At 44.7% G+C, this 144,179-nt stretch overlaps 2 protein-coding genes and 3 long non-coding RNA genes across 9 annotated transcripts; 3 read left to right on the top strand and 2 right to left on the bottom strand.

Annotated features, from left to right (window-relative positions):
- The first annotated feature begins 7,804 nt into the window (after window positions 1-7,804).
- LOC309375667 lies at window positions 7,805-22,539 on the top strand. Its single transcript, XR_014170988.1, has 3 exons — window positions 7,805-8,020; window positions 18,281-19,739; window positions 20,948-22,539. It is a non-coding gene; the product is annotated as an uncharacterized lncRNA (long non-coding RNA).
- Window positions 22,540-53,954: 31,415 nt separating this feature from the next.
- On the top strand, window positions 53,955-110,882 carry LOC309375665. The gene is made up of 3 exons (XR_014170985.1): window positions 53,955-54,459; window positions 64,107-64,304; window positions 110,726-110,882. It is a non-coding gene; the product is annotated as an uncharacterized lncRNA (long non-coding RNA).
- Window positions 68,191-124,258, bottom strand: KIAA0319L (KIAA0319 like). 2 transcript variants are annotated; one of them, XM_081921425.1, is made up of 21 exons: window positions 123,818-124,258; window positions 117,894-118,062; window positions 106,571-107,265; window positions 100,083-100,356; window positions 97,065-97,166; window positions 95,431-95,528; window positions 94,824-94,911; window positions 91,823-91,915; window positions 90,677-90,809; window positions 87,545-87,773; window positions 85,739-85,862; window positions 83,268-83,400; window positions 82,158-82,306; window positions 80,309-80,460; window positions 79,270-79,408; window positions 77,602-77,761; window positions 75,661-75,806; window positions 73,430-73,552; window positions 71,715-71,805; window positions 71,466-71,557; window positions 68,191-70,182 (listed from the first exon to the last, which is right to left on the bottom strand). In XM_081921425.1, exons 2-21 carry the CDS (start codon window positions 118,033-118,035, stop codon window positions 69,995-69,997), a joined length of 3,351 nt encoding a protein of 1,116 aa, XP_081777551.1. In that variant the 5' UTR covers window positions 118,036-118,062; window positions 123,818-124,258; the 3' UTR covers window positions 68,191-69,994. The 2 variants fall into 2 exon arrangements, with proteins under 2 accessions (XP_081777551.1, XP_081777552.1); XM_081921426.1 differs by lacking the exon at window positions 123,818-124,258 and adding an exon at window positions 123,471-123,490.
- Window positions 124,259-124,407: 149 nt separating this feature from the next.
- On the top strand, window positions 124,408-140,423 carry NCDN (neurochondrin). Of its 4 annotated transcripts, none has more exons than XM_081921449.1 (8): window positions 124,408-124,610; window positions 130,354-130,448; window positions 131,019-131,154; window positions 131,554-132,531; window positions 133,122-133,363; window positions 136,189-136,413; window positions 136,883-137,025; window positions 138,729-140,423. In XM_081921449.1, exons 3-8 carry the CDS (start codon window positions 131,029-131,031, stop codon window positions 139,163-139,165), a joined length of 2,151 nt encoding a protein of 716 aa, XP_081777575.1. In that variant the 5' UTR covers window positions 124,408-124,610; window positions 130,354-130,448; window positions 131,019-131,028; the 3' UTR covers window positions 139,166-140,423. The 4 variants fall into 4 exon arrangements, with proteins under 4 accessions (XP_081777575.1, XP_081777572.1, XP_081777573.1 ...); XM_081921446.1 differs by having other exon boundaries at window positions 124,408-124,679; XM_081921447.1 differs by lacking the exon at window positions 124,408-124,610 and adding an exon at window positions 124,803-124,982.
- LOC309375672 lies at window positions 127,331-130,346 on the bottom strand. Its single transcript, XR_014170994.1, has 2 exons — window positions 127,803-130,346; window positions 127,331-127,692 (listed from the first exon to the last, which is right to left on the bottom strand). It is a non-coding gene; the product is annotated as an uncharacterized lncRNA (long non-coding RNA).
- Window positions 140,424-144,179: the final 3,756 nt, after the last annotated feature.

Below are 144,179 nucleotides of genomic sequence, written 5' to 3'. Positions count from 1 at the left end.
TACTCCAAAGAATCCTGGGAACTGTAGTTTGTTAAGGGTGAAGGGTGAAGGAGACCACTGCTTCACTCACAGAGCTATAGTATAGTACAGAGTAGTTTAACAGTTGATCCCTTTTCCCGGGGAACTCTTGGAACCACAGCTCACCCTTAAAAAACTGTAGTTTCCAGGATTCGTTGGAAGAAGCCACAACTGTTTAAAGTGTGATGAAACGGCTTTAAACGTGTCATGCACCTTAATAAAAGGTGGTGGTGGGCTCAAATGCAAGGTAATGGAACATTCATGCTAAATAGGTACAAAGTATTGGTATCAGTTGGGTTCAAGACATCCTGAATTCCAGATCAGTCTAGTGTTAGAATGTAATTAAGACTTATGTGTTAAAACTGTGTGTCAGACTCTCACGTGTTAGAATCAAATCAAGCTGTGTATTAAGCTGTATGTCCAGTGCCTCTTTAATCCTACAAAATCAACAAGAATTAAAAAAACTACTAATTAAGTCAGGCTAAATTCCTTTCATGTGATAGCCTGAGGATGAGCCAATAAAGCAACACAAAATATTAAGGGCAGACCTCATCTGGAAATGGGTGGTCTCCCTCACTTAACTGAGAATTAGTTTAAAAGACAATGCTAGAGTTTTAGATTAGGTTTTAGGACTGGAGTTAGGAGCTATGCAACCAAATGCATAGCAGCGGCTGGAGAGTCAGAGAGCAACATTGGAGAGCAATGGCTGGGGTCGGCTTAAGTACAAGGCTGTCTTAGCTATGGGAGAAGCCCATAACCTCTTGGGGTGTTAATGCTGTGAATCCCTCCATTGCAGGTTCAGGTTGTATATATGTCTAAATAAACCATATACAGTGGTACCTCAGGTTAAGAACTTAATTTGTTCTGGAGGTCCGATCTTAATCTGAAACTGTTCTTAACCTGAGGTACCACTTTAGCTAATGGGGCCTCCTGCTGCTGCCGTGCCGCTGCCGCATGATTTCTGTTCTCATCCTGAAGTAAAGTTCCTAACCCAAGGTACTATTTCTGGATTAGCAGAGTCTGTAACCTGAAACGTCTGTAACCCGAGGTACCACTGTATCACAAAGACACCACAGTCTCTGCTGTGCCTCATTTCCAAAAGGAAACACGGTCCCTGGCTAAGCACACCTGGAACCCCTGAAATCTCGCACTGATGAGAAAACTGGAGGTGGCATGTAATGGTATGTTTCAGGCAGCTCAGGTTTTGCCAAGGTTAATTGCAAAGAAGCTGGCAATTTTGCAAAGAAGCTGAGGTTTTGCAAGGCCCTAAGGGAGGGAGAGAATTTTGTATAATTAATAAAATAATAAGCTTACATGTTGCACAGAAAGAGTTGGTAAACATCAGAACTGTGATGCTTCAGACTGCAGGCAACAATCAGTTTGTAATTTCCTCAAGTAGAAAAATTATCAGCTTGAAAAAGGCTAGTTCAACAGAAATAAATATCTAATGTAGCCATCTCCCTGGTGAGACTGACATGTAGACCAACACAGTAGCATAGCGTGTGTTGCCAGTGCTCCGGGCAAGGTTTCGCTCCCTAGCCCTCTTGCATGTGTTGCACAGGAGGCAACAAGAGGACTTTGTTGTGCCCCTGAAGCATTATTAGGATAATAGAAAACTTCAGCAAGGTGGCAGGTTTTAAATTGAACACATCAGAGACGAAATTATTGACCAAAAATGTGCCAATCCAAGAAAGGGAAGATTTAGAGGAAACATTTGGGTTGAAAATCTGCAATAAAGCAAAATACCTGGGCACCCTCCTTCATGGATCACTGCCTTGCCGTGGTGAAGGGGCTTGAATAACTCGGAGAAGCTATGAGCAGGGCCACCCAAGATGGACAGGTCACAGTGGACAGTTTTGACCAAATGTGAGCCACCTGGAGCAGGAACCGGCAAGCCACTCCAGTATCCCTGCCAAGAAAACTCCATGGACAAAGACAACAGGCATATAAAAGTTATGATGCTGGAAGATGTGTCCCTTAAGTCGGAAGGCGTCCAACATGCTACTGAGGAAGAGTAGAGGACAAGTACAAGTAGATCCAGAGCTGATGAAGCAGCTGGGCCAAAGCCGAAATATCGCTCAGTTGCAGATATGCCTGGAAGCGAAAGGAAAGTCCAATGCTGTAAAGAAAAATATTGCATAGGAACCTGGAATGTAAGAACCATGAACCTGGGTAAGTTGGATGTGGTCAAAAATGAGATGGCAAGAATAAATATTGACATCCTGGGCATCAGTGAACTAAAATGGAAATGGCCGAATTCAGTTCGGATGACCATCATATCTACTACTGTGGGCAAGAATCCTGTAAAAGAAATGGAGTGGCCCTCATAGTCAACAAAAGAGTGGCGAAAGCTGTACTGGGATGCAATCTCAAAAATGATAGAATGATTTCAATACGAATCCAAGGAAAACCTTTTAACATCACAGTAATCCAAGTTTATGGACCAACTACTGGTGCTGAAGAAACTGAAATTGACCAGTTCTATGAAGACTTACAACACCTTCTAGAAATGACACCAAAGAAGGATGTTCTTCTCATTATAGGGGATTGGAATGCTAAAGTAGGGAATCAAGAGATAAAAGGAACAACTGGCAAGTTTGGCCTTGGAGTTCAAAACAAAGGAGGGCAAAGGCTAATAGACTTCTGCCAAGAGAACACGCTGGTCATCACAAACACTCTTTTCCAACAACACAAGAGACAACTCTACACATGGACATCACCAGATGGGCAGCATCGAAATCAGATTGATTACTGGTATATTCTCTGCAGCCAAAGATGGAGAAGCTCTATACAGTCAGCAAAAACAAGACCTGGAGCTGACTGTGGCTCAGATCATCAGCTTCTTATAGCAAAATTCCAGCTTAAACTGAAGAAAGTAGGAAAAACCACTGGGCTGGTAAGATACAATCTAAATCAAATCCCTTATGAATACACAGTGGAAGTGAGGAACAGGTTTAAGGATTTAGATTTGGTGGACAGAGTGCCTGAAGAACTATGGATGGAGGCTCGCAACATTATACAGGAGGCAGCAATGAAAACCATCCCAATGAAAAGGAAATGCAAGAAAGCAAAGTGGCTGTCCATTGAGGCCTTACAAATAGCGGGGGAGAGAAGGGAGATAGTGAAAGATACAGGAAACTGAATGCAGATTTCCAAAAAATAGCAAGGAGAGACAAGAAGGCCTTCTTGAACGAGCAATGCAAAGAAACAGAGGAAAACAATAGAAAGGGAAAAACCAGAGATCTGTTCAAGAAAATTGGAGACATGAAAGGAACATTTTGTACAAAGATTACCATAATAAAGGACAAAAGTGGAAAGGACCTAACAGAAGCAGAAGACATCAAGAAGAGGTGGCAAGAATACACAGAGGAATTATACCAGAAAGAAATGGATGTCTCGCACACTCCAGGTAGTGTGGTTGCTGACCTTGAGCCAGACATCCTGGAGAGTGAAGTCAAATGGGCCTTAGAAAGCACTACTAATAACAAGGCCAGTGGAAGTGATGGTATTCCAGCTGAACTATTTAAAATTTTAAAAGATGATGCTGTTAAGGTGCTACACTCAATATGCCAGCAAGTTTGGAAAACTCAGCAGTGGAGAAGATCAGTCTACATCCCAGTCCCAAAGAAGGGCAGTGCCAAAGAATGCTCCAACTACCGCACAATTGCACTCATTTCACACGCCAGCAAGGTTATGCTTAAAATTCTACTAGGCAGGCTTAAGCAGTATGTGGACCAAGAACTCCCAGAAGTGCAAGCTGGATTTCGAAGAGGCAGAGGAACCAGAGACCAAATTGCAAACATGCGCTGGATTATGGAGAAAGCTAGAGAGTTCCAGAAAGATGTCTACTTCTGCTTCATTGACTATGCAAAAGCCTTTGACTATATTGACCACAGCAAACTATGGCAAGTTCTTAAAGAAATGGGAGTGCCTGATCACCTCATCTGTCTCCTGAGAAATCTCTATGTGGGACAAGAAGCTACAGTTAGAACTGGATATGGAACAACTGATTGGTTCAAAATTGGGAAAGGAGTACGACAAGGCTGTATATTGTCTCCCTGCTTATTTAACTCATATGCAGAATTCATCATGCGAAAGGCTGGGCTGGATGAATCCCAAGCCGGAATTAAGATTGCTGGAAGAAATATCAACTACCTCAGATATGCAGATGACACAACCTTGATGGCAGAAAGTGAGGAGGAATTAAAGAACCTTTTAATGAGGGTGAAAGAGGAGAGTGCAAAATATGGTCTGAAGCTCAACATCAAAAAAATGAAGATCATGGCCACTGGGCCTATCACCTCCTGGCAAATAGAAGGGGAAGAGATGGAGGCAGTGAGAGATTTTAGTTTCTTGGGCTCCATGATCACTGCAGATGGTGACAGCAGTCACGAAATTAAAAGACGCCTGCTTCTTGGGAGAAAAGCAGTGACAAACCTAGACAGCATCTTAAAAAGGAGAGACATCACCTTGCCAACAAAGTTCCGTATAGTTAAAGCTATGGTTTTCCCAGTAGTGATGTACGAAAGTGAGAGCTGGACCATAAAGAAGGCTGATCGCTGAAGAATTGATGCTTTTGAATTATGGTGCTGGAGAAGACTCTTGAGAGTCCCATGGACTGCAAGAAGATCAAACCTATCCATTCTTAAGGAAATCAGCCCTGAGTGCTCACTGGAAGGACAGATCCTGAAGCTGAGGCTCCAATACTTTGGCCACCTCATGAGAAGAGAAGACTTCCTGGAAGAGACCCTGATGTTGAGAAAGACTGAGGGCACAAGGAGAAGGGGACAACAAAGGATGAGATGGTTGGACAGTGTTCTTGAAGCTACCAGCATGAGTTTGACCCAACTGCGGGAGACAGTGGAAGACAGGAGTGCCTGGTGTGCTCTGGTCCATGGGGTCACAAAGAGTCGGACACGAGGGGGGCCACCAGGGGGCGCCTTGGAAGATGGCCGACAATAACATCTCTCCGACCCACACGAAGTAATTAAGAGGCTGATATGGGAGTATGCAGCCTCCCCCCCGCAAGGAGATGGGGGGGCTGCCTTGCCAGCGGTGCCCATAACTCACCCCCAGATACAGGGGGTGCGGGCACTTGGCACGAAGCCCTCGAGTGAGGCCGGCTCTCCCGGACGCCGTCTCTAATTTGCGCACTGGTTCGCATTAGCTTGGAATATATAATTGGAAATATATAATTGGAAAGAAGCTAATGCAAATACATCAAGCAAAGATCGGGAGTAAAGTCTGCTGATTAATGGATTTCTGGGAGCGGAGTGACGGGCTGAACAATAAATCAAGTGAAGAATCATCATTAAAAGATTGAGAGCCAGTGTGGTGTAGTGGTTAAGAGCGGTAGTCTCGTAATCTGGGGAACCGGGTTCACGTCTCCGCTCCTCCATATGCAGGTGCTGGGTGACCTTGGGCCAATCACACTTCTTTGAAGTCTCTCAGCCCCACTCACCTCACAGAGTGTTTGTTGTGGGGGAGGAAGGGAAAGGAGAATGTTAGCCGCTTTGAGACTTCTTAAAGGGAGTGAAAGGCGGGATATCAAATCCAAACTCTTCTTCTTCTCTTCTTCTACTGGTACGTTGGAGTGAAACGGAAAGGGGGGGGAGGAAAAAATATTATCTTATGTGAGTACCAATAACCCTCCCCTCCAGAAAGAAGAATCGTTGCAAATAATTAATCACAAGCAGGAGATCAAGAACTGTGTGGAAATGATCAAAGAGAGGATTGGTAGAAACATCGGGGAATGGAAAGTTTTATGACGCAGTTACAAATGGCGTTTCGCTAAGACAGGCTTGCCTATAGAAGGACAAGGGGGAGGAGGACCAGGATCATTGGAATGTGAATGTATGGTTATCGGAATGTGATCTTGACCTGGCAGGGGCCCTTGATATATGTTTGGCAAGCCTGGGGAAATCTGGACAGACGGAGAGAATGTTCTTCATGGGGGTGCGGAAATGGCGTCTGTTCTTTATGTGATATGATTTTTGGAGAGTGTAAAACCCACACAGAGGATGTTTGTTTTCAACCCGCTTGTGAAGATTATCAGAGATCGCAAAGGAATACATGATAACAACAAGAAGATGAGGAAAGTAACAAAGAGACTATCTGGACAGAACTGGATGTTGTTGTTGTTTAGTCGTTTAGCCTCCCGCAATTTGGTCAAACTCATGCTGGTAACCTCGAAAACACTGGATAGAACTGTTTAATTAAAGCAGTAACATGAGTGATGTTTGGTCCTCTTTCAGAGCTTGATGTATGGGTACCCCCCAACAAAAATATAAAAATCTGGCTGTATAATTCGGAATTAATGTGATGTGGAATTGATGTGATTTGATTGTTAATAAAAATTATATTTTAAAAAACCACCAAAGAGTTGGACACAACTAAACGACTAAACAACAACAAAGGATGATATGTCTTTGATGTATTGATGTAATTATGCATAATAAAAACAAAAACAAAAATCCTTCCAGTAGCACCTTAAAGACCAACTAAGTCAGTTCTTGGTATGAGCTTTCGTGTGCATGCACACTTCTTCAGATACACTGAAACAGAAGTTTCCAGACCCTTCTATATAGTGAGAAGGTGGGGAAGGGTATGGAAGGAAATTTTTTTGTTTTGACTATGGCAGACCAACATGGCTACCTATCTGTAACTATGCATAATAAAGTAATTAGTACATGGGAGGGGAAAAGACTGGTAATGCACATCCCCCGCTGGTAGTTTGAAGTGGTACATTCCACTCTCCCACCGCATTCTGTTGCACAAGTTGACCCAGCCTAATAAAGCCATTCTTGTGAATGTCCTTTCCTTTGATCTAGCTCCTTCAGCAATTTAAAGTTTTCCCTTAGAGATAATCTTGCTTGGGAAAGCACAGTGAGGAAATAAATGTTAATTAACTAATCCAGAATGCGGCAGGTAGACTGGTGAATGGGAGTGTCCGCTGAGACCACATAGCATTGGTCCTGAAAGACCTACATTGGCTCCCAGTATGTTTCCGAGCACAATTCAAAGTGTTGGTGCTGACCTTTAAAGCCCTAAACAGCCTTTGCCCAGCATCTCCACCCCCATCGTTCTGCCCAGACACTGAGGTCCAGCTCCAAGGGCCTTCTGGCAGCTCCCTCACTGCGAAAAGTGAGGTTACAGGGAACCAGGCAGAGGGCCTTCTCGGTAATGGTGCCCTCCCTGTGAAACACCCTCCCGTCAGATGTCAGGGTAATAAAAAACTACCTGACTTTTAGAAGACATCTGTTGGCAACCCTGTATTGTGAAATCTTTAATGTCTAATGTTTTACCCCTTTTATGTGCTGTAAGCTGCCCAAAGTGGCCAGATGGGTGGGGTATAAATAATGAAATTATTTTTATTACTGTACTAGCATGTTTGGTAATTCCAGTTAGTACCAAGATATTCCCTGCAGTGCTGTCTTTGATCTTAAAGCAGGAAAAATGGAGATAAGTCGCTGAACCAAAGTCTTCCCAGTACAGTCATACCTCGGGTTACAGCTGCTTCAGGTTGCGTTTTTTTGGGTTGCGGACCGCCGAAACCCGTAAGTACCGGAACAGGTTACTTCCAGGTTTTGGCAGTCGCGCATGCGCAGAAGCGCTAAATCACTCTTTGTGCATGCGCAGAAGTGTCGAATCGCAACCCGTGTGCGCGCAGATGTGCAGACGTGGGTTGTGAATGCTGCGGGTTGCGAACATCACGCACAGATCACATTCGCAACCCGGGCGCCCACTGTAATGGCTGGGGAAGAATGGGATGACATACAGTATCGGCTTATCTGCTAGGAGGAGGCCTGGATTATTCTCTTGCCAACACTTTGTTGTGATATTGAGAAAGTGGCACATATAGATCAGGCTTTGCATCCTCATCAGAGTCCATTCAGAGGTTGAAGCACAGAACCTCCCCACCTGAATGATTGCATAATGCAGCACAGCGTCAAAACAGCTCAGCTTCCACATTTGACTGAAGACGAGGGAGCATGGAACAAAGGTATTATTCCCCCACATTAAAACAACAAGGCAAGTAGAAAGCTAGAACATCAAGGAAGACAATCTTCTAGCCCAGCCCACTTCCTCTTGTGCTAGTTTTCTACCTGCAGTGAGGTTTTTTGTTTTGTTTTTTACTTGGGGTATTCAAACTGAGCTCTGTGTTCAGAAGCAAGGGTTATATCACACCATCTGATTTCACCATCTGCGCTGTCATTTTGGCTCCTAGTGGTGTCACTCAGCAGAATGTGCTGTGGAAGGTTTCAGAACTCTATGTATCCAGAAATAAAGGGAACAAGAATACCATAGTCATATCCAACTTAGCTGGAACTGTGCAGGTCTAAGATACTTTATGGGCAGAGCCTCAAAATAGAATATACTTGAACCTGGGTACAATCTTCTCTCTCCCTTTCTCTCATTCTCCTTGTTCTGTCTCTCAATCACTCTCTTGTTCTCTTGTTCCCCCTCTTTTCTTCCCCTTCTCATTTTCTCTCTCTCATTTGCTCATTCTCCCTCTGCTTTTCCCTCTTGTTCCCTTTGCCACACCATGCATTTAAAGCACAATCAGTGTACATTGAAGCACATGACCAAAGAATTCAGGAAACTAATTTGTTAAGGATGCCGGGAATTGTAGCTTGGTAGGGGGAACTACAGTTCCCAGGATTCTTTGGGGGAAGGTATGTGCTTTAAATTCCCTTTAAATGCATGGCACAGATGTGACACAACCCCTCTTTCTCTCTCTCCAGTCACATGATCTTTTGTTGTGTTGCCATCCCTTATCTCTGAGACGCGTCAGAACCTGGCATTCCAAAGGTTATGCTCCGGCTTGTTCAGTTGCTCCTGTCAGTGCTTAACCCTGCTTCCCGTCAGCCAAGGGAACGGGGCTCCTTGGACAACCTGTGAACATTTGTTTGCTCTCTGAACCCTGTTCAGAGCCAGAGGGAGAGAAGCACATGCCACACAGCCTGACCCAAAAAATACAGCTTCTGGGATTGTGGGGTGGCAATTTTACACATGCTCAACCCCTGCAGTGGTGTTTGGAGGTGGTTGCTGTTTAGATAGCAGTACAGGGTGACCCTGTGTTCTGCATTACAGAGGACAGCCCTCAATTTGAAGGAGTACACTACTTGAAAGCCTTCCTGGTCCAAGTTTGGTTCAAAGACGAAGAGTCTAAGAAGGGAGAGCAGGAGGGCCCTTGAAGATGACATCCATAACTTGTTGGCACCTGGGCAGCAGAAGGAGAAGATGCACACACACAGTTCACCTGTAGGCCACAGTCTTCCCCACTATGGTGTGATGTGCTGCATTTTGATTTAAACAACCTTGATGTTTTCCAGCCTTGCATCCATATCTATATACTGTATACAAGTTAGCAACATATTCAAACATTATGGACCCCGTATCCTATCCTCCCCTCTTTTTCTGCCACCGCATCCAGTTGTCACGTGCTTTACTTCACCATGGAGCAAGCCAGGCCTGCTGCCTTGGTTTGGTGGGTGTGGAGATCCTTGCTCATTCTGCTCAGAGAGGTCCTGGACGTTTGCCCCAAAGCCCTGCCCAGGTGGCACCGCTCCTTCCCCATTCCCAAATGCCATGTGGAAGGGTCAGCGGCAAAATTGGGGTGACCACAAACACAGTGTCTCTTATCAAGAGAACAGGAAGTTTCAAACTGGATGGGGGACCACGTGTTGAGATTCGTGCATTGCAGGGATTTGGACTAGATGATGCTTGTGGTCCCTTCCAACTCTACAATTCTACAATCTCTTAATACTTTTTTGGCAAGATGCCTTACACTGAGTATTGTCTACACTGGCTGGCAGCAGCTCGCCAGGGTTTCAGGCAAGAGTCTTTTCTCAGCCGTACCTGGATACACCAGGGGTCGATTCTGGAACCTCCTGCATGCAAAGCTACGGCCCTTTCATCAAGATTGTTTGGGAACACTCACTTGCTGAGGACACTTGGGCAACTGGTGGCGCTTAGGAGGTCCTTTGCCACGAATGGCTTCTCAAGGGCCCTTTCCCAGCTGCTACAATGACTCTCAGGCATAAGAGGATTGTAAATACCCATCAGGCAATAAGGCTGCCCAGGACAGAGTGCACTGCCAGGATGAAAACAGATTACCCGTGTTGGATCACTTTCCACTAAGTAGCTTCACAAAGATCATAATTATAGGTATCACCACAAGGCAGTCTAAAAGGACAGCTTAGTAGACTCTTGCCAGTAGAATCCAGCCACGTGTGCGATGAACATGGCAGCAGATTTTCCCACACCTGCGCAAGATAGGGCACTGCATGCATGCTTTTCCCATACCACATCTGTGGCTCTGCAGGCACATATGGTTAGAGAGAACAAACAAGCAGGTTAAACCTCCTTCTCTTTCTCTCACACGTGCACACCTCAGTCCTCCTTCGCAACCAACTGGTTGGACCATGGGGAATTTTGAAAGGGAGCTGCTGTTTGAGGCACGCTCCACAGGTCCACTCTCCCCACTTACTTTTTGCTGGCTGGGACTGATGGGAATTGTAGTCCACAACATCAGGAGTGCACTAGGCTGGCAAAGAGTCCTGGGAGCCAAAAAGGGATGCCTGAAAGAGGCAAGTTTGACCTCCGGACCCGAGGTTCACTGCCTCTGGTGTAGATAATACAGAGATAGATATGCAGGTCTAAGGCAGCTTCCATTGTTCCCATGAATGCTCAACAAATACATTCTCTGTAAGCAATTCCTGTCTTAACAGTCTAGAGGCAAAGCCTGAACAAAGCTCTGGGCTAGTGCCCATATATTTCAATGCACACTGTAACAACCGACTCTTGGGGCAGAATCATAAGGAAGTAAGCAAGCAGGTATTTGGGGCACTTCCAGAAAACAAGTTTGTTGATCATTCATCCTGATCATCTTTTTTATATATATAAATAATTTTATTAGTTTTCAATTGCAGGCCAGTAACAGCCTCATTATAACAACATCAATTTATAATACAAATATTAATACCAATTGTCCAACTACCAAGTTATATAATTTAGATAAAGTCTCCCCCATGTGCTAGATCTGATGATTTGATTATTTTCTTTATTTCTGCGTTCCAAAACTTACTGATTTCGATTACATTCCGATCATCGTAATAATTCCTTCTACAACAACTGCAATATTAATAACTTCTACTCGTGTTGACACATGAAATGTTTTCTAAAACTACAGGTGAGGAACTCAAACTATATCCTTGTTCTTCCTGTGTGTGGCAATTATTTTAAGGCACATTTCCCCCTACTATATGCATTTACGATTATAAACACTAGTGTTTCAGAAAGTGTGAATTTGATGAATTTGGCTTAAAATGCAAACTTAACTGAATTTCTCCCCCACCCCTATCTAATACTCCCTGTTAACAGTGGCATCGCAATGGGTGGGTGGGGGCGTTACGCCCCGGGTTCCCTGCCTGCGGGGGAGACAAGCCGCTTGCGGCGGTGCAAGCCACTGCCTTTGAAGGATCCTCCGTTTGCGGCTGCAAACCGCTAAGTACAGCGCATGTGCGGTGTCGCATGCATGCGCTATACGTAGAGATGCTACACATGTGCTGTATAGCAATTTGCCGCCGGTGCTGCTCCAGCATCATATGGACAGTACCGGGATCCCTCCGTCGGCGCTACAGCTGTGCTCGTGGCTGCAGCGGTGATGGAAGGATCCCAACACCGTCCATACAGCGCTGGAGTGGCGCTGGTGGCAAACCACTATACAGCACATGTGTGGCGTCACTTTGCACGGTGCATGTGTTGTACATAGCGACGCCGCACATGTACCCTATGTCGTGACACCCACCCCGGGTGTCTTGATGCCTTCCTCCGCCCCTGCCTGTTAAAGAATCTGCTTCTTTCTCCAAAGTCTTCACCCAGCCTGTTCATATCTCTCTCTCTCTCTCTCTCTCACTGTTGAAAAGGTCCTTGTTAGGCAACACATAGTCTGATGTGCCCTCTGCTGGCCATAATGAAGCTCTGCATCCTGAACCCCATCCTATGAGTGCTTCCAGATGTGATAAGGAAAGTGATGAAGAAATGCACTGGAAAGTGTGGGGTGACAATTCCTTGGCAAGACGTTTCCCTGCAGGTGAATCAGAATGAATGCTGAATAAGCAGCAGACACCGCCTAACCTCTCTACAAACTCTGTGCCAACATATCAGGATGAGCGTTCAATAAATAGGTTGCAACTCAGCAGGTGATCAGATGCAAAGACAGATAGGGCTTGTTGTCCCTTTCACACAGGGATGGGGAACCTTTGGCCACTCAGATGGCATTGGACTCCAACTCCCATCAACCTCTGCCTGCAGGGCCAGAGGGCAGGGATGGTGGGAGTTGGAGTCCAGCAAGAATTCCCACATAGCACACCTGGTCCATTTCTTAAAGTAGTCCTGACTGCTCTAAAAGCCAAAAATCCATGATTCTCTGCGTCCTGCACTTGGCAGCAATGGGCCAGTGGGCTTTTTCCATGACTGTGCCCAAGTTTTTTACTCCCTCCCTGCAGAGGCACACCCTGGGAAGTGAAGACTTTGTTTAAACAGGCCTACCTGCTAGGTTGACCGCTGTTGTCTTTTTACGGAGGTGTATTTACTGCTCTAAAGGGACGTGGGTGGCGCTGTGGATTAAACCACAGAGCCTAGGACTTGCCGATCGGAAGGTGGGCAGTTCGAATCCCCGCGACGGGGTGAGCTTCCGTTGCTTGGTTCTTGCTCCTGCCAACCTAGCAGCTCAAAAGCATGCCAGTGCAAGTAGATAAATATGTACCACTCCGGTGGGAAGGTAAATGGCGTTTCCGTGAGCTGCTCTGGTTCACCAGAAGCAGCTTAGTCATGCTGGCCACATGACCCGGAAGCTGTACGCCGGCTCCCTCGGCCAATAAAGCGAGATGAGCGCCGCAACCCCAGAGTTGGTCACGACTGGACCTAATGGTCAGGGGTCCCTTTACCTTTTTATTTACTGCTATATTTGAGTTGATGTTTGAATTGTGCTTTCACTGGCTTCTGACAGTTGTCTTCTATTGTATTGAGATGTCCTGGTGTTAGCCACCTTGAGTGCCTGGTGAAGAAAGCGGGGTGGAAATCTGATTGAACAAACAGGTATCAAGAGGTATTGCATTTAATCATATTGATTTCACTCAATATGAGCTTGAAAAGAACTGTATATTTAAAAGTGGTGTATGAATAAGAATGATGATAATATGCATTCTTGTAAATATAGCTTGCTTGGAGAGCTTCCTTGCAAAATTTGGACAAGTGCAAATTTTGCAAGATGGCTGTGTTTTGGTGCTTGTATTGTTTCAAAAAGTGCAAATTTAATAAACAGGAACTGAATTTAAATCCTCATCTCTTTTTATAGCTCAGGGTTTATCTGAGAGAGCTAAACCACACCCCGTAGATTAAGATCAGTGCTGCGCAACAGAAACGTAGGGGCTGCACATTCAGCCACACATTCACGCTAGGGCATGAACTAGCTTAGCATGTCATCCAAATCAGCCAGCTGGGCTGCTACCCTTCAGTCCCCCACATGGAGTTCTGCTCATTTCCTCCTCCTTCTTCCCAGCAGCACTGGTAGGGGGAAAAAATCCTCAGTCTAAAAGGGCACTTTTCCTGTGGTGACATCATGCTCCCTGTTGTCCTGGCAACATTCCCACTCCCATTTTACATAATCCAGCACTGAAATCCTAAACCTGGCCTTTGTCTCTGCTTACCATCCCCGCATGGGAGGGGCTCACACTTCTCTGCTGGCACAAGGTACACTGTTTGTGTCAGTGGCCTGTTGATTTCTCTCTTACTGCATGATGGTTCTTCTCCCCAGGTGGTTCCTGGCCAGGAATTCCTTCACTGGAGGTTTCTAAAAAGAGGTTGGATAGCCATATGTCAAGGAATATTTGTCTGTGATTCCTGCATTGCAGGGGGTTGGACTAGATGATCCCTGGGGTGCATTCCAACTCTACAATTATATGATTTGCTATCTGTCGTTGTCAGTTTTCGGCGAGCCACTTTGCACACAATGTGTTTGTAGGGAAAGGCATATATAAATATAAAGTGGCTATGACCAAGAAACTGAAACAGATTCAGCCTGCATTTACACTCTGCTAAACTGTCTTGCAACTGGGTGAAGACTTCAAGCATTCAGTGATCTCCTACATTTACTAACTTTAGAAATTATTGGGTGGGTGGGAATCTGGGATCCAGGATTTTTAGGTGATCTTTGCCCCCTGCAAACCCATAACAGTATCCTTTAAAATGTGGTGACTTCCTCTGCTTCAGTATTCCCATTTCTTGGGTGTCAGATGAGACTCTACTTTTGGAGTCATCCCTCCCACCAAAAAAGAAAAGAAAAAGATGTCACAACAATGCCAGTTCAATAGCGCTGAGGAAGGAAGCTAGAAGCCGCAGCTCTTCTATATTTGGACATGTCTGTTTGAGGTTGCGGCAGCTGCATTGCTTGGGTGAACATCAGCTCTTTAAGGCCAAGATGTGAGGCTAAGTTTGAATGTGAAACATCTTTTCATTGTCAAGGCTCAGCCCTGGAATGTGTAATAAGGAAAAATATACTTTTATTTATTCTATTCCACTTTTGAGCACATGCAAAGCACCCTTTGGGTTCTAAATGATCTTTGGCCATGCTGGCTAGCAATGTCTCAAGGGACACAGGTTTCCCATCTTTGCCTTATTATTTACTTATTAATTAATTTATTAAATTTATATCCTCCCCTTTTTCCCCCAAGGGGATCCCAGAGCAGAAAGCTTTATTTATTTATTTTAAAAAATACAGTTTAAGATAAAGTTTAAACATTTAACTTTATTTAAAAACAATAAAACACAGCAAAACATCTAAAATAAGTTTAAGAACAGATGTAACAATCTCATGTGTCTGGATAGGCCAACTGAAACAGAAAGGTTTACAGCTGGTATCTAGAAGAATACAGTGATGGTGCCTGGCTAATGTCAATAGGCAAGGAGTTTCTAAGCACAGGTGCTGCCACACTGCTGTTTTTTGTTGCATCAATTAAGTGTTTTAAATTTGTTGTTAGCCACCCTGAGCCCGGTTTTCTGAACCGGGAAGGGTGGGGTATAAATAAAAAATTATTTATATTTATATAAAGAAATGATTCCTTACAGATGTGGAATAGACATGGCGTGGCACTTGTCAAAGTTCAAACTCCACAGATTGAAGTGATTGAATTGGCACATACGGAGTAATGCAATCCCTTGAGTAAACTCGGAACAGCTTTTTAAAAGAAAGGATGGCCCATTTAATGGCTGAAACAAAGGCTTCCTCTTGCTCAGGTTGTATGAAGAACAAACAAGCAAAGCCCTTGGCCTGAACCACAGTCACTTGACATAAGCAGCCTTTTAATGCTTGAAAAGGCCTGTTCAGCCTCAGCTGACCAGCAAATTTTTAAGGGAGTGGGAGGCTGTACAGTACTTTGTAAGGTTGGCAAGGGAAGCAGCAACAGCAGTGACATGGGCACCACCACAGGCAACTCTGCCCCACCAAGCTCAGTCTGCCCTCAGTCAGCCAACCGCAACCTATCTGCCTTCCGACTTCCATCCTATCCAGGGGGTGGCCCTGCCTGTCAGCTTCCTGCTCCGCCTCAGCCTCAGTGCCCCCTTTGTAAAACTCAGCAGCGAGGAGGACAGGGACAAAAAAACGAGACTCAGCCTACTCTGCCTGCCTTTGGCTCTGGCTCCACCTAGGGATGAGCAAGTATGTCAACTTCGGTTTCTCATTTTTTCCAGCCTTAACTTCAGTTCTTCACATATCCGCACCATTGTGCAATCATAAAAGTCCTGATGAAAATTCACCAGCACTCGAGTGCAAAGTTGTTTCAATAGCACATTTTTGTTTGCAATTTTGCCTGATGCACACATTTCTGCAAAACAATCTCCTCAAATGTAACACTTTTATTGGTGTTATCTTCCAGAGGAGGCTGGTCCATCAGGGGTGCCCAGGACCCTGCCATAGAAGGTTTTCTGTGTCCGCTCTCCTTCATTCCGCCTTCCCATTTCCATTTCCAGGGACTGGAAATTGCACTCTGCCCAGATCTGTTTCTCTTCACCATCTGAAACCAGCCAATCTGCCCTTTGGAACTCCCAGCCCAGAGTCTCCAGGGCAGAAACGAGACACAGGCAGGCAGGGCCATTGAGCCTTTGGCTGGGGCAGCTCGTCCCTCTGAGGTGCCCCTTTTGCCTCCCCTGCCCCCCTCCCAGCACCTCCATTCCTGTCAGTCGAGCAGGAGAATTTACCTAGCATGTGAGAGGAACGAAGAATGTGGGGCCGGGACTATGGTCGCCTATAGCCAATCACAACGCAGGCTGTGAGCATGTGCAGTGCCGCTTCTTACCTGAGCAGCAAGTTCTCAGGAGGAGGCAGGCAGCCTTCCTGCTGCCCTCAGAGGAGCCTGCAGGGCTGCCAGTAGCATCACCCTGGCTTGTTTCTGAAAATAGTTGCCCATCATCATAGGGAATGTGTGGACTGTGGGTGAGCCCCAGTTGACAGGGTGACTTTAAAGCAATCCCTTGGATTTTAAGCATAATTTTTCCCCCCTTGGAGAAGGGGGAGGTGGGGAAATGTGTCTGGCACACGTGTCTGGCTTTCCCTTCTTTGTTCAGCTGCTCCTGCCCCGGTCGGGGCCCTGAAATTTTATTTTAGTGTTAAATCCCTGCCCCCATTTTTAGGTCGTGGGAATGGAGAGATGGATGGCACGTCCCCTGGCCTCTTCCTCATGGAGGTGATCTGGCCTGCTGTTACTGAAAGGGAGAAAGAATCTAGGGTGGGGGGGACAAGGGTGCCATTCCTAGTTGTGGTAAACAAAGGGTGACGGTGCTTTACAGTGAAAGTCTAACCAATGTCCATTCAGAAGTACCTAAGTCCTATTGAGTTCAGTGGGGCTTACTTAGTCCCAGGAAAGCGAGGCTAGGATTGTAGGCTTAATGATGAATAGCTGCTGGGTGGGAATCAGGACTGGATTTTAAAGAGTGGGAACCCATGTTTTAGACTAAAATTATTTCATCCCTTCCTCTCCTCCCTTGCTTTCCTCCTTGTCTGCCTCTTCCTGGAAGAATATAAATATAATTCTTAAAAATAATTATGCAAGGGCTGACTAGAGTTATTCAGCAGTATTATGAGAAATACTGCATCTTGCATATTCTCCATGGCTCTCTTAATGCATTAAAGTGCTGGCGTCAAAGGCATAGGGGCAGGGCTAGAAATAGGATAGCAACCCTACTTGCTGTTGCTCAGCCCATCCCCTTCCTTACCCTGTATAGGTTTGCCCCTGGGCCTCTAAAACACAGGTGGGGAACCTTTGTGTTTCCTAGAGTCCTTGCCTAGTCACTCCTGCTTCCTTTGACCTCTTTGGCACCCGGTAAATATGCATTGTGTGTAATTGGGCCTTCGGCAGCTAAGCCTGATGCAATAGTTAAAACAGAGTCAACCAATTCCCATCAGTCTCTCAAATCTGGCCCAGCTATCTTTATAAACTGCAGTACATTCCCTGGCCATTATAAGGGTGGTGCTGTGACACAAGGAATGCCAGGCTGGTGACTCCCTCTGCAAGCTGTCTCTGCAGTGTTCTGTGTAAGTCACCTGGACTGTCTACCTGAATCCTTGGTATGAGAGAAATTGGGATGAAGATTCTTATCCTCCCCTTTTTTTAGGTAAGCCTTTTTTCATGACTCCAAACTTGTCTCCCCTCCCCCAATTCAAAACTGCGAGCAAGCAGGCTAGAGAGAGATGTTTATTTTGTTTATTCCTTATTTATCAGTATTAAGTTTATATCCAACCTTCAAGGCTCTGAAGGTGGCACTCATTGGTCTCCTTTTCCCCATGCTATCCTCAACTTTGAGGTAGGTTAGGCTGCGTGAGTGGCCCAAGGTCACACAGTGAGCTTCCTGGCTGATTTTAACCCAGGTCTCCCAGGTCCTAGTCTGTTTAATATTCCTCTACCTTATTCCACAATCTGGGTAAAAAGATGTAGAAATGAATAAGATGAGAGAGGAGAACCATCTCCTACAGGTCTGGTAACTTCTGTTGTCCTATGTTAACAGTCCTGTGTAGCACCTTTAAGAATTATCCATTCAGGTTGCAATCCTGTACCTACTTATCAAGGAGCAATCCCCATGGGATTGAGTGGAGATTACTTATAGTTTATTTGGCATGAACTCACACTAGAAATTGTGACAGTAGGGCCCCCTTCTGAAACATGTTAAGAAGATATTTAAGTGCTAAATTTTAATAAAACCACAGTGTTTAAGGCCCAACTCCCTCCCCCCACCACCAAGGAAGAGGACAGGAAGAAAACCAGAACTGGTGGGATCTACACAAATTTTCTCCCAGCAGAGAAGCAACTGCAACAACAGGCATCCTTTCTGAATCAAAGTAAGATGCTTTTCAGTTTACTTAAGTAAAACTGTGATGCTCCAGTGTCCACTGTAGGGAGGAGGATGGGGAGAAAACTAGAACAACATGACCACCACCCCACTGAGACTTCCTGGCAGACACACTAGATCTACTGGGCACCAGCTGCCACTGGGGTAGACCACTGCGCTCAATTTTCTGGCAGTTTAGAGAATGCTACTGTTTGAGTCTAGCTTCCTCTGTTGCTGCTGGTCATCCCATACTGTGTAGCAGTCAGTTGCATGCATTAATTTTCATCTCATTGCCCTGGAGCCACAGGAAGACGTTAATAGAGCAGCACAGGACCCAGGAAGGGTAACAACAAGGGACGTGATGTAGAAAAAGTTGTAATAATTTCAAGAGCAAACGAAAGGATGATGAGGGCCAGGATTTAATCTATTGCATCGTTCAGCTCAACTTTGGAATATCATGTGGGAGCACCTGAGCTTCACAGATATGCTCAGGCTCCACGTGTGGCAGGAAGATTAGGCATGCCTAAATGCTTCGCTGGCTACCCATGAGCCTTACAGAATTGTAGATTTGGAAGGGACTCCGAGGGTCATCTAGTGCAACCCCCTGTGATGCATTTTGGGCATGGCATTGTCCCTTGGTAGAGAGGCAGTGGTTGATTTTGGTGCCCTTTTCATTTTGCTGCTTTGAAATAGGACTAAAACGTGACCTTGAAGAGTGCAGGATAGTGGTGGCTGAAGGGTGGGGGTGAGGAGGAGGCTACACCAAACAAACACTTCCATTATTTGATTCAAAGGGTGAGAACTTTGATATAAATATTTAACAGGATTGAATGGAAGAGTACAAGAGTGAAAAACTAGAGTAGCATTAGTAAAAAAAAATAACAACCTGTGTCTTAGAACACTTTCAGGTGCCCTTTAGTGCCAAAGCCTCCTCATTGCCTGCCGCAACCTCTGGCCATGCTGTAGCCTTTTGGTTGGACCGATGGCAACATCAACAACTGATGGTGTAGGAGGGAAAGGTCATGAGCTCATGGGACACTTATGTGAGACTCTCTGGTCTGGAAGATACTGGCTTTGACTCTTCTGCAGGGAAACAGCTGCAATCATCCAGATGCTGCTAGAGTGAGTGGCACAAGTGGCCCTCCTTCTGCAGGGATGTGCTGGGAAGTCCTTTTTCTGCCAAGGGCATTCAATGTATTTGAGCTCCTCTTTTGAAGGCAGCCAAGAACAGCTTGCAGCATCTCACAGAGGCCCTCTAATGGCATCCTGGAGGCACTCTCCTGTCGGGGGACCCTTGCAAGCTGCAGGAGCTGTGCCACAAGTTTGCCAAGCGCCTGGTAAGAACCCTTTCTCCTCTGGGCATTCCTTCTCCAACAGAGAGACAAAAAGGTGGAGCACAGTTGGCACACCAAGAGCAGACTACCGGTACATGGCATTTGACTTTGTTATCTTTGATTAGGCACCACAGCTCAGTGAGGGGGTTGGACGCCTTTGCTTATGACGTCCTTTCCCACTTCCACAGCAGGCAGGCTTCAGTGAGGAGCGCTACTGCCATGCTCATCGCTAATTGAAACAGTGGATAGCCAACAGGCAAGATCTCCCTCCATAGTTTCATGGTTTGTCCTGAAGATGTATAATTGCAGGCAGAGGCGTACCTATGGGTTGATCAGGTTGTCCCCTGCCCAGGGTGCAGGCGGGCGGAGCAAAAATCGCACCTCTCAGTGCCACACTAGAGGAATCCAGGCACTGGTGCTGGCCATCACAGCAGCCCTGCGAAGCTCCCTTCCCAGACGCTGCTGCTTGGCCCTGTGTCCTCCTAGCATGGCCACTTCTCCTTGCCCTCCTGCAGGCAATGCTCTTAATTTACCACAGCCGAGTCACTTTTCCTTGGTTTCTTTCCCACCTTGACCAATTTCCAGCACATGCTGCTGCATATTTACCCCAGAGGTTTACTCCATATTTACCCCAGTGGGCAAAGGCCATTGACTTAAGCAAGGCTTACTTTTCCAAGTAAAGCACAACTTTTCTGCCAGCACCTTGTTGGAAGTAATGAAAAGGCAAATGAGGTATTGTCAGAGGTTCCTGCCTCTGGTGTGGCAGATTTAGGCTGCAGTCCTGTGTACCCACTTTCCTGGGAGCAAGCCCCATTGGACTCAGTGGGATTTACTTTTCAGTAGACATAAGATTATGCTGTTAAACACTCAGTTTAAGTGTCATTTGTAATTGCTGAATTACATCATGGTGGTTTTTTCCTGGAGATTGGGGTGGGGGCACCAGGACATCTCTTTGGCAAGGGCGCAAGGGATGGGGAGATAGGGAAATGGTTTCACCTGGAGAGGGCTAAAGTAAAATTCCTTAGGGATCCCGTAAATGGGAGGGAAATATCACTCTTGCCGTTAGACCAAACAGACCACTTGCAGGTGGCTTTTGAAATCTGGCAGGCATCTGGACCCTGCAGTGAACTCAGCTGGGAGTGAAGTTTGGAACTGCGGTGGAAAGTGGGAGCAACAGCGACTACACGGAAACTGTTCACTGATTCATTTAGGTGCACTGGGATCCTAGCTGACACTGGAGTAATGGAGACGGAATGTTTAAAGAAAAAGAAGAGGAAGAACAGCTTGTCACGAGAATCACACCCATGTCCCCTTTTCTTGGTATATGCTTTGTACCACAAAATGACATTATTACAATTACAGTGGTACCTCGGGTTAAGTACTTAATTCATTCCAGAGGTCTGTTCTTAACCTGAAACTGTTCTTAACCTGAAGCACCACTTTAGCTAATGGGGTCTCCTGCTGCTGCCGCGCCTCCAGAGCACAATTTCTGTTCTCATCCTGAAGCAAAGTTCTTAACCCAAGGTACTATTTCTGGGTTAGCGGAGTCTGTAACCTGAAGCGTATGTAACCCGAGGTACCACTGTAGTTATTTCTAAGAAATCCATCAGCTTTCCAACACAGTTTTAAAATTTAAAATTGGACAATTTGTTCGCACATTGTAGCTTAATTTAGGTTTAAAAAAAAAGCTTTAGCAGTCTTGGTGACATAAAAAGCTTTAAAAAAACAGTCTGAATGGGTTGTCATCTGAGAATGCAATCCAGAAACACCTTTAGAAAACAATGAAGTTTTGTCACCTTACACAATGCAGATTTCTGGTCTGGCCCAAGGACTATATAGATGCAGGGGTGCCAACTTGGCTCCCCAACTGTGGGTGCCGAGCACGCTTGCCGCAACATCATGCTGAGACGCCATTTTGTTGTGGCGCGTGTGTGCCATAAAGGAAATTGGGCCTGCACAGGCCTAGTTTCTTTCATGGCACCTTTTCCCTAGGGGCCCCACTGCCTTACCATGAAACTGCATCTGCCAAGGGACCTCAGAGGCCCCACGATGGAAGCCCTACCCCCAGGGATGCACAGGTGGGGGGTGCGTGGCACGTGGCAGGGGAGTGGCAGTGGCACACAGTGTGGGTGGGATGTGGAGGCTTGTGTACCCACAACAAAAAAATTGTGGGTGCCCCCAAACATGGCGCCACTGTCTAGATTGCTGGTTGATGGGGCTGGAAAGGAATCTTACCATGTTCGCACTTGGCTTAAGCAATGTGGATTGTTTGCCTTCCCTACAGCAATGGATTGCTCTATGGCACCCATGTAAACCCTTTAAGCAATAAAGCTTGTAAAAACTAAACTTCTCTCTTAGTGAAAACCCCCCCCCCCATTTGTTTCTAAGGATTTTCATGGATGTTGTTTCACTTGCCTCCTGATCTAGCAGGCAGGGCTTCCATGTCCTCTTGCAGCGTTCTTTGCCTCTTTGCATGCTTAGCAAAAGCAATGGGCTGGTGGGCTGGTGGGCTGGTGGGCTGGGGCCAAAATCCATCACGTTATTTAATGTTCACACAAGGGATGCTTTGCATAGCCAGAAGATATGATTTAATGTCCACTAAGAAGCTCATCACATCTTTGAGGATTAAATTTCTGAAGGGTTGAAATGGCCAGCTCAGGTTAACTATGATCTATTAATTAAAAAACAAATTAAAAATCCAACTGCCATCAACTCACAGAAACAGGGTGTGAAGGAGCAGAGATGGGGAACCACATATATACTGAGTGATCTGTGGTTCACAACTAAGTATGGGTGTGTGCGCTTTTGGTAGACCTTCCGCTTGATCCTTTGGCACCTGAGTCCACAATGTGAACCCTGCAGCTCCTCAGACCATAATGCTAAAGTCAGCATGTGACCAGCAAGCCCTGGTTGAATTCGGTGTTATCTCCCTAAATGCAGAATGCGACAGTGGGGAGCCTGAGGTACCCAGGCTCAGGGGCAATTAAGACCTTGATTCCCCCAGGTTGCCAGAAGCAGAAGACACCTGCGAACATCTGTGTGCCTTATTCTGAGTCACACTGCTGGCTCATTCAGGGCAGCACTCTCAACTTCTGGTGAGCAACAGCTCCCCAAGGCCCACAAGGAAGATCTTTCCAAGCTCTGCTGCCCAACATCCCTTTATATCTTGGGACTGACGTGGGGCCTTCTAGAGACCAACCATGTAGGGTAGAGCTATACAGTGATTGTCTTATATAAAAAAGATTTTGGCAAGTGCTATTTGTCATTCCTGCAGGGTGAGAAAAGATACCCCTTCAACATTCCCTCTTCTATACAGTACAAATGTGAATAGTACAGGAATCCCCACTCCCTATTGCCACTGGACACTTCATATCATGTGTTAGTAAATTCCACAAGTTAATTACTGTATTTTTTGCTCTATAGGACGCACTTTTTCCCCTCCAAAAATTGAGGGGAAATGTGTGTGCGTCCTATGGAGCGAATGCAGGCTCCTTGGCTTCAGCGATAGCAACGCTAAGCCTCCGAAACGCAGAGGGAGCACTCCCTCCATGCTCCAAAGGCTTCGCATTGCTTTCGCTGAAGCCTGGAGAGTGAGAGGCGTCGGTGTGCACCGACCCCTCTCGCTCTCTAGGCTTCAGGGATAGCCGTGTGCAGCCCCTTCGGCAGGGAGAGGTTGCGTGGGGCTAAAGAGGAAGCCAAAACAGTGAGCGGGATCCATCCTGCTGGCTGCCTTGGCGTGTGCCATAGCCACACACAACCCCTCCGGCAGGGAGAGGTTGCGAGCATTCTGTACGCTGCTCTTTGGGGCTGGGGGGAAATAAGATTTTTTTCTTGATCCCCCCCCCCCTAAAAACTGGGTGCGCCCTATGGTCCGGTGCGCCCTATGGAGAGAAAAATACGGTATGCTGCTGAAATGGAAATCGTGGCCAGGGATGGGTTGTTGTTGTGTGTGTTTTTTGTGTGTGTGTGTGTGTGTGTTTGCTGTTTCTGTGCTCTATTGGCCACCACTGGAAATGCTGAACTAGATGGACCTTTGGCCTTGTCCAGCAGGACTCGTGTTGAACCATTTATTTAGAATTTTTACTGTTTTTCACAATTCGTTCTGCTTCTGCCACTCCCAGGAGGGGCAAAGAGTTCTACAGGTTACTGAAACCCCTGCCTCTTGACTAGATTTCCTCCCTCCCCATTTCTTTTCCTTTTTTGCCATATCTTTTACACTGTCAGGGCTCATCCATGTTGGTTTCTGCTTTCTTCTCTGTGCAGCGAAGTGCTTGTCACGAGACAGGGGTTTACATTCCACAGAGTCTGTACTGTTGGAGGTTTTCCCACGGGAACGGGAGACTGGATATGACGTACACTGGTTTCCTGTTTTTCACTGCTCTTTGCAGTTTCAGTTTGTGATTCTCTCCGTGCTTTAGAGGAGAGATGACGCTTTCTCTGCTCCGGCAGAGGGAAAATGTTTTTCTGTAACATACCAGCTTTGAACTGTAAATAAAGTAGTATAGAGTATGTTGGCACATACTTCTCATCATTCCGCTGTGCACTGGACACTGCTTATCCCCAACATTTGGTTATGGGCCCAGAAAAACGCAGTGTTTTGAGGATGGACTTCAGAAGTCGGGCTCCTGGCAAAGGAACAAAGGAGCAAGAAACGGAGAGCCGGCAAAGGATCGGAACAGCGGCAGAGGCACGGATCGCACGGTATCTGCTCTGCGCGTCAAAATGATTGATGAAGGTATGTGCTACTGCTCCGGGCAGCCTGCCAGCTTCTAATTAATGGCTTTATGGCTGGACTTTGAACTTTTAATAGCCAGTTTTTGCCATGGCACAGGCAAAAGGCTAAAAGGGAACAATTTCCTATGCTGGGGGAAATCGAAAGTAACTTTTACAAATGCTGCAGTTTCAAAGCAGCTGCAGATGTGACGCAGCAAGAATTAAAGGGCAACATAGAGAAAGCACTTGGGGACTTTCGCTTATGAACTTGCTTTTGGAATGCAGTTTGAAGCAGCTGCAGATAAGCAAAGAGGCTCAGGCTCACAAGCAGAGGCTGTTTTGATTTTGCTTTTGGATTGAAGCAGCTGTACACAAACACAGCATGTATAAAGCAGTCTGATTTAAAGCAGCAGAGATGATGCAGGAGGCAAATGCCAGAGTCATGATGGCTAGCTGCAGAAGGCTGGATGAAGCAAGTGGGGAATTTGATACCACTGGTCAGCCAAATGCTCAACTCACAGTAGCTTGTGATACTGCCATGATTCAGAATGAAGCAGATCGGCGGGGTGCTAGCTGCATCAACAAGGGGGAGACTTCACAGTCGTCATCCCATAGTGCAGTGGAACCACCAGATGGCGCCAAAGCTTTGAAGGCAGTGAAATGCTACTCGTGTGGACGTCTAGGCCATATGAAGAGGGAATGCAAAAATCCCAGGGCCAAGACAGAGCAGCGCAGCGAAAGCTCATCGCGTGGAAAAGGCCAGAGCAAAGGCAAAGGTCCGGTGTCCAGGACAACGCAGCACAAGGCAATGGTCTCACGCTACGCTCCAAAGGTTACAAAGGTTGCAGAGGTTGCAGAGGTCCAGAAGACGTCTAGATCTTTCTTCGTTGTTGATTCAGCGGCGACGCACCACATGTGCAACGATAAGCGACTGTTCGTGTCTTTTACACCGCAGGAAGGTGCGATTCACCAGGCGGATGGCCACACTATCCCCAGTAAAGGCTACGGAACTGTTGTTCTTCACAGTTTGGACTTATCGATACAGGATGTTCTTTGTGTGCCGGATGCGAAACATAATTTGCTCAGCGTTGGACAGCTGATTGAGAAGAAGATTGACGTTTCCTTTAAAAACAATAGATGCATCATCACCAAGAAAAATGATTATCAATTATATGCTGAATTTGTTGGTCGTTTGTTTGTTTTGTATTATGATGATGTTGTGCAGGATGACACTTGTTGCATTGCAGGTTCTAACAAAAGTTTGCATGCAGAATGTATTCACGATTTTCACAGGAAATTTGGTCATTTGCATTTTGCGGCAGTATCTAAAATGCCTGCCTTGGTTGAAGGTATGACTATTAAACCCTGCAGGTACCACATGAAGTGCAAGGCATGCGCAGCAAACAAGGTGAAAATGGCTGCGAAAGGTAAGGTGTCTAGTAGGCAAGCTACAGAACCATACCAAATTTTTCATGCTGATTTGGTTGGACCACTAGCGCCCTCTTTGGGTGGAAATAGGTACTTCATGGTTCTCCTTGATGCATTTTCAGGTATATTTTTGTGTACAATCTCAAGCAGAAATCAGAGGCTTTTCCTAGGTTCAAGGAATTCTGTGCTTGGTTGGGAAATGTGCATGGTAAGAAGATAAAGATTCTTTTCACTGACCGGGGGGGAGAATTCACTTCTCAGCAGTTTGAAGCTTTTCTGGCTGAGAAAGGAATTCAACACGATTTGTCTAGTCCTCGCTCGCCATGGCAGAATGGACTTGCGGAACGAGCAAATCAAACATTGCTTCAAGGGTTAAAAACCTTGCTGCATGATGCAAATCTTCCAGAGAGTTATTGGGCCGAAGCTCTCTCATGTTTCACTTACAGTTATAATCGCAGGTTATCTTCAGCGATTGGTTGTACCCCCTATGAGAAGATGTTTGGCAAGAAGCCATACATCAAACACATGAAAATTTTTGGTTCGGACATGTGGGTTCACTCACCACAAAACTCCAAGTTAGACAAGCGTGGTTTGCATGGTATCTTTCTAGGTTATCAGAAAGGGTCTTACAGAATAATGATGACTGACTCTAAGGAAATTAAGCTCACAAGAAGTGTTGAGTACAATGCCAAGTGGGGGGAGAATGTGGGAATTTTCCAATGTTATCCTGATGACAGTGATGAGACTGAGGATAGTCAAAAGCAACCGCAACAACCCACACCCACTGATGAAGGTTCTGATTCTGAGTCTGAAACTGAATCGGGTGATTCAGAGGATTTCAAGAGTGCGAAAGCCTCTATGCGACCCTCTGAAAGCTCTGATCAAGAATTGGAGGAACCGTTGTTCACAATAGGTCACTTTTCTCCTAAGAAGGAAGAGGAGAGTGTTGAAGACTTGAGGCTAATTCGCAGATCACAGAGAGCCACAAAAGGCAGACCTCCAAAGAGATTTGCTGATGAATTTGCTAAGATAGCAGTGACAGCTGTTAAAAGCTCCAAGAAGGTTTTTGAACCTTCAAGTTTCCAAGAAATCCAGGATTTGGATTCAAAGGAAGCTGAGCCATGGTTAAATGCCATGAAGGCTGAGCTTGATTCCTTGGAAAGGAACAAAACATGGGAACTTGTTCCAGTAGTTCCAGGAATGAAGTTGCTTGGAAGCAAATGGGTCTTCAAAGCGAAGACTGATCAAAATGGCAAGATAGTCAGACACAAAGCCAGATTGGTAGCCAGAGGTTTTGCACAGGTAACAGGTGAAGACTATCATGAGACCTACTCACCTACTGTGAGGTATGAGAGCATTAGGCTTATGCTCAAGCTAGCTGCAGAAGAAAATCTACACATTAGTCACCATGATGTAAATACAGCTTTTCTGTACGGATCTCTAAATGAATCACTTTATATGCTTCCACCTGATGGCGTACAGATAAAACAGGGATTTGTTTGTGCTCTGAAAAAGTCCCTTTATGGTCTCAAACTAAGTGCACGGTGTTGGCACACAAAACTCACTGAAGTATTGTTTTCTCTAGGTTTTAAGCAAGGGAAAGCTGATCCATGTGTATTTGTCAAAGAGGAGGGGCAAAAGAAACTGTATTGTTTGTTTTATGTTGATGATCTTTTATTCTTTTGGAAAGATGTCACAATGTACAATAACGCCCTAGCTCAACTGAAAGAGCACTTTGACATGAAAGATCTTGGTGAGGTAAACAACTACCTATCTCTGGAAATAGAAAGAGATCAAGATGGTAACATTCTAGTACACCAGTCACGGAAAATTGCTGATGTGTTAAGCAAACTAAACCTGATGGATGCTAACCCTGTAGACACACCGATGATAACAGGTTATCAGGTAGATGACAGTGAAGAAGCATTTTCTGACACTACACTGTACAGAAGTGTGCTAGGCAAGCTAAACTTCATTGCCAGATGTTCAAGACCAGACATTGCTGTTAGCTGTAATTTGCTAAGCAGACAAGTCAACAATCCTACTGTTAAGGATTGGAAAGCTCTGAAACGCATAGCGCGGTATTTGAAAGGCACTATGCATTACAGACTGAGATTTAACAATCAGAAGTCTGGTGGTCTTGAGATATTTGCAGATGCAAGTTTTGGAAGTGACACTACAGACAGGAAAAGTACGTCTGGAGTTTGCTATATGTACAATCAGGGTCTATTTGATTGGTCATGCAAGAAGCAAACAACAGTTAGCTTAAGTACTTGTGAAGCTGAACTGAATGCACTGTCTTATTCACTTAAGGATTGTGAATGGTTGTTACAATTGTGCAAAGACATGAAAATTCCTGTCAAATGTCCAATCCAGGTTTACCAGGACAACAAAGCATGTTTGGCTTTGCTGAATTCTGAAGGTTGTAAGCAAAGCACGAAGCACTTGCAATTGAAGTTGCAACATGCTAGGGAACGTATTCAGAAGGGACTCGTAACGGTGTCCTATATGCCAGGTAATGAAATTCCTGCTGATGTATTGTCCAAGATTGTATCAAGGGATCAACACTGTACCTATGTGCAGAAGTTGGGTTTGTACTGATATTGTACGAACACGCTGCCCAGAGATGTTCACAGAAAGGGGGAGGATGTTGGTTTCTGCTTTCTTCTCTGTGCAGCGAAGGGCTTGTCACAAGACAATGTTTACATTCCACAGGATGTACTGTTGGGTTTTCTCACGGGAAAGCAGACTGGATGTGACGTACACTGGTTTCCTGTTTTTCACTGCTCTTTGCAGTTTCAGTTTGTGATTCTCTCCGTGCTTTAGAGGAGAGATGACGCTTTCTCTGCTCCGGCAGAGGGAAAATGTTTTTCTGTAACATACCAGCTTTGAACTGTAAATAAAGTAGTATAGAGTATGTTGGCACATACTTCTCATCATTCCGCTGTGCACTGGACACTGCTTATCCCCAACAATCCACACTTCCACTTATCCCATCACTTTCTCTCGGCATAACCTTCTGTATTGGTGCAAACCTCAGTTGGGTTTTCTCCAGACTGATGTTTGTATCAAATTAAGCACTAAAGAACAGGTTTCCAAGGGAAAGGAGGAGGACAAAAGCAAAACTGCTCAGACCTGTGCTTTCTAGGCACAGGGGACGCAGAAGTGTGGACAGCCCTTCAGTCTATGGGAAAGAACCATCTTGTTTGTATTGATACTTGGGATTCATTAATTTACTTGACTCATTTTGTGGATAAAAATTCTTTAAATACACATACCGTATTTTTCGCCCTATAAGACGCACCAGACCATAAGACGCACCTAGTGTTTGGAGGAGGAAAACAAGGAAAAAAATATTCTGAATCCCAGAAGCCAGAACAGCAAGAGGGACGCTGTGCAGCGATCCCTCTTGCTGTTCTGGTTTAGCCGTGCGAAGCCTCTTCAGGGCAATGGGATGAAGGCTCCCTGGGCCCTAAAGAAGCTTCGCGTGGCTAAGCCAGAAACTAGAACAGCGAGAGGGAGTGCTGCGCAGCAATCCCTCTTGCTGTTCTGGCTTCTGGGATACCTGCGCAGCCTGCATTCACTCCATAAGACGCACACACATTTCCCCTTACTTTTTAGGAGGAAAAAAGTGTGTCTTCTAGAGCAAAAAATACGGTAAATATCTGAACGCCTTCCACAACTGTTTCCTGGCTTTTGAGATTTCAGCAAATATTGCCAAACTATTTCCAAGCTATCTTTACAACACGTTGCTGGAAATTAAAGGAGTGAAGGGAGAGAGGGAGAGAGAGAGAGAACATAATGGAAACTTTGATTCTGCAGCCCAAACTCTGCCATTTTTCTGCCCTTCATGGGAAGGTGGCATACAAAGGTATGTTCTTAGGGTCACGGTTAAACCAGACAGGCGTTCCAGAGGTTGCATGCACCACTACAGCTGGTTGAAGGGGACCAAATCCATTTGCCAGTCGATCTGGTTCCTTTTTACCAGCGCCAGGGGCACAAAAGCATACAGGCAAGCACTCACTCCTTTCCTTTCTCTAGCAGCTGCTCTGTGTGGCGTATTCAGAGTTGTTTGCTGCTCCTGAAAATTGCAGGCCGAGAGCCGATGAGGAGAGGTCATTCCAGGCAGGGATCCCATCCCAATGATACATACTTCTTAACATTCCATAATGCCAGCCGACTCCATATGGGCATATGAAGAAGTATGTAGGCTCAGGAGGGAGCGAAAGAGGGAGCAGGCAGCTTCATCTCCTGTCTTGTGCCTCGCAGAGGAACCCAGCAAGATCCCTGAAAAATAAGAAAAACCTGTTAGTGGAGGCCAGAGAAACTTATGGGCTTGGCCAGCCCTTTCATTGGGCAAGGTGAGGCAGCTGCCTTAAGCATCCACCGCTATGGAGGTAGAAAGTTGTGGCAAGCTGTGGGAGGACAATGCAAGCCTGGCCCCCTAAGCTAGCCTATGGTTCTCAGGTGCTGTGGAAGATGCTGTGCTGTTGCCAGTGCTAGAGGGCCAATCCGGTTGGTTTCTGTGTGTGGAATGTAGGGGCCCCATCATGTATTTTGCCTCCAGATGACCTGTTTGTTGAGCATTTATCCTGATTTGCTCACACAAAGGTTATGCAGAGAGTTCACGGTGTTTGTCTTTATCATTATTATTTTAAAAAGCAAAATGCCGAGACCAGGGAGAAGAGGCTGTGGAGGAGGACTGTAAGAAATTTAAGGACTATTTACAAAAATATTGTAAATTGTATGAATGTTAAGAGAGATGTAAGATTATTAACAATAGGGCACCAACAAGCTAGTTAAAAGGAAGATGAAGATAAATGTAAATATGAGAAAAGATAAATTTTGGATAAATATTATGTTAAAATTAAGTTTTTAAGGTTTGGGTTAAATTACCCAAAATTAGGGATACAATAATGGAAAATTATAAGATAAGAATTGAAATAAGGTGATAAATTGCTGGGTAAAGTTTGAAAATTTGGAACGCAGGAACGAGAGATGTGAGGAAGTCCAAAGAAGTGAAGAAAGTATGATTATTGTTAAAGTATATGTTATTTTGTTTGTTTTTTTCTTTATTGTATTAAGAAAATCTTGAATAAATATTTATTAAAAAAACAAAAAACAAAATGTAAGCTCAGAGTGACTCACAATATAATACAAAATAAATAAATAAAACCAATACAAAATTAAACCTACACACACCCACATGCACACCCACACACCTAAAAGGTGGCCTAACACATCCCACCTACTAAAGGAGCCCATTCATTCTTATTTGCTTGTGAAGTTGTACAACCACAAGCATTTATCCTGATTTCATCCTGATTTGCTTCTGCGCCATTTATACATCTTCCTGTTAATCAATCATCTATCCCACACTTTTAAAAATGCACTTCCCCGTGACTTTCCTGACCACGAAAGGCCTGCTGTTTATTTTTAAGTGGATTTGTTGCACCAGAGTGCTTTCATCCACTTTTAATTGCATGAAGCTACATCTCCAGGAATCAGAACTGAATCCCTCCTGCAAAATACTGACACAGTCTGGATGCAACTTCAGGCACCAAAATGTCTTACTCCAGCCCAGCAAATAGAGTGGTGGCTGGTTTGTGTTGGGACTGGTAGGGCGTAAGGTGGGGAGACCAACAGCAGGGGGAGCCAGAGCCAGTGACAGGCAGAGCTGAGTTCTACAAGGGCAACACCGAGATTAAAGAGGGGGAGGAAGCTGGCAGCCAAGGCCACCCTCTGGACTGCTTGTAAGAAGGCAGGCAAGTGGAGGCTGGCTTAGGGTAGACTAGGGTGGTGAGACAGTGTCCCATCCACCCAAAGGGACCAACCTCCGTGGGATGTTCTACCAACATCCATCGGCAAACTTGGCTTTAAAAAACCTCCTGGTCAAAGGCAGTATGCCTCTCTATTTGCCAAATGCTGCATGCAAACAAGAGGAGATGGTCTTCACATTAGTACCTCCCTCTTGAGCTTCTTGGGGCATCCATTTTTATCATCACAACAACCCTGTGAGGTAGGTGAGGCTGAGAGACAGGCCTGATCTACACACAGCCACATGAAGTGGTAGGATGCAGAAGTGGTGGAGAGGGATGCTTGTATTGCTGTCCCATGTACCAGAAAAAGAGCTAGCACATCATGGCTGATCTCAAGCATGTGGATGAGTGCAATTTTCTCTTTTCATTTGCAGTTTTGCCTTTTATACACAGTTTTGCAAAACAATTCCCCCATATGTATGCTATTTGCACTTTTGCATGAATTTTAATACAGTGGTACCTCGGGTTACATACACTTCAGATTACATACGCTTCAGGTTACAGACTCCGCTAACCCAGAAATATTGCCTCGGGTTAAGAACTTTGCTTCAGGATGAGAACAGAAATTGTCCAGTGGTGGTGCAGCGGCAGCAGGAGGCGCCATTAGCTAAAGTGGTGCTTCAGGTTAAGAACAGTTTCAGGTTAAGAACAGACCTCCAGAACGAATTAAGTTCTTAACCAGAGGTACCACTGTACACACTTCCCTCTAGTACATGCATTTTATGACACGTTGCTTCGCTGGAGAACTGCACTGGAAAATTCAAGGAAGTGTTAATTTCAAAGGGTGGATGTGTTTTGGTTTGCATATTGTTTCGGAAAGTGCCGGTTAGGTTTGTCCAAACCTAGCAAACACAAAGGAGCTCTGGAGTCTAGCTTTGCAGCGGCTCCAAAAAGCTGCCCTCATCTTCCCACTTCCCTGCAGAGAAGGTGCTCTTGCCAGCATCACAGGGGTTTGAGCTGAGAGTTTGTCACTTTTCACGTTGTGATTTTGGAGGGTTGGGATCCAGACTGCCTATTTAAGGTAAAGGACCCCTGGACGGTTAAGTTAAGTCCAGTCGAATTTGACTATGGAGTGCGGCGCTCACGTCTACCTTCAGGCCGAAGGAGCTGGCATTTGTCTGCAGACAGCTTTCTGGGTTATGTGGCCGGCATGACTAAACTGCTTCTGGCGCACGCAGCACTGCTAGGTAGAAATATATTATTATTATTATTATTATTAATAATAATAATAATAATAATAATAATTTGTACCCCGCCCATCTGGCTGGGTTTCCCCAGCCACTCTGGGCGGCTTCCAACAAAGATGAAAAATACACTAAAATGTCACATATTAAAAACTTCCCTGAACAGGGCTGTCTTCAGATAGTTGTTTATTGCTTTGACATCTGATGGGAGGGCGTTCCACAGGGCGGGTGCTACTACCGAGAAGGCCCTCTGCCTGGTTCCCTATAACTTGGCCTCTCGCAGTGAGGGAACTGCCAGAAGGCCCTCGGACCTGGACCTCAGTGTCCGGGCAGAACAATGGGGGAGGAGACGCTCCTTCAGATATACTGGACCGAGGCCGTTTAGGGCTTTAAAGGTCAGCACCAACACTTTGAATTGTGCTCGGAAACGTACTGGGAGCCAATGTAGGTCTTTCAAGACCGGTGTTATATGGTCTCGGCGGCCGCTCCCAGTCACCAGTCTAGCTGCCGCATTCTGGATGAGTTGTAGTTTCCGGGTCACCTTCAAAGGTAGCCCCACGTAGAGCGCATTGCAGTAGTCCAAGCGGGAGATAACCAGAGCATGCACCACTATGGAGAGACAGTCTGCAGGCAGATAGGGTCTCATATAAACTTATTACTCCGAAGTCCCAGAGAATCCAGAATGGAAGCTGGTTTGGGTTTAGACAAATCTGCAGAAGGCAGATCTCTCAGAGGCTTTTCATCGTGGCAGCTAAGCAGGACCTCCATGGACAAAAGAGGTCTATTCCTGAGTATCAGGTGCTGGGGACAACCTTCTGTACCCTGCTTTGGCGGTTTCCAAAGGTGCCTGACTCTTTGTTGTCAGATAAGAGGGCTGTGGGTTTTTCCCAGCGAGATTATTTTTATGAGATGTTGTTGGCTGCATTCCTGAGATGCTAGCCCACTCTACTGCCTCTGCCTCTGGGATCATATGAACCCTTCCACAAACATAGCAGGAACTGGGTCAAAATCCCCTCCCTGCACTGTGATTTGTTCCTTGGGTGCAGAACCTAGGGGCAGGCCAATCTGTCAGTTTTGGTTCTTTTCAGTTCCTCATTTTTCCCATTTCCACATCAGTTTGCATTTATTTTTTTTATCACACAAAAATTCCTATGCACTTTCCTGTTCATTTTCCCCAATATATGAATTATTCTATGCAACTTTGCACACATTTCTGCAATCAATTTCCCGATAGAATGCATTCCTGCACATTGTTTTCACTAACTTACATGCATTTTGCTATACTTTTGGGGGGGGGTTGAAGAACTGCATTGCAGAATTTGTAGCTGCGTGAGTTAACAAAGGATAGCTGCTTTTCACTTTGTGTATTGGCTTGGAAATGATTAAGGTTGATTGGAAATTATTGCAAATGATTAAGACAAGTATGCATAAGCCCTACAACAGCCCATATGAGTGCCCTCTAGCTCTTGAATCCAAACCGGAAAACAGGTTGCGGGATCTCGGACAGAAGGGCCAAATACGGCCCTCCACTCCCGTCTATCTGGCCCTTGGGATGCTTTCCAGGCAACACTCCCCTACTCAGCCACAACACTTCTCACCCATGCTGGATTAGGCCCATGGCAGGTCAAGAGCCACTATGTACAGGGTTTCAGCCTGACCTACGGTGGGAGGCAGCGGCAGCATAACTGCATTGCACTCTATGTGGGGCCTCCTTTGCTCTCAGTGCAGAAATTGCAGTTAGTGCACAATTCTGCAGCATGAAAGCCGACAGGAGTAAGATCCTATCAGCATATTGCACCCCTGCTTGGAGATCTGCACTGGCTGTTGATTTGTTACCAGGCTAGATTGAATGAGTTCCTATCAATATATAAAGCCCTTAATAGCTTGGGAACAATCACTTCACCCCATATCTACTCACTTGAACTGCTGCGGTTTCAGGAACTGGCACTTCTATAAGTGCCACATAATGCTTGTTCAGCACATTTAATCAAACCAATACTCTGGAACTCGCTGCCTATTGAAATTAGACAGATCCCTTCGCTTTTGGTGCCTGCTGAAACCCTTTTGTGTTTAGGCAAGCCTACTTGGACATGTAACACTATTGTGTATATTTGCATTTAAAATCTGTTGGTTTTTCATTATTTTGACAATTTTATTATATCTATCAAACCTGTTTTTACTGCTATTTTAATGAATATTTTAAAACTTTTTACGCAAACTTCTTAAGAGAGGTTATTTTGATTAAGCAATATATAATCTTCACACACACACACACAGAAAGAGAGAGAGAGAGAGTGTATATTATGAAGTGAGTCCCCCAAATACAAGCTTGGCTCAATATGGGCCCTGGGTGTGGAAACACTGAGGACTATGTCCAGTGGCACCTCAGGTTACATACGCTTCAGGTTACATCCGCTTCAGGTTACAGACTCCGCTAACCTAGAAATAGTGCTTCAGGTTAAGAACTTTGCTTCAGGATGAGAACAGAAATCGGGCTCCAGTGGCGCAACAGCAGCAGGAGGCCCCATTAGCTAAAGTGGTGCTTCAGGATAAGAACAGTTTCAGGTTAAGAACGGACCTCCGGAACGAATTAAGTACTTAACCCAAGGTACCACTGTATTAACACCCTGATCCTTACAGCAGCCAACCAGTTGCCTCTGGAAAGCTCAGAAGGAGGACATGAAGGCAATTGTCCTCCCCAGCAATTACTCTCTAGCAGCTTTCAATAGCATATGACTACTGATCATGGAGGTTCTCAATAACTAGGGATGGACAGATCAACCTGTTTCTGATGCACATCAGTTTCACACACTTTCATTCATAAGTCTCTTATGACCCATATCTGAATCATTCTGTGATGCATAACTATTCTGATCCAGGAACTGCAAATCGTCCTGGTTTTCTTAAAAGTATGGAAATGAAATTCTCAATCATCTCAACATATAACCATCATGACCAGTAGGCATTGATAGACTTCTCATCTAATCCCCCTTTAAAGTAACCTAATTGGGTGGCCACCACTGGCTCGTGTGTCAGTAATTTCTGCAAGCCAACTGTGTATTGTGTAAAGAAGGCCTCCTCTTTCTCTGAGTCTCCTCTTATCTGGTTTCATTGAATTGTCCCAGTGAGGAAGAACCTATTTTTGTGCATTTTCTCCACACCAAGGACAGTTTAATACACCTCTATCTTGCCCTCCCTCTTTGTAGACTGCTTACACACCAGACATTTAAAGCACATACAACCAACCCCAGAATCCTAGGAAAGGTAGTTTCCCCCTCAGGGAGCTACAATTTCCAGCACCTTTAGTAGACTATGGTTCCCAAGATTTTGGAGGGGAGAAAAATGTGTTTTGAATGTGCTTTAAATGTATATTATGTACTCATCCAAAGTTATCTTTCTAAACTAAGAAGGTTGTTATCCTGAGGCTGATATAGTAATGCCATCACCATGAAGAACTAGATAGAGGAAAGGCTGGAAGTGTCTGTTCCTTGCACAGCATTTAATGGGGTTTGGCCAGGTCCCTTCAGAGATTGTCAAAAGCACCAGATTTTCTTCCTTGCCTACTTCTGGACACCCACCAAAGACCCATGGCAGCTGCACCAGGTCAGCCCTGTCCTAGATACAGTCTTCTTTGGGGTGCTGCATCTGAGAATGTTAATTGCTGAGGGTCTTGGGGGGTGGAGTGGGGGACACCATTGAGGTCAGGCCAATAATGGCAAAGCAAATCCAGAAAGCAATCATAGCCGGATCTCTGTGGTTGAAGGCTGGTGCTGAAGGCTTCTCCTGAACCACAGCAGGTTTACAGGACTATCAAATAAGCTGCCCCAGGCAAGAGAGAAATCAGCTCCAGCAAGCATCCCCAGTTCCATTTGCAATCTGGACACACAAACTGGGATGAGCCCGATCCTTCATACTGACAACTGGATCTTGATTCAACTGCTGTGGGGCTTTAACTACTACGTACTTTGGAAACCTTTCACTGTGCATTTGGACCCCTCTTTAAGATATTGTAGCCAAATTTTGCATGCTAGCTCCTGAGATGAAGGAACAAGTTTTTGCATGGTTGGATACAACTAGATGCCATTTTGAATCAATATGGCGGACTGAACCCTTGCACTGGTTTTAACCACTGGTTTTTGTTGGTGGCAAGAAAAAATAAAATAGGTCTAAAATAAGAATTTGTGGATGCAAATATCCAGGTTTGGGGCAAGTACTCTTTGGTGAGAGAACCCCAGCAGAGATTTTAAATCACAAAATACACAGCAAAGTAAAGCATGGAAATACAGACCTTGAAAAATGCCCTTCCAAGTTCCTTCCACAGTTTCCCTCTTCCCCAGCATAGAAAATGCCACATGTTTGGTAAGTTAAAAATACCGTATCTTACTTTCAAACTCTCCAAAAGTCGAATTCATGTGCTTTTCCATACAGCATTCAGAAAAAGTTGCACAGGCAGTAAAACTTGACTTAGTTGCAGTGATTAAATTATTAAACTGTTGGTATAGGAGCAGCAACCAGCTCAGACCTCACATTGCTGAGCTTTTTAGGCCAACTGGAGGGGAACAAGCCTTGATTATCTAGTCCCTCCCAAGGTGAGCTAAGCTTGCTCTATGGCATTAACCCCTTCATGCATTAATTAGACTTCAGCATGTTGGTTATATGAGGCTTTTTGGTTTCTTAGACTTCCTGACCAACACTGGGTATTAGGTTGCTAGAACACACATAAGAAGGAAGAATAGGAGTGAGAGCTGAAGCTCAGTGGCAGAGTGCATGCTTTGCCTGCAGAAGGTCCCTGGTTCAATCCCGGGCACCTTCAGTAGGGTAGTCAGATGGATGAAGAGGCAAGTGTTCATGTACCTTTAATTGTAGAAGAGGAATCTCAACAGGTGTGCCTTATGTGAAAACTGGCTACACAGACTGAAATTCCTTCTTCATAACTATTAAAGGTGCAGGAGCCCTGTCCTCTTCTTCCATCTCGCCTCTCCTAATCTGCAGGCAGGTCTGGGAAAGTCACCGATACTGAACTAGATGGTCTGTTGGTCTAAGGTAGCTTCCTGTATCCCCATTTCCTGCTGCCACTGTTGTGAAATGTTCTTCTGCTTCCAGAATACATTAGGTCCACCTAGAAGGGGAGGGTGTTGCAGCATTGTGAGAAGGACTTAGGCTGGGGGAAGATAGAGGAGCAAATGTAATAGGGACTGGGTTTGAGCATAATAGGGAAGAAGACTTGCCACTGCTACCCTTCTTGCCCTTTCCAAAGGGGAAGTAAGTGTTGCTGAGCACCTGTAGAATGCCTCTCTTTGTGATGGGCAAGGTGGCCTCACCTGTAGAGACAGGGAACTGTGGAACTGGCTTGTCCATCTAGGGTGGTGGCCTACATGTGCCATATTGCCATAGGCACCTTTCTTCTCAACTAAGAGTCTTTGGGCTGATCCAGGCAGGACTTTCCTTATACTCACTGGGCTGTAGAAAGGAGGAAGTAGTGGGGATGCACTGGGAAGCACCTAAGGACAGGAGACAGGCACTGTTGCGTTTCAGGTGTGCCCACCTGATACTTTCAGGAGTAGTAGCCTGGGAGATGCACTTTTCCTAAACTCCCCATGAAGCTGCAGACCTCGTTTTTGAAGTAGGATGGTGAGACAGAAAAGAGGACAGGGCTCTTGCACCTTTAACATGCTCCACCCCCACCACTTAATGGATCCAAATGGTTTCCAAAGAGTAGTAGGAGGTGTTTTATCCCATGTTGATGGTCTCTTAGCTGATTCCCTGGTGGCCTGCTAGAATGCAGAGTTAACCAGGGCTATCGGCTGGCTCCGAAGCACCCTCTCCGATTGCATGGAGCCCAGAGAGCCTCATGGTTTCCCCCAGAGCTGAGGGCAATGAAACAATCGCTTGAGTGCCAGTGGTGGAAAACACATTCTGAATAGGACCGGACATGGGTTAGAGCTAAACGTCGAGCGTACCAAGTGGCGATAGCGACAGTGAAGAGTACCTTCTTCACCGCCTCTATTGCATCTGCAGAAAACAGAAGCAGGAGAGTCTTTCAGGTGGTTCGCAATCTAACGGCAGCACCTCCACCATTGGGGCCTGGGAGAACTAATAAATGTTAATTAACTAATCCACAATGCAACAGTTAGACTGGTGTCTGGGAGTGGCTGCTGAGACCATATAACACTGGTCCTGAAAGCCTACATTGGCTCCCAGTAGGTTTCCAAGTATAATTCAAAGTGTTGGTGCTGGCCTTTAAAGCCCTAAACAGCCTCGGCCCAATATATCTGAAGGAGCGTCTCCACCCCCATCGTTCAGCCAGGACATTGAGGTCTAGCGCTGAGGGCCTTCTGGAGGTTCCCTCACTGCGAGAAGTGAGGTTACAGGGAACCAGGCAGAGGGCCTTCTCGGTAGTGGCGCCCACCCTGTGGAACACCTTCCCACCAGATGTAAAGGAAATAAACAACTATCTGACTGTTAGAAAACATCTGAAGGCAGTCCTGTATCAGAAAACTTTTCATGTCTGATGTTTTACAATTTTTTGCTATAAGCTGCCCAGAGTGGCCACCTGCAAAATAGCAACTGTCTGGAAGCACCCATTGTTAAGAAAGGGAAGCTTTATGGTTTTAAATAACTGGTGGTGAGGGGGTTGTTGCTCAAAATGCCTTGAATTTCATACACATGATACATAATTTGAGTGCATGCCCCAAACAGGTCACAGATTCTTTGCTTGAAGAAGAAGACAAAGAAGAAAGCTTTAGTGGTGATGTTTAAAAAGTCTGCCCAGGCCACAGAAATGCCCCTCCCCTGCAACCCTCTTCTGAGGCACACGGTGATGCAAAGAGTCATGCAGTCTCAAGGGCTCTCACTTGGCTGCTCCAGAGGGCAGGACTCAAACCAATGGATTCAAATTAAAATGAAAGGAGACTGCAACCAAACATTAGGAAGAACTTCCTGACAGTAAGAGCTGCTTGACAGTGGAACAGGCTACCTCAGAAAGTGCTGGACTCTCTTTCTTGGGAAGGTTTTAAACAGAGGTTGGAAGGCCATCTGTCAGGGATTCTTTAGCTGTGATTCCTGCACTGCAGGTGGTTAGACTAGATGACTCTTGAGATCCCTTCCAACCCTAAAATTCTATGATTCCATTTTGCTATCCCTGCAGCTGTCTATTTTCGGTGAACCAACTGGAGCACAATGTACTTGTGGGGGAAAAGCAATGCACACACACACACACACACACACACACAGACATGAATGACTCTCTGCATTTCCATTCCCAGCTCTGCTCTGAAGGCTGACAAATCTGCTGAACCCTTGCCAGCTTGGATTGGAAAACCAGTTTGCCCCATGACCTTGCAGAGGCAGGCAATTCTTGGCCAAGGCGGCTCTGTGAGGAGGTGGCAGCTGAGCTCCACTTCAACGCTGGCATCCTTCGACATCTTCCACTGCATCTGGGGGAAGCAGGCCAGCTTAGGAAGGGCAGGGCCAGCCATGTGGCACACACAGCCCTGTGTCCCTGTGTCCCCCCCCAACACCTTGCCAACATGCCCTGCCACGCTCACCTGAGGCAGCCGCCTCACTTTGCCCAATGGTAGTAAAGGCCCCGCCAGCCATCCTTTTAAGCAGGGCTGGGGAAGAACTTCTTCCACTGACTAGTTTTCCCCCTGAGGAATTAGGCTGGAACAGTAGCAGTAAGCTGACTCTGGGGTTGCGGCGCTCATCTCGCTTTATTGGCCGAGGGAGCCGGCGTACAGCTTCCGGGTCATGTGGCCAGCATGACTAAGCCGCTTCTGGTGAACCAGAGCAGTGCACGGAAACGCTGTTTACCTTCCCGCCGGAGCAGTACCTATTTATCTACTTGTGCTTTGATGTACTTTTGAACTGCTAGGTTGGCAGAAGAAGGGACCGAGCAACGGGAGCTCACCCCCATCGTGGGGATTCGAACCTCCAACCTTCCGATCGGCAAGCCCTAGGCTCTGTGGTTTAACCCACAGCGCCACCCGCATCCCTAGGCTGGAACAGACGCCTGCATTAAAACAAGGGGTTGCTGCTGCATAACAGTACAATGGTAGATTGGGGTGGGCAGTGTCAGATGGGAGACAATGCTGAACTCTTGCCCCCATCTGTTTCATCCCCTCCCTGGCCACATTCCCACCAACTGGCCACTGAAGACCAGAAATAAGCTTGGCTTGGGGAGAGGAAATGGTGAGAAGGAAATGGCTCAGACTTAGAGCAGGTAGGAAGAGACCCATTTTGAGGGACACATTCCCTTCTGGGCAACCTTCTGAAGGCCAAATGCCAGCAGTGCATAGAGTAACAAATGTGAATGTTATCTTTGTACAGTTTCAACACAACATCCACACACCCTTCGCTCTCCTCCACCCAAGCAAGCATCCTTTCTGACCAGGCAAAAACACTCAAGGGGGGTTCCAAGCAAGGCCAGCGACCTGGGGAGAGTTCTGAGGGCCAGGCAAAGAGGTCTGGAGGGCCACATTTGGCCCCTGATCCTGAGGTTATCCTCGTCCCTGGCTTATGGGCAAAGGCTGCAAAGAGCATAAGAAGATCCCTGCAGGATCAGGCCAGAGGCCCGTCTAGTTCAGCATCCACTTTTGTCAGTGGCCAACCAGATGCCTCTGGGAAGCCCACAAGTAGGACATGAGCCCAAGAGCAGGCCCTCATTCATGCTCCCCAGCAAACGGGTACTGTGACAAGTAGCCATTCACAGCCTGACCTGTCGTGAATTTGTCTAATCCCCTTTTAAAGCACCATTGGATAACCTCAGGTTCCAGTATTATGAGAGGGGGATAAAAACTTCTCTTTACACCATATCATGCATAATGTTATAAAACTCATTCATGTCTTGGGACTGGGAAATCAGTCCATTTTGGTTTTTATCAGACTCTCGCTTTTCTGGTCCTGAATTCAGTTCTCATCATTTTCACATCCATTGCTGATTTTTTTTTTTTTGTCCTCAAGAAATTTCCCCAGTATTTAGGTGTTACTTTCCCATTGATACACATGTTTGCACGCAATCTTTCCTATTATACATATTTTTGCAAATCAGTGCTCCCTACTACAATGCATTTGTGTATGCTGTTTGCACTAACATGCACATTTTTATGTACACTTTACTCAGGCGTGTGCATTTTTATGCACCGCACTCGGCTGGGGAACTGCATTGCAACATTGGCAAAAGTGCAAATTTCAAAGAATAGCTGTCTCGGTTCGCATGTTGTTTCAGAAAGTGCAAATTAGGTAAATTTGTGAACTGAATTTCTATCCATCCCTAACCATGCCCCCCATTATTTGCCTTTCCCCTCTCAACTAAACAGTCCCTAACACTGCAACCTTTCTCCATAACAGAAATGCTCCAGCCCCTTGGCCATTTTGGTTGCTCTGTTCTATACATTTGTTAAGAGAAGGATGCAGCACTCATGTCCTTCCACCGCTATCCTTCCCCCCCACCCCAAAATCATCCCACCCACCTGGCAACCTTTGCTCAAAGGTGTGGGTCTTGTTGCAGCGATGCTTCTTGTCACTGTCCTTCAGGGCAGACCCTTAACTCCCTGGCTCATTCAGCTTCGCTCTACCAGTGACTGTGCAAAGCACAGCAGAGGAAAGCTAACCTTGGTGTGTACTAGCTACCCTCTCTAGCAGGAGTTAAACTTGTCCTCATTGCCTGTGAGGAGCAAGGATCCCAGAGGGATGCAAGTACCTGATGCAGCACCTGATTCAACTGCACACAGCCAGCACAGGCATGTGCTGCCTCTGTCATCCAGCAGCTTCTGGTAAGAACAAATAAGCATTGGGAACTTCTAGGTGACCAGTTCATTGGCCATTCATCCTGATGATGTTTGCAGAGAGGTCATATGGAAACAAGCATTATTCCACACTTTCTTTTCTGCATTTCCTTTCTGCAAAAAGTGGGAAGTGGGTTTGTCCAGCAATACCTCCCGGTCAACTCTAATTGCGTGATGTGAATCTGTCAGTATGTGATTGAATCACCTGAAAACCTGACAGTCTGCAAGTGCCCACTGCCCCTCCAGTAAACTAATCAACAGTCCTTTGCAGTTCTTGAGCAGGTTAGGATCCACCGCTTCGCTTTTGCATGTCGAACCCTTTTTGCACATGGTCAAGTACAGCCTTGAAATGGGCTCCCTATTCAATTTTGCACACGGAGCTCGCCTTCGTCCTGCAAATATTCCCCCACATGCACTGTGGTGGGAAACTTTAAAAGTACTCTTATCTGCAATTGCTTGTGGTGCTCAGCCTATCTTTTGGAATACCACCAGCCCTTCTCCATCCAGATTATTGACCTTACTCCCCTTTATTCTAGATGGAACCTTTCACTGGAGGAAGGCCTCCAACCACAGTCTGCCTTCAACCAGCCCCCACCTGCCTGGTTATATCTGGCCCAGGGGGTGGCACTGATTGTCAGCTTCCTCCTCCTCAGTACCTGTAGAATTCAACAGGGAGGAAGATGGGGGCAACACTAGAATGAGTTGGCCCTGCCTGTCATTGGCTCTGGCTTTGCTTGTCTCTGCCTACCATTTGCTCTGGCTCCACCTACTGTTGGCCTCCCTGCTTTGCAACCTACCAGCTCTAATACTGTACTCATTAACCACCACTGGGAACTTCATGTCCTTGCCCCCAATGCACCATCTCATTCATAGAATTGTACACTTGGAAGGAACCTTGAGAGCAATCAAGTCCAATCCTCTGCAATGCAGGAATCTCAACATGTGTTTCCCCATCTAATTTGAAACCATATTGGACCCTGTTTAGTTTTGCAAACATGCTAGCAGTTTTAGTGCTGCACAACTAGGGTGCCCTCTCAAAGGGATGCTCCCAGATACATTGCTCAACTAGTTTACCCTTCCTATCTCCTCTCTCCTATCCCATTGCCTCCTCTCTGTATTTGTTATTTTCTTTAGATCTTCTCAGAAATCTCAGGGAACTTGAGGCCTTGTGATTCCCGCTTCAACCCACTCTTCCATTTTGGGCTCACTTTGGGAGGCTACTTGGTACGAAGCTTAGAAAAATGTAGATGCTACAAGTGGTGTGATTATTATAACCAGGGAAGCACAGATACAGCCAGTATCGGTTCCCATAATAACTGCAATGCTGTCTCAAATCACAAAATGTGCTTCTGGCTGCATTTCACTGACTTTTGTGGATGATTGCAAGTGCTTGCATGACCAGGAATGGCTTGGGACTGTTCAGGTATAGGCCAAAGGTCCTCTCAGAAGCATCTTCAAAGCTTCTGAAGATATACCAGGGCAGTATATTCAGCTTGCTCATTTGCCAGCAGACTGGTTCACATGTGCATGGGGAAGAGCCGTGGCTCACTGGTTGAGCATCTGAAGGTCCTGGGTTTAATCCTCAGCATCTCCTGGTAGGCCTGGGGGAGACTCCTTCCTGAAACCCTGGAGAGCTGCTACCAGTCAGTGTAGACAATATTCTGAGCAAGGTGGACCAATGGTCTGACTCGGTATAAGGCAGCTTCCCGTGTTCCTAATTGGTTTGTTGCAACCTGACATGATGGATCGCATGAGTGACCAGGCCACTGCAATTCCCACAGACAGAACTTCCATGACACCTTAGCCACAAAGGCTCTTCAGTGGAATCAGTTTACACATGCACAGCTGTCAGTCATAAAAACCTGCTTCACACATGTACGTTCAGTGAATCCAACACCAAACAATGCTCGCTCCATGGTGGGCAAAAGATTCCTGCATTGCAGGGGGTTAGGCTATGTGCTTCCAACAATTCTACAATCCTATGAATTTAAGGTTTGGGTAGCTTGATATTTGAGAAGGTTCTCTCTCAGGTAATCTGTTTCCAAGCCTGGAGTGGCTTTCTTTCTGGAGTGAATCTTTCTCCCTGCCTTTGGAAGGTGAAAACCTTCAGCCAGTAAGAACTCAGGCTCAGGGGCTGTTCTTGAGATTTTTCAGTTGGGGCTGGGAGGCAAATGGAGACAGGCAGAGAGCTGGGAGATTTTGTGCTCAAGCTTAGTTGGAAGTAGCTGGTGGGGAGGGAGCAGCTGCTCTCTTTGGGAATCTGATGCAGGATCAGCAGTAGTTTTCCTGCCTGCTGCAGGAGTCTCTTTGCTTTCACTTGCTTGCATGTTTGTAAATAAAACAGAGATGACAAAGACATTCAAAGCCTCCAGTGCCCTTTTTTCCTAGGGAAATAGAAGACATGTAACACCCCCCCCCTTAATCATGTCTTAGCTAGACTACTGCAATCATATGCTTTCTGCTTTTCTCTTGTCTCACCTTGGGCTCATCCAGAGGGTCACTATATTTGGGTGGAATCACATTATGAGAAATTCAGGTTGCACAATTACAGTTGCTTTGGAGGGCTTGTGCAACAATCCTGCTTCCCCAAAAGATCAGACTTTATGCAATAAGGAAAGTGATGGGAATAATCAGAAAGTTTGGGAATAACACTAGCTTTGATGCAGCGCCATCTATTCTCTCGGCAAACAAATCAGGATGAAGACCTGGAAGTGCCCCTTGTTCCCTAGCCTATAGCCAGCTCTTGGCTGCCCAAACCGTTTACCTTTCCCCATTGACAATGTGCAGTGCCTTCAAAAATCCCCCCCCCCGCCTTTCTGTCTGTTCTTGGTGGATCCAGCCCAGCTGCCTTCTTCACTTTGCTGTCCTTGGCCACGCCTCCTCCTCATCTCTCTGCTCTTCCAGTTTGATAAACAAAGGATGAGGAACCTAGTGCTCTCCTGCTGTTGCTGGACCACAACTTCCATCATCCCTGATAGGCCATGCTGGCTGAGGCTGATGGGACTTGTGAGTTTAACAGCATCTGGAGGGTCACAGGTTCCCCACCCCTGCAGCTCATGACTTTCACGTCTCCAGCTCCACCACCCCAGCCGTCCAAAACTCTCTTGCTCTTTCAAAAGACATCATCCTTCCTTGGTGCCCAGATATGTGGAACTGCTGTGCATGAGTGGTAACTGCATGAGGTTACCACTTACGTACTTACTTACTTACTTACTTACAATCCCTCTTCAGAGGCCACCTATTCCATGAATTCTGTGGCACAACCCTCTAGTGCAGGGGTTGCTGTCAGGAGTGTGTGCAGGAGCCGGGCCCAGTGACCAGTAGGGCTTCGCAGGACTGGGGCCTTCCTAAGTTTGTTCTGGAGAGGCAAGGCGCGGCCGCACAGGTGAGGCCACTTGGTAACTCACTGCACCTGGTGGCTAGAGCCGGAAGAGATATAAGGTCAGCATTTCCCTTCGGCTCTTTGCCACAGCAACACGTTTCCTGCGTTGCTGCGTTTGGCTTCTTGCTTCCTGATCCTTGGACCTCAGCTTCTTGACTCCTTGCTTCTTGACCCTTGACTTTGTGACTCCCTGCTTCCTGACCCTCGGACCCCTGGCTTCTGGACTCTCGTTCCTGCTCCCACCCTGGACCCGGTCCCGACGACCTCAGCCAGGACTTTGATCACCCGTAGACCGGACCGTGACAGTTGCCAACTTGGTGCCCATGGACATCCATGCACCTGCCAAAATCTTCCCTAGTGCTTGCAGGACCCCCTCCCCTTGCTGAAATTAGCCTTGAAAGCAGCTGTCTGTTGTAGTCAATAGAATAGGTTGTGGTGTATGTGTGTGTCTCTGTGTTACCCTGACAGTTTCTCCACCTTGCAAACGTGGCTCACGCTCCCAAAAGTCTAATGCCCCCTGCACTCCTGTAAGTAAGCCTAAATAAGTTCATCTGAAACAGAGCAGTTTGCATTTACCCCTGCCTCTGTCCCTCTTCCTCCTCCGTGTCTCCCCAGAATTGATTTTATGGGTAAAGAGCTGTTATGTGCCTGGTAAAGTACCAGGCACATCTATGGTGTGCTAGATAGGGCACTTCCACGCCACAATCTATGGTGGATTCATTGCTCCCCATACCTGCAAGTCCTGCACCATCATCCACACAAACACCATCCTCATCAAAATGTTGCCCTGTATTATTTTCCCATTTACACTGGATTCACCATTTCTTCAGAAAATCTGATTAATTAAAAAAAATATCATGGTAAATCTGGGTTAAACTCAGAGTGGGTGGGGTGGGATGGGATTTTGACAAGAGCGATGCCAAGTGGACGCTGCGACAAATTTGCAGGGATGAGCAACACACAGTGCACAATAAATGGCGTACGAAAGCATAGATTGATAATAGATGATAGATAGATAGATAGATAGATAGATAGATAGATAGATAGATAGATAGATAGATAGATATAGATGATAGACAGACATAGATATTAGCCCTGAGCTCCTAATCATTTAGGAGAACAAGAGAGCTCTTAACAATGCATTCAGCTGCCAGTCATCAAGGATACACTAATGAACTGCAGGGAAATCGAGTGACACAGATGTATGAAAGATGCACGTAGGAAAAGGCCCCACGCAGCCACATTTCAAGGTCTGCCCTTTCAAAACTGCCTGTTGCCCAACACTGACACTGCAGTTCATACTTTTGAGCAGAATGAGGAGGTGGAGTGGGGGGGGGGTGAGGGTCATCCAGACAGCCTAGAACCAGTTTGGGATGGTTGTGAGAAGGGACATTTTGTTGATTCTGCCGGGCTCGGGAATCAGCGGAAGAATGTTGGGACTGGGGTTCAGTCGCGTGTGAAGCAATAGGGATTCCAGCCAAGCCAAGGCACTGATGAAGTTTCTTGGGGAACCTGCCAAAGGCAGATTGGATGAAGAGAAACACACACACACATACACACTCCTTTTGCTGCCCAGCATTTGCTATAAAAGGAAGTCTCTCGCTTTTTAATCCCATCTCCTTCCAGCTCCAACCCTGGGTTTCTGCAGCCACTCACTTAAAAGAGATGTTCCAAGTTTCACTACTCATTGCCATTGCTTGGCCCAGTTCCTGTTTCTACTCGTCCCCCCACCCACCCGCCAGCCCTGCTCCTCTGCCAGCTCCATCGATCCCATTATAAAGTGACTGCATTAGCCACTTTATCAGATGAACACATAAAAAAAAAAAAAGGAGCAGAGAGGTTTCAGGAAAATAAGTCTGGAACTTCTTCAAATCCACACCCTACTCTAAATCAACAAGCTCCGCCAGTTAGGAAGTGAAAAAACCCTAATCTGTCTGTTCGTTTAAACCCACCAAAATTAATTTCACTTGGATCAATTACAGCTGGTCCAGCAAAAGAGATAATCTTTCCAACTGGAGTCAAAGTAGCAAAAATGTGACACCAACATTCAGCCACTCAACAGACCTCTGTCATTTCCCTTCCAGCTTCAGAGAATCTACATTTTGCCCATGAGTGTCAAACCAGACTAGAAAAAAAATATATGTATTTAAAGTCTAGCAACCAGCATGAAGTGTTCAGGAGCCCAGTTCAACACAATGCCTCCCTACTACAAGGCCTAGTGTTCCATTTGCATTTTTGGATTAAGAGAGAGAGAGAATCCCATGGTAAATATTAGGCTTTATCTACATCTTTTTGTACACCCTAATTAAAACAACACAGCAGCACATTAAGTGCACTCTTGAGATCTATCTATCTGTCTTACTCATTTTACAAGTTTTTGTCATTGGACACGTATACAAGACTAGCCTCTACCAAATGTCCAGGGTTTTAGGCCTGGGGCTCCAGAAGTAACTTAATATACACGCTTGACCAAGATTGGGAGATTCTGCACTTCTGGGCAGCATTGATGGGGGTCAGTATTGTATTAGTCTTCTTAACGAGGGTTGTTCATTCTTCTAGCCCATCTGCAGGGGGGAAGAGAGAATGGCACTGCCCTCAAAGCCACTAAGACGTCTTACGAATTCTGCTTTCCGAATTGAATTTGACACAATAAGTCCCCAAAAGTTACAGACCTGAATGTGACTGGACACCTGATCTGTGTGCTTTACTTGGTGACACTTCTCCTCTGCAAAACTTGATAGTGCACCCCATTGCAGAGAGGGGGAAAGAAGGGGCAACCCTGCTGGGATGATTTATTTATTTTTACCACCCTCTCCCTTTTCCTCAGCATTCTGACAAACTCTCTGCTGGCCCTAATTCTTCCCAAATCCCCTAGAGAGGGTCTCTGTTCTCCGGACCACCCAGAAAGGAGAAAATTGCAGCTCTCAGCAGAAGCCGCTTCTTTTCCACCTAGGGCTTTTGAAAGATTTCCTCAGCCTCCCCAGAGGAACTCCCCCCTGCCCAAAACACACACACACACACACCCTTGCAAAACTGGCAAATGATGCTGGTTCCAAAATGTCAAAGGGGGGGGTGTCCCAGCTCATCCCATCCCATCCTCAATTTGCAAGAACCCCCAAAAGGTGCCTCCCTCTGGGTGCCCAAGCTTTGCAACACCAGCTCTGTACTGGTGAAGGTTAAACACGCCCAACTCTTCTGCAGTGCCCAGCAATTTCCCCCCATCTCTTTCCCTCTGCTCCTCTCCCGCTTCAGCATCACTTACAGTCCTGGAGGTGATTTCCCATCCTTTCCGGTGGGGGGGTCATCATGGGCCTTTGGGATGGTGCCCCGCAGCCTGCCAAGATCTCTTTCTCTCTCTTCTTCCCCCCTTTCACCGGTGCTCTGATGCTCCTCTTGACTTTGCCACAGGAAAAAAAAAACTCCCTGCACATCTCTCTCTCGCCTTCTGCATTCTGTTCCCTGGAAGCCGGTAGCGGCAGCAGCGGCGGCAGCAGCAGCAGCAGCAAACCCTCTCACAGTTCAGCTTGAGAAGTTCCTTCCTTGCAAAGAAGGGGAGGGATTTAAAAAAACGGCACAGAAGGCAATCTGAGCTTTGCAGGGGTTTCCAGGTGCAAAGGAGGTGAGGTGGCTCTCCCCTACTCTGCCTCGCTCCTCATCCATAAAAGAGCTTCTTTCTGCACACTTGGCAGGGGGGTGGGTGTCCCCTCTTCAGTTTCTGCCCCACAACTTAAAGAGCAAAACCAAAATAATAATTAGTGCCACCAACCTCCTCTTTCCCGCATGCTTGTGCAAGTGCACACACACACACACACACACACACACACACACACACACACACACACACACACACACACTTTCCAGCTGTCAACCAATGGAACTTTGAGCAGACTTATGCTAATGAAATCCTTGGTGTCTTTATTAACCAGCAAATATTGTCACGGGCAAACTGCGGAGAGGGGCTCTCTGCTTTCCAGATTTCACCAGCACATGCAAATATGTGAAAAGCTCTCCAGAGCTTGCTTGCCTTTTTGGCCCCCAAGGCAGGTAAGAAGGATTTTGCCTCATTAAGTAAAATGTTAAAAGCAGCTTTTATTAACACGCACACATTCAGCAGATAGCAAGGCTTTGGGCATGGCCAGTGCCACAGAGGCCAACAAAACAGGGCAACTGCCAGGGCCCAAACCTTGTTAAGGGGGCTCAGCTGCTGTTTGTAGCAACCTCGTTCTTTTCCTTGGGGAAGGTCTGTAGTTCAGGAGGAACATAAGAGCCTTACTGCTGGATCAAGTCAGCAGCCCACATAGCCCAGCATCCTGGGTTCAAATTTTAGTTCAGCCATGGAGGCCATGCAGGGGCTTAGTGGACCCACTCACTATCTCTCGATTTACCCTTCCTCTCAAGATTATGGTGAGGGTAATCGTAGTCCTTGTGTCCTTGTTTTATAGAGGGCAGTCGTCTATTTGAAAAGCTGTGTCTGGCCCATATTCAGTTTAAAGTAAAGAACCACTGGAAGGAAAAGCAGGAGGGGCCTTCGAAGTTGCCCATCACCAGTGAGCTGCACCTGGACCACTGACTGGGCAGGCCAACAGGTCACCTGGTAACAGTTTTCCCACTCTAGTGAGTCATATTGCATTTCTGTTTAAATCACTCTCTAAATTTGCATCTATGCATATGAATTAGCATGTGGACATTTTTTTTTTAATGAAAATTGGTGTCCCTGAAGATCAAATGGGCCTCATCCACTATATGGAACTGCCCTGTGGAAGCATGCGGCACCAATATAACAAATCTTTGGGAGGCGGTTTTGATCAGAGGCTTGATTTGGCCTAGCTCAGAGCTAAACTGATCTTACCCATTACACAACTCTGTTCCACCCCATAATGACCACTACATGCTCAGATCTTGGCATGGCTCTGCTGCTCTCCCCAGGCTGCCTGGGTGCCAAAGATAAGTACAAAGCATTTTTGTGGGTCAGGTGCCAGGTCTGAACCCTGAAAGTAGCCCTATGACTTTCAAAGTTACATAGGAGAATTTGGCCTAGGGCTGCTTTTCCCATTACAGAGCCCATGGCCCAAACACTCAACTGCAGACATGCATTCAGTCTTCTGTGGAACTTAGCCCCTTCCTTCTTGAATTTCTCGTACTTGGTGAAGACCTTATTTCAGCAGCCATTTTAATTTAATTTTATGGTTAATCTTAACAGATCTTATCACTGTTGTAGCTTTTTTGTAGCCTTATCGTACACCGCTTAGAAACTATGTCATTAAGCAGTAATTGTTGGAATAATAATAATATATTAAATTTGTATACCACCCCCCATCCAAAGATCCATAACAGGAAAATACAAAATGGGAACTCAAAATACATAACTAAAACAGAAAACAAACAAACCAATAATCCCCCTCAAAAACATATTATTTAATATTATTAAATACACAGGTGGGTGAGTATGGCTGATGAGTCTAACTGTACACAAATGGAAAACACTGTCTTCTTTGTTTATTTACAGTGATGCTTTTGATGTACACAATATTTAAAAAGGCAGTGAACGGGTGGAGGAAAAGGAATGTCATAGTGGTGGAGCCAGCAGGCAGTGGTTACTGGGCAAGAGGGGATGAGCCAGATCTCCAACAAATTGTCTCATTTTCTGGCAGACTAACTGTGTCTTTAACAGCTGCACCACAAACAGAAATGCATCCAGTGCAGCCGTTCCTGGCAGGGAGGTGCAGTGATAGGGAAAACTTCACTTACTGAATTCCAGCTTGTCATCGTTCAGCTGCCAGAATTATTATTATTTCTTTGAACCCTGCAGTGACCCAAACATGTGCCCAGCCCTTTCAAAGAAAATTGCCAGCTGTCCTGGTTGTGTCAAGATAATCCATAAAAATAGCTATTGTGGTCTGAATAACATCAAGGAAAGGGAAATTTCCCAAATTTTTAATATTTGAAAATAGCAATGATGCATCTTTTAAGAAAACCTAACGGCACACCTCCCACCCCTAAAACATGCTGCCCTGTTATGTGGGAAAGCAGAGTTTCTTCCCACAATGTAGCTGCTATACTACTTTGTTAAGAAGAATACACAGATGTTGTGATGAGGACGGCAGCCATTTTGTTTACATAGTCAGAGAAGCTCTGAAGGAGGCACTGCGCCTCTGGCTTCCCACTCAAACAATAAAAAGCCATCAAGGCTGCCCCAAGATGTTTTGTTGCCCCAGGCAGAACAGCAAATGGTGCTCCCCTCCCCAAGTCAAGGTGCATTAATTTACAAAGCCCTCAACAACTGGGGCTCAGGATATCTCAAGGACCACTTGATCCCTTATATCCCCCGCCTGATCACTGAGGTCTTGTGGAGGGTGCCGGTCTAATCTCAGTCACATGACAAAGACTTTCTTGTTCCAGCCGGCATTTGAAGGCAGTGTTTGGTTTTATGATGCCTTTTTATTGTTTTATTCTCTTATGCGGTTCATTTTTATTCACGTCACTTATAAATGCTAATGACTAAGCAGTATGTCATTTTGTATCCAAGTTTGTATCCAAGTTTGGTCGAGTTATTTTGGCGTCTGAGACAGAAAAGGCCACAAACACAGCTCCCTGAGAGTAAAAATATAACAGCAATAAGTTGAATTACCCACAGAGTCCACAAAACGTTGTAAGAACCTAACCATAGTGCTTCAGTTGGAGGATAAGGGGCCAGGTACAAACTTTCCTCTAAACCAGGCATTTGGCCTTTAACAGTCTCTGGACTTTTAGAAGTGGATGGGATGTTTTTAATGCTCTGTCCTTGGTTTTACTGTATCTGTGGAGAAGTTTTGTTTTGTTTTTGTAAGATGCTTTGGGTTGCCTTGGGCAAGATAAAATGACTAACAAATTTAAAACAACAACAACGCTATCAGTGGGTTTTGAGTGGTCAGGGGTGAAACCTAGTGGGGATTTGGCAGGTGAGGGAGAGGGGCCTGGATCATTTCCTCACCTCTGGAGGTGCAGCCTGGGCTTTTAGTTTGCCTGGGGGGCTGAGGGGGGGTTGAGAACGTGAGAGGGGCTTGATGGCTTTGGATGCAGCGAGAGTTGCAAAATCAGACAGGGGAAAAGGAGTGGAAAATTAACACTTGCCTTGGCTTTTCATTCAGCGAAATCCCCAAAACCGAATCTGAGGCTGCAAAACTGAATGGGCAAGTAAAATATCTGATGTTTAGCAACTTTAACACATTGACAGTGTTAACGTGAACATAGTCTAACAAATGAGCTAAGTAAGTAAACATAAAATCAGATTTCAAGATTCTGCAGCTAAATTGGCATTAGAACATAAACCTTCCTGAAACAACAAAGAAAATGTTAACTGGTCTGCTGGAGGATAAAAGAGTACCAGTCTGTCTGGGAACAAACTTATTCAGAAGAAGAATTCCCCAAATCAGGAAAAGCCGCTCCCCCCCCCCCAATATAGACAGCAGGTTAAACCAGATAGTTTTTGTCAGCCAAAGACATTTTGCTGCCTGAGGCAAAGGACAAGATGGTGCTCTCTCACTCCATATACAAAAGCTGTCCAGACTGAAAAGAACATAGGAAACTGCCATATTTAAAGTCAGGCCATTGACCCTCCTAGCTCAGTATTGTCTATGCTAACTGACAGTGGCTGTCCAGGACTTCAAGCAGAGAGTTCCTCTCCCAGCCCTACCCAGAAATGATGAAGACTGAACCTGGGACTTGCTGCATCTAAAGCAGATGCTCTGTCTCTGAGCTACGTCCCTTCCAGAAACATTCTGCCACTACTGTCGTGAACTGGCAGGGCAACAGGGAGGAGGAAGAGGATCCCAGCAAGGGGTGTAGCCGGGACTGGGACACGCCGAGGCAAGCAGGGGATGGGGAAGGAAGTACTCACAGGATTATGGGGGATAATGAGGGTGGAGGTCAGTACACAGGAGCCAGAGCAGCAGGACCCATCCCCGGATCCAGTGGGGGCCCTGTCCCCATGAACACAGCGGGCTCTGAGGCATAGGGAACAGCAGGAGGGGGACTCCAGGAGGCTAAGGCAGGCAAGAGGCCACAGCCCAGCAAACTAGCTCTGACAGAAGGGGTGTGATTCCTCAGCTGGAGTAGGCTAGGAACAGGTGAGGCTTACATGCCTCATCAAGGTCAGATGCTGCAGTCAGCAGGCAAAGTATACAAGGGCAGCAGAGCTGAGGTGCTGGGTCTGCTTAACTGCCCATGTTGGTTGACCTTGACTTGGGTGCTCCTGGACCTCCATGGGACTGTTTTGGGTTTGACTCTGGACTGTATCCTGACTGCAGGACTTTGGACTTGGCTACTTGGATCACCCCTGAATCTCCTTTCCTGAGCTTCGGTTTTTGGATTTCGCTTGTGTGGATCAACCCTCGGACTTTGAAGTTTGGACTTGGCATGCTGACTTTCTACCAGGTAGGCCAGGGGTCCAGGGCAGTTACCAAGGCAGACCATTCACCTGCTTAGCTCAGTATCTCCTATACTCACCAGGATTTCAGACAGGGGTCTCCCCCAGCCCTACCAGCAGATGCCAGGAACTGAACCTGGCACCTTCTACATACAAAGCTGCGTACAAAGTTGGCCTACCACTGGGCTACGTGGCCCTTCTCCAGTTGAATCTTACTTCAACACTGAACTTCATAGCTGAGCAGGGATTTGAAGCTAGTTTCCCCTTGTCCTAATCTGATACTCTAACCACTACACCACACTGACATTCTCACATGCATGTCTTGCAGCCAAGAAAATGCACTTGAGAACATTGCAGTCCCAGCGTGTGTATCTGCACTCTTTGCACCACACTTTCACCATCCCTCTATCCCACAGCAGGAGCTGTAACTCTCCAGCTGTTAGACTTCCCCCCTGAAGGCGCACTCTTCCATTGTCAACAAACCAACGTAGTTAGAGGGTTTGGGTGTCCTTGTTTGTGGTCTCCTAACTCCCCAAAGTATAAGGTAGACCTGAGATTTATTTCCTATTAAAATTAATATTGAACTGCCCACATCACAGAAGCCAGTGAGAGAAAAGGACCACAATCTAGTTGAGAAGAAGCACCCCTTCTCCCCCTCCACCATCTGCTTCCCATTCCCTCCCCCCCCCCCCCATCATCTTTTTACCCCATGTAACTATCCAGCTTGGCTGGAGTCAGTCCCAGTTCTACCATTAGGGAGAGGGAAGCAACCACCTCAGACAGCAGAGAGGCACTGGAGATATGTGCCACGCCACACCCCCTACATCCTGTTGCCCTTTGGGTGTGGTACAGAAAGCTGCACTGCTGCAAATGCCAAAATAAGATCCAGCTGGAAGTACACATGGGCTGTGTGCATGTGTGTGCATGTGGGGGAGGTCTTGTCCTTCACCTCGGGAAAGGAAGGTGGGTTTCAAATCTCTGCTGGTGACCAGTGGCCTCAGTCAAGCTGTCTATCTCTCAGCCTCAGGCTGTGAACACACCATACATTTAAAGCACCTTTAAAGCACATGCCTCTCCCCAAGACTCCTCTCTCTCTCTCTCTCTCTCTCTCTCTCTCTCTCTCTCTCTCTCTCTCTCTCTCTCTCTGTGTGTGTGTGTGTGTGTGTGTGTGTGTTTTAAATATATCTTTTATAGGTATAGCCTCAGTTGCCCAATTTGTAAAATGCAATAGTAACTAAGTGTGATGCTGGATGGCCTATTTATTGAGCATTCATCCTGAAGCATTTGTGTGGAATTTATATGACGTTTCAAAGCAAGCATTACCCTCACATACACTTTCCTGTGCATTTCCTGCTCACTTTGCTTATCGCAAAAAGTGCGATCTTTTGAGGAAGTGGGTTAACTGCATAGGACCTCCCAAACAACTTTGGTTGTGCAACCTGAATTTGCTGGTATGTGATTGAATCCCACCCCAAAGAGAGCAGCGGTTTGAAAATGTCCTAACCTGACAGGATCACTGCAGGGAAAGGCTGGAAAGAACCACCTTTGGAAAGGAGATAGCTTCTGAAGTTACAAAATCCCGATTCCTACCTTCGAGTTTGTTATCCTTGCTACACGGCCCCCACACAGACAGCACGATGTGGGAGCTGAAGCTGGCTGTTCTTCTTCCACAGAGTCCAAAATATTAAACACACAACTCAAATCTGAAGGCCCTTTCAAGGCTGTGTTCTGGGATGGATGAAACACTTCGCTTAAGCAGAGCAAGACTGGGACATACCTTTCTCTGTCTCTTTGCTCTCGCCAACCCCACCCCCCTCCCCTCACTCCCCACACCATACAATGTTTGCTTGCTATTTTTGGCAGGTTCCTCAAAACTCTGCTCCGCCTATTAATAAGGAGAGTGAGAAATCCTTTTGGCCTCTGCTATATAAGGAAAGGTAGAAGGTTCCACCACAGCTAAATATACTGGAAGCTTGCAAGGGGTGGGGGGAGAAGGGGGGAGCGCCACGCTTTTGGCACAGCATGTGGAAAAGAGATTGTGTCAGGACAATTCAGAGATAGGCCCCTTTGCGCACGTACAGTGTGTGTAAGAGAGAGACAATTCTCAACATGCAGCCAGCTCTGTGTCATCCAAGGGCCTTCAGCCTTCTGCCACTTCTGGCACTTGCTGTGCAGATGGAAAAGGGACGGCCCCAACATCTCACAGCTGCAGAAGAAGAAGAAGAGTTTGGATTTGATATCCCGCTTTATCACTACCCGAAGGAGTCTCAAAGCGGCTAACATTCTCCTTTCCCTTCCTCCCCCACAACAAACACTCTGTGAGGTGAGCAGGGCTGAGAGACTTCAGAGAAGTGTGACTGGCCCAAGGTCACCCAGCAGCTGCATGTGGAGGAGCGGAGACGCGAACCCGGTTCCCCAGATTAGGAGACTACCGCTCTTAACCACTACACCACACTGCAAAGAGGGAGACTGCTGTCCTGCATGCCTGTGACATCCTTCTTTACCACACGCTAATGATTGCAGCCTAAATGTGTGGTCCACCCCTCCGGACAGATTTTTAAAAGTATTGTAGTGGATTGTTAAACTATGGAACTCACTTCCACATGAGGCAGTGAGAACCACCAACTTGAATGGCTTTATAAGAAGACTGGACAATTTCAAGGAGGATATCAATGGCTACTAGCCACAATGGCTATACTCTGTCCTCCACAGTTGTAGGCAGCAGTGCTTCTGAATGCCAGTTGCTGGAAACCACAGGAGGATAGAGGGCTCTTGTGCTCAAATCCTGCTTGTGCGTTTCCAGTTGGCCCCTCTGGGAACGGGATGCTGGAACAGCAGGTTTGCCAGACCTCCAGAGGTGACCTGGAATCTCCAGGTTTGTCTGACCTCCTCTAGGTGGCAGGTGAACGGCTTGAATCTCCCAAGTGGCTGAAAGTGCCTTAAAAAAATATTCTTTATTAGGCATGCAGCTTGTAACCTTCAACCTGGCAAGAGCATTTAAACCCTTCTGGCCAAAAGCAAGTAGGCTAGATTAAAAACTGACTCCCTAGGCACCCTAAGCAGGTGAGAAGGAACAGGTCTCCTTATTTCAACTGAAAGGCGAGAGCACCCACTTTAGCTAAGGTTTCTATCTTAATTTCCAACCATGACCTATCTGCTCATTTGTTGAACTTTGGCTTTTTTAAAAAAATTGAATGGCATGCTCTGTGGTCCATGCTTCTTGTGCCATGCTTAATGGCATCACCGATGTACGTGGAGCAGATTGTGGCCTTTTTACACATACACAGACACACACACACACACACACACACACTCCGTTTTGGGTAAGCATAAATCCTTTCACAGACAGAATTTTCACTTAGTATTACATTGGATTCCAACCATTATTATCATTTATATTTATTTGGTGCAAATATACTAATTATTATTTTTTTTAAAAAACAACAACTTATTATTATTATAAAATTAAACACCATCAGCTTGTGGGTTCCCTTGCTACAAATGCCCGTTTGATGTAGTGGTTAGAGCAGAGAGGAGAAATCTGTGGTCTCTTGGACTACAACTTTCTTGGACTACAACTCTTGGACTACAAGTTTCTGCCAGCATGAGCAATGTTCAGGGATGAAGGGAGCCAAGTTACTGTACTGTTAGCAAAGTCACTTAAATAATGCAGAGTTCAGAGAGAATAAAAACCCTGCTAACACTTTACTGAGGAATCTGAATAAAAACAAATGTATAATTTGAGGAGAAAAGAACGAAGGGGTTTTGACTTTCTTACTCCAGGCCTTGTGCGTAGCAGGGAGATATTCAACTATGCAAACAGAGGAAAACTCCCTCAGAACTACTCAGCTAATCAGAGTGTGTGTTACCTCAGTGAGAATCATTCCTTTCTGCTTGCCAAACAACACCTCCACTGTCACAGCCCCTTGGTTAGTTGCCTTATAAACCACAGAATTAACCCTTAAGTCCCACACTGAATGATCTTTGCTGTTGCACTACACCTTTTGCTACCTTTTGCTATATTCTATGACTGTCAGATGATCCTAAAAAAACCTGTGCATTGTACTAGGACTCTTTAATATATCTGTCATAATAAGGAATGGATTGACACAGCTGCCTGCGTTTTGGGGGTCTCCTTGTGGGTGTGAGGGGGGGGGCTCTCTCGATGACCTCCTGCACTTCAGACACTGCAGCTCCTGAAGCATTTCCTTTCAAAGGCATCTCCACTTGCTAATGAGCAGGCCATTAACATCAACAGGACTGGTGCAAACTCGTTAGCAAAAACAGTCTCATTAGGGCCCAAGGATAAAGAAAGACACAGACAAGAGCAAAAGCAAGCTTTGCAACCTTGAAACCCTTTGATTTATTTACATTTGGTCACAATAATGTTTGTGTAATAAAGAAGGGTCGTGGTGTTTCCAGAGCACCAACAGTTTTTTACGATGGTGGCAATGAGGACAACAAATGCATTTTGTTGAAAATTATTAACGACAAATGGTGACCATTATTGCCTTTGCTAATTGGCAGCAGCGTCAAATGTAGTTTTGCCGCTCTATCTTGGAAACTGGAAGGCGTAAGGAAGAAAATATGATGCTGTGAATTGGAGTGGGAGACCCGTTTGTTTTGTATTTTAAGGCAAGCATTCCAACCACAGATGGGAAATCTCCAGATATCGTTATGTATTAGATTTATTACTCAACCTTTATCACAAGGTCTCAGGGTGGGTTAAAACAAGTTAAGTAATATTATATTATATTATATTAATTATTGATACGCTATAACTTTTTGTCTTCATAAACAAAGAATACGGTACATTTAATGCAATTTAAAACGAAATAAAAACAGCGCACACACCATTAAAAATCATATTAATTCAGAAGTATAACAAGTGTGGAAAGCCACATTTGGCCCAGCAGGGGTCCCAGTTTGCCGCACTAGGCTGCTGTCCGCTGAACACGCCCACCTAGTGCTGTATATGATGTCAGGTGTGAGGCAGGGATAGACAAGGCCGGACCAGCTGTGTGACCAGGTTCCTCATGGAGAACTCCATTGCACAGCCACGCCCTGCAAAAGGCAGGGCTGGTCAGCTGGCGGGCAGTGAGTTCAAGCCTGATTTCTGCAGGGATCGGCTGCGTTACTGAGTTCTGTGTGGGGAACTCGGTTATGCAGCCAATCCTACGGTCTGCAAATAAAAACATCCTGAAGGTCCCAGGCCTCAGAGAGGTTAGGCTGGCCTCAACTAGAGCCAGGGCCTTCTCGGCTGCGGCTCCAATCTGGTGGAACGCTCTGTCACAAGAGACTAGGGCCCTGCGGGACCTGACATCTTTCCGCAGGGCCTGCAAGACAGAGTTGTTCCACCAGGCCTTTGGTCAGGGCGCAGCCTAACTCCCTCCTTTGGCAACCTGCACAGAATTTTGCTTAATGGTTGCCATCAACTTGATTTTAATTAATTTTTATAATGAAATATTTTTAGAATGTTGGATTATTGGATTGTTTGATTATTTGATTGTTGTTAGCCGTCCTGAGCCCGGCTTCGGCTGGGGAGGGCGGGATATAAATAAAAATTTTATTTATTTATTTATTTATTTATTTATTTATTTATTCATTCATTCATTCATTCATTCATTCATTCATTCATTCATTCCCCACCCATCTGGCTGGGCTTCCCCAGCCACTCTGGGCGGCTTCCAACAAGATATTAAAATACAGTAATGCATCAAACATTAAAAGCTTCTCTAAACAGGGCTACCTTCAGATGTCTGGTAGTTGTTGTTCTCTTTGACATCTGGTGGGAGGGCGTGCCACAGGGCGGGAGCCACTACCGAGCCAAGCCTTGCTGACAGCAGATTTGCCAGGCTTACACTGGAGCACAGGTTTGACCAAGCCCCTTGTGCTGCGGTTCCCTGGTGCCTGACAGCCAGCTGGATGTTCAGCACTTGAAGAAGAAGAGTTTGGATTTGATATCCCGCTTTATCACTACCCGAAGGAGTCTCAAAGCGGCTAACATTCTCCTTTCCCTTCCTCCCCCACAACAAACACTCTGTGAGGTGAGTGGGGCTGAGAGACTTCAAAGAAGTGTGACTGGCCCAAGGTCACCCAGCAGCTGCATGTGGAGGAGCGGAGACGCGAACCCGGTTCACCAGATTACGAGTCTACCACTCTTAACCACTACACCACACTGGCTCTCACTTGGGAACTGTTGCACAAGGGACTTTGATAGGTTGACCAATTGTCAGTCAAGTGATGTTATAATGATGCTGGGTGTTTGGCAGGTGGGTTGTCCCGCTCACCTGTCAAAGTTGGCCTGCAGGGCTGGGGGACAGAAACATCACCCACCCCTGAAGTATAAGTTAGATCACCAAAAAAAAACCCCTTTTTGCCTGTTGAGGGCCATCGTGAAAATGGAATGCACGCATGAACAGTAGGAATCCTTCCTTGCAAGGGTGCAGTAGGTCTCTGCAGGGAGATTCATAGCACCTCCTTATTCCTTGTAACAAGGCAGCCCTTTCCTCACACAAGTTCCGCCCATTAACAATGGGCATTTTATCGGTAGTAAAGATATGAGCCTGCCATCCTGGGCTTGTGCAAAGTTTATTGAGATGTGAAGCAAAAAGGGTTCCGACATAAAACGCTGAATTATATACCTCTCCCAACCACAACTCAACCCTTCGTCTGATTTTTTGCCCCTTTCCTTGGGTACTGCAGTGCTGAAAAATGCCTTTGCTTCACCGGCAGACTGGGCAGCCTTCGTTAATTTTCTTCAAGGACTCCACTAATTAATCAAGGTTTTTCAGCTTCATTTAGAGGCGGTGACATCCTGCGCGCTTATGCAGTTTGCTGAAGGTTGATCCCTGAAGCTTCAGCATTTTTTGCTTCCTCCTGGTGAAATCAATAGCTTTCATCTGCATCTCAGCTGCCTTCTTTACAAACAGACCGAAGCAGAATCTATGGCTGCTGCTGTTTCCCCACCCCCCACCCCTATTTCTGCCCAGAGATCTTAATTGCTTAGAAGAGAGGTTTTGGCAAAACAGATGAGTGGCAGCCCCTTCTGCCCATGGCCCAGGATGCCACAGGCTGCAACTCTGGACATAGGGCAGAAGCAGGAAGCCTGTGGACTTATAGATGTTTCCATAGCATCATAGGACTGTGTAAAGGACCCCAAGGGTCATCTAGTCCAACGCTCTGCAATGCAGGAATCGCACCTACAGCATCCCTAACAGATGGCCATCCAACCTCTGTTTAAAAACATCCAGCAGAGAGTCCTGAGGGAGCCCGTTTCGCTGTCAAATAGCTCTTATGCTCAGAAAGTTCCTCTTAATTGTAACTAAAAATCTCCTTTCTTGTCATTTGAATCCATCGGTCCATGTCCCATGGAGCAGCAGAAAACAAGCTTGCTCCATTTCCATGCGACAGCCCCTCAGATATTTGAAGATGACTATCATATCACCCCCTGAGTCTTCTCTTCTTCAGGCTAAACACATCTCAGCCTGGATAGCTCAGCTGCTTAGAATGTGGTGCTTATATCGCCAAGGTTGCAAGTTCAAACCCACTAAGGGACTAGATAATCCTCAGGGTCCCTTCCAACTCTATGATTCTATGAATCTGTGAACTGTTCTATGAATCTATAAACTCCCTCAACCATTCCTCATCAGGCTTAGAGCTCTCATCAGTCACGGACTAACATTTTATTTATAAACCACCAACTCATTACAAAATAAGTAAGTCATAACGGTGTACAGTTGTACCTTGGTTCTCAAACAGAATCCATTCCAGAAGTCCGTTCGACTTCTGAAAATGTTCAAAAACCAAGGCACGGCTTCCAATTGGCTGCAGGAGCGTCCTGCACTCAATTGGAAGCTGCTTTGGACGTTCGGGTTCCAAAGAACGTTCGCAAACCAGAACACTCACTTTCGGGTTTGTGGCGTTCGGGAGCCAAAACGTTCGAGTCGCAAGGCATTCGTGAACCAAGGTACGACTTTATAATAAAACGATTAGAAAACCCATAAACACGCAGAACAAATGACCAACACTGAACTACCATTAATTATCTGAAAATGCTTGGCAGAGCAAACACTGGACAGACACTATCTCTTTAAAGCACATTCAAAGTACGTTTCCCTCTCAAATAATTCTGGGCACTGTAGTTTTCTAAGGGCTGCTGGGAATGGTAACTCTGCGAGGACTAAACTAGAGCGCCCAAAATTCTTTGAAGGAAAGAATGTTCTTTAAAGGTACAGTATGTATGCATCCTAAAACCTTTTCAGCAGGCGAAAAAAATATCAGTGTTTTAGGTGCCTGCCTGATTTCCACAGGATCAGTGTTCCTTAGTAGTTCCTACACTAATTTTTTTTTTAGTTTGTGTAGAAACCAAATTACTATAAGATAACTGGGAAAGTCAGCAGGACCTCTGCAGATGATCTGGCTGGTGTATAAGGGTAACTTGGTCCTAGGCCATGCAGGGCTTCACCCACTCACAGTAATACCTTGACGTTAGCTTGGTAATGTCCTGGCAGCCAATGCAGAACTTTCAGCATTGGTGTAATATGCTGATGTGGAACTGCTCTGGCCCAAAGCCGGACTGCGGCATTCTGCACTAGCTGCAGTTTCTGAGCCAAGCTCAAGGGTAGCCCCACGCAGACAGAGTGCAGGGCTACCCCATAGGGCAGGGGCAAATGGTATGGTTTGGAGTGTAGCTGGATCCATCTTTGAGATTGTAAAGGGGCAAAAACTAAGAGGCATGGCAGGAGTTGGGAGTCCAAGAGCCACCTGGAAGGCCATAGGCTCCCCACCCTGCGGCAGGGCTCGTATTATTAATTACAGTTGCAGTCATACCTCGGGTTGCGAACGTGATCCATGCGGGAGACACATTTGCAACCCGCAATGCCGTGTCTGTGCACGCGCGTGATGCGATTCGGTACTTCTGTGCATGCGTGTGACATTATTTTGTGTTTCTGCGCATGCGTGAGCGCCAACACCTGGAAGTAACCTGTTCCGGTACTTCCAGGTTTGGCGTGGAAACGCGCAACCTGCAGCGTTTGCAACCCGAGGTATGACTGTTATTATCATTTACCGTAAATATATTAATTCCTTTTCTTGCCACAGCAACTCAGAGCGACTTGCAATATTTTAAGCAAAAAGAAAACACATGCACACATGAAAGCCAGCATTAAATAATAAAAAAACCCTCTACATTAAAGCATCCCACCCACGCGAAAAGACCATACATAGTTAAAAGCCAAAGGTGTGGTTAAAAAGGAATGTTTTTGCCTGGCACCTAAAGATTCGTAACAGTGGCTTCAGGCAAGCCTCCCTAGGGAAAGCATTTTGCAAGCTGCAAGTCACCACTGAAAAGGTCTGTTCTTACTTACGTTGCCACCCTCTGGACCTCCCATGGAAGGGGCACGAGGAAGGCCTCAGATGACAGAATCTGGGCATACCCCCTGGGTATGCAGCATACCTTTAACTCTGCAACCTACACAGCGCCTGCACTGCTTCTCTGTCTGATCTAGTCCGCACGATGGCCCAGGCAAATCTCCATTTCTAAACTGGTTAGGCTGAACATGCTGCAGAGAATGCCTCTTTCACTTCGACCCACTTTGGAGTCTTAAAGGTTCACCAGGGCTACTATACTTTTAATGATACCGTCTCTGAGCAGGCTTGGACAAGAGCAGGCAGAGGAGCCTTTCCGGAAGACAACAAAGTCCAGTCCGAAGACTCTTTCACAACTGCTGTGAGTCCCACCTGAACACTGGGGTTGATGGCTCAAGTTAGAAACCAGACACTGAACTTCATTACATTTTGTTCCATTCTGCTGGAAAGGTTTAACTGCCTAGCCCAAGGCTATGGGGATAAGGTAGGACATAGCTATATCTTTCTTTGCCCCAACCTGATGCCCTCCAGATGTTCAGGGAGTTGTAGTTATCCAGTGCTTCCCCCCCCAAAAAAATGTTTAGGGGTCCTCTCATTTTCCTACTCACATTGAAATACTGCTGCTCAATGAGGCCAAACTTAGATTGACAAAATGTTTAGGTGTATGCATACCCCTGCGTCCCCCCAGAAAAAAAACACTGTAGTTATCTATATATACTTTAACACAGTTGGTCAGTCAAAAAGATGTGCTGAGCCCCACATGAGCATGGTACATCGCTTTCCTTCCTTTGGTGCTATTTGCATGTTAAGGTGTGATGTTAGCATATATGAATGGAGAAAGGGAAGAGGTCCCATATTAATTCTTAAGGAATCCTGGCCAAATACTCTGTCTGCAGATGTGATAGTTCTGGCAGGTGGAGGAAAACGCACACACACACACAAACACACACACTTTCATCATTGGGGCTAATGTGTGAGGGCTATTTTTGTATTCAGCATTGACTAATGTACACATTTTTGCAAACAATTTCCCCTAATACAATGCATTCTTAATGTTATTTTCAGTACTCTGTGTATTTGTATGCACAATTCACCCTCATATTCACTCTTCATAAATGTGGTTGGGTTGGAGAACTGCACCGAAATTCGTATCTTTCCAAATTTTGCAAAGGATAACTGCATTTTTAGGAGGTATGCAATGGGTTTGTATTCAATTTATTTATTTGTCTCAGGCCCCATCTGCATAACGCATTTGAAGCAGTATCATATCACTTCAGACTGTCATGGCTTCCCTCAATGAATCGCAGGAAATGTAGCCTATTAAGGGTGCCAAGAATTGTTAGGAGACCCCTATTCCTCTCCTCCCCTCCCCCCCGAGCTACAATTCTACGAGTGGCTTAAGAACAAGCGAACTCTGGGAACTGTTGCGAAGCAAAAGAGAACATGATTTCTGACCAAGGATGGCACAGCTTACCGAAGCAGTTGTCTCTTACGTTTTAGTTTCCACACATGGGGAAATTGCAACCACGGAGTCTCTAATTGGGAAATCACAATGCATAGCCATGCAGAACAGGACTCAAGGTCAAGAGAGGCTCAAGGTGCTTGCATAGCAAAGGAATAAGGATACAAAAGTCTATGAGGGAGGAGGAGGCGACTGGCAGACCTAACACTCATGCAGGGAAGAGGAACCTGCAGCCTTCCAGATGTTGGATGCCCAACTCCAAGCATCCCCAGCCAGCCCGGCCAGTGGTGAGGAGAGTTGTAGTCCAGCAAAATCTGGGAGGCCACAGGTCCTCCACCCCTGTACTATTGCTTTTGGTAACCATAAGGTGTTAAGTTGCTTGAGGAGGGGGGGGAGAGTTTAATAGCATCTTAAAAGCGAACATATTTTTTGTGTTCATGGACCTCCTGAAAAATGTTTGTAGTGGAAGTGTGCAAGAATGGTCAGGTAGCAGTCCTCTTTGTTACAGTATAAGAAATATCCCTCTTTGAAGTTGTAAAAGGCTCTCTATACCAGCCTTTTACCTTGTAGCCAGATTTCTCCTCCATCACAAAAGGATGGAGCTTTTACTTATTTTTAAAACTACCATGCAGTTTCCATGCTTTTTGCAGTGAAGGGTTTTCCTCTTGCCTCTTGCTGTTGTGCTCATGATGTCCTGCTTGTGGGCTTCCCATTGGGGCATCCAGGTGGCTACTGTGAGGACAGGATGCTAGACTAGATGAGCCAGTGGCTCTTTTTGTTTCTTTGTAGACAGTATGAAAATGAGGCTACTACTAACCTCTTCCCAGGCCAGTAACCTCTGGAGGCTTATTTGCAAGGCTGCTATATATTCTGAATTAGGCTCCGGATCAGGTACTGTAGCTGCTGAACTACTAGTTCGGACTCTAGTGGAACGTTTGGGGATTACAATTCTTGTTTTCTAAACTATTGCATTAAGAATTGGAAAGTCCTTGTTACAGCACAGCACATCCTAGCAAGAAAAAAAAATCTATTGTGAAAGGAACACAAGAGCAGCTGCTATGCATCAGACCAAAGGCCCATCTAGTTCAGCTTATTGTTCTCAAGAGTTGAAAACCAGGTGCCTATAGAAAGCCTGCAAGCAGGACCTAAGCACAACAGCACTCTCTCCTCCTGCAGTTTCCAGCATCTGGTACTCAGAGGAATACCATCTCTGACACTGGCAGCGGTACACAGGTATCATGACTAGTAGCCACTACAGATGGATGCATTTGTCAGTTTCTCATTTTTCCAATCAGCTCAGTTCTCCATATTTTCATGTGTATGCGTTTTTAAAAATTAAATACTCCACTTGAAAATTCATCAGCATTTTACTACACATTTTTGCATGCAGTTTCCCTTAACAGAATGCATTTTGTATGTTGCTTTCATTAATATTTGCACATGTTATCCTAGAATATGAATTTTGTACCCATTACTTGGCTGGAAAACTGCATTGCAAAAATGTGAAAGGTGGATTGTGAAGGGTATGTGTGTCCCACTTTGTGCATTACATTGGGAAGGGTGGGCTAGGCAGGTTCACATTTAAATGCAAACAAAACTGAATTTCTCCCTCATCCCCAGATTAGCCATTGACAGCCTTCCTCTCCAAGTCCTGCTTAAGACTTGAGGGAACAGTTAACTAGCTGCACAGGCCTGGTTTCAGGTAATAGAGGCTCCCTTAGTGCCCGCCCCCCAGCTATCTTGTGGATGGGCTCCTCATGCAATGGTGGTAGCTCTAAGCTGCTTCCCACAACTTGCCAGCCCTGTTTTCTGAATTACACAGACTGCACCCCCAAGGCATGTATGTTAGGGAGCACAACATAAATAAGCTGGTGGCCCCAGGGGGTTTAGGTGTGTGACCTAGAGCTCTGACAATCAGTGCCACAATCAGGCTACCCACTCTGTCCCAACTGCCTAGAAGGAGACAGTCAATCCTTCTGTCTAGTTGCGATTTCGCAGTGACACCAATCTGAGCTCTAGGCCACACACACAAACTCGGTGAGCCCATTTTAATTCTGCTGGCCTGATCTGAACATACACAGACTGATGTGGGGTCGGCAAGACTGGCTGTGCAGCCTCAAGCTACAATCAATGCCCCTACCCCAGTCCCCACCACCTGCTGTCATGGGCAAGCAAGTGTCAGGGTAGTCACAGAAGCAGTGGACACAATAGGTTTCTGATTGGGGCAAGTTCTATGGCAAAGTGACCCCGTGTGTTGCTGCATGCTGGTGATAGGCCTGCTCTCTTCCTCTGAGACACACAAACTCCCCATCCCCCCAGCAATGTGCTATAGATTTTTGGGAACTGTAGTGTGTAAAGGGTGCCGGGAATTGTAGCTCTGGGGGGGGGGACTACTATTCCCAGGATTCTTTGGGGAAAGTTCAAAGTGATTTAATGTGTTTTATATGTATGGTGTGGATGTGACCAGACTTTGTGGCTTCTCATGCCCACTGGGATTATGAAGAGCATGGGCTCTGATTCAGTAGCACAGATTTGGAACCTTTGGTCCTCCATCAGCCCCCAAAAGCATGGCCACCAACCAGGGATGTTGGGAATTGGAGTTCAGCAACATCTGGAGGGCCAAAGGTTCCTTACACCTGGGGAACTGAAAAGCCCTACTTCCACCAGTGCTGTTGTTGCAGTCACACGACAGCACTGCAATGACAGTGCTGGGAAGGCTTGAGGACCCAAGCCTACACCTCTGGGCCTGCTTCCAAGGGGCTCGTTTAGGCATGTTGCTTCACTAAGGGATGGGGGACAACTCAGTCCGTGGTTGCAATTTAAGCAACAAGCAGCCAGCACCCAACTTCTGTCATTCAGCTGGACAGAAGGGGAAGGGGTGAAAAAAGACGACAACAGTACCATCAACAACAATTCAAGGGGGAGAGATGCCCCCACAAGCTGAGCAGCATATTTAATCATCACCTTCAACAAATCAGTAGTGCAGCAATGTAAACAGAATTCAGGAGAACTTGAAAACCTGTTACGCACTTGAATCAAGGATGGCCAATTTCTACATTCTCTGAGGCCATTGTAGCCACCACCAACCCACCTTAAAGAGTGGCTTGTGACCTCTTAAGTGTGTAGCATTCTCATCTGGCTACCCTCACTCCAATTACAATAATAAAGGACCACAATTAGTATTGCAAGCTATTTGACTTTGGTTTGCCAACCAGGGGCTGGATCTGGTCTCTGGGTTGCCAGCTGGCCACTCCTGACTTAGAGAGAGAGCCTGGAATTCCAGTTTGGAAATTAAAACAAAACTCTCATCATCAAAGCTCAAGAGTCTTGAAGAGTTGCCCTTCAGTATTAGATGATGGTAGCAGCGGAGGTGGGGGGTGGAGTGTCTGTTAAAGGTGTATTCACCTTTGGGGCGAGACAAGGTTTGCCAAGTATGAAGCTGGTTAGCAGTGTTGGTGAAGAGAATGCAGGTGACAAATGAAAGTAAATCACAAACATCACCATCATACTAGTATGCATCTTCCATTGACTTTAAAAAAGGGGAGTGGGGAGCTGGATTGTACAGTGTGGAAACTCTCAATCTCTGTATCAAACAAGGTGCTCAAGGGAGACTCCTGCAGTTGCTTTCAATAAACAAGAAGTTTTTGAACCTCCTTGGTGACTGGACAATCGGTGTTTCTTGTGAGAAACACACAATGAACATGTAACAAACGACAAATAAAGGGAAAGGGAATTGGGAGTGAGAAGAGGCATTCATCAATTGGGGATCAGAGGGAATAATCAATTGGATACCCCCGCCTTTGTCTCCGATACCCTGCTTTCAAACTGTGCAAATATTCTTAGTAAGATAGACAGCATATCAAAGGTATTTTTTTTTTCAAGTGGAAGAGAAACTTGCTGTCTTGCAGTGTTCCTGACTACACAAAGGGAAGGCTTCCAGTATATGTGTAGAGTGCTCTTGAACAATGCAGGGGGATAAGGGGAGTCATAGACGTGGAGGTATCACTTCTGTTCCCACCAGTGGCAAGACTAACAATAATTTAAACACACACACAAAACGGGGAGGGGGACACTTTACAATTGTAAATGTGACCCATGGGGTAAATTCTTCCCATGCCCTGGAGACAGCAGTGCTTCAAATTCTGCAAGCTCGGCCTCCTATTCCTTTTTGGAAAGAAAGTACAGTCCGTGAGAGATGGGGAGAGGGACCCAACAGTCCTTTTCTGCAGCTGAAGTGCTTTAGAAAAGAACACAGTCCAAGGCATCCTGGCTAGAGCAAAGCTGTGGTTTTTGCAGTCAGAACTGTCTCCCTCCACAAGAGGGAGCGTGTGAAGAAGATGGCCATCCCCCGAGGCAAGCAGATTTTGGGGTGGGTAGCACAGGGTGTGTATTGCAGTCCTGAGCAAGATGGCGCTTTTCACAGTTTCACAGGAGTGGTTTTAAATCCTGCAGCATTTCGGAACCAGCACCTACCCTTCACAGTCTTTTGTTTCACAGCTTCTTTTGCCAAATTTCCCTTGAAGTCCAGATTCAAGTACAGGCAGTTCAATTTTTTTTAAGAAAAGAAAGATCTGCAGTAAACAAAAGTGTCCATGTAATACATTAGCAGTGCTATCCACAACACAGCAGGTTTCTTGAGGCTCCTTGTGCAACTGAGGAGCAGAACAGGCTTCTGAGTCATTTGCTGTCCCTTTGCGAGTGCCAGTCCATGGCTATAGGATTTCCTCCCTCTGGTTCTTCGGCTTCGGCGTCACCTGCCCGTTGCGCAGGAAACCATTCTGGTTGTGCAGCAGCTTTCCCTTCTCCCGATCTGGCCATGTAAAGATGGCTTCGTCGCTGTCTAGCTCAGATTCTGAATGCATCAGGCTAGTGTTCTGGGCCTGGGCTTTCTGTTTACTGCCTTCAAATATAAACACATAAAAAAGTAAGATAACCTATTCAGTAAGAATCTCTCTCTCTGAGTGAGTGTGTGAGAGAGAGACTCCTGCTGCATATTTTATATCAGCATAAGAAGCTGGTCCACCTAGCTCAGAATCAGGGGTGGAGCACCTCCAGTCCACAGGCAGTCCCATTCTGGTCCCACTTTGGCCTGCAAGGTCATTTTCCCCAAAGCACACCCATCTGCCCCACACCTGACTTTGCAAATGATGTCAAGTGTGGGGCAGGTAGAGATGCAGCTGGATTGACTGTGCATCTGGGTTCCCCATGGGGGACTTGACCGCACAGCCAAATCCAAAGGCTGGAAGGAAGCAACTTTAAGCCTGCTTATCAGCCACACTTGAGAGTGTCTGGACGGTTATACACAATCTTGCTTCCAATACTATTTGTGCCTGCAAAAGTTCTGGGGTGGTCATACTGCTTTGTTTGCAATAGGTGTGTTTCCTGCTGCTTTCATAACACAAATAGTCAGTGGGTGGGTTTTGCTCTGTCCTGCTCTAAAAAAACCCCTTTAAATATCTTTCCTAGCTACCTACAGCCTGAGCAAAGCTATCTGCCGTGATGTGCCTTGAATGAACATAAGAACAAGCTCCACCTTGGGAGCAATCACTCCAGTGGCAGAATTGCGTAGGGGGGAAACAAGCTATTAAAATGGGGGGGGGGGCAGAAACAAAGGCAGCATGCAACCCTCTGATGGCCTTGTTAGTACTTTTCTAAACTGTGTTTTTCAATGTGTGTTTCCAGAAATATCTTTAAGGATTTTCAGTTAAAATCCACCTAGAAAATGAGACTTAGTCCCACCTCCATTGAGGTAAACGGGAAAGAATGGATCAGGGGTTGTCAATCTTTTTAGACCAGTGGGCAAATTTTGAATTATGGGGAAGTGCTGGGGTTGTGACTTAACCCAAAATGGCTTGCATGGACAGCATGACATAAGACAGAATTATGGAGGCAACCAGCCTTGACAACCTTATGCTTACCCTCTGCTGCCAAAAGTGCTCTTAGCACATGGGGAAAAGGTGACCCCCGTTTTACTGCCTTTGTGGCAAGCATCTTGACATGCCCTGTTGGACACAACTCTGAGGGGAACAGATACAACTGAATCACCGAAAACTCAGCTTTCAAGCAAACACCCACAGAGCTACAATCTTCCCCTATGTCATGCAGTGATTTCAAAACCCTTGAGAATAGAAACCAGCCTGTGTCAGCATTCTGTGAGTGCTAACCTCTTTTCTGATGTCTTACCTGCTTTGGGATTTGGTTTTAACTCCAGGCTCTCTTGATCTGTGGCATCCAAGATCTTGTATTTGCTCTTCCTTTTGGGTTTTCCCTTACGTCTTAAGAAAAAGTGGGGGTGGGGGAGAAAGAAACAGAATGAAGCTTAGATGGAGTGGGAGGCCCTCACAGAGAATGAGCATCTAACCCAAAAGTAAAAGCAGTGAACTTAACTATTAAGGGAAGAGGGGTCTGGAAAGGCCTCAGGGCCTTACTCACTTTTTGCAGCAGCAGACCACCACCCAAGAAAAGATCCCCAAGGAGACCACGATAACAAACGATGCAATGACAACGTAGAGCACGCTCCATTCTGTAAGAAGGACAGAGATAGAATCTCAGCATCAGACTCTAGAGCTTGAACTAGGAGCCTCATAGTTGGGGCTGGGGCTCGGATCCAGCTTCTGGGGGCTGTGGCCAGTGCCTTCATCAGGCACAGAAAGAGGAACAGATATATGTGGTATTGGTCCCTGCGACTGGCAGGAAATATAAAGTGCCTGGATTAGCCAAGCCTTGAAACCTGGTCTTCTGCCTTCCTTGCCTGGCCAAGAATAGATCAGCACATTCCACCTGCTACATTTCACCTTCTAGCTGAAATACAGGCCCTGGATCTGTCTCCAGCTCTCAGAACTTGATCTCAGGGACTGTGGGTTGTAGAACTCACAGTTCAGGTCTGCTTAGGGGGATAACTGCATGCTGCCCTGGCTTGGCTGACACTGGCCCAGCTTAGACAATCATTGAAACCAAAGTTTAGATTACTATTAATGATTCACATCCGGCCTTTGGCGCACACACTTGAAAATTAAAGTTTCTCTTTCATTTTAGAACAAACCACAGTTTCTTATTCTGAATCAATTGTGGGAACTGTGGTTTATTCTAATTAGTTAAAACAAACCTGGATCAATTTGACCATGATGATTGCCTGAACTGGGACATTGAGAATAACAGCAGGCTGAATTCTGCTCCCGATGCCATGGGAGACAGAGGTGGAATCCAAATAGGGGCAGCTTCTCTGAGTGCATATGTGTAGAAGAGTAGGGTGCAAATAACAGATCAATTAACTGGCTGAACTGAGGGCAGGGCAGGGCAGGCACAGACCCCCGAGGGACTTGCTACAGAGCAGGGGTGCCAACTTGGGCTCCAGGTTATGGGTACCCAATGGCTTCTGTGACAAAATGTGACATTGTGATGTCATATTACATCAATGCGCTGCAGTGGCACTTCTGAGGCCTGGCAGGACCTCAGAGGAGATCTCCAAGACCTTGTGTGGCCTTGGAGATTGCATATGAGGCCTTGTGAGACCTCTGACGTGACTTCCGGTTTGTACCAGAAGTCGCGTCAGAGACCTGGCAGGGTCTCTAACATCGCCTTAAGGATTGCAATGGGCCTGCGACACAACTTTTGGTAGAAACCGGAAGTCACATTGGTGCCCGTACTGTGGATGCCCAGGCCCCCAGGGCCCCTATAGTTGGCGCCTATGCTAAGGAATCCCTCAAGAAGTGGCTCTACAGTTCTACATTTGCATGTTGCACCAGGCTGGCTCAGGTACCTCTGCTGGGACTATAAGTAAAGTGGGAGAGTTGGATGAGATACAACTTTGATGTCTCAACTGATCGCTAATGTGGGTAGTGACATCCCCTCACTAAGCCCTGTCCTACCAATCACCTAAGATGAGGCCAGAAGCTGCTCAATATTTAAGACACTAGATATAGTACAGCTACTGATTTCTGCAGCGATTCCGTGTGATCAGGCCATTAATCCCCTCCCTCAAACATATATGGTTCTCTGGCTATACCAAACCAACACCCAATACCCTTTTTGCCTGTTCTTCTTTCCCTTTGAGGGCTCCTTCTCCACAGTGGGGCATTTAGGCACTGAGCCTCTTGCAGAGGCTGTTGCCTTATTAACCATGAAAGGAAAGAGACAGTAGTACCTACCACAGTTGCTCTCGCCATCACCTAGTTGCACTTTGATGAAGTTCTCCATCCAGAAAGGGTCACAAACACAGCGCTTGGTGAAGGAGTTGCAGTGCCCATGTTCTGAACAGTTCAACTGGCAGGCTAGAGGAGGGAGAGCCCAGTCAGACACCACAATTAAGTTTCACAGTCAGGGATGAGGATTCAAACATTTCCCCACTGACTTTAGATTCTCAAGACATCCAGGTTCAGAGCTCCATTCTGTTCCTTATCTTGGGCTCACTGTAGTATGCACACATCCCACTTGGATATACTGGATGTGCTTGTGGGGGACACTGATCAATATCATGCAAGCAGGCCCTTGTTCGTAAGACAAGTCTGTGCTACATGCCATTGAGAAGTGCAATAAAAACATCTAGTGATATTTGAATGCCCCCCCAAACCCTACATCCACGCATGCACATATACACACTGGTGCAGAAAGTTATGTGCAAACACTGGGGGCTTCCCCTGCCCCCAATGCCATTTTCTCTCACTTTCCAAGTTTCAAAAATATATTTGTGGTCTCTTTTGCTGAATCCAAGCTTGAGAGCCAGCTCTATAATAAGAGTCAGTAGAGCTGCCTTTTCCTTATACAACATCACTGTTTGTTTTTGGTCCATGAGTAGCACCCAGTCAACTTCAGGTTTCAGCCTCAATGGCCCCTGAGGGATATGCCAAACCCTAGCCAATGTGCATAATGTGAACTTCCTGCAGAACATAAATCCCATCATGCAACTGAGAGTTAGCAGGATGGTGTGTGGGTGTCTGTGTCACAATGGCAAAGGCAGAGGCGGCCAGCTGTCAAGAGGCTTTTGGCTTCTCCTTCACAAAAACAGAGCTCCACATATCCCCTGCTATAGCTCTTCCTCCACTTCCCACTGTGTGTTACACTGCCAGTTGTCTGCTCTTGCCTCTTTGCTTCTCACATTTATGCCTAATTCCCTCTTTCTTGTGCCATCCCCAGAAGTGGGAGCAGTTCAGCATGCACCCTGCATCAGTTCAAGAAAGCAGCACAGATAGCATTATTAACTGAAAACTTATACTTGGAACCATGAAGATTTAGAAGTGCACAATGGGAAGTAGCTTCCAAAAAAGACAAAGGAAAAAAAAGACTGACAATGGGAATAGAATGGAGGATAAAACTTTTTTTCTTCCCATAGATCAACTGCAAGGTCAAAGATAGGGTGGAGAAGGAAGGTGAGGAAAAGGGTGCTAAAGTGGATATGCAGGACTGAAGCCCCTCCTATCAAAACTGTAATAGCACTGTGCTGCTGGTTAATATGGCATGAACCATGGTAGTAAAATGCAATAGCTCAGAAAACTTGGCATAAAACTAGTCTAAGAACTCCCAGAAGAAAGGATCAGCAATAGTGGTATCAATACAACTGGGGGCAGGCATCATATACATTTCAAGGAGGTAAGAAGCAATCATATCAGTTAAAAACAACAACAACACCCTAATGAGGTAATGCCCAGGGACAGATTCAAATTATGTGGCTTTAGGCAGATTTGAATCCCACCCCCACCCTGCAATCTGCAATAAACAATAATAACTCTGGTTTAATTTACTGGGCTCCTGTTTGCAGTGATTCCTGAGATAACATACATGAAGTGATCAGAACAACAGGCATGGTGGCTGAGGTTGAGGTTGAGGGAGTGGTAGTCCAAAACATTTGAAGGGCACCAGGTTAGTGAAGGCTGCTATAAGCAACCATATCTTCTCCCATTCTTCAGCTTGGTAGGAAAAGAACCATCACTGTTGGTTTCTAGCAGAAACATTATTGCTAGGATGCCTGTTGGTGGAACATATCATTCAGTCTCTCTGGAATTTATCTAGGTGGAGAAATTGGGGTCCACTACACTGGCCATAGTTCAGTGGCAGAGCATCTGTCTTGCAGGCAGAATGCCCTAGATTCAATCCCTGGCATCTCCAGGTAGAACTGGGAATGTTCCCAGTCTGAAACCCAGGAGAGGCACTGTCATTCAGTGTTGACAAATCTGATTGAGATAGGCTCCATATAAGGTGCCATTGTCAGAAGCAAGTTATTTTTTACTGTGATCCTCAACCCCACCCCAGATATGGCGCACTTACAGATGCAATGGCCTTAGGGGAAGTTGGACACAGGGAAAGTGAAACTTCTCACTGGAAGAAGGTGGTGCAAGGTGACAAGAAATGGTCAGCAGCCACATCAGCTGTTCCTCTGACTTACTGACTGTATTGATCTCCAGCACTCGGAAGATGAGGAAACCTGACTGCTGCTGCTTCCGCAGCTCGTTCTTGAGTGACCAAGCAATGTCATGCCCTTTGAAGATCTGATGAGGAGGCTGATTCCACACGTAGAACACCATCTTTGTGCTGCAATTAACAAGAAAATTGGGGATACAAGAAGCATAAATAGAAGGTTTCTCTCCAGAAAACCGCAACTACTGGGGGTTGGGATGGGTGAATGGGAAGAACACAAAGAAAGATTTCCATGATACAAAATCTTTAGCAGGTCTCGCCCCTACAAGCCTTCTTTTCCATTAATTCCTCAAGTTTCTTTGGAAGTGAATCTATGTTCTTTGAGAAGTCAGTTCTTGGAAGCAAAATAATTATGCAAAACCAAGGAACCAGACACACATATATCTGCTTTGTTTGCATGATTTATTGCCATTGCAGACTTCAGATTTTTTCCCCCAGAGCAAAATATGCATAGCTTTGCTCAAAAAGGACAAAATGTGAAACAGCCCCCCTGGAACCCTCTCTTAACAGCAAATCAAAGCAGCAGCACCAGAATGGAGCCATGCAAAACCCCATCCTGTCCACCTGGCACAGATAAAAGTGCTCCTTAAAAAGAGACAGACAGGCAGAGAGAGGCAGAGAGAGGCAGAGAGAGGCAGAGAGAGAGAGAGAGAGAGAGAGAGGAGCACAAAAAAGAAAATGCATCCATATTCCATTTACTTAATGCTTTCTTAACTGCAGCCAAATATATATTGATCAGATGCAAACCTCTTCCTCTTCTGCTAGGAGGAAGAACGGTAAATGACTGGTCTGCGACTGGGATGATGTGAGGTGGCGGAGGGGGGGGACGGGGTTAGAACTGAAAGCCCAGAGCACCTCTGTTTCTTGGCTCATGTCATTAAGCAAAAGAATTTTTTCAAGGTTAACGAAAAGTGAACACTTCACTTATGTACCAGAAGATTCAGTCTGGATAAACTTGGCAGGAAGTTCAGATGCCCAGATTTCTGAAAGGACTGGATAATGCACCAGGGTTAATCAAGCACTAGCTTAGGCAAGAGCTCTGTGCTGTTGCGATTCCTGACGCATGAGAACCTAGGGCATGAGGATCCACAATGCAATCCAGGGCTCCAAGCCTGGGTTTGTCCTCCTGCCCCAAAACCTAAGTCCTTATTCTCTGAAGAGGTTTGGCTTGCAGTGAAGAAAGGCTGACAACATAAACCTATGGAAATATATCCACACACAGGGTGCTTGAACTTGCACTTTAAGGCTGAAAGCAGTTTTATGTGCAGCCTTTTTTTGTGTGTGGCTATAGCTAAGTACCCCTTCCTCCACCTTTTGTCTTCAATGGACACATGCATCTAGCTCTGAAATGAATGTGGGGTGCTCCTCCTCCTCCTCCTCCATGTGGGCTATCTCCCTTAGCTTTGGTTTCCAAACAACTGCATGGTCAGTGGCTCAAATGCCTGGCACTTTCTCTTCAGGTTTTTACTGTTTTACTGTTCTAAGAAAGTGGGGGAGGATGGGGAGAGAGGAGTGGTGGCTTCATGGTAGATACAAAGGCCAGAGAACCAGCACTGTTCAAACCCAGCTTCTGCTGCAAACCTGGGGAAAAGTAGGTTTCCTCTGAGCTTGATACTTTGGAGAAGTTAACATGAGACATACAGTGAATGCATTCTATCTATGTCTGCACACACCATGAAATTCTCATTATGAATGAATATTTTTCAAGGAACCATATGAATACAAGTGCACACAAACTTATCCACAAAATATTTCAATCTTGAAAATCAACCGCCAGCACCCAGCTCAAAAAGGGAGTGCTGTGTTTTATCACTTTCCTATGTCTGATTTTAAATGAGCAAATTGCAAGTGGTGCCTTCTAGGGTACAACTAGGTTGTCTTGGTTAAGATCCTCTCCATGGTCTCCTACCTCTCCTCTGTGTAAGGCTGAATCTTTTGTACGATGATGTCTGAATCCAGGACTCCCAGCAAAACCGCTATCTGACGGATAAACATGCCCTTCTGCCGTTCTGTCAGCTGGCTGACATTCACATCTAGTATCATCTCCACAAGGTTGTTCTTCCTTGGATCTGAAAAGAATGCATAAGTACCATCTCACTGATGAATTCCAGCTGATTTGAAAATTTTGGCTTGCCCCATTCCCAACAACATTTATTCAAATAGAAATATGAGCAAATGTACATGCTGTGTGAATCCTTGCATCCCCAGCTTGGCACAGAAGCCAACCCAAATAGGTTGTGCAGAGCATCCAAGAGATTCAGCCTTTGGAAAAACTCCAAGAGAAGAGCACAGCTTCTAGCAACTAGACTGTTTTATAATCACATGCTGAATAAGCTCCTGACCTCTTGCCCCTCCCCCCCAAATTCTTCCATTTCCTGATGCTCCCCATCAGATTCTGCTTAACACCAGCCCTCCAAATCTTATCTCAAAAAAGGTCTTTGTTAATACCACCCTCTGGCTATTGAAAAAAGTGTATCACAAATACTATACCCATTTTCTCAGTGTTAGGCAGTCACAAAACCTTTCCCATGCATGTGTTGCAACAATTATTACTGCATCCAATTACAAATGGGATTCCAGTTCTTACAATTGTGTCAAGATATCAACAGATGTAAACTTAGGAAGATGGAAAATTGGAGAAGTACTGATATGCAGTTGAAAATATAATCAAAAGGACCCATGGAAGGGATAGGGGAAAGTCAGGAGATTCAAAGTAATATTGATATTTGGATTTTGTATTGTTTTATATTTTCAAAAATCAATAAAAAAGATTATTAAAAAGATATGAACAGATGTAAATAAAGAGAGCCATATATGAAACTATAGAGGGATCTGGTATTCTTTAACCAGTATGCTGCATGTCTAACAACAGGATTTACTTCTGAGTAAACTTGTAGAAGATCAATCATACTTCTCGTGTAATCAGACTGATACAGGGCCTTAGTCCCGAGAGCTGGTGTAAAGTAAGGTCTAAGAGGGTGAGCTGGGAAGTTGGGATGGGAGGACCAGTCAATTTACCCTCAGTTTGCTTTCTTAAAAAGTCATCCCAAATATGTGTCAGCCTTTTAGTGTGCATTTTTTCCTGATACACACATTTTTGCAAGCAGTATTCCCAATCATGTGGGTTTTTTTGTACAAAATTCACAAAATATGGAGAAGTGTGAATTTTGAAGGATAGTTGCATTTTGGTTCACAATCACATACTGTTTCAAGAAGTGAGTGAAAGTAAGGTAGTTTCACATCCAAACCAACGCCCGCATCCCTACTAGGAAGTCCTCAGTCCAAATCTCACTTCATCCATTAAGGAGGGCTTATGTATGCCCCCCTTCTCCGTCTCCATCTCCACATTTACAATAGGGAGTTATAATCTTTACAATATGTAGGCCATTATTACTAAGGTACTGTTTGTGAAGTGCTCTGAACACGAAAGGAATGTGCATATATTAATGAAAAGCAATAAATGAATACTTTTAAAAGTGTGCATATAAATGCTAAATATTATGATTAATTAGCAATAGTTTCTCTTCCAGAAGATCAAGTACATGTGAGTGTGTGTGCCTGTGTATTTGTAGCTCACCAGGTTTTACTTCCACTGTGGCTCTGTCCATATCGCTCTCCCCTTTGGCGTCAGTCACTTTGAGATGGAATGAATATGTCCCCTCCACCAGGTTGGAGAGGAACAGCACCGCATGGTGGTCTGAGTTATTTAACACCTCCTGCATTTAACAAAAACATACAAGGGTGATGATGCACCTTGCAATCCTGTGAAATACAAGGGAATATATCAGAAGTGCAGGGTCCCAGGGAGACCTAGGGGAGGAGTATGAAACCTATAGCCTCCTATATGTTACTGGACTCCAACTCCCTTCTTCCTTAACCATGCTGGCTGGGGCTGATGTGAGTTGGTGTCTACCAACATCTGGAGGGCCACAGGTTCCCACTTCTGGTCTAGGGTGACCTCTTTTAGAGCTGTATTTTCCTGAAACATTTCACACCCTCCCTCACTGTAACAGTCCCAGATTCCTGTAGGCAGAGGAGAGCTAGAAGCAAGCTAGGCTGTTTTTTTAGCCAACAGCTTAAGAGAAAAGCCATATTCTTCCAGATACCCTTTTGTAACCAGGACTTTGAAGGAATCACTAGCGTTTGGAGCACTGAGACTATCTTGACTTTCAACATCTGAACTCTAAGAACATGCAGCAAAATTCAGAATTTTGAAGACCATGCTGTCCTAGTCACAAGACACACTTGTTGGTATAGTGAAAAAATCAGGGACCTTTCAAAGGTTCATGAGTCAGAAGAAGAGTTTTAAAAATTAAGTCAAAACTGAGTGCACTTCAGAGGCATAGCTCCCATTATACCAACACTTTCTTTGCATTTGCTATAATAAACTAACATGCTTTCCCCTGTGGCATTTTGCTCCAAAAAGCACCTCTCTGTAACTGGTCTTAGAAAGATTTAAGCAGGCCCCGAAGAAAAAGAAAATTCAGTACATTGGACGGTCTCTCTCTTCTTGGCTGAGTGCAGTAATTCATGTAGCACTTTCCAAGCTTCACTAAAATTCGATGAGTCACTTGCACACAAGTAAACACTGCAGAATAGATAGCAGCATTACTCACCCCAGCCGCAGGGCTGACGTCATCCCGAGTCCAAAGGAAGGCGACAATTCCTTTGTCATCTGTGGATCTGGAGCCATCAAGCTCTGCTGTGTTGGTAGGAAGGGTGATGACAACGTTCCCAGCTATCTTTGCTGTGGGTGGCTTATTGATCTCTGAGTATGAAATGAGGACAAAGGATCAGAATACAAAGGAGCTTCAGCAAACTGTAACCCATCCATAACTAAGGAAAAGTTGACTAATTCTTCTTTAGCAATTCTAATCACTTAGTTATGTTTGATGAAGAATATAATAATACCAGGTGACCTGGTTGGGAAATCCAGGTCAGAAGACCTGCTGTGTAGCCCACGGGTTGTCTTTGGCAAAGTGCAATGGACTGTATGTGTTTATTGCATAGGGGCAATTCTCCATCTCCTCCTGCTCTCCTCCATTTCCTGCCCTCTGCTGAGGGATGGCAGTGCCCTCTGAAAGGCTCAGCATGCAAGGCAGGGATCTACGCTAAGAGTGGTGAGTTGGCTGAAATTAGGTGGAGGTAGCTTGCATATGCGCATGAGTTTGACCAAACTGCGGGAGGCAGTGGAAGACAGGAGTGCCTGGCGTGCTCTGGTCCATGGGGTCACGAAGAGTCGGACATGACTAAATGACTAAACAACAACAGCTTGCATATGAGTTGAGTTCTGCTTATGCAAGCCACCTCTGTCTATTTTCTCCAGAGCTCCACTCACACTACAGGCCCCTGTCCCACATCTGAGCCCTTCCTCAGGATACCCTGAACCTTGAAATGAAGATACTTATATCACACACACCCCCACACACATCCAAGGAAGCTGCAAGGTAGGAGATCAGGACAGACAAAAGGAAGAACTTTGCACAATGTATGGTTAAAAGACAGAACTTGTTACAAGATTGAGTGACAGCTACTAGCTTGGGTGACTTCAAAAGGGGAACAGACTAATTCCTGGAGGATAAGGCTATCAATGGCTACCAGTCATTATTACTATATGGTACCTGCAGGATTAGAGACAGCATGCCTCTGGATACCATTTGCTGGTGAACATGAATGGGAAAGTGCTATGATGCTCATGTACTGCTTGTGGGCTTCCCACAGGCATCAAGCTGGCCACTGTGTGACAAAAGAGCAGGACTAGGTGGGCCTTCCGTCTGATCCAGCAGGATTCTTCTTACATTCATCTGACTGCCCACCTTCACCTGCATCACATGGCTCAGTGATTCAGGCTTCCTGCCGTTTAAGTGCTGGGAGAAGTGGATGTAGGCATGACAGAACCAAGTGTGCTTCAGGCTGGAGATTTGTACCATACCTCACAGGGTTGTCATGGGAATAACCAAGATAAAAACCAGATTTTAATACACTGAAATGTAGTGAAGGAGCAATGAGTAATAATGATGGGCAATTATGATCAACTTCCTGAAGCCTTCAGGTAGAGCTCTTTTATTTCTGTAGAGCCTCTTTTCAAAAGCTTGATTTTGCAAGTGAACAGTAGAAGCATTTTAACAGGCATTAGTGCTTGGATTTCATTCTCTCAAAGAAAGCCCCAGGAAAAAAATGGGATCATCTGGCCGTTTGGAGAGACAGAGACACATGGTTTGGGCAGTGATGGAATCCAAGACTGACTGAAGAGGGAAAACAAGAATAATGTTCTCCTGCATGTTTGTCAAGTTTAAGCTTTCTGGACCAAGAAGGAATTTCAGCCCATGTCTCCCTCATCCTACTCCACCACTGCTTATCACATATATTACCTTCTGTTTCATCACCAAGGGATTGCAATGAATAGAAGAGCTTCCTTACGTGGAGCCTTCTTAGCCAAAGGCTGTGTTCCCTCCAGCTACCCACCTTCCTTGACAATGACGTTAACGGAGCTCTGGCTCTGCAAGTTCCGCTCATCTTTGACAGTCAGCGTGAATTCGTACGTCCCGACCTCAAGCCCAGTGACTGTGGCAATGCTGCTGTTGGCATTTTCCAGTTTCACACCATCTGGGCCCCTGGCAAAAAGCCCCAAAAGAATCAGCATGCAGATGTCAAACTTTTGCACAGAAAAGAAGAGGAATATTCTTTGAACATTCAGCCAAGATGCTAGGCTCCCAGGTGCACTGGGCTAGGCCAAGATAATTTGTGCTGTAGGCAAAGCATTTTTTTATTTTTCCCTGTATCTTATTGTATATTACAAGGATAGGGTACTGCTTTCTCTTCAGCGGTTTTCCTGACTAGGATTGGAGGAGAAATTTGATTCAGTTCTCATGTAATGCTAAATCTGTCCAATTCACACTTTCCAAAACAATATGAGAACTGAAACACAGACATCTCCATCAAAATCCGCACACATTCAAATTTTGCAACCTAGTTCTCAAACCAAAGAATATTCACAAAAATGCAAATATTAGGGGACAGTATGCATAAAAATCAATATATTAGTGAAAGTAACATACAAAAATGCAAAACTGTGTGCACAAATGTGGTTTTTAGGGGGAAATTCATGCTAAAATAGTGAGGATTTAGCTTTAGTTTCATGAGGATTTTTTTAAAACAAAATTTCACAACTTGCTGAAGAAACGTGGGAAAACGAGCAAACTGAAATTGAGAGATTATTCCATTCCTATTCCTGATTACAGCCCCTCTTCTCTATTCCATAAAAGTGAATGGAATGAAAAAGCTTTCCCCCTATTCACTTGTATGGAATACAGGGGAAATGAGGTGTAATCAGGAAAACTAGGCGGGGGCACAATTCCTCCCGCCCCAATTTGGTTAATTGGGAACCCTTGCAATTCTCCCATCCTAAGGAGGCACAGCTACTGCCTGCTGGGTTAGGCTGGCCTGGATAATAGTGGTTTTGTTTTGTTTTTTAAGATTCTACATGCACTATGCATGTTAGGGTGTGATACAGCATAGTTCTGCATTATCATGTGCAAGGTCATGTGTATGCAAGAGGGAGGCAGAGAAATGTACCGTGTTTTTTCCCAAAGGAAGGATGCAATCTTCTGATCATCTGAGCTCTTGCTGCCATCCAGAGTGGTGCTGTCCACAGGCAGAGTTAGTTCTTTGTCTGGACCAGCATCTGCCTTGGGAGGCTTATTGTTTTCTGAGCAAAAGTTCACAAAATGAGAGAGATATGAAGGCACTCTTGAAATGAACTGGATGCTTATGTGGAAGGTGACAGACAAGCATAGTTCACATGAATATACAAAGCAGCCTTGAAGCAAGTCCATCTAGCCCAGTGTTACCTCTGCTGATTGGAAACAGCTCTGCAGGATGTCAGGCAGGGGCATTCTCCAGCTTCTACCTGAGAGCCTTTAATCACAGAGATTGGGAACTAAAGCTGGGACCTTGTACACGCAAGCATGTGTTAACCTCTGAGCTACAAACCCTTCATAAATCCTCAGTAAAACAAAACCAAGGACGTTCCCACACTAGAAGGGTACCCTGGAAATGCTATGCTTTGTTCACTCATTTTCTATGAGGCATATATACGATATAATCATTATATTATTATTGTCCTGTGTTTCCCCTGTACTTTTCCTATCTTTTTTTCAGACTTCAGGAAATCTAATCAGTGTGTGTACCAAGATTACAACAGCACCAAAATCTCTACAGGCATAGACTGCCTCAGTGAAACCCTTCAGGGTTTTTTTTTTATTTAAGGGGTGTGGTTTTGACTTTGGCAATAACATATCAGGCTGGAAAACCTATTGCCATGCGTTCATACTTTGTTAAATCTTCACTATTAGCTTTTCAGTCCGTGTCATTTTATCAGCATGTTTATTTTTTAAGCTGCACTAAAACAATCTTTCTATTCACATTAATGAAAAAGAATGTTGGTACAAGATTAACTTCAAAATATTGTGGTCAGCATCGTTTTAGCAGTGTTGCTGCTCCAACACATTTAATTAGCATTAAGATAATTAATTTTTAGCCTTAAAAAAATTAAAGTAATGACATAGTAGAGCCTAAATAAGAAAGGCTTAGCAGAAAAATGAAAAAAACAACAACCACACAATACAACAACCCTGCATGCTCAACTAAACAGTTCTTTCTCCATCTACATGGCTTCATCACACCAAGTAGTGTGGGTGGAACATAGGGAGATGCACAGCTCACAAACTATAGGAATCCAATTACAATTGTGTTTGTAGCTATTCCCTCATTTCCTTTCTAGACCGCTTTATATTTTTAAGAAAAAAAATGTCAAAGTGGTTGAAGATAAAACATTAAATTTAAGATTTCAAAATAAAACATTACTAAAGAAAGTCAAATATAAAGCTTACAATAGAAGAGCAATTATTAAGCCAGGCATGGGGAATCTCCTGTCAACCCTAACCACTGGGCATACTTGCTGGGGCTGATGGGAGTTGCTGTTGAGGAGCAGCTGGAAGGCCAAAGGTTCCCCATACCTGGATTAGGTAGTACTAGCAACCACTTGCTTGCAAGCATCCTAACACTCCTCACACACTAAGGGCCAATGCATATGCAACAACATAGTCAATGATTAAAAGAATGTGAGTGGGCCGCAGAATTATATGCTCTCTGCCAGATTCAAACAGTGTTTAAGAAATCTGATTCAGCAGGAAATCTAGTTAAGACATGTGACGGTGGAGATCTTAACCACAAGAGATTCCCCCCAGCTTAAAAATTGCAGTGTCTTCCATACTGGATCAGTTTGACAATAGGTTTGTGTCTCTTCACAAAATGGAAGCTCACAGGACTCAGAAATCAGGCTGACATTTTCATAGCACCACACAAATCAAAGGGCATACAATCCAGAAAACTGCAAGACTAGCTTTCTGCTTGGTCCAGCAGAGCCTTTGACTTTTTGCTTTTTCCTGAATAGCAATTATCTGTGCTGTACAGCAAGCTGTGTTTGAAATTGAAGGGAGTGGGTGGCACTGCTATTTGGGGAAAATAGGCTTTACGGGGGGGGGGGGGAATGATCCAAAGTTACATGCTTTGGAGTACCCATTGGTCTCAATGGTTGAAATCAATGGTACCTATAAATATGTTCCTTTGTCTGGAACATGGCCTGTCTAGAAGAGCAACTGGCTTATTTTCAGATTGTCCCAGTGTTTGACATGATTAGCTACCAGACATTTATCTAGGTTCAAGAGAAAACCAGCTGCTCTCTACCAGCCCCACACACTGGCTGCACATACACCATATTTAAAACACACGACTTCTCCCAAATAATCCTGGGAACTTTGTTAAGGGTTTTCTTAAGGGGTCTGGAAACTATATCTCTTTGATGGCTAAACTACAGTTCTCAGGATAATTTTTTTGGGGGGGAGTCATGTGCTTTAAATGTCTGTGTATGCAGTCACTATCTCTTCATCCCCCTTAACCCTGGTCCCAAATATATTAATGTCAAATACAGGCTTCTCATATACAATGGGGGGCATTGTACACACAAAAACCCTTATTAAGCGTACCAGGTTGCACAATCACTGTGACCTCAGCAGTGGACTGGTGGCCAGCAGAATCCGTCACCGTCAGCAGGTAGGTATAGTCACCTTCACGCATTGCAGAGAGCTGCAGAGTTGAAGTCCTCACTCCCTTGGAAACAACAAATACCAAGAATTTAAGTCCCCATTCACAAAGAAAGAAAGTAAAAGGAGGCTTAAGAAATGCACCACTCATTGCAAAGTTATATAACCCAGTTTCAGGTGGAGTTTTTTAAACAATCAAGTGGCTTATACATTTTGTGAAATAAATAAAATTATTTAGAGGATACATGGGGCATGTACTTGTGGTCTCCTATCTAGCTACTGACCAGCCCCAGATATAGTTGGCTTCCACAAGGTTGCTGAATTATGTGCCCCCCAATCATGTCTTGGAACCATCCAGGAATTTATCCACCTTGAGATGCTTGGGGTTTTTTCCGGTTTTGAAAAAACAGAAGATGGGACATGTAAGAGATTTGTAGGTCATGCAGAACCAGGAGAAAGTCAATACAGGATCCCTCCCCCCTCCCAAGATGATGCTGAACTACAACTTCCATGAGTCCTAGTCAGCATGGCCAGTGAGAGTTGTAGCCCACTAACATCTGGAAGGCACCATGCTGGCTACTATGCGTAGAACAGGGAGTTTTTCCTCCCTTTTTTGTAAAACTGGAGCCCAGAATCATCTAATGAAGGACTACTATCCACCATACAATCCTGTCTAAGAACTGAGCTCTTCCCTGTCCCCTCAGCTATTAAGGTGCCAATATGCAAAGCAGCCTTTTCTGCCTCTGGAAGTCCAGTTGCTTCTTCACTGCTTGGGTTTAGAAAAGCAGTTACAACTTTTAATCACACTTTTGTGTCCACCTTATTTATTTATTGCAATTCTCCTCCACCTTCTTCTCCAAGGAGCTCCAGGTGGTGTACATGGTTCCTTCCCCCCTCGTTTAATCCCCACAACAACCCTGTGAGGTAGGTTAGGCTGAGAGGCAGTGACGGGCCCAAGGTGACGCTGGCCAAATGGGGGTATGAACCCTAGTCTCCCAGGTCTTAGTCTAACATGCAAACCACTACACCAAACTGACTCTTCTTCATAGAATTGTAGAGTTGGAAGGGACCCCGAGGGACAACTAGTCAAACCCCCTGCAATGCAGGAATCAGGAATATTGTTTTACTGTAAGCGACTTTGAAGAGTGTGATATAAGCAACTTTATATAAATGCATTTATTTATTTTAACAGAGAAGATAAGGAAATCGCTGCCACAAGTTGTGGCTGCCAGGTTGGAAAAGGGGGATTAGACAAACTGACCAGAAGAATGCTAAGAACTACTAGTCATGATGTCTGTCTATGTAACACCTCCAGGATCAAAGGCAGCATGCTCCTGAATATCAGATACTGGGAGACACAGGTGGGAGAGTGCTACTGCCCTGATGTCCTGTGTGTGGGCTTTTAGATACATATCAGGCTGACTGCTATGGGCTAGAAGGATAATACTAAAACAGAACTTAATGACACATGGAAAGAGCATGTACCCAAAGCACATACAGCAAATTAAGCTCAGCAACAAAATTAGCCGCCAGACATGACAGAAGGGACATGATGCTCTCACAAAATTACTAGGTGCGCAATGTTTGAACACACACATTGTATTTTTTAAATGTTGATTAGATAAGTAATTGTTGGGTCAGAGGTGTTTACAGTGATTGAACAAATTGATTTACATGAACTTAAAACATAATAGGAAATGTTTATTGAAGTGTGTTGACTCCTCTCAAGATGGAGCCCCGAGATCTTACCTGCATCTCTACCACTTTCCCTTTGCTGCTGGGGCTGAGGGACCATTCATAGCTGACAATGCCGTGGTCATCTGTGCTCTGGTTCCCATAGAGGGTGATGGAGTTTTGGGGCAGAGTGATAACTTGGTTAGGGCCTGCGTTCGCTACGGGTGGGTAATCCACTGCTTTGTTCACAGTCAGGCTGGCAGTGGTGGAGTTGCTGGCACCATCCGAGTCCACCACGGTGAGGCTGAAGAGGGAGGAAGGAAGAGAATTCAAAGATCAGGACAGAAAGGGGAAAGCTCAAAGGGAGCCACCGGCCCCAAATGAAAGGGAAGAAAATTAATGGTTTAAGCTGAATATGTATAAACTGAAGGGGGGGGCCAAAGACGGATGCCTGAACAAGTAGGAGGGAAACATGCAAATATGAAAATTGATGCTATTTTAAACAAATGTATAACATGCAGCTAAAGCTATATTCAAACATGTCCGTATTTATAACAAGAAAATAAAGAAATCAAAATGCCAGATACACATTTACAGACTCAAAGTCTATTCACAAATAATAAATTATGAATCCATTCCATTGAAACGCAGGTGAACTGAAAGTTATATATGGTTTATATCTGAGGCAACCCATTCACATGTGCCAGGGATCAAGTGATGAGTGTAACCAGCTCTCTCTTAGGCAATGGCTAATCAAATAAGAGAACTGGCTCAGACCAATAAATTGCATTTTGTCTGCCTAGTGTGCTTTAGGCAAGTTCACAAAAACAAAGAATTACTGTATCTATCCCATTATTGCTGAAGTCTGACTGTGGGAAGTATTCTGCCTCTGAAAAGTCATGTCAGTCTTCTGCCACTCACATTTAGTAGCTCCTAATTAATAAATCAACTGAATCCTTTTTTTAAAAAAAACCATGTATGTATGCTAATAGATATCATCACAACATCCTGTGGCAATGAGTTACACAGGCCAAGTTGTTTTCTCTGTACTTCCTTTTGTTTACCTCTAACATACTGTATGAGAAGTGGCCCTACAGTAAAGTATTAAATTCTCCTTGGGAAAGCACTGTTAATTAGCCAACTTTGTGATGAACATTTCTGCAGAGTCCCTCTGTCATTTATTTCCATTTACAGATGGGGGAAAGGGGAGGTTGGAGCCACATGGCAAGGAAAAGGCTTGGAACTGAAGCAGCAATGGTAACACTAAAGCCCCTCATCCAGAAGCTCTCTTTATAAGGAAGGGCCATAGGTTAGTAGCAGAGCCCATGCTTTGTGTCTAGTGGGTCCCAATCAGGATGAGCATCAAGCTCTGCAGTTAAAAGGATCTCAGGTCAAAGTATGCAGTGCAGCGCTAGATGGACCAACAGTCTGATGACTTCATATGTGTATCTCTCCTGGCCTCATTACTGCTGATAAGGTCAATATGCATGAATAGCCTGTCATAAGTTGCTGGGGGTGTGTGGACAGGAGGGAAACACATAATTTACAGTTCAGACAATTTCATATTATATGCTAGTGGGTTCTGTAATTGCTCTCATCAAATGTCACCCATACAAGACCTGCAAGCTGGAAAAACATAAAAAATAATAGAATGAGGCTACCCACAGTCCTGCTTGCAATTAAAACAATTTAGAAGCTGGTATTCACTGTTGAAGCCAAAATATCTGTTTAAAAGACTCTCATAATGCATTAACAAAACTCTCTTCCTAAGGATTAAGAGAGAGAGAGACAGAGAGCTTAGCAACTGAGATAATCAAATGCATGTGCAGACTTCGCAAGTAAAAGCACAAAAATCTTTACAACCAGAATTTGGATCATTTGCTGTACAGCACACTCTCAACTTCTTCCCCTTCTAAAAACAGGCTTGTAATGGGGCTGTGCAAGTCATTATTTATTTAAAATCATTGGTAAAGCAACGAGGAAACAGGCCTTTAGAGGTGGAAAGAACCCAGTTCACACATAATGCTGGCTTAGCAAGAACAAGCAGGTGTGTGGATACCCAGAAGGAAACTCGCAGCTGCTTTTCCCTTCTCGGGGTCTTCCTGCTGCTGTACAACCCAGGGCTAAGCCATGGTTTGGATGAGCATTACATGCACACCTGAGCTCTTGGTTTGTCTTTCTCCCAACCAAAACACAAGCAGCAACCAAGGCTGAGCACTTGTGATTTGTTTTGAGAAGGGAGAACACAAGCTCAGATTCACACATAACACTATGCCAAACCACAGCTTAGTTCTGGCTAGTGTGGCAGCAACGGGATTGGGGAGGACCAACTCAACCACAATTTACTCTCTGGGTACCCAAAGAACTTATGTGAATGAGGATGAAGCACTTTACTGGATCCCCAATTCCCAGGGAGAGAACACAAAGCTGAGACACACAGTTTACCCATGGAGGATACTAAAACAGATTTTTTTTGCTAGGCTTAGCAAATACAATTTCAATTTTCAACCTACTGAATATTTCAACTATAAAGCAAATGGCAGACACACACAGAATCACCCTCATTCCATAACAATAAAGCTGAGGTCGGCTACACTAAACCAAAAGAAAATTGAATTATTACAGGAGAACTCTTCTTGAGATACCTTGAACCTTTTATAAAGGAAACTCATCTAAAGATATCCTTACCCAATATATTCATTTTCAGATGGGCCTTAGAATAATCAATTTATTCCTGAACCTTTTATCCCCGACTAAAAATCACAGTGACATATTCAATAGTTATATGCCAAATCCTATTTTTATAATGAGGGTGAAAAAAATGGTTTAGAGCTGGGGGGGGGGAAATAAGCTCTGCTCTATGACACATGCATTCCTTCCACTATTCTCCCCCCCCCCTTCACATCAGCTATCTAGTCACACATAACAGTTTAAATTGGGAGATTACAATTTTATGAATATAGCAATAACCTCAACCTCCACAGTCTGGGAAACTATGAAATGTGACTAGGTAGCAAAAAGTTGTTGCTGGTTTGTTTTGTAAATTGTTAGCTGATACACTGTTTTCCTTGGCTCACGTGAACAAAGGATTATCTAGCTGTTTAACATACCAAGGAATGATTTCATTAATTGGTTTGTGTCATCTATCTTATGCTTTAGATCTAGAAAATCCAAACCAAAGGTATGACCCCAGGTTCTTTGTCTTACCTGAACGTGTAATTTCCTGGCACCAGATTGGTCAGTTTCAGAATCGCAGTGTCTGCCGATACCTTCTCCTCCCGTAGAGGCCCCTTCAGTTCTTCCCAGTGGTAACTGACTATTTTGTCATCATCAGTACTGTCTGATTCAATGAAGACAGATAAAGACACATTCCCAGTAAGTTCAGGAGGAATTAAAATCTATTTACAAAGTAGCTTAAGGCCATACTCCCAGTATAGCAACTTTCACAAGGGACAAGAGTTAATTTTATTTTTAAACTGTGAAGCTATGCTTAATGTGCCATGTGATAAAAGAAAGAGTATTTAAAATATGAATGATAGTCCCCAGAAATGGGATTGCTGAATGAAACTAGGAATGAACACACTGGTAGAATCCATGCACCATTAATGTAAAGGTCCCAGAGTCTATCCCACATCACTTCAACAAAAAACGTCTCAGGTAGAAGGGCTGAGATTCTGGGGAGCCACTATCAGTAATACAATAATAAGCCAAAGTAGGGATGGGAAACCTCACGCTGGGGGGGCCAAACGTGGCCTTCCAAGCCTCTCTATCTGGCTCCCTCCTCTGCCATCCCCTCACTAGAGTGGCTTTGCACTCTCCTTGAGTTTGCTCTGCTAGAATGTGTCACTGAACTCTAAAACTGCTTCTTGCTGGCCTGGAGGGGGGGGGCTAGCCAACTGTACAAAGGAAAAACACACATCTATTGCTCTGCTTATTTTTGCCTCTAGCTCTGCCCGCCCTGGCATGTGGCCCCCCAGAAGGTTATCAGAAGGGAATGCAGATCTTGAGCTGAAAAACATACCCCAGCCCTGAGCTAAAGGGACCAGAAGGCTGATTCTGTGTGGAGCAGCTTTATATGTTTAAACAAGTCCAGTGAGCAGATGTTTTCCTTGTACTGAGTTGGGGCTGCCCTAGTTTAACTAATGCATTTGGCAGTGAAGACCAGTAGCTACAAATCTACATGTGCCCACAAATTGATCAACAGTCAGTGCATGATTTGAACTGATCCTAATGATACATCAGCCACATTCCGCTAGAATCCCGTTCCTTAATAGACAGTCTCACTGGGTCTCCTCCATGACTTTTATCTGAGGCTTGCAGGAATAGATTGCACTAGTTTTAGTAGGTACTTACGGCTGCCATCAATGACTGTTGAGGTAGTTGGTAGTGAGATCTCCAGGAACTGGGGTAACACAATGGCCACAGGGGGCTGATTCACTCGAGGCTCTGCAATGAAAAACAGAACGATTACAGCCACCATAGAAAGTTCCCATCCTAGTCAACTCCAGCATTGTAGCTAAGAGATGGAGCTGTGAATCAGGAAGTCCAGGGCTCAAACCTCACCTCTGCCATGAACTCACTAAATGGCCTTAAGGAAAGATGGTCTCTCCCAACCTCAGCAACTACTCCACGTCTTTTCAATTTGCAACATGGGATAAGGATTATAAAACAATAAACAAGAAGCACTTTGAACACTCGCAAACAACTACATAAATTGTACATATTAAATTGTACATATTAATATATTATTGAACTTGTGGTTAAAACGGTTAAGACGAAAGGTGACTTTAGGCAAGCGAGCTCACTGAGCCTCAACCTTCCTGTTTGCAATATGGAAATAATACCGCTAACTTATTTTACAGGATTATTGTAAGGATCACAGATATATAGCCGGTGAAGCGCTTTGAGTGCTTACAGGAAGTGGAACTTTCCACACGATCAATAGAAGTCACTACCTTCCTTCTATCGCTACAGTACAGAGCTCTGAGGAACCTTGGAACATATTAAGCCCTGTTAGCAGCACCTAGTGGTATTGGGAGGAATAACTATGCCAAGAATAGTAATACAGTCATACCTCAGGTTAAAGTTGCTTCAGGTTAAGCGTTTTCAGGTTGCGCTCCGCAGCAACCCAGAAGTAACAAAACGTGTTACTTCCGGGTTTCGCCACTCAAAATGACGTCATGCGCATGCGCAGAAGCAGCAAATCGAACCCGCAAATGCGGGTTGCGTTCACTTTAGGATGCGAACAGGGCTCTGGAACGCATCCAGAGGTACCACTGTACATAGTTTGCCTTTCTTGCCACTGAGGAATCAAAACCAGCTCTCACACAACAGGAATGAGGGAGAAAAGGGGTATCTTAGGCAGCAGAGACCTGAATCTTGGTACTTTCCATTCTAGAAGTCAATCACTGGCTATTAGAAGCCATTAGGCCTTCTTCCTCCCTTTTCATGGACAAAGAGGATCCAAGAGGAGATCTATGGCTGGTGAAATACAGGCTCTTTTACTTGGATGGCCATTCTCATCTTTGTTTATATGCCATTGTGACATTCTGAAGGAAACAGTGTTGGTAAAGGTATTCCTACCACTCCCTGGGAGGGGAGGGGAGCAGCAGCACCTGGCTGCTAATCCTTCCAAGGATCATCTACTATTCTACTAGATCAAATATCTCAAACCATTTCAGACACAGGACCTGCTTTTAATTCAAACATGCACTGGGAGACCCATTTTTTAATCTTTCATTTGCATGGTCGTAGTGCTCCTGTTGTGACCCACCTTGGATCAGGCCACATCCCACTAATGTGTCCCGACCCACCAACTGAAGACTAGTGTGCTAGATCAATGGTTCTTAACGATCAAGGCCTCCTGCTATGTTTGCAGCATCTGGCTTGGGCTATGCTATCATGGCACTGTTCATCTGTTGGGAGGGGAAAGCACCCAGACTGAATTCGGTCATATCAGGTAAGCACTGATAGCAGAGGCACTGGTGAGCAGCAACTTCATTGTCTGGTGGAAATTGCAAACTGGCAGGCAGAGAGGCAACCCTGGCACTAATGGGGAAATGGCCAAGTGACAAACACCAAGTTTGCTGACAATACACACCCACACACCTGTTGTACCCAACGTTTCCTAGGTGAAGGATAGGAAGATGTGAATTTGGACTATAAGCCATTCAACATCCTTTAACGGGTAGGAACAACCACCCACTCCTGGCACAACCTCTAGCTATTTTAGGCACCAGGCAAAAGCATTTTTATTCACCCTGGCCCTTAGATATTAACTTTCTGCTTATATCTCAGTGGGGTGAAGTTGGATTTGTGTGTGTGAGAGAGAGAGAGAGGAGAGAGATTTTTAGGCTGTATTTTAGGCTGTTTTACCCTTTTGCATCGCTCTGAGTGCTTTGTTTCATTTTTTGAAAAAAGTGCTTTGTTTCATTTTTTGAAAAAGAAACAAATAAACACAATAAGTAAATAAAATGAAAATAAACATTGAGACTAAGGAGAAGGAAGCTGACTGCCACTGCTGCCACTAGGACTGGTTGTAAATAAGAAGCAGACATGGTGGCCCCGGACTGAACCAGGCAGAGGTTGGTGGGACAGTGCCATACTTGCCCTAATGGACTAGCCTCCACTGAGTCAAACATTTGTGGACTCCTGTGCACAAATATCCTGCTCTCTCAGTTCCCTGGTTTTGCAGTACTGTGGGTGGAGGGGACAGGACCAAATGGGTACATAAGGGCAAATGAACAATGCTTCTATCCTATCTGTGTATCTGAAGAAGTGTGTATCTGAAGAAGTGTGCATGCACACGAAAGCTCATACCAAGAACTAACTTAGTTGGTCTTTAAGGTGCTACTGGAAGGAATATTTTTTGTTTTGACTATGGCAGACCAACACGGCTACCTATCTGTAACTGCTTCTATCCTATGACCTTCCAAAAAAATATTAGCTATGACCAGCCTTGGTAGTAGCAACCAAACTTGGAGCAAATTCTGGCTCACATTTGGCCCCATTTTGGATCACAATTTGTTTTGGGAAGTGTGAATTAGTTAGAGGTGCCTAATCACAAACCTATGCCAAGCAGGAAAGAAAATGACAGCCACTAAGAAGAGCACTCCTGATGCTGCCACCCACCATAAAGCAAGGCAAAAGTTAGTGAATGGTTTTTCACATTCTGTTTCACCCAACACCTCCCTCCCACTGCAAATTTAGCCAAAATTTCTCCCTGGAGAACTTGCAGTCATTTTCATTAACACCCCCCCCCCCAGCTGTCTACCATCTCAAGCTTTTGTGGAAATTACTTTTTTAAAAAGGAAATATATAACCTACAAGCTGTAAATGTATCTGCTAAGCATACCTGGTTTAACTGTCACATTCACCATTCCTTCTCCATGAGCATTATCACCATCTACTATCACATTGAATTCGTACAGGCCAACTGTGAGCTAGCAAAGAAAATGAACAGGGCATATTAGACATGGGCAAGGCTGTGTCTACCTGTTCCCACCCCTAAATTAGACCACCACAATGATGTTAGTACCTCACAAAAAACAACTGACATATACTGAATTATGAGAGACATGAGCCATTAATGCCATCTGCTCAGAAGAGAATAAATCCCTTCTCTATTTGGACCCTAACATCCTGCATTACCTGGGCCTTGTGATCAGGTGGAAGTGGGGATATTTTATTTTTTTTTGTCTACTGTGGACTCAGCAAGGAGAGGACGTGAACTCAAAGCCTCTAACAGTTTCATTGTACCTGACACCCCAGAGAACCACTCAGAGTCAGACAATGTGTAGTTAGATGGGCCAATGGTCTGACAGCATAAAGCAGCTTCAGTACATATACCGGTATATGTTACACACTGTAACATTTGCTTCCCCTAACCTTGCAGCACGACAGTGCAAAAGCCTACAACTGAAATTTTAGATTTAAGAGTTGCCAAAAAGCAAGAGATTCACCTTGGATAACTTGAGAATCTGTGAGTGCTGTCCTTCCATCTCTCCACTATAGTCAGTGGGGTGTGTGATCAGCCTCCAGTCATAGGAGTAGCTAGTCCCTAAACAAACAAACAAACAAACAAACAAACCAGAGGTTAGAAGAGCCCACTATGAAAAGAAACTGAATGAGAAGATCAAAGCAGCTCAGAAGCTTAAGCCTTATATTGAAGATTAAAACTAATGTCACTTCAGAATACTAAATTGTGTTATATCCACATGTGGTGGTCTAGCACATATTGGGAGTGAAACTGATGCAATAGAAAGGAATACTCATATAAGCTGAGATTTGAAAAACAAAAAATGAAATCTTTTCATACTGATTATGGCCAGAATATGTCATACTAAATCTTGGGAAAGAATGTCCATTCCCATCACTCCAGAGTGGGAAAGTAAAATATAACAATATCCTGCTATATGAAATCTAATTAACTGCACGAGAATTAAAGAAGGGAGACTATACACTTAAAACATCCCATCCAAAAAAACCTTGAAGTGTAAGCCATGTATCAAATACTGCAAAATAAAACGCACACTTCCACTGGCAGAGGAACAGGGGTGCGGACCACCCCCGGCACCACTATTCTGGTAGGGTGCCATTGTGGCGCCCCCCCGGACACGTGCTGCACCCCCCCGAGCGTGTCGAGTGCCATGCCCCCAGGATGCGCACCACGCCCCCGACTGCTCTCCACCCCCGGTAGCAGAGCATGCAGCTTCACCACTGCACACTTCCAGCAACATAACATGCTTATTTAGCGGGCTGGAAATTTTTGCTTATTCCAAATGACCATCTATATTTCTATTTGCAAGGAAATTTATTTATAAATAAAATGAAATTAACACCAAATATATATAACAGTATTTACAGAGCTCTTCCAGATGACCTGTTTATGTAGCTTTACTGATTTACTTCTACAAAGATAACATGGTAGTTAGACTATGACTGTTGAGCATGTACTCTGATTTGTTTACAGGATAGTTATATGAAAATGACCATTCATCCTGTATTCATTCTGATTTGCTTTTGGGGAATTTACACATCTTCCCATTAATAATTCATTCATCCCACATTTTTCAGTGTATTTTGCACTTACTTAACTGCAAAACTATTTTTAAAAGTGGATTTGTTATGCCAGGGCAACAGAGCACTTATTCCACCTTAATTGTGAAAACTTAATTTGGCATGTGCTTTAATCCCTCTCACAAAATGGTAACAGTTGGCACCCAAAATATATACAGCCGAGTCATTTCTATGCCCATCTAAGCAACCATGAGCCTCCCCTGGACTCTTGTAAATATTTGCACTCTGTTCAAAGCTGAATTCAGTGTGTGGAGTCTGTGTACACACAACTGGCTCAGATCTGGCCAGTGTATCTTGGAGTTAGCCCAGATGAACTTCTTCCTGCCATGCAGGCTTTACCTATTGATTACCAGGCTTTACCTGTTGATTACCAAGCAGGTTTGACTGAGCGTTTCCAGCTTCATCGCCTATCTTGAGCTGTCATTAAAAGAGCATGCATCTCTTCCAGCAAAACTAACAAGGTGGCAAACTCAGGTTTGCTACCACATACTATGTGCCATAGCCCCCTGGGTTCTACCTTTAGGTGGTGGAGGCAAGACGTATGCATTCAGCTCCACTTCATTCTTTGGCAGTGTCACTTCAACACTGTCTCCAGCAGAAACTGCCAGTTTCTTAATAACTGTAAGAGAGAATTAAAAATTAAAAGACAAGGCCATTTCACATGTTACATTTTCCATTCATATACCCAGATGCTTGTGGAAAAAGTATTGGCTCTGTTTGGATGTGATGGTAACTCATGGTTGAACTCTGTATGGAGGCCAGCCCTTCATTTCCTCCTTGCAACAGCCATTTTGTTGTACAAAAAGGATATGACATTGTCACTTCAAAAAGAAGGGGAAAGCATGAGAGAGTAGAACACGTTGAGAAGTATGTATTCATTTTAAAAAGCACAGAGATGCAGCAAGGCACGACTGTAAGGAGGAGATCAAAAGCATCCACTTTCCATTCTGAACTAACCAGAGTGTCTCATTATGCCCAGTGCTTTTTTCTTTAAAAAAAAAAAAAAGGTTAGGGGTACTCTCATTTTCCTACTCATATTGAAATACTGCCCCTCAATGAAGCCAAACTTACCGTAGATTCACAAAATGTTTAGGGGCATGTATCCCCCCAGAAAAAAAGCACTGATTATGTCTAAACTGGTTTGTTTAAAGTATGGCTTGATCCTGACATGTTTGAACAAACTAGAGTCCTCCACCCCAACCCATTTGGATACAATGAGAAACTCTGGTTTGTTTTAAACCAGAAGTGAAAGCTTCCAATCTTCCCTCACCCACACTAAGTTTAAGGGTTGCTGCTGCTGCTTGTTGTGCATGCCATGCTAACCAATAGTTTTAAACCTGTTACATCCAAAAGGGGCCATTGTGTGAATGAGTCATATGCTTCTCAATTAACTACAGCAGTTTTCAATATTCTGGAGCCTGGAATACGGAAATGCATGTTTCTGATGAGAAGCAAGCTGTGCGTAATAACCCCGGGCACAGAAATTGCTTGCAGAAATCATCCCACGTCTCACAATTAAAGTGCACCACAAGCCCTTAGTTGCAAAGCTTTAGAAATAACAAGCTACAAATTATTAAACTATAACATCCCATCCTTTAAACTTAGATGCCATTTGAGATTTTAAACTGAAAGTGAATACAAACCAACAGAATCATACAGAAATTAAACTCTTTGCTATCTTTCTGGAAAATTCAACATGCACTTTGTGCTCTGTACTGAAGGGAGATGTCAGCCAGGTGCAGTAGAGATGAGAAGAGCTGAATCAGATATGTTTCAGGAGACAATTTAGCTGCTCTTTCTCAAACTGAGAGGGACAAGAGCCTCTATTTATTCAACTGTAAGCTTAGCCTTTTGCAAACATAGCAAGAATTTGCACTATTCTGAGCTGGAAACTGAGAAGCATTTTAAGGTCCAAGTAAGTATGCAGATCCCATAAAATTTAACTCTCTGGTACTTGTTGTACCTTTGCATATGGGGTGGTATCACTGAAATTGATCTTTATGCTTTGTTTCAATTTTAAAAGCACTCCAGTTCTTCTCAAACAGACCAGCCCTTCATTGCCCCCTTGCAACAAACATACAACAAAAATGAAAGGGCACTTAAGCTTCAGAATAAGGGGGGGGGTATGGAACAGTAGAACACCTTCAGAAGTATCCAGTGGCGTAGCGTGGGTTGTCAGCACCCGGGGCAAGGCAAGTAATTTGTGCCCCCTAACCCGTGGATTTGTGCCCCCTAACCCCCAGATGTTGCGCCCGGTGCGGCCGGCCCCCCCCTGCACCCCCCACGCTACGCCACTGGAAGTATCTATTTAAAAAACAGAGAGGGGAGAAAAACATGTATGACCATAGACCATATATAGAGTTAGAACACTAGTCCTGCAAACTCAGTATTGCCCAAACTAGTGCTAGGGATTCTGTGGCCCTTCAGACGTTGGACTGCAGCTCCCATCAGTCCTGCCAGCATGACCAATAACAGGTGTGCAACAACATCTGGAGGGCCACCAGTTCCCCACCACTGGTCTACACTGCATGACAGTGACTCTCTAGCGTTCAGACAAAAGCTTTTCCCCCAGTCCTACCTGGAGATACAAGGGATGGAACCTGGAGCCTTCTGTATACAAAGCATGAGCCCTTCCCACGAAATACATTTGGAGAAGAGGCCAAGACTGAGAGTTGCAAAATAACCTCACCTCAACCACAAACCCACTAGGTGGCTTTAAGCAAGCCACACAGTCACACACACTCCACCTGAGGAGAAGAGGACTGGCCTCCTTTACAGGACTGTTACAATGGTTCATGAGATAAATGAGTGTGAAGTTCTTTGAATACTTGAAATGTGTTATATAAACGCTAATTATTATAATGATGAGCACAGTTGAGTGGTACCAGCAGCCACCATTTTCTTTTCTTTCTTTCTTTTTTAAAAAGAGCTTTGTTTTGTTTGCTGCTGATTGACAGAAACTGGGTGCAAAAGAGGAGAACCAGGCACAGCACAGGTGTGCGGAAGGGAGAAATCTGAAATTATGCTTCTGGGGGCTTAGCCATCAGCTGTTGGTATGAAAGTCCCAGCCAGGCTGCCAGAGAAGGAGAATGACAAAGTTGGAATGGGAATGTAGAAAACAGAGGTGTAAAATGTAAAAATTAAAACAGATCTCAAACTGAAGGTTGAAGTTAGAGGTGGGTCCCAGAAAAGGCAGCTGTATATGGTTTTTTGTAATTATTTCTCATCTGAGGCCAAGCACTGTAAAAGGTTTATTTCACTTAATCAAGCAATGCACAACACAAAAGAGTAGCTGTGGAAAAGTGCAAAACCAGAATGATACGTTCCTAGATTTTGTACAATGTCACCAAAAGGTTTTTTTCCCTCTTCCGAACTAAGATTGCAAGATGTGATGTTTTAAACAAGCACTAGAAGAAAACTTCTGTCAAAACATTTGGCAAATGAACAGTCAGATCAAGAGCTGAGATTGTGGAACTATGCCAGTAGCATTTAAAGGCAGGCTTACAACATCTCCTCAGCCGACAGTTGCTCTTACCTGGCGTTGGGGCAGCAGTGCTGGGTTGCACAGCAGGGTTTGTTGGGACTACAGGATTACTATCATTGGTGGGGGTGCCAGTTGGAACAGAAGTAACCAGCTGCGTTTCCCCCATACCCTTCCCATGAAGACTGCTAGAAGTTGGAATGGCATCCTCCAATGAGAAAGGCTGGGTAGAAGTGTTGCTGGATGGCTCGACTTTCTCAGCGTTTGCAACAGGACTGGGGAATGCAGCTGCGAGAGAGGGTTCTGAAGTGGAGGCTCCAGCAGGGGCCTAGTGAAAGCAAGAAAGGAATGTGACAAAGCATTCACTGACCACAACATCCAAAATGGCATTTACAACCTAACTCTTATCATCACTAGTCATGAAAATTTCTCCTCTCTGTCAGAAATTTCACCCCATTCAAGGGCCCCATTCAGAGGAAGAGTAGGGAAAATGATGTAGTAGTAGTAGTAGTAGTAGTAGTAGTAATATTCATTATTAAGGTATGTGTCATATCACTTGAGAAAAACATGTTTGGCTAGAAACAGCTGGGGGTGCGCACACATGCACAAATTGCACATTTCTGGACAAGAAAGATAGGGGGGAAATCAAGTTTCTGGAGACTGCATGCTGATTGGAGAAAGTGCATGCTGCCTGGAAAATGTGCAAAATGCAATTGAGATATGACCACTCCCAGGGGCCTGTTGAAGGTTAGGTATCCTGACTAAAGAACGTATAAAATTCTGTCAATATATGCACATTTCCCAAGGCCTATTGCAGATTATGCATCTCGACTGGGAAATGTGCATAATTCCTTCTTCATGGAATGATTATATACACTTGAATATGAACAGTGGCTCGTTATGCACATTAACCACTCAGTTTACATTCCTTTAAATCAGGGGTAGGCAACCCAAGGCCCGTGGGAATCAGCATGTTTTTACATGAGTAGAAAGTGTCTTTTTATTTAAAATGCATCTGTGTGTTATTTGTGGGGCATAGGAACTCATTCATTTCCCCCCCAAAATATAGTCCAGCCCACCACATGGTCTGAGGGACTGTGGACCAGCCCATGGCTGAAAAAGGTTGCTGACCCCTGCTCTAAATTGTAAAATTCCTTCCCTACAGAGGTGCATGTCACACCTTCACTATGCAGTTTTCAGCTAACACTTTATCCTGGCCTTTGCATGCCTGAGAGGTGTGCTTTAAATTGTTGTAACCTGCCTTGGAACCTGTTGATGAAGGGTGCAAATAATAATAATAGGCCTGAATGCAAAAAAAAGATGGGATTATGCAAAAGTAAATTAACTAACAGCCTCTGCCACGTGAGAGAACTGGATGTTCAAAAGGAGCACACTGTGCAAACAGAATTTCTGGCTTTATGGTCAAGAACTTGGGTGACAAGCCCATTTTGCTCACTTATAAAATACTCCCACTTTTGAGTGCCGTGAGAGACTAATCAGACCAGTGTAAACAAGACAAGGGGACAGATGAAAACAATTTCCTTTCTTTCATAAGAAAATTCCTTCCCCAGGCCCTCCTCATTCCGGTGAGTAGCCTGAGGCAGCCAGAACCAGACATATCAGCTTTAACTGGGCTTATCTGTATATGCTACATATTTTCCTCAGTTGATCTTTGTATAGCATAAGATGAACATTTAAATCACAGCACACAGAAATATCAACAACCTGGACTTGATTTTCATAACAAACAAAAATATCTCAGCACACTTTCTTGTGGCACAGTCAAATGGCAATACTTAAAAGGTCAAACTAAGGGCGAGAAATTCATGACTTCTGTTATCATGTACGTTATGTAATTTGGGAAGGTGAGTATCAGCCCATAAAGCTCTGGATGTGAACTCTGGGCTCAGGCCCCCAGTTATGAAATTATTTTGGGTTGTGGTGCTGTTCTGTTCAAGATGTGGTATCAGCTGAATTTAAAGGGATGATCAAAACACACATTCAATTCATAGATGGAGAGAGAGACCACTAGAGACTATTGGACTGAGTCAATCTGGATTATGAATATTGGTGACAGCACTAGTTATCTGGTTTAGTATATGAATTTGATAGGCTGGTAATGTTCATATCATTTTGGATCTAGCCTTGTTTCCTCAAGAAGCTATTCTCTGGTATGGAATGTTAAATGAGATTCTGAAGGTGTACATCCCGGAGACCAAGTGCCCCAAACCACAATGTACACAAACTTTATTTAATGTTAATCCATGACTCTCAATGAAACTCTTGTTGATTGCTGCAAAACTACAAAGCCAGTTGCTTTGAAGGCATATGAAAAGAAGTTCTTTCAACACTGCAGCCTCATATGCAATGAACTCTCATTTACTGTTGTGAACTATGTGATCAAATCATCAAATCAACAAGCAGGCTCATGTTGGCAAGCAACTTCTCTAATTGTGTAAATCAATTATCTCAATTATTTCTTTCAAAGATTTTATGTGGTGGTTGCCTCCCCATCCAGACCCCAATCCCTCTCTTCTCCTGCATGGTGTTGTTGTTTTTTTAGTGGGAGATTGAGAGGCCTTTCCACAATAGCTGGTGTTCAATGGGCTGGAGTGCACAGCAAGAGAGATCAAACTACATTTCTCAGGATGTAATATACAACTGTGTGCACGTTGTACAGCACTATCACTACGCATGTGCTAACTATCCGGAACTCTCTTAAAACTCTCAGGACAATCACCAAGAAAGCTTGCACTGAGCCAATTCAAGACAGGGAGCGCAGTTTGCCCATCAATAGTCTAGAAATAGACACAGGCACATACATTTTTAATATGTGCAACCTTTTCATAAGTAACTGTTATGAAACAGTTCTCAAAATTCAATGGTTTGTTACTGGCAAATTCTGGTTTCTTCCCTCTTGGTTCCTCCACATATTCTGCTGATGAACAGCTTTCTGTGTCAATCCCTATGTTTTTAGGGGCAGGGGGTCACGTTCTAATATATCTAGAACAATGTTCAACTCTGATCACTCTGTGATAACTCTGATCACAGGACCTAAATTTGCAAATGCAGCAAATATGATCAGTAACCAAGGCAAGCAAACACTAGCCAAGGATAAAGACACTTCAGCTACACCACAGTCAAAGTGGAAGGCAAGAAATACTAACCTTGTAAGAGTTTCATTTGAAAAAAGTGCATTATTTATAGGGGTTGCTTCTGCAAGCATACCACAGTGATGCAGCAGCAGACCCCTTAATCAACAGTGCTGTACTTGAATACTTCTCTTGACTAGTCAATCACTGTTGTCTGATTCAAATACACAGCATTGCGCATGAAGACAAAGGCACTAATTTGGCAATGGAGCCAGACTGCAACTTGGCACGTGACAGACTCTCACTCACTCTCATGAGCATATGCCAATTTGTCTTCCTGAGGGGCTTTTAAACATTTTTAATATGAGCAGTAAATGTGAGACTATCTTCCCCCAACATAGTGCTTCTGTTGTAGGGAAAATGCAGTGTGTTGGTATTGGCAAAATGAAATTCCTTCTCCCTCACCAAGTGTGTTTGTTACAACAGTTTGGATAATAGATACATGAATGTCACAGACAGGTCCACAGACAAGTGCGTGCAACATCATTATGAGTTTCTGTTCTGCCCTGTATTTGTTGCATACAGTACTGTTTTTATTCTGCTGCAGTTTGTCTTCCGCCAAAAAATTCATTATTTGTCTTTCACTGAGGTGAAATGACATAACTTATGTAAAGTATTTAAATAATTACATAATTTATGTTGCCATTATTCCATTCCGTCCCATTCATTTAAATGCAAAGGGAACACAATGCAAACTGGGTGGCAGAAGCATAATCAGTTATGTATCCATTGCTGACTGAAAACAACAATGAATACCAATTATATTCACTGGATTGATTTCTGTTCCAGACACGGGGCAAAAAAGTGAATGCTGATAATTCCTGCTCCTTTTTCTGCTTTCTTTGGAATTCTCTGACATCGTTAGACATCCCCAGTAATTAATAATTCCTGCCCTATCATTATTGCATCTCACACACAGCATGACTTCCCTTTCTTCCACAGCCCCCGTCTCATTATGTGGAGGTACACTGATACAGTTTATGTTTAATGCAATGTAGTGCTAAGAATAAGATGTGGTATTTTCCCCTTGCTTGCCTTAGACAACAGCCGGGGTACGCCATATTCTAGTTAACATATTCTCACTTCATTTCCTTCAGAACATTATTTGATCCTATGAGAATATGTCTTAAATCCACTATTTATCAATCAAGCTACAATACTGCTATAAGAAGCAAAATATTCTTTAAAAATGCCACTTCCAAGGGAGAATGCCAGGTTGGGACTGGGAGCTCTATAGCAATGCAGGAGGTTGCTGGGCAGCAGTGTGTGTATCCTATCCCTTTCCCACTCCTGAATATCTCCCCGCACCCCTGAAAAGCACTGCAAGGCTCCTGCTTCTGGTTAACTGGAGCCCTGAACAGGAGTATGCCTGAGAGGGTGGAGATACACAGCAACACTGCCTGGCAAGTCCCCCTTTTAAATTACTATAAGAAGCAAAATAGACAGTGTGCATCAATCTTTAAATGTACATAACTACACTTAGATCTTGTAGGAGGATGTGGGTTATAGGACTACTCGTGGCTGTGATTTTAAGATGGCTGTTGTGCAAATTATATTCACTTTTTCTTACGAAGATTTTTGTCCTGTTGGGACCTTCAGTTATTGCAAAACCTGCTTTCCATAACTTGGAAATCAAAAAATGTAAGTTCTCCATGAGAGAAATCACAAATGGGTCTTTAGTGGTAACCCTAGGGAAGTGGCCTGGAATTGCAGCAAAACATCAGATTTCAGAGAATTTATTTTTACAGCCTTAATTTTACATTCTCTGCTCAGCTGGAGCATTAGAAGAGAATCTGATAGCTCAGAGCTCAACACCCTGTTGTTGAAATCAGCAGGGAAATTAGGGACACATTACTATTTATCACTTAGGGCAAGCAAGAATCAATCTTAGCAGAGGGATTGCAGTGCAGTCTCTACCACACTGGATCACTTCCTGAGCGACAGTCTCTTGTGAGAGGCCAGATGGTTACGGTTTTAGGGAAGCATCATTATTGATGTATTGCTGAGACAGAGGAGCCAAACAGCAGTTCCTAAGTGACTGTTAAGAAGTCAAGGGCTGAGGGACAGCTGAGTCAGCAAGGCAAAGTTAAACCATGCGGTTGTTTTGCATGCTAACTAGGTTAGCTCCAGGTTTCCTAGTCGTGTCCTTTGGCTCTGAGCCACATCCTGTTCCACCAGGTTGGCAGTTCTAATATCACAGCTGCAATGTAACCTGGGACTGCAAAATCTGCAACCAGGTACATGAGAATAACAGCTTTTAAGAACCACAATCTACTGAAAACATACTAAGTTGAGCAAGGGATTTCTAAAAATGAGATAGACCCCACTGATAAGAGTTATGTCACTGAGTTGTCTGCTGTGGTAGACTCTCTGTTGCACCCTTACCTGGATGCGAGTAAAAAAGTACACTTGGTACACACCCCACACATATGCTGAGTTCAACCATTCTGTTTGTTGCACTTGCCATGAAGTTATAAGCAACCAGTTTTATTTCTAACTATGAAGGGGGAAGACTGGGAGATGTTTGGCAGCTCTGTGGCCAAGGTGCCTGGAAAGACTGGGCTATGCAAGGCTAAATCAGCACTTGTAGCCTTTTGTGCTCCAGAACAGGAAAGGTCAGTGCAGGCAGAGGGGTGATCTCTAGGAAAAAGTGATCCAAGCAGCTTTACCTAATGGTGCCCAAGCTGGAATACTCTCCACCAGAAAATCCAGTGTGTGGGAGGTTAGACTTTCAGCAGTTGTGTCTAAACTGTAATGCCCCCCCCACCAGCACTCCTCTTAGAAAAGGCACGTTACCTTCAATCAGGAGTGTCCAAGGCAGTGTATGCCCTTCTCTGCCAGACCTTCCCTCTGTCTGAAGTACCTTCAAGCAGAGGCATCCCAGCTGACAAGTTCTCTTCCCTTCCAGACTTTCTTAAGGAAAAAGCTGGGGGGGGGTGTCTTCCAACTTCATTTTTTTACTGTGACAGACACAATTCATGGACATATTTCAGCCAGACAAAATTGTCTGAGAAGAGCATGGAGCAAAGCCAGTGAGGAGTGTGACTTGAGGAGAGTCCCAAGGGCTGTATAGAGAGGCCTGGAAGGCTGCATTCAGCCTCTGGGCTTGAGGTTCCTCATCAAGCAAGTCAGACCTATCAGTTCATTAATCCACAAATGCAAGAGTGAACCTTTGGGTACCATTTCTCATCAAGGCAGTGGACTGAACCTTTTAAAACTGCACTGATTCTAACCACCGTTTTCAAAACTGTTTTGATTTTTTTTATTTCTTAGAATTTCCAAACAATGTCAAGTATGTTGCTGCTATTGTGCAATAAAAAAGGATTATAAAGCATTTATACAACAGAATTTGGATTAGTGTTGACATTAACAATATTATCTTGCACTTACCCTCATGAGGCCACTCCCAGCAAGGTCACTTGGTCTGTTCACATTATTGCTGCTGGGGGGAGATGAACTTTTGAATTTGGTTGTTTTCAAGTCTTCACTGTTTGGCAGCAGGTTTTTTTCTGGATCAATGTGGTTTCTGGGAAAGTTTGTTTCTTGATGTGAAGAAGGAGCTTCCGTCAGATCATTATGGGTGGATTTACTATCCAAGGGCTGAGATGGAGCAGGATGGGCTACAGGACCTCCGTTGTTGGATCCTGTGTCCCTCTTAAGAGAGCTTCCCCTGATGTCTGCCAAGTGTGCTCTGTAAGCCAGCAACTCTTTGAAGGACCTTCTCATCCTTGTTTTACTTTGATGTCCTTCCCTCCAGTCCAGCCACTTAGGAAGATAACCTCTCCTCTCTGCTGCAGGTTGGGCATTTATCATATGCTCAGATCTCTTTACAAACACCAAGATCGAGTCAGTGGTGTTGGTCCAGATTGCCTGACACCAATGAGGCTTGATACAGTTCACCTGGATGCACATCTTTCCCTTGAGCCAAAAGGCATCACAGGTAGGGCTCTGACAGCAAGTAGCTTGACAAGATTGGACAGAGTGAAATCCTTCCAGCAGCTGGAGGTGAACACCATCCAGTGACCTCAAATGGCCTCCCTGCAGAGCCTTCCCTGGCAGACAAGTGCCTCTAGTCCAGCTTGCATCTGAGCAAAGAGAAATAAAATGATAACAATTTTAAATAAGAATCCAACAGCATAAATGTAATCCAGGAAATAATTATATCTGGGTTGTTGTTGTTGTTGTTTTAAAAAACCCTACTTCATTTCTACTCTCTAGTAATAAACATAACTTATCAGGTGTGGGTGTCATCAGCATATTGATGGCACTTCACTCCAAATCCCCCAATGACAGCTCCCAATAACTTCAAAAGGTATTAAACAAAATGGGTTACAAGGCTGGAGCCTGCAGAATCCCACAAAATAATTCCTATGGGGCCAAGCAGTAGCAACCCAATTATAGTTTCTGGAGCCAGACCTCAATAAAGAAGAACCATAGCAATGCACTGTCTCTAACTCCCAAAATCATGTGATAGTCTATAAGGATACCATGGTCAATGGTATCAAAAGCTATGGTGCAGTCAAGGAGAATTAACAGAGTCACACTCCTCCTGTCCTTCTCCCCAAACAGGTCACTGCTCAGGGTGATCAATGCAGTTTCCATCCCAATATCCAGGCCTGAAGCTGGAATGAAATGGGTACAGAAATATTTTTCATTCAAGCATGAAGTTGCCCACCCACCCAAAATTAAATTGTTAGATGATTATGATCTAAGAATAGAAGACTAAACACCCTACAAACAGGAATCATGGGAACTACTTTAAATACTGCCTTAAATACTAATGGCTGCTTTAAATAGCTGCCTTAAATACTAATCTGTTTAATGAGAAGTGTCTTATCTTCAAATGATTACCATTTGTTGCCAAAGACTAGAAGATCATCTTGGCTAGGTCAGAAGTACAAGCAAAGGAGTACTGGCAAACTCATTCACACACAATTGTTTGTAAGATTCTCTCTTTCTACATTGTTATAATCTGACAAGGCTCCCTTGCCCTATAAAACAGCAGCATGCAGACATCAGTGCACACAGTTCTGAACCAGAGTTGCCTTGTATAACTATGAAGTGCAGAACAATGAGAAGTTACAAGAAACTTAGGAAACAAGTTGTTTGTTGCAACTTCCCTAATGGATGTTGGTTAAAGTAATAATTTCACTCAAAGAACAGGAGAACAGATCTGCTATGCCTACCTCGTCCAGGTCAGACCAGGGATGAGGAAGGTTGGGCCCAGGGGTCAATGTGGCCCTTGTGACTCTCCCCTGGCTATGTCCCACACTTTACCGGTCCTGCTCCATGCCCTCCTTGAGTGCTTTTGCCTGAATGAAACATCTCTTGCCGGCCTTAATGGAGAAGGGTTTATGTGCATGCATATAAACCCCTGGCTTTTGAATGGCCAGAATGTAGCCTAATGTACAAAGGAAAGAGTCACATCCATTGCTCTGCCCACTTTTGCCCCGGCCAATCCAGGCATGTGGCCTCCTTTGGAAGGTTGCCCATGAGGGAATGAAGTCCTTGGGCTGAGTAAGGTTCCCACCTGTGCTCCAGACAATGAAAGAGCTCTTCTGCTGCTCCTTGCCACAGATCTGTCTTGCTTCTTCTTTGCCTCTGCCTCACTGCACCCAGCCTTGCCTGGATTCCAGGACCTTACCCCCTTCCCTTGGTAGGTGCAGAGTCTGGCAAAGAAACACAGCTACCTTGAAAACCAAATGACTATGGCTGGGGGCCTGTAGTCTGTGCCTGTGTATTAACAGCTCCAAGGTCAAAGATCTCCTGCAGGAACATATAGCAGAAAAGGGCTATTTCCAATACAAATACCATCCACAGTAAAGTCTGCTCAAACGATTACAAGATTTCCCCAATGGGTGGAAAAAATGGCTAATACCACAGGGTGCCTGCCTATCAAATTTTAGCCTAAAGTGCTTTTTAATGACTGACTTTTACAGAGGAGGTTTTGAATGGAAACACAACAGAGCAAACATCTAACACCACTGGTAATGATGTGCTCATAACACTACCACCTGTTCAGGCCTGAAGAGCCCAAAACTGCACAGCACCACCCAAGGGCAGTTATGAAACTACATAAGGTGTGCTTTACTCCCATGGCACTGGAGTAGATTACTGGTTGAGATTCTATCCTAACTTTTAAATAGCCATACCCACACCCTCTCTCATTTTCAAGATGTTGCAATAGGTTTCTTATGAGGGGGGGGATTAATAATTTTTAAAGTGCCAAAGCCCTTTTCAAAGTATTCTTGAAGATCTGAGCTATCCTAACTCAAAGCATAATATCTGGAGGCCAGTACAGTGGTACCTTGGGTTAAGAACTTAATTCGTTCTGGAGGTCCGTTCTTAACCTGAAATTGTTCTTAATCTGAGGCACCACTTTAGCTAATGGGGCCTCCTGCTGCTGCCACGCTGCCGGAGCATGATTTCTGTTCTCATCCTGAAGCAAAGTTCTTAACCTGAGGTACTATTTCTGGGTTAGCGGAGTCTGTAACCTGAAGCATCTGTAACCTGAAGTGTCTGTAACCCGAGGTATGTGAAGTTGATTGATCTTATTAATTCTGTAACTGGTGTACCAAACATTTCTTGTGCTTAGTGCAATCTCATTAAAAAAAAGTAGTCCGGAAATGCTTCTTATTATTACAGTGGTACCTTGGGTTACATACACTTCAGGTTACAGACTCCACTAACCCAGAAATAGTACCTCGGGTTAAGAACAGAAATCGTGCAACAGCGGCACGGCAGCAACGGGAGGCCCCATTAGCTAAAGTGGTGCTTCAGGTTAAGAACAGTTTCAGGTTAAGAATAGACCTCCGGAACAAATTAAGTACGTAACCAGAGGTACCACTGTACCATGCTAATGGATTTCATTTTAATACAATTGTCACCTGTTTTCACTCCATTGATCAGAGCCTTATATATAAAGTTCCAGGGATTAAGGCCACTTTAAAATAGACAACTAGCCTCTGTGAGATGACTAGACTGGGAAAATAGGCCTCTGCAAGATTAATTTATAACCAGGTCATGTTGCCCTGACCTTTAAAGCAACTCCTTGATTCACATGTTCTTAGCTGCTACTGTGCCATTAAACGAAAGGTTACCAATTCACTTAAGTGAATTAAGTTTAAACTCAACAATAGGGAGAAGGTAAAGAACACAATAAAGTTTTCACATCAGTAAAGGAATTAATTATTGCACATCAAAGACGACTATTTTTCTCCCATGATCTTTTCATGTTATATATTTTTCTTTCTAAATAAACACTGATAATTCCCTCTAAATCTGAGATGTGCTTATTGTGCTTTTGTTTGAAAGCCTAATGGTTTTATATTTGCCTAGGAGTTTAATGGCCACAGAATGGGTTGGGCTTTCATATACACTTCCTCTTATTTTAAAATGTTTTGACTCTCATTTTACCTCTTTCTTTTTCCTTGCATGTTCCTGATGTAACTCTTTCCTACCCTAATATTCCTCATTAAACTGTATGGCAGATTTACAATATCTGTATATCAACTCTGGATTTCATTTCTTCTTTCTATATCACAGCTATAGCATAGTGTCTGTACTCAGATGCAAAACAGGAAAAATCTACTAGCCAGTTGGATGTCATGTTTGTGGTTCTTCAGTGGGTACTTTGTAAATTTCATATTTGTTCAAGTTACTTACAAATATTGTGCAGCCTTTATCTGACATTCCAATCTCCTACCTGGTCTCTTGCCCAGCAATGGTCTCAATGGTCAGCCTTTCATCCTATTTAAAATATCAAATGCTTCCAAACTAAGAATTGCTATCCTTTCTTTGCTCACATCAGGAAAATCAGATGATGATTCAAGTTTTTTTCTGCATGTTCTGCCTTTTTTCAGTTGTTGTTCTAATGGTCACCCATGTAGCACTAAAACATGGCTTATCATTACGTGTGAAATGGGCCACTAAATGTAAAGCATTCTGAATATACTAATATGCTCCAAAAATATTACACATTATTATTACTGGACCTAGAAGAAAATCTGCCATCAGAAGAGTTCTCAGCAATTGAGATGCTTGCTACTAACACCACAACTGGTCATTGAACAGTCTGGCATCTTTGTGTATATTGGCATGAATGGATCCTGAGAATAGTATGAGGTTTGGGGTGAAAAGCATGGGTGTTTTAAATATTTTGTTCCTCATTACATCCTGCATTGCAAAGTCTTGTGTTCCAAAATTCATTCTGTGTTTAGCACACAGCTGGACCTCATTTTGGAACAAAGGGGCTGAGCACCCAATACCACTGGCTGAGAAAGGACAGGTGTCATAATAACAAGGGCATGAGGTCCATAAAACCAATGTTTCTGTGATACATTTTCCATAGCAAATTGGAAGTACTGGCAGCCTTAAAGAAAAATTAAAATTATGTTTGGATTGGTCTTATAAAATGTGGATTTAACAACTGAGGCTTTCCTCAAAGTTCACCTAAAAGACAAAAAAAATAAACAGGATCAAGGGGCTGGCGACCAACTTTATTGGGTTTATTTCAACAGATCCCTGGAGATCTCTTAGGCAGGTTTTCAAGCATGTGTGTGTTTTTTAAAAATTTAATTTGAAGCAAAGCACAGTTTAGATTCTTACTGAGTTTGGTATTGGTCTGGTGTGCTGATTAATCTGTCAAGCACCATAAAAATTCACTGCAGCATAATTAAAATAGGTGACACAGTATTCCTGCCAGCTTTGAGATGGAATGGGAGGGAGGAAATGGTGGGAAGAGTCTTTGAATCCTGAAAACAGATGGGCAAAGCTGAATATTCCTAATTATGTTTTCTTGCCAGCTGCCTTCCATTAAACATTCAAGCTGTACTTACATTTTGTTTATTTGCATTTGTCTCCCTCCTTATCATATATATTAAATAAATCCTCTAAATGCTTTGCCTAGTCACCAAATGTCAGCCAAAGCACACATCTCATTGTGCTTCTTAAGAATGCCCAAGCTTTGGCAAACATATAAGGGAAAGAAACCACATAATTAAGGAGCAGAAATTGCCTTGCACATGCTTGCAGCAAGGGTAGCATCATTAAGCTTTTTATAGAGCTGAAGGATTTAAGGGACACTGGGGAAGAAGCCGTCTCAGAGAGAACAAGGGACCAAGTTAGGTCATACACAATATATGTAATACCTTTCCTGTATCTGGTATTTACATATCAAATAGAAACCATGTTGAGGGTGAGAGATTGAGGCCATGCCTAGGGGTGAGGCACTGATTTCTATTCTAACCTATGTTTTCTGCATGCTGCACTATTTCTGTTCTGCTGCAGTTCAGGTTCCGACAAAAACGTTATTCGTCTCGCTGACTGATGTGACTGAATTTTACGAAATTACGTTATTATGCTTTTCCACACAATTCAATTCAATGCAAAGGCCAATCAGTTCAAAGCAAAGGAAACACAATGCAAATGAGAGGGGGCAAAATGTCACCAATCATGTATTGTTTGCGGACTGGAAACAGCAGTGAATACTGATAATATTTGCCAAACTCATTTCTATTCTGAACATGAGACAAATTAACAAACATTCGTCATTTTCACTTCCACTTCCACTGCAATTTTCCAATATCCGTATCCATGCTACCAAGAGGTGGGTGGGTTGTGAAACCTTCTGTCCTATGCCAGTCCCTAATGAAAATTGCTTCCCTGAAGCTGCAAAAGTCCCTAGAAGAGGTCTCCATTGGGGCTAACAGAGGTATCCCTCCTGACATGAACTGAAGCTTTGAGGGAGATGTCACTGGTACTATAGTGAAGGAGGAATGAAGGATTAGCTACTGTCACCACATATCATGCTTCTGATCCTAATCTGGTTCCCTTTCTACCCCTTGAGGTTGCCATTTAAATTTTTAAAACAAAGATAGCATCCCAAGTGTAAGGAACTCTGGAGCTTGAACTGGGAATGCCTAACATGTGGACACTTGTCTTAATAGCTAATTTACCCAGCTTCTTCCTCTCTCAATTCCCAAGGAAAATAAGCACAAAGGGAGTAAGGGAGATAAACAAAAGATGGGAAAGGCAGCCAGGAGTCGTTTCATCACAAGAGGAAGGGGGATTTGTATTTCTTGGGGGGGGGGGGTAGAGAGAATTTTCTATCTAACTTTTCCTGCCTTTTTGTGGAAAGCCTTGAGAATTCTCAACACTGAGTCAACAGGAAGAATTTTCTTTAACATGGAGAGGGTATGCTAGACTCTGAGAGAAACAACCACTGCTTTGAAAAAGGTAGAACACAAATACTGTAGAATCAACCAATTACATGACATGCCCCAGTTGTGCCTCAGTTACTTCCTCAAAAGTTTGCAGGGTGGGTCCTTCCAGAGAAACCTGATGACTGCTATTAAAACAGCAGAGCAAACAATTCACCAGCTCAAGAACTGCAAAGTATTTATTTTCTTATCCAAATACACACACTCATTAAAGGTTTCGTAACCCTTACAAGTGGCTCAGGCAGTTTTCTTGCACAAGCACTGTGACCGCATGACAGCTAGCTGAACTGCTTAAACAGCAACTGCGTAGGGGGAAAGCGTGCTCTGCTAAGGACCCATATCACTGTCATCAAACAGGCCTTCTCTACACAAAGAAAAGTCAAAGTTGCTTGGATGCTTATGATGGAGCAGCACTAATGCAAGATTTTTATTTTCACAAACAACAGTTGTGGAGTGGGGATCCAGATTGAGGCTCTGGTGTAAGGCTTTAACTCTTTGCCCCCTACTGCTGTCCCAATTCAGAACAGGAAGACAACATACCACCGAGGATAATGGGAGCTTCTCCCAGCCAAAAAATGCCCCAGGTGGTTTCTGAAATTTCTAAAATAATGTCAGCATACAATGAAAGCAATTCCAAGATATTGTGAATTGACCGTAGGTTTTTATCAGCATAATAGCTAAGAACATGGGCTGAGATGTCTTCATTTTAAACTCTCTGGTTGCCCTCTCATTAGTAAGATTAGAGCAGGCTTCCTCAAATGCGGCCCTCCAGATGTTTTGAGACTACAATTCCCATCATCCCTGACCACTAGTCCTACTAGCTAGGGATCATGGGAGTTGTAGGCCAAAAACATTTGGAGGGCCGAGTTGAGGAAGCCTGGATTAGAGTAATACAATACTAGGTTAACCTTATCAGGTTGTTGTAAATATGACCATAAGCAGTACTTTGAGCACATAAAAATGCTGTTTAAGCATTATTTTTATTACATGTAATAGCACAGACTGCAAGAAGATCAAACCTATCCTTAAGGAAATTAGCCCTGAGTGCTCACTGGAAGGACAGATCCTGAATCTGAGGCTCCAATACTTTGGCCACCTCATGAGAAGAGAAGACTCCCTGGAAAAGACCCTGATGTTGGGAAAGATGGAGGGCACAAGGAGAAGGGGACAACAGAGGATGAGATGGTTGGACAGTGTTCTCGAAGCTACCAACATGAGTCTGACCAAACTGTGGGAGGCAGTGGAAGACAGGAGTGCCTGGTGTGCTCTGGTCCATGGGGTCACGAAGAGTTGGACATAACTAAACGACTAAACAACAACAACAATAACACAGATTGTAGCCTACAGTATTGACCTTATGTTTATTACAGGCTTAAAATAATGAAGTCAGTTACAGATCTTTGATGTTCAAATGTAGCTCTCAGAAGTGAACCAGTTGCTGACAGCACGTTATATTAGCCTTATGTTGCCTCCAGTTTAGAATAAAAGCAATCAATTAAGAAAATACAGTTTTGCCACATTCATGAATCTTTCTCTCTCAAGAGATTGTAACTAACTCTGACAGGGTAACAGAAAGAAAGAAAGAAAGAAAGAAAGAAAGAAAGAAAGAAAGAAAGAAAGAAAGAGAAATTTTCACTGCAACAATTTGCAATTACATTGTTATTTGAAAACAATGGTGGCTTTTTAAAAATAGCATTGTAACAGCTAGACAATATCCACTTTCTACTGAATAGAAAGCTGTATGGAACAAAGAAGAATTTCATTCTTCAGTATGTGAATATTCATTATGAAGGTGGGAGTTAAGAAGAGACAGACTGTGACAGTTTAGTACACTGGAACAATAATTCTAAATTCCAATAAAGCAATTCCGTAAGTTATTTTAAAAATGTCCAAAATCATCCTACTACTAAACCTTTGGGGCTAATTTTGTTGTGTGTATAAAAGTGGGAACAGAATGCACTGAATGGCAAAATGTAGGTTTGTAAAGAATTACATTCAAACAAGGCCACAATACCTTCCACCATGGAAGCCTCAAAGTGCCCCCACCCACCCACACAAATTATCATAGCTATGGTTAAAAAGACAAAAAAAGCCAGTGGTTTTTGAAACACGACTCCAGTAGGCTCAGGAAACAGGAAACTAATCTCAAAAGAAGAAAAAAGAAGCAGATCCATCCTAACTTAAAACATGTAATGATTACTACTTACTCTCTACAACTAAAAAGATAATAAACCATGAATTTTAAATCAACTTTGTGTGACAAGCTGGAGATTAATGGTTCACTTACTGCACATCAGCTTAATCAAATTTCCCAATTGCCGAACGTCAGAGACAGCATAGGATAATTATGGAGATTACAGCAGCAGCCCTGTCCAGAAGGCAGAGATTTTGCTAACTATAGTACTAACCCACTGAGATCAAATGCAACTGAGTCAGTATAAATGATCCCTCTATTCTCTGAAAAAAGAGTAAATGTTACAAGTTTGCCAGCTGGAAGGCTTATTTTTAAGAACTTTTCAAGTGGCAGGGAGCAGTGGGGAATTAAGATAGAAGAAATCTGTGAAATAAGTTACTCTTTGAGAGGCCTTAACAAACCACACCACTACACCTTCCTGCTTTCATCTGTTTCAAATGTTCTTAGTCATTTTAGTTTAGTTTATTACATCTATGAATTGCTTCTCACAAATAAAAGTCCCAACGTAATTTAGAGCAAAATGCAAAATGTAGTAATAAACATAATTAAAAGTGTACCCAGAGTGAAAAACAACAACACATCCAATTGTTGCTGCTGTCCAAATGCACAGGAAAATGAAAATAGATTTGATTGCCACTGAAATTAGACAAATTTGGTACCAGGTTGCCTCCCTGGTAGGAGAATTCCATAAGTGGGAAGCTATTACAGAACAGGCCCGTTCTCTCATCACCACTCTCTGGACCTCCCTTGGAGGAAAGCACACAAAGAAGGGCTTCATCTCAGGGTTCATATGGGGAGAGATGGTCCTTTAAGTATAGAGGTCTCGAGCAGTGCAAGATCAAAATCAGCACTTGTCACTGTTACTAGTTGTGACAACAGTAACAATGTTGAATCCAAGAGTACCTCAGACTGTGAACCAGCTCCTCAAGGGAAGTGTGACTCCATCTAGAACAGGATGCATTCCATCTGTCCAAATAATATCCATCCCCTCGCTGCCCGGGCTTCCTCCTTAGCCTTGCGCCTCTCCAGTCGCGGGAGGCTGCGCAAGGCTAAAGAAGCCAACTTTTTAAAAATCTCTCTATCTCTACCTCTTTTTCTTTTTTCGTCCTTTCTCCACCCCCTTCTTTTCCTCTGGATCAGTGTTTTTATCTAGATTAACGTTTTAGTTTGGGGGGGGGGATATTATAAAAAAGGAAACTTTGCAGCTTTTATTTTAGTATACAATAAAAACAGATTAAACAAAACACAAAAGAAGGAAATAGCACAGAAGAAGAAGAGAAAAGGGAAAGCCATTTACCAGAGGTAGATCTTAACCCTTGCCTCACCTGGGAGCTTCTCTGGGCAGGAATTCCCTTGGCTTAAGTGGGGTGGGGGGAGAGTGGCAGGTAGGGGTGTACCTACCTAGACACTGAAGCCACATGTCTCTCCAATGAAAATTGGGAGTGGGCATTGTGTGAAGTGGCTGTGGATCTCCTGCCGCAGACGTGTAGGACTGTATAGAGTTGGGAGGGCCACCCGAGGGTCATCTAGCCCAGCCCCCTCACAATGTAGGAATTACAGCTAAAGAACGCCAGGCAGATGGTCCCCCAACTGCTGCTTAAAAGCCTCCAGTGGTGGAGACCCCCAACACCTTCCAAGGTCATAGAATTGCAGGGTTGGAAGGGAACCCCAGGAGTCATCTAGTCCAGCCCCGGTGGACAGCGGGCACGATCCATCCCGTTGCGCAAGGCTAAAGATGCTGCTTAAGGCTAAAGAGGAAGCCAAGGCAGTGAGCGGGATGGATCGTGCTCACTGCCTTGTCTTCTTCTTCAGCTGCGCTGGAGAGGTTTAGCTCCTGGCTGGAGAGGTTGAGCGGCTATGGATCCCGCTCGCTGTCTTGGCTTCTTTGCTCTTTGGGGCTGGGGGGGGGGACCCAGGCTTCCCCCGCAGTCCCAAGAAGCTCTGGGAGAAGTGGACAGGCTGCATGCAGCCTGTCCCTTGCTCTTTGGGGCTGGGGGGGGGGAATAATATTTTTTCCCTTGATTTCCCCCTCTAAAAACTAGGTGCGTCCTGTGGTCCGGTGCGTCCAATAGAGCGAAAAATACGGTAATAATGCTGATGTTTAAAAGCATGTGGGATAATACTGAACCCAGGAACCCCACAACAGAGACTCCATAGGACTGAGCAACACCCTGCAAGCACCATGTTGTAGTCTAGGCCCTGCTCAGTACAGGAATCTTGCTGCTACAGCTTCTCTGATGGTAACCCCAACCATCACAATCTTAAAAAAATTATCAGAAAGAGAATTGTGAACTATTACCTGCATATGAACAGGCGGCATTGAGGCAGGCACACATGTAGAGAAGATGGAGATGGCCCAGGCACTTGGCAGCTTTTCTAAATAAGTATCCCAATATGTTCAGAGAGCTGGTGCTGAAATTGTCTTCCAAGCTTTTCTCCATGGCCTTTGTGGGAAGACCCAGAACTCTCTAAATATAAAATACACAAGAGACACAGTTCACTTTCAGGAAAGATGAATTGAGACCACTTTATGCAAAGCAATTACATCTCTCACGCGGGTACGTAAAATAAAGCACACAGAGCAGAAGCAAATAGTTGCCACAGTTTACCATTAAGCCTCAAAGTTTGCTACTGAATTATCACAAAATTCTCCCAACTCTACTTTAGGAGACAACTTTTAGTATATGCCCATTTTCTGGAGAAATTTTGTGAATTATAAATTCAGTTAGCCTTTGAACACAATGAGATGAGAGCAAACCTCATTTATCCACAGCAGTTGCCCACACAAACCTAAAAAGCTGCCTTCTTGGCACTTGTCTACTGTTGGCCAGCTGCTTTCACACATTAGAACAGACAGCTCAGAAGCAAGCTCACATTTGTAGCAGCTTCCAGGATTCAATTCAAAATGAACCAAACTCCATGCAAACAGTGCTGAGCTGATGAATTTTAAACAGGTGGATCTTTTGGACACTCTATTTGAAAGTCTCCAGTGCAGAGGTGGCAGTCACTTCTACCTAGGGTGTGTTAAATACCAATAAATACAGCCCAGCTGCTGAGCAGGTGGACCTAATATCAGCAATTGCTTATTTGCACTGCCTGGCACCAGTAAGAAAACAAAAGGGGAACAGGAGCTGCACAGCCCACACAAACAGCCAATGAGAAGCTTCTCATGCTTTGCTCTGATAGACACATAGCCCAGTGTTATTGGTGTAACAAGCTGTTGAGCTGTTTTGCTCTGCCAAGAGAAAGAAAACAAATGTTCAGATAGAGAATAAATTTAAAGCTGCAATCCTATGGGGACTTACCTTGGAGTAAGTCCAACTGAGCACACTGACATTTAATTCCAAGTAAATGTGTACAGGACCAGGTAACTAACAGCATAGGTCTATACTTCTTTACTCAAAAGTTCAACAGGATTTATTTCCAAATAAGTGAGGACAGGATCACAGCCTTTTAAGTCCCAGTGACTTTAGACTGGTTTACTTAATTTGAATAGAACTGATTCTCTGTGTAGTGTAAAAATCATCTCCAACAAATACGTTAGGTTTTTTTGCCTTCCTTATTGCGTCTTCTCAAGGGTTCTGAGACACATGAACAGAACAAAGCCCATAAAAATCTCAAGTGGCTATGTTTTTCATGCCTCTAGAGAGTTTGCATAACCCCTAGTGAAGAAAAGGCCAGAGCTCTGAATTTCAGGTAACAAACTGAAAGTAGACAGACCATGACAAAGGGTGAGAGTTGTTCTACCCCCCAGACATGCACATACTCTCCTCTATGGTGCAAGCCTATTTGCCTGGCAATTGTCACCATGCAGACAGGAGCATTCAATTTGATAACTGTTCAATTGTCAATTGAACTGCAGTGGAACTAGAACCTCTTCATATAACCTGAATCTATCCATTCCCCAAATAAATGTCCATTCCTCATAGCAACGTCTACTTATCTATAATCTAATTAGCACAGACCACTCCAGAATGCATCCAAGAACTGGAACTAAAAGGGAAGCAAGGGAGCCAGTATGTGAACAAAAGCTGTGCAAATTACCTGGAGGAGCAATTACAATCCCAAAACACTTCATCATTTGGACCATGCCACCAGTACCAATACTAATAGCCCAGCAGATATCAAGCTATACATTTCCTGTGCTCCTAGCGGGCCCTGAAGACTCTACAGAGCAACAGATTCAAGTGACTGCTGGCGTCAGGACTCCCTCAGTGCCATGCATCATCCTAGGAAGGGAGAGATAAAGGTGTTCCCATATGACCTAGGAAGATGTTACCGGTACATAACTCCTTCAAAGAGGATCTTAGGGATATCCTCAGATTGTACAAGGAAGGAATTGGCCATGGAGGAAGCAATGCAAAAGCCCAACCTTCTGCAATGCTGTATAAAAACAGAAGATATACCTAAAAACCCCTTCACAATGTTGCAGACGATTCTAAGAGCATATTTCCAGGTAATATTGGGAGCCAGCAACTCTGGAAGAATCATGACAGCCTGATTTACACTATTTCCAGCATGGCTAAGGTAAAGGTAAAGGTACCCCTGACTGTTAGGTCCAGTCGCGGATGACTCTGGGGTTGCGCACTCATCTTGCTCTATAGGCCAAGGGAGCCGGCATTTGTCCGCAGGCAGCTTTCCGAGTCATGTGGCCAACATGACTAAGCTGCTTCTGGCGAACCAGAGCAGCACACGGAAATGCCATTTACCTTCTCGCCGGAGCGGTACCTATTTATCTACTTGAACTGCGTGCTTTCAAACTGTTAGGTGGGCAGGACCAGCATGGCTAGCACCAACTAAATTGTGTCAGCCACCTGCCCAGTCACTCTGTACCACTGGGCTGATGCTGAGATCAGCCTATGAGTAGCATCTAATCTCATGTTTTGCTCTGAACACCTATGCAGGATGACAAATTAAATTAAATTCTTGCTGTTGTGCAAGTCTTTAACAACACCCTTCGAGGAGTCAGTAACAGCTCAAAGATCAATTCTGTTAGCTACAGGCCTGAAAGTCCATTTACACAGAACAATGAATAGCTTTCTGATCAAGAAGCTGTGAAGCAGGTTATTCAACTGCTATAATAAGGAGATCTTACCAAAAAAAAAAAAAAATTAGGTGAAGTAGGCAATAGCAATTATGAACTGTGAACAAATGTCCAGGAAACTTTGAGCATTGGATGAAAGTTTAAACACCAGCTTGTGCTATAACTAAGTGATCCAGCTAGGTTTATTTTATTTCAGTGTCTGGTTCTCAATACAATGGAGAAAAGGGTATAATGTGATGGTAAAGAAATGTGCCAAAGAGGAATAAAACTGCAAAAAGAACCCAAAGAAACATTTTCCTGTTGGCACTTCAAAGAGCCAAACTAGACAATAAGGTAAAGGTAAAGGTACCCCTGCCCATACGGGCCAGTCGTGACCGACTCTAGGGTTGCGTGCTCATCTCGCTCAAGAGGCTGGGAGCCGTCGCCGTCCGAAGACACTTCTGGGTCACGTGGCCAGCGTGACGAAGCTGCAGCTGGCAAGCCAGCACCAGCGCCGCACACGGAAACGCCGTTTACCTTCTCGCTATAAAGCGGTACCTATTTATCTACTTGCACTTAGGGGTGCTTTCGAACTGCTAGGTGGGCAGGAGCTGGGACCGAATGACGGGAGCTCACCCCGCCGTGGGGATTCGAACTGCCGACCTTTGATCAGCAAGTCCTAGGCACTGAGGTTTTACCCACAGCACCACCCACGTCCCTAAACTAGACAATACTGTATGTTAAATGCCTTCATGAATTTAGCCCTTTCACTCTGCACTGTTTTCTCAATTAAAGTTGCCCCCAAAGAAAAGCTGACATTGACACCAAAGCAGCTTCACTTCTGGAGCAAATAGCAGCTTAAGTTCATTGGGACCATGACTGGAGTGGCAAGATGAAAAAGTGGACAGGGCTCCTCCAACTTTAATAGTTGTGTAGAAGAGAGAATTTTGACAGTTGTAGCTTGTAATGTAAGCCCTAACAGCGATGCATAAAAAAGGGGGAAAGAAACAAGTACCGGTACATTAAATGCTTGCACACATTTAACACATTGTATAGTTTGGCTCCAAGATTACACGAGGATCCTAGTAGCTACAGCTTTGCTTCCATCTGATTTACAAATGACACACACATTAATTAGCTGCCCCTAAAAAGTGCAAATTAAGCACAGCCTTCTATATCACTATGTGCTCCCCAAGGGTTCCTTGACACAAACCACTGTACTCAGTGCTAAATCAAAGAGGTTATTAAATGCACTTACTGAATGGCATTTCAAACAGCTTATTAACAAGGTATTTCTTCTCAGTGAGCTTTCAAAATCTAATGCATTCCTACAGAATTTACAACTTACTCATATTCAGTAGAATATAATACTTTCTTTATACTTTTTAAGGTACTTTCATTCTCCATTCTCCAACACAAATAAGATTCCAACCATTCAACATAAGTGCATGTATTAAAAGCTGTTCTTCCCACTATATGCATGCTTTAAAAACTTTCACTCAATGTCTAAAAGTCTACTAGACACACTGTAGATCACTTGACTCAATCTGGATATATTTGCTACTTTGTATAGTTAAATATTATATTTTGCAACAATGCTCTTGATCAAGCAGATTAACTAGAGCTGCAAAAGATAAGATACAATACTTAACAGCATTAGAAGAAACTTTTGAATTCATGAGGTGTTTCAAAACCAAAACAAGATTTCTGCGGCCAACTAAGTTCCTCAATTCTTCCTAACTTTCTTTCTTTCTTTCTTGATTGGCTAAGACAGTATTTTCCAATTTTTTGCTACCTGAGGTTGACTTTTTCTCAGAATTAAAACCGGAGCCACATTTTTATCTCAAAATTTTTACTTTCACAGTTAGAATGAAAATTACCATCCTTTAGATGTCCATCTCCTAGGTGTCTGTGCAAGTCACAGTTCTGCATGAGCCTCCAGATGGGAAAATGGCAAGACCAGAGTAATAACCCATACAGTCACACAACAGACAGCTTTGGTGGGTAATTTTGATATGTGTTTACATGAGAAATGATCCCATCCTTTCTCAACATGAAGAAATATCTGTCTCCAACTGAAGCTGATTGGAAGGAGGCAAATCAAAGCACCAGTAAAATGCAGAGATATAATGAACAATCTCCTTTCTGGGTGGCTACTTCAGGTTCACACCAATCCCAGTAAACAGTATAGGAACTACTGGGCTAAGAGGAAAGAGATTCAAAGTAGAATTAACTGGTACAAAATTAGTACTTAGCATTTATATACACTAAAGCTTCCAAACTAGCATGAAGAGCGTGCATAATAAATAAAATGCATCCCACTGATACCCATAGGGTTACTAATCTCTACCCCCCAAAATTTTATGGGGCATGAGCAGGCTCACAAATAAGAATAAATCAGGTTGATTTCCTCCTCTGGAGAATCATGGAAGTTTTTAAAATACAAGAACAAAAGATTACAGAATTTCTTTAAAACACACACCCTGCCAGAGAACTCAGCAGGAAGATAATACCTAATGCAAACAACTTGCAGGAAGACAATTTGATACTTTTGTACGGAGAGGACCAACAAACCAAATCTTTGCCCAAGCCTAGAATCAAGTCCTTTTCGCTTCAAGCTGCTCATCTTGGGGTTAACTGAGGGTTTGGGCTAGGAGAGGGTCCTTAAAACTAGATTGCCACACTCACTGGCACACCCACAAAGGCTTGCTACAAAAATAAGCTACGGTTTCCCAACTTCTGAGCATTGTTTCGTCCACTTATTGTTACTATTTTGTCCAGCTTTAGGCCACAAATCCCTCGCCGTGCCACTTTTATCTCTATTTGCAGGAAGAAGCTATAATTCAAGAGTACCTGCTTTGCATAGGTAAGGTTGCAGGTCCTCTCTCTGCTTAAAGGATTTAAACCGAAGCTGCACTTCCTACAGCCCCAACAAAAGTTTGATTTCGCTGTTCAGGACGGAAACCGCCACTCTTGCGTGGAGCCCAGCTGCTCCAAAAGCCTCCAGCGGATCTCCCTCGCGTCGCTTCCACCCCCCACTGCAGCGCACTCGGCGCCGTCCAGGCAGGCAAGACCCCTTCCCTCCGCGCTGACCATGCCTGTCACAGGAAAGGACGGACAAGGCGGGAGGCCCCACCTCGGTCTCCGCCGTTCTCCACCCGCGCCCTACTTTCAGGAAACGCAGTACGAGCGGCACTTACCAGAGGTGCATGGCGGACGCGGAGAGAGAGTCCTCTTCAGTTGCCCGCTGAGGGTGGCGAAGGGTCCGCGACTGGGAATGGAGGGGAGGCTGTGGGGTTGAGGGGGCAGCGGAGGAGGTCGTCGTAGGCTTGACAGGCTCAGGTGAGGGGAGGGGGCGTCACCCTGTCAGCATCCCCCCTCAGGGTGGAGGTCTGGGCGGCAGGCCTCGCGTTCACCATGGTAACCACGTAGGCCTCAGGCTCCCTCACCAGCAGCCGCCCCCCGTCAAAAAAACAAACCACAACACACCTCAGTGTCGGAGGCTATTCAGCACGCGCCTACAGACGCTTACACGTCAGCGCGACATTCCTAGAGCAGCAGCAGCAGCGGCACCTCACTCGACTCTGCCTAGCCCCGCCCCCATCTCTCTCTCTCTCTCTCTCTCTCTCTCATCCGGAAATACAAAAAGGTACGCCTTGCAGGCCAGGCCGGCCAGCCAATCAGGGCTCGATTGGCCGGAAACGGAAAAGACCGCGCGCCGTTGCTACGATTGCGAGGTTTTCGCGAGGGACAATGTGTTTCGCCCCCCCCCCCAAACACCACGGTTTGTTTTTTTTTAAAGAGAGGGGGTTTGTGGAGGAGGTGGAAAATGCCCATATCTGACATGGAGGCGGTGGCTTCTTAGGGCACGTCTTATGAACTCGAAGCGCTATTGGCGAAAGGGGTAGTAAGGGGGAGGTTGATTGGTTAAGGAGCGCGTGCGTGGGCTGGTGAGGCTAGTAAGTGCGGGGGCTGAGAGGAGGTGAGACGGAGGTAAGAAGGGAAGGGGATGTAATATAGTGTTTTTCTTGCGCCAGTGACGGATCCCGCTTGGAGGAAAAGGTGAGTGTCGGTGTTTGCGGAGATGAGGCGGGTGGGGATTAGGGGGGTGGTCTTTAACGAGAGCAAAAGCGAAGTGCGTCACGTATGCAGGGGCTGAGGGTTTGGGTGGGTGTCTGTGGGTGCGCTATTAAGGAGGGAGCAAATGCACCTCTCTCAGAGCCTGCGCCTTCTAGCATGCGCCACGCGCGCAGGGTCTTCCTAGTTTAGTGGCATTTCGCATCTCCCGTTTGGTGTCCTGGGGGAGACTTCCGGTCAGCTTTTGCACGAGCCTAGAGCTGCGACCCTAGCAGGATTTGCTTGGCGGTAAGTCCTACTGAATTCTATGAGGCTGTCGCTAAGGTAAGCGGGGTTAGGAATGCAGCATCGATCTGTTTTATGCTGCTGGTGCTACTTCTGCAGCGGCTGCTCTCAGTATTTTTTAAGATGCGTTTGCATAAAATGTTTTATGCTTGCAAACATTTTTTTTGTTTTGTTTTAATATGCTGTGAGCAACCTTGGAAGAGGGTAAGCAGTGAAATATTTTTGGACCTGCACTGGGTAGACCCAGGTGCAAATCCCCACTCAGCGACTGGCCTAGTGAAAGCTTTTTAGCTATCTCCTCTGAGACTAGGCTATTTCATGTTAATTCCTGAGGGCTTTTTGTCCAGAAAGTTCAGCTGAAGCAGAATGCTTGTAGGGGCTAGGCAATTTTATCTTATCTCGCCAATTTTTCACCGGTTGCGTTGGTTACCCGTTTCCAGACGGTTAGCCATGTTAGTCTGTTGCAGTAAAAATAGCAGAGTCTTGTGACACCTTGTGGCAAAGACTAACACTTATGGCGTAAGTGTTTGTGGACTGCAGTCTACTTTATTAGATGCAAGACTACTTTATTAGATGCACATCTGAAATTCAGGTATATATCCACATGGCTTAAGGAAGGAATTGTGCACAGTGTGATCGGAGAGAAATGAAATGCAGAAAGTACAGATATGCTGATAATTACATAATTGGCAACGGTAATTCACAAAACAATTGCAGATAATGCAGGCAGATGGTTACTTATATGGTTCAAGGTTCAACTTGCACATAGTTGTATGTATGTACACCTTCCTAGAAGTATGCCCTGTTGATTTCTCCGGGGCATAAATCCAGATAAGGATTGCATTTGACACACCACTTACTCCTATATGAACCTGCTTAGGTGCTAAGAGCAGTCCTGCATTCTGGTCCATCACAATGGTCAAACAGGCCAGTAGCCTGATGTCTGTATCAGGGAGAATGCCTTTTCAGTGGTGGCACTGTATTTGTGAAATTGCCTTCCCCAATCTATTGTGGCTTTTAAGTAGTCCCCTTATTTTTTCAAGCTTTTTATAGATCTTATTGCTGCCTGTGTTTGACAAGTTGTTTTTATTTAACATTTTTTTATTTTTAGGCTTTCAGAGGGCTTGTTCTGCAGGGGCGAATAGAAATATGTTAATTGAGATTGTTGTGAGGATGAAATGGGAAGGTGGGAAAAACCATGTCACCCTGGAGAAAAGAAGGGATGTAAATGTAATGAATCTCCACAGATGTTAGAATAGTAGGAGTGCAGTGTTATTAGGACAGGGGTCCCTGCCTCAGAATCCTTGCTATACTGGTCTAATCATAGATCACAGTAATGGATTGTTGTAAGCCATTTTCCTGCCTCCCCACCCATCCCAATCTGCAATTTGGGTATACGAACAATGGACAATGTTACAGATTTGTCATTGGTTTTCCTTCTTCCACCCCCACTTCCAGCCCTGAATGAGTATTTTGGCTTACAGGATATGTATACACACCCCATCTGTGGGATGGGAAAAATAATATTGGAAATTTTATCATTCCTAGCCCACTGCAGTTAATGTCTGCAGGGCAGCTAATGAAAAATTCATTTATTTTTCACACAAGAAGACGCATGCATGCATTTCTGTCTTTTGGGGAGCAGGACTGGGGGCAGACATAATGTGACCGCCAAGTCTTGTTCTACATTGTTACTGATGAGCAGATGTCGCTATTACCACTTAAACAATCTGTTGGTTTGTTAAAGTGTCACAAGACTTTTTGTTCTCTTTTCTTCACTGAGGTACAGCCAAGTCTTCAAAAATAACCAGGAAATCTGGATTGCAAGCAAAAAACTGCCCCCACGTGAAATTTGTTTTAAATTTGGGTGTGGTATTGGTGGTGTGTAGTTTTGAAACATTCATGGTCTAAATACCTAATCTTTGTCTACTTTATGTAACTTTGTGGTTTATATAGTGACTTATTGCCACATATATGAATTTTATTAAACAAAAATAAATAAACCACTTGATGGGGGAAACGAACCAAATAAACTCAAAGGAGTTTACAAAAATTGACTTGTTTGCCATATAATCTACTGCAGAATCTTTGTCTCTCTCTCTCTCTCTCTCTCTCTCTCTCTCTCTCTCTCTCTCTCTGTGTGTGTGTGTGTGTGTGTGTGTGTGTGTGTCAGGGTAGAGATGTGGTGCCTTTGGCCCTGCAGATGTTGCTGGAGTAAAATTTCCATCATTCTTTATGACTGACCAGGGCTGATGAGAGTCGGCCAAATTAAACTTTTATTGCTTATCACCAAAGGCCTTTGCAGAAATCCAGACAGGCTTGAAGAGTGTACAGTAAATCATGTTTGCCAGTGCAGGTACTAAAAATATTTAATGAGAGCCAGAATCAATTATTTAAAAAGCAAGAAAAACAAACAGTAAAAACAAGGGATGAAAATGCAGTAAAATAATAAAACTATCATCAAATCATGGCATTACCATGACAATTTATAGCTATCTCTGAAAGCACTATTTGCACTCACTGCTGCAAAAATCCAAACATAAAAAAGACACAATATAAATCTTTGAATGCTAACGATATAGCTCTTTACCCTGGCCTTTGACATTCTAGTTGGCAGAGTCCTACTCAGAGTAGATCCATTGAAATTAACGAATGTAAGTTATTCTTGTCCATAGTGATGTGAGATGATAATATTCTCCAAAAGCTGTAAATTCTGTGTCGTCTACACAGCTGCTTTAAATGTGCACACCTCTTGAGAATATTCTCCAAAAGATTATTCTCTAGAATAAATTATTATTATTATTATTATTATTGTCCAAAAACTACAATAACAAAATGTGTCGTATTCAGTCTTTTACTACTCAGAACAGACCTATTGAAGTTAATAGAAATGGCTAATTTAAGTTTATTAATTTCACTGGATCTACTTTTAGCAGGACTTAGTTAACCACATCCCTACATTTCTAGGGCCTACTCTAGTTATGATAGTAAATTGTTATAAACTCTTTTGATGTTGCACTTTACATTAGTGGAACCCTGCCTTGGACTTTCTAGTGAAAAGCAAGTAATTAATGATGATGATATCTGGCAATAGACAATGTATGTTTTCTAGGATGGTTTTGTTTGTGTGCAATCCCAATAAAATAGTATCTAGAATCCTTAAAACAGGATTCCAGGCATAAAGAACAGAATTAAAAGTAGTGATTGCATGAAAGTATCTACATTGAGCCAGAAAAGCTTTGCCTGAGTTTAGCAGATGTAAGACTTAACCAAACTGGCAACTCTACCATGGTCATTTTTTTACTCTACCATGGTAATTCTTTACCTTAGAGCATTAATTTTATCAGATGAGATTGACATCTCTGTTGAGGTGACCAAAGTGTATGTAGAAACATATTAAGGTCTGAGTATCTTCTGATATCTGGAAACCCAGTCCTTGCAATTCAGTATCAATTTAGACAGATTTTCTTTTTAGTAAACAAATTTATAGACTGTGACATAAAGTGTAAAAACAGAACGAAACACAGAAGCATAAACTTAAAAACAACAGAAACCTTTTACCAGGTATAAAATTTATCTTTCATAAATGACTGGGTTACACCTTGGAGAAAGCCTTCCTAAACAAAAATGTCTTCAGAAGGCACCTACACAGCCCCATGCTAGGCATCTGTATGACTTCATCTGTGTGATTTCAGCTGGTCATCGGTTCCAGAGAGCTGAAGCTGCCGACACTAAAAGCCTGTTAAATCTATCTGAAGAATTGTCCATAATTATAACAATAAATTATAGCATTATGGTTACTGGATGAGACTGAAGAAAGTTGTATTTCTGAATGAATTAGGAGTAGTAGGGCAGAGCCAACAATTTCTTCAAGAAACTGTTCTGTAAAGATTCCAGCTTCAACATTTGGGAAACATCCCAGCCCCGTACTTTATTTATTATTCCATTGTGTATGCTGCTTCTGCACACGTTTGCCCAAAGCAGCTCCCAATGTGACAGCAAAAAACACAGAACAATGCATCATTACTATAACAGTCTAAATGCTAACTCATTTCAAAACAGAATATGCCAATCCGAATAAATAGATCACTTTGGATGATATGGATATTACAACATTCTAAACTAATTATAAAATAAATGATCAAGCACATGTATCAGTTAACATCAGTGAGCTGAACTATATCAACCAGAATCAGCTTGGATAAACATTTCCAGTTCAATCAATTATTAGCAATGATACAACCAGCACACCTTCCGTGGCAGTACTAACAAATAAAGAGCATAACATTTTTTATAGAAGTTAAAAATTAAAGTGCACACATTTCCTAGCAACGCAGAAATTGCCTCTCATTAATCCTTGCAGGGAGCCACTCTTCAGTCGACAATAGATACTTCAGTCCTATACAAAATCAGCCCTATAAAAAAATCTGAGTCATTACCTTGTTTTGAAACCTGTTTTTAAAGCAGGGTCTATTAGAACACCCCTTTCTATACAAAAACAGTTTAATATGGTGTCCAAAGTTGTAGAAGCTGAAACATCTCTCTACAAATTTCCCAAGAAAATGTATCATTAAACTGAATTCTGAATTTCTCGGCATTTAAATTCACCTCTTAGGTCAATCAGTTACTCATATGTTTACAGTTAGAGTTTCTGGTGTCTCTTTCCAAATACCACAGCCATGCTTTTTGGGTACTTCAGGGTTTTTTAACTGCCTTATTAAACCTACAAGCGCATGAGAGAGAAGATGAATATTTCAGAGCAATTGCCATTTTAAAAAATCTCTGAGAGAATCTACCCTGGCACTTGGCAAGAGTAGATAACTATCGAAAGCTGACTGTCCCAACCCAAAGATGGATGTCCTCCCTCTTTGCCATTACTGGCACTTGAAGATGGTGAGCGTTGGAGTCCCAGCAACATGTGGCAGACCATAGGTTCCTCATCACTATTTTGGGCATGGTCTAAAGCTGACATTGCCTACCTTTTTGAGCCCACTGGCACGTTTGCAATTTTGAATGGATACCACCTCTTCTAGTTGCATTCTTTCTCCCCTCCCCTGGAGGTCCCTACATAAAAGGGAGCAAGTGTGCACACAGGTTATTTGTTTTTACATAGGGTGTGGGTAAAGTCAAATCAAGCAAAACTGCAACGTATCTTGAATTTGCATTGCTTTGCTCAGAGTCCCCTCAACCACCATCAAGTTAAAGTTTGCATTGGCACAGTAGAAACCACAGATCTGGTGCTTTCAAGCACCACAAAAACAGGTGCCTGCTCTATATCCCCCACCCCACCTGACTCCTGCAGCACTCCCCCTTCTTCCCTTGACTCTGCCCCCCCCCCCATTTTCATCACTCTGCTTTCTGTTCACCTGGCCAGGTGCTGTTCTGAACCTTAAGAATCATATAGAGGTGAAAGAGCATCACTTTGTCTTGATTCTTCATCCAACTCTACCTTTCTAAGAGGAAAAGAAGGTAATTGCCCATACTCTCTCTCGGGACAAAGGTTGCAGTGCGAGAGGGTGGGGTCTTGGATTTTTTGTGAATGCGATGTGAAAGCGATGGCCTCAAGGGTTCCATTGCATGCACCACTGTCGTGCTGGCAACCTCAGATCTAAAGTGACTTCATTTGGAGTGTTAGTTAGGCCTATTAGATATCATTGCCTGCTAAGAATGTGCACGTTACCACAGCTGCCTATTGCTGCAAAAGCATCAAGGCAGGATGCTTTTTCAGGAAGCTTGCCCATCACTTTTACTGATCTTACTGCGGTATCCCAGTAAGCATCAAGCTTCATAGCTCAGTCTTTCTTAACTACTACATTGTGCTACCATTAGCTGCCTTAAAACTTGGGAATCCTGAAAGCTCAGTAAGTTTTGGGTTCTTCCCTGTTGTTAGCATGAGCTAACATGCTGGGCATGAGCATTGTGTCTTTGCCAGTAACAGCAGCCACTGCTGTAGGGGAACTTGGTCTATCCAGTGTCAATGTGATAGGTGATCTTTTGTCTATCCTGCTGTATGAAAACAATGGTGGTCTTTATGTACAGAGCTGACATCATGGCTTCAAATTCGGGAATTGTCCCTGATGATGGTGAGAGCAGCAAGAATCCTACACTGGAGAGATGCCTCAATGTGCTTAGAGATGCAAGCAACGATAGCGAACAGTTTGCTGCTCTGCTTCTGGTAAGAATCTGGCCTTGCACTGGCAGGAATAGACTGCTTTGGAAGCAAATTTGGGAATGAAGATAAGCTTTTTGAATCCAGCTAGTCGTGGTAGCTGGCTAACTGGGTGGGTGATCAGTAGTTTTCTACCTGTAAAATGACAGTCATAATTACTAATAATTGCTTAAGATAAGGACTTGGGCTAGATAATAGCATCCACTCTTGTCCTGTAGACTTAAGATGGACACAGATCCTTGTAACAAGGAAAGAGCAAAGCCTTCCATGTCTGTGGCATGCAAGAGGAACTTAGGGAGGGGGAGACCTAGTAAGCAATTATAGCTGAGGAAGGGAAACGGCTAGCTCAGTCAAGCCATGTCACAAAACTGCACGCTTCTGATGCCTCCTGATTTTATCCTTCAGGTGACCAAAGCAGCAAAAGCTGGAGAAATCAATTCCAAAACCCGCCGGAGGATCTTTGACGCGGTTGGTTTCACATTCCCAAACAGGCTTCTGACGTCTAAGGATGCCCCTGAGGGCTGCACACAGCACACATTCCAAGCCCTGGGCCTCACCCTGTTGGCCTGCTTCTGCACCGATCCAGATTTAGCTCGGCATCCCCAGGTCCTTAACAAAATCCCGGTTTTCAATGATGTGATTTCAACTTGCAAGCCAGGAGATGCTTCCTGTAATGCCATGATTGATGATGCTTATCAGTGCCTCAGGGCTATCATGGCCACTCCAAAGGGTCCCAGAGAGTTGGTGAACAGGGGCACTGTCCCAGCACTGTGCAGGGCTTATGTGAAGCATGGCTATGGCTTTGATCAGGCCTTTAAGCTGCTTGTGGGGCTTCTGATCGCAGCCGAAGCAAAGTGCTGGCAGAGAGCCACTGTTGACCTCATGGGGGTGCTGAACGTACTTAGTCTAGAATTCCAGAAGGCTGAAGACATGACCAAATTCCAGCTGTGTGAAGTGCTGCCCCGCTTCATCCCTCCCCTTCTCTCGCCCAACGCCGAATGCCTCCTGCCCCTCTACCGAGGCCTGGCTAGCATCCTGACCAGCAAGCTGAGCACTTCCCAGCGGGACCCTGCCTTGAAGCTGGCAGCCTGCCTGTCACAAGCCTGTGGCTCAGAGTGGATCCAAGGAGGGGGTGCTGGCAGCAAGTTCTTTGCCTTGCTGTCCAACCTGGCGTGTGTCGAAGTCCGCCTGACTCTGGAGGAGCTGGATCTGGCAGAGGTGGACAAGAAGCAGGAGCTGATGGCTGCTTGCTACGTTCTGATGGAGACGGCAATTGTGGAGTGCACAAAAGAGAAAGGTTCTTTGCTGCTGGAGACGCAGAAAGTGCAGCTGGTGGGGATCCTGGAGGAAGCCTTCGGGGCTGTCATACACTACTTGAGACAGGTATAGTAAGACTCCCAAAATCTTCCAATCTTAAAAGGCTGCCTCCCTCAGGAGTTCAGGAAACAGTTAACAGTCTTACCTTTATGAGGGTCCGAGGCTGTCAGCTGTGCCAGGTTGGTAGGAGTCATCTGGTGTCCAAGTGAGGCAATTCTTGTGGGTAAGAAGCCCAAACTAGTATTGAGGGAAATGAACCATAGTACAGGACAAGGAGCAGAGGAGGAAAGGGGGAGAGAAATGGCGTCCCTGGACTAAATGAAAATGTGGAAGTTCTGAATAACACAGCAGGGCAAAGAGCTCTGAAACGGGGGCTGCCTTAACTTTTGTTTATGTAAGGAAGACTGAACTGGGAGCCAGTCAAGGCCTTTGAAATCCATCAAGGATGGTAGAAAAGGTGGAAAGAATCTACTGCTTCCCCAGATTGCTGTTTTGGCCAAGTAGCTGAAGTGTTTGTGGTCCTGCAGGCTCTGCGGCTTATCAGCTTGGATTTAACAGATGGTACATGCTCACTTTCCTTTGTCTGGCTCACAATGTCACTCATCCCAGCCTCACTGATTTACAACATGTTTGTGACTGCTTTCTCTGTCCCACAGGTAGGGCGAAAGAAGCTGGACGACCCTTTCATCTTTGCCTCTGTTCGAATCCTTGGGGCCTGGCTGGCTGAAGAGACATCTTCCCTCAAGCAAGAGATCTGTGACCTTCTGCCTTTCCTCATCTACTATGCCAAGATGCGGTTTGAGGAGGAGAAAAGAGTCAGAAGTAGTTTGCAGCAGGAGGCAGAGCAGGCTGGGCAAAGCAGCATCCAGCCTCCTGTTTGGCAAGGAGATGCTATAAGGTAAATTACAGCAAATATGTTGTTTTGCTGCTTTATGCCTTCTAGATTCCAGTTTGGGAATCAGAACCACTTTAGGTTTATTCTGCTTAAACACTTCTAATGATGAGCTGAGGATCAGGAACACTCTGGCTGGAGTTTCAGCTTGGACATTAAAGTCCTTGAGGGGCCTTAGGCAAACCTCTGCCTCGCTGATACACTGATAAAATTCTGCGCTGCTACATTTTTGGAAACGTTCTTCACAGAATAGAATTGTAGACTTGGAAGGGACCCTAAGAGTCATCTGGCCCAACCGCCTGCAATGCAAGAATCTCAACTAAAGCATAATATGAAGCTTTTCTTTTGTCATCTTAGTTATCAGTGTGGAAATGACTTGGACTAGATTCCATCTTGGGGTGGCAGCTTACTCTCCTCCGGAGATAAGAAGTGTAGAGTTTTTACAGGGGTCTTATATTGCCACCAGGGCTCTTTTTTACATGAAACTCTGGGGAGAGTGCTAATGACTCTGCATATTTTAGCTAGGCAACCAAGAGCTACAGCAGTGGCTGTGATCAGTTGGATACAGATGGGCAAACTGAGGCTGAATTCCAGGCAAGACAGAAGTTATGTGATTGGAAGCCCAAGTATTTGATAGCAGTAGATTTATTGTTGTTGCAGTTAGCGTGTATAAAACCTAGCAGTTAGCAGGATTCCTTCAGTAGTGCTGCCCCTTCCCCTCTACCCTGGACCAGGATGCTGTTGAGGGTAAGCTGCTTACTTGCCAAGCCTTCTTGTCTATCTAAGGCAGCTTCTGGCCACCCATCAGCAATGGCATGATGAGCACTAGAAAGGCTTATGCAACAGCTCTTACTGATGGTTTCTAATCCCGAGACCATGTGGGAGCAGCATTTGTTCGTGGGCGCCTGACTATAGCACAAAGGTTCCCAAGTGAGTCATCTGTGTTCCCTGGAGAACTCTTTGCAACCTTCCTGATGTGGAATGGCATTACAAGCTTGGGTCTGGAAAAATCAACCCATCAATATTGACTCCTGTGATTCAGTTTACTTTGAGTTCACTCTCTCTGCTTTCTTTTCTTTTCTTTTCTTTTCTTTTATTTCTTCCTCTTTTCACCAGTCTCTCAGCTCTGAGGTTGGTTTTGTTGGATATGTAGGACCAGGAGCCATGTAGGGACAGCTTCCAGGATGCAAATCCACCTTAATTTTAAATATGCAAAGTTCCATCAAGTTCCTTTGTTCCCATCTTTTAAGCAACAAAGGCTGGTTCATTAAGGCAAATGGGGCACTGCCCACCAACTTCAGCCTGCCCCATAGCCAGTCCTGCCTGCCTGCCTTCTTACTTAACAGCACTGGTTGTCGGCTTCCTCCTTCTTAGCCTCAGTGCTGTCACACCATATATACTTCAGCAGGGGGCAAACCTGGAATTAGTTGGCTCTGGCCTCGCCTGCTGTTGATTATCCTCCCTTCTATCCTATCAGTCCCAATGATCACCAACTTCCACTCTAGTGGGACCAGTAATAAAAGCTGTGGGAAGGCCAGACCAGCATTAAGCTTCTTGAGTTGAAACCAGCCCTTCAGCTGCGGTCAGCTGTGTCACTTGAGAACCAAAGGTAGGATGTTGTCTTGGCTCTGTTAAGGATTGGGCACGGAGTCCCTACCAATTAGCATCAACGGAGGGGAGAGAAGACCCAACCATGTGCAGCCTTGTCATGATCCCAGACTGTTAAAACAGGTCTTGCTGGAGTATGTGTGATTCCCAACAGTCACTGCATACCCAGTCCCCTCCTCCAAAATTGGCCTCCATCCTGGGTGACCTACAACCTTTAACCAGGTTCCTGAGCTCCCTTGTATGGCTGTACTCTTCTAAGAATGTTTGAATTGTTTGGAGCCGGTCCGCTCTCCTGCATTTTACAATAAGGATATAATGTGTAGTGTAATACTGCCTAGCTGCTGCAGTGTCACGAGCTACAGTACACCTACCTGCCATCTGCTTAGGTGGCGAGGCAGGGGTATGGAGCGGTGCCTCTGGTAGTTGTCCCAGTTCTATGCAACTACCTCTCCCTTCATTCTGTTAGGACTTACATAATTTCCTCCTTAAATAAAAAAAAATCAGGACTTTGACTAGTGTAAGAAAGGAGCCAGGGGTATCTAAGGCTAACTTTATAAACCTGTCCTCCTGCAGTCTGTTATTATGTGTTAATCATTGTGGGCTGCTCGGAAAAGAAAAGAAAGACTTAGGAAAGATTGGGTACAAATGCTTTCAAGAAACAAACTTTATGGGATAAACAAGACAAAATGCCCAGACCCCATTATAATAAGCAGTCTGAACATTTGAACATTTCAGATCTTACTTTGATATTTCATTTCCCACCCCTAGTCATGTTTTCTCAAATATAATGAGAGGGACCCCATTATTGGTCAGATTGGCAGAAGGTGCAGCAGGATCTCATTACTTTGTGCAAAAATTGTTGGGCCCTTTTTTGAATATATTCAGCAGTAGCCAGTGCTAGGGTATGGCATTGGGCTGGCTGTTGAGCTGACCTAGGGTGGCAGCTCTTCAGTAGCAAATCTTTTGTAACCGGCTTGGGTTTTTTACTATAGAAAATCCATATTCCAGGTTGAAATGCATTTTAATTTCACCATGGTCATAACAACTTCCTTGTTAAACTTTGCTGTCAGAAGCTTGAGGCCATGGACTATCTAGTTAGTGGTTTTTGTAAGCTGCTCGAGGGACTTTTTTGTCTTAAGAGCTTGGGTATATAAATGTTTTAAATAAATGGGAAAAACCCTCTGCCTTTAACTTAGTTCCAACATTTCCATGTCTCCGTTCAGATTCCTCTTACCTGGCTTAAGCCACTTGACTGCAGAGGATCGACCCCGTGGAATCCTCATTTCAGAGGGCGCGCCAGTACTCCTGTGCCAGTATTTCTTGTACCGGTGGGAGATATTTGTTTCAAATACAGATACCCTGACTACATCGACTACTGTGGAAACCAGCCTTCAGACGTGTTGTGAAATTTTCCTTAATTTGGTTGTGACTGCTCCAGATTTAATCAGGTAATGGGTAGAGGAGGAATGCAAGTGAGTTAGCAACACCTTAACATGTTACAGAGGCAAACCTCTGTTTCCAAATGCAGACTTCTTATTCACATATTTTTTGAAAATATGTTATTATTTTAATATGTATAATATTTTTTGTAATACAATACAAAATGAAGAGCATGAAATATAATACTCATATTCATCAAGTTCTTGCTCAATGAATTTCTTTAGTAAGAGATGTACATCTAAAAATGTAACACACGTGACTGAGGAAATCATGGTTTAATTCTTCACCCAAGGTTTAAATACCCGCTCAAGTTATGAAGCTCAAAGGCTCCTAGCCAACCCCTCAAGCTGGTGTGGGAACAAAAATAGAGAAGTTTATGCACATAACCTTGAGTACTATGGGTGAAGGGTGGACTGCGGATACGATTAACTCAGAAAGCATCTCATGTTTTGCTTTCTCTCTCTCTCTCACCTGCAGCCGAGAAGATTGCTTTGCGACCTTGATGGACACATTGCTGAAGTCCCTTCCTTCTCTGCTGCCACAGAGAGAACATCTTGGCCTGACAGCCAATGTGGCAACACTGGGACTCATGATGTCCAAGAGGCTGTTTGCTTACCCAGGCAAGAAATAGCGCTGTCAGCTTCCACTGCCAAAACTGAGTAGGAAGTCAACAAAATGTAACCATGCCCTAGTTTTTCTTCAGCAGCAAATCTGTTGCTAGGCTGTACCGCTTCAGAGTGCAGGTGTGTGCCCACATGACCTGAATGCTGTCCTTACAAAACAAAAGGCCAAAACCCTTTCATGTAGAAAACCAGCACATCATAAGAGAAGGGTTCTAGCCAAACCTCCTCCCTGATGCACTAGTTTTTCACTGTGTGGGGGTTATTTTGGGTTTTTTGTTTTTGCATAGAACAGCATGCGAGCACCCCCGCAGTAGCCTGAAGTGGTACAGCCCAGGCACAGGTTTATTAGCTCAGTGAAAGCTAGGCCTGTGTGGGCAGACAAGTGGTTCATTACCATCCATCTCCATGGCAACTCCGTATAGTATCGTTTTCTTTCTTGAGTTGCCCAACATGAGATTCTCTCTTTCCTCCTCCACTACCCTCCCGAGTTGGGAATTGACAAACAGTGCGCTCTAATTATATGGGGAGTCAAATGAGAAGGAAAAGAGCTGGGATGAGAGGGTGCAAGCAAGAGAAGCCTCACAGAGGCAGTTCCCTCAGAATAAGCTGCTGATCACTCAGCACAGCAAGTGGCCCAAAGCCCACACAGCCGTCCCAGTTGGGCTAATTAAAATGTACTTATTTTAAGTATTAAGCTTGTGTCTTTCCCGCCTCCTAAAAGCGGCGTAATGCACATGGAGGTGCTAGCCCATTCTGTCCTTGCAGCAGCACTGTGAGGTAAATTAAGCTGGAAAAGAGCAGCTTGTCCCAGGGGTGATGTTGCCCGGCGGGTACTGGGTGGGGGCGGGTCGTGCGGAGGGCTATCTCTGCCCTTGCTCATCCCACACCCGGCCTGGCTGCTAAGCAGAGGCTGAGGTGTGCAGAGAGTGCACAGCAGTGTCAGGGGGTGATGGCCCCCTCAATATTGGGGGAGCTGAAGCCCCCTCCTCCTATACCCGGCGCCACTGGCTAGTCCTGAGGTCAGCCAGTGAGAGTCATGGCTGAGTCTGGCCCCAGGCCTCCCAGGCAAAAGGCTGGGACTGCATCTTACAATGGTGAACCCTGTTATGACACTGAATGTACGCCTGCGATCAGTTCTGGTTAGTGTCACCTGAAAAGGGAGGGGGTGGCATACCACTTCTTGGCCTATTCTGGAAACAGTTTTGAAAACTGACCAATGAAGGGGTCATGGGGGGGGGGACTCAGGTCTCTTCTTTGTACTGGCCTGGCTCAAGTTAAAATATTCCTAGAGAGGTTTCAGCCTGAGGAAGCAGTAGGAAGGCAATGTCATAAGAACCTAAGAAGAGACTGGTGGATCAGGCCAGAAGTCCAGCATCCAAGCCACACAGAGGCCGACCAGGCACCTGTGGGAAACCAGCAAGCAGAATTCAAGCACAAGAGCTTCCATCAGCTGGTATTCAGAAGCATTTCTGCCTCCAGCTGTGGAAGCAGAGTATAGCCATCCTGGCTGGTATCCATTGATAGCACTCTCCTCCATGAATTTGCCTAATCTTCTATTGAAGCCAACCAAGTCCGTGACCATCGCTGCTTCCTGTACCTTCCCCGACATTGCAAAGAAGCATATGTTGTTGGTGAATGCCCACATTACCTCTCTCTATCTCTCTTTTTTCTCCCTTTCTCCTCCTCTCTTTTTCACTCAGGTCTGCAGGGGACTCCAGAATCTGAGGGCTTCTTTGATGCTGCCATCCGCTTCCTGGCAGAAGCCCACGTGGCCCAGACTGACCTCGATGGGGAGAAGGTGACCATGAGCGTTTCTCCAACCTATAAGGCGGCCTGGCCAGCCATCCGTGAGTTGTGGTTCCTGGGCATGCAGGCTTTCGCTAGCTGCGTGCCCCTCTTCCTGTGGCTGCCGCAGGATGTCCTGCGCTCCGGCTGGCTTCAGGAGCTGCTGGCCTTGCTGGGCCGCGTGGCGCCGTCGTCCGTAGACTTGGAAGTTGTCCGTGCTTTCCAAGGCATCCTGGTGGAGCTGGCCCGAGCTAGCCAGCCGTGTTTGGAGATGATCCAACAGCACCGGGGTTTGGAAATGGCCAGCCTGTATGGCATGGCTGCCTTGGAACAATGTCTCTCTGAGCAGTGAGCAGTGCTCAGAACACGTTGTGGTCGGGTGGGGGGAAATGTTTTCCCTGAAGCAGTTTTTTATCATCCTGTTTCATGCAGATGGATGATCTTCTTAATCAGTAGGGCATGGGATGTGTCGGGCACCTCTTCCCAGATGGCTGCACAAAGTTTTAAAACAAAATATGATGTCTCATAAAGCATGTGTCCTAGCTCTCTGTGATATCGTAGAGTAACATGAAACAATTGCACAAATGTATGCCAGTGCACGTTAGTGCTGTTCAGTTGACTCTAATGCACTGTGGAAAAAGCTAGTTTTCCTCTAGAGGGGAGAGTAAACAAATGCTGAAGGAACTTTGGCGGCATTCTAGCGTGGAAGGGAAGGAATGTTTTTAACTATGTATAGTGATTGTTTCCAAGGTGTCCTTTTGCTACCTTAATCAGGCTTCAGGGTAGACTTAAGTAATGCACTTATGAAGGGCATACTGGATAGACTTCTGGCCATCTAATTATTGATTACCTCAGGACTGTGCCATTGTTGGAGCTCTTTTCTTGAGGATACTATTTATTTACCTATTTATTTATTTATTTGAATATTCAATTTTTAAGGATACAAATTCTTCCTAGGCAGCTTACACGTAACATTGAAGTATATTGATAAAATCACAGTGAAATGGTATTGAATAACATACAAGCCTTTGGGATCCTTCCCACATGGTAGCTGATGTCTTTATTTAATAAATTTGTACCTGCCTTTCTGAACAAAACAAAACACCAAGGTGGCTTACAATTTTTTTAAAAAAGCAGGGACAGTTTAAATGTGATTAAAACAATTGGGGAGGGAGGAAGTTCACTCTGTGGACTGGAGTGATGACATCCCCAGTTGGAGCAGGACCAAGGTCTCCTTTGCTTGCCTGCCTGCTCCCACATGGCTGCTGGCATTAGATGGCCCTGTGGGGGGAGATGGGGCAGGCAATGAGGGGGAGGGTGCAAACTATTTTGCTGTTAAAAATAATTGACTCCCTTTTGAATCAACTGCATTTCAAGGAAGAGGGATTTCCGGGGCCAAATATATAGTATTGGGATCTGTACTCTCCGGAGTGTTAAATGTTTGCTTGTTTTTCGCTTCTCTGTATTACTCCGCATGTAGGCTCTTGCATGCAGCCAGTAAATATTATGTTCATGAGTTGGAGGCTGGTTTAGCCCCTGAAGCTGTGGCCTTGGCTTAATATCTTGGTGTTTACAGTTCAGTAAATAAAAGTGCTTTGTCTTGTAATAAATGCCTGGTTCTTACTGACATGTGGGTCTTGTTCACCCAATGGATGTCTGCTGGAAGCGAGCATCGCCTTTCCTCTCATTCCCTCCTGTCATCCCTGTGAAGGAGAAGGTAGAGGGAGGGAGAGCCCTACTGTGTCAAATCAAAGGATCCTCTAGTTCAGTCTCCAGCAGTGGCCAACCAGATGTCCTATGAAGAGTTCACAAGCAGGGCATGGAGGTCTTTGCAGTTCATCCATAGCAGCAAATATTCCAAGTCCCAATGATTCTGGACATGGCTGGTAGCAATGCATATTAGCTACTGATCTTTAGTCCGCCTTGAAATTTGCTTTGATAAGGAATTTTCTGTGGTGTCTCTGGGTCGGGTGGCTGGAGAGCCTCCAGGGTTGTCTTGGACTACAACTCCCATCATCCTAACCCCTTGGCCATGCTTGCTGATGGGAGTTAAAGTCCAGCCAGTCCATGAATGGCCACAAGCCCTGATCCAGATCCATCTGATCTGTCGGGTAGCAGCTCCCTCCTTCGAACCTACAAAGTGAGGGCAGAGTGGTTGGAACTCAGCACTTGATGGAGAAAAGTATGGCTATCTGGCCGTTTTCTTCATGCCAGTTGGGCAGCTTTATGAGGCTGGTGCCGGTTGGTTCTTCAAGCAAAATTCAACTTTATGGGAAGAAACGTCCTTTTACAAAGCAGGTACAGTCTTCTCAGTGTTCTGGTCACAGACTATTTCTTTCTCATTTATGCACTGGTGGTATGAAGTGGGACAAAAGGGCCATTGACACTCTTGGGCTCACCGGGATGACATGCAGGTTCTCAGCGGCAGATGAAGGCAGCCATCTCCCATCCAAGCCTATAAAACCTTTTAAATAGCATTGCTCTTGCTCCTAATCACAGACCTGTGTGTACTTGTGAGTACAGGAAGCACCGTGCTGCCTCTTTTCTGCCCCCCGATTGAGGGAAGGCCAAGCAAGGTCCTTTATTTCCCAGTTAAAATATTTCACATCAGTACCAGGAAGCACCTATGGGGATGCGGGGTGTTCAGAGCCCTGAGTAGGCATTGTGATATGGGAGTTGTGGTTCAGCTGATGGGTTCATGGGATGTTAGGGGAGGGGTAGTACCTCTGATGGGGGACACGTCATGCTCCAGGGGTAATTTGGCCACCTTTGGTCCTCACCATGCTCTCAGCTCTCACCTGTGGCCCCTAGCAGGTGTCAAATGTGACAGCATCCACAGCCTGGGAATGGATTTGACTGGTCGGCTAAAGCAGGTAAGGGTAGCCAATGAGTCAATGGTCAAGGAGGCGGTTTCTTCATGTACTGTAGAGGGAACTAAGGGGCAGATTGGACTCAGCCTGGGAAGATAGCTCCTAAACCTCCGCTGCCTTGTGGGAGATCTCCAGGAGAAGAAAAAGCTAAGGAGTAAACCCTGCACAAATCCAGAGTGGGTTCCCTAAGATGGTTGGGTGGCACCTTGTCCACCACCTCCCAGCTGTTGCTTCAGCCAAGCTGGTGCCAAGTGTATTGCTCTGCTTTCCTTCCAGTGGTTCTCAACCTGTGGGTCCCCAGATGATGTTGGACTACAACTCCCATCACCCCTGAGCTCTGGCCTTGCTAGGGGTGATGGGAGTTGTAGTCCAACAACATCTGGTGACCCACAGGTTGAGAAAGGCTTTTTTAGACCACATCAGTGAGGCTGAGGGGTGGTGGTCTTGTTTTCTAGGCAGCCCAGGACCTCCATACACACTTCCCAGGCTTGGTCACTTCAGCGCTGCTAGGGCAGCAGTTTGACTACCCCGGAGGCGCACTCTATTGTCTCTTGAGACAGATGGATTCCAACAACAATGGTTCAGTTGACTTCTCTGCCTTTAAGCTCTTCCTCAAGCTGGTGGATGCAGCATCACAGTGCCAGGTGCTGCACTGGTACAACCTGGCAAAGAGCATCCTTGTTCCATGATCTTTGCCTGGAGGAGAAGAGCCATAGCTCAGGGATTAAGCACCTGCTTTGCATTCGGAACATCCCAGGTTTGAGATCCGGCTTTAAAGGATGGGATCACCTTAGCCTGAGATCTAGGAGAGCTTCTGCCTGTCAGAATAGACGATGCAGCTGGGCGGATCAGCGGAATGGCTTTATAAAGCAGCTTTTATTTTGTTCGTAATGAAGATTCTACATGAATAACTAGCTCAAAGTGTATCTTTACTACATACCTGTAGTAATATCACTTCCTGCTCATGAGAACAGTCTGCACACAGTCATGCCTATAATAACCTTTTTAGGCTGCCTTTTCTAGGTGTGCAGTGTAATTTCATTTATGGGAAGGAACAACCTCTGAATCAGTTTAATGTGTAAGGCGGTGTATGGCCCTGGGGGCAGAACTGGAAAACAATTCAAGAGGCAACAAAGGCTGCTATTGCCCAGGCAAATTCCCAGCCCTACAGGAAGCCTTGGCCATCCTTTAAAGGACAACTATGGCAAGCTTGGGTGATGGAGTCATTCCACTACTTGGTAACCCTTTACTGTCCAGAACGGGTGGGAAGCCTGGGGAAGTCCAGTGGGTGCACAAGTTCCCCACCCCTGCTTTACATTTTTGCTGTCTCAGACTGCCTTCTTTTGCCCCCCACTATGTGTCCATAGAGGAAGGTAAACGGCGTTTCCGTGCACTGCTCTGGTTTGCCAGAAGCGGCTTAGTCATGCTGGCCACATGACCTGGAAGCTGTACGCCGGCTCCCTCGGCCAATAAAGCGAGATGAGCGCCACAACCCCAGAGTCGGTCACGACTGGACCTAATGGTCAGGGTCGCATTATCTTTATGTGTCAATAGGACATCTCACCGCCACAATGTCAGTCAACTTTGTGGCTATAGACATTTCTGGGACTAAAGGCATTTCTCATTGACAGTATAATTCCTCTACATCTTATTTTCTTGTTCTCTTGGGCAAGTCACACTAGTGCTGTTATCAGAGATGAGTATTTCACATGAAGTATCAGCCCTGAGTGCTCACTGGAAGGACAGATCCTGAAGCTGAGGCTCCAATACTTTGGCCACCTCATGAGAAGAGAAGACTCCCTGGAAAAGACCCTGATGTTGGGAAAGATGGAGGGCACAAGGAGAAGGGGACGACAGAGGACGAGATGGTTGGACAGTGTTCTCGAAGCTACAAACATGAGTTTGACCAAACTGCGGGAGGCAGTGGAAGACAGGAGTGCCTGGCATGCTCTGGTCTATGGGATCACGAAGAGTTGGACACAACTAAACAACAACAATTTTCACATGAGTAAGACAGTACTTCAATAATAGTGAGAGCAAGTAGGTTAAGGAAACTTAACAGTGAGATCCGAACCAGGTCTGCTCAGAAGCAGGGACAGATGAATCTGTCAGTCTGTGGTTCTCTTATTTCTCCAGTCTTAAATTCATTTTTCCACATTTCTGCAGCAATCTGCATTAAGAAGGAAAAAAACCTTTTTTTACAATTTGTGTGCAGTTCTCCTAATAAGCACATTTTTGTATTTTAACAAATACACACATTTTTGCAAGGCATGCCTGCTACTATAATGCATTTATATCCACACTTTACCCCAATGTATGCATTTTTGCACATATTGCAAAATTTGGAAACACAGCTGTCCAGTCAAGCAAAGTGCCAATTTCAAAGGAAATTGTTTTGGGGAAAGTGCAAATTTGATAAGTTTGCCTTTAACTGTGAACTGAATCAAATTTCCCCCATATCCCCTACTTGGAAGTAAGTCTTGTTGGATTCTGTAG

The sequence above is a fragment of the Podarcis melisellensis genome, assembly GCF_964234715.1.
Source record: "Podarcis melisellensis genome assembly, chromosome: 8".
In the NCBI taxonomy this organism is placed as follows: domain Eukaryota; kingdom Metazoa; phylum Chordata; class Lepidosauria; order Squamata; family Lacertidae; genus Podarcis; species Podarcis melisellensis.
This window is presented reverse-complemented; position numbering and strand designations above follow the sequence as displayed.

Bases quoted from the DNA above. Each gene is read 5' to 3' on its own strand.
- KIAA0319L (XM_081921425.1), bottom strand. From the start codon at position 118,035: ATGGAGAAAAGCTTGGAAGACAATTTCAGCACCAGCTCTCTGAACATA. The intron at 73,553-75,660 runs GTAAGTCAGAGG...TCCCTCCTCTAG, and splicing joins GCTGGAGATCAATACAGTCA to CCTGCCAGTTGAACTGTTCA. The intron at 70,183-71,465 runs GTAAGACATCAG...TTATATTTGAAG, and splicing joins AAAACCAAATCCCAAAGCAG to GCAGTAAACAGAAAGCCCAG.
- NCDN (XM_081921449.1), top strand. From the start codon at position 131,029: ATGGCTTCAAATTCGGGAATTGTCCCTGATGATGGTGAGAGCAGCAAG. The intron at 131,155-131,553 runs GTAAGAATCTGG...TTTATCCTTCAG, and splicing joins AGTTTGCTGCTCTGCTTCTG to GTGACCAAAGCAGCAAAAGC. The intron at 136,414-136,882 runs GTAATGGGTAGA...TCTCACCTGCAG, and splicing joins ACTGCTCCAGATTTAATCAG to CCGAGAAGATTGCTTTGCGA.